Below are 142912 nucleotides of genomic sequence, written 5' to 3' on the forward strand. Positions count from 1 at the left end.
CTTTGCATAAAAAGTTTGGAAGGGAATTTACACAGGCATTTGGAAAAGGAGATTGAGCAAAGGGAGGGAGAAAACCAGTTTTCTTTCTCTTCACTTCCATCTCTACCATGATTTATCACGGGTCTACCAGATAAGCAAAATTCCCCAGCTTGAGAGGATTTGGTACAGTAGTAGCTGGCAGACACCCTGCTAAAAAGTTTGGGACAAGAGGGGAAAGAGAAGAAATGTTTCCTATATAAGTTGCTCTGTTCAATCGCTCCACTCACTAGAAATTATTACCAGTTGCCACTTATACTGGTGGCATCGTATGAAAGAGAAATAATTACTGGTCCTTTCCCATACACAATCAGCTCTCTTTACACATCCCTGAAAAGGAATTTCTACAGTTGTATCACTTATTCTTTACCTGCTTTGTGAGTGTAGCATAAAAAGTAGATGACAGCATTTCCTTTAAACCTACCTGTTGTGTTTTTTAAGTTTCAAAGCACTTAAAACATGCACCTAAATCCTTGGTCAAACACTAACCAGTATTTGCCAGTTCAGGCAGCTTGGCAAACTATGGTGAGTGCTAATCAGGTAAGTAAAAATCAAGTGGCCGAAAAGAGGAGCAGAGCATAGCAGGCAATGCCTGAAGCTCATTCAAAATCTTCCAAACATGATTTGGGGAATTATTGGAACTAAGCTGTGGTCATACAGGATGTAGGCAAGTTAACTGGGGATGTTTCAGAATTCATTTCCAACGTTGGCCTAATTACTACTATTAATGAATGCATACTACCTACAAAAACACTATCATATTCTAACTACACCCATGAAATCATAACTATCAATATTAACAATTTAATATCATGCTTTAGATATTTCTAAGTGTTTAAAAATCGGTATGGTGCCTTTGGCAGTTTAACATGAATAAAATTCACAAACTAAATTTACAAACTGCCTGTTATTTAATTATTTTTAATATTAATACACAAACCACTTCCCATTTGAACCATATTTAAGGAAAAACCTTTCTTAAGTGTTTTCATTTTCCCACTTCAGTAGATGGTACTCTTCTCTAAACGTCCTTAGTAAAAGTAAGCCCAAAAACCTTTTGAAGATGCAAACATTTGTTCAGTAAGACACAAAGACAGCACATAGGTATGCAGTAGTGTAACGTACACAGCATATGGAAGTAGGTTTGATAGCATTGGCTTTGAACTGAGAAACACTTCCGTTTCCTCCCTCTCATAAGGAAAAACCAAAAATAATTACTGCAGTTGACTGCAGAAAAAATGACTCATTCATGAATTGTCACTACATCTGGAACATCCAAGAAGAAACACTCTCTTAAGTGCCTATGAGCCTAGATGTGGATATAGCGGCAATGCAGGAATTGTAAAGGCATATGACAATATATTTGGGAAGCATGGTAGGATTAGCAGAACTGAGAATAGATAATAAATTGCTGATTTTCTCACAGGTGCCTCAAGCAAAGTCCACAGGATACAGAGGTGAATAAACAGCAGATATATTGCACTCACCAAATAGGAAATTATGAGAGTTAGGGGCTGTATGTATGATAGGCAGACATGCCAAGTCTATATTTCAAGTGTTTGTAAATCAGACATTCTTCTGGGCAAGAGAGGTAAAGAAGAAAGTCTACTAGGGAATTCCCTCAGGGTTTTGTGGAAAGGTTTAGCAATGAAGCATTGTAGGGGGAGGAGTTCATGTATCAGGATGGCACAATAAGGTACCAGTGTACGCCGCAAATGACAAACAGTGGAGAATGGTGTAAACAGATGTTCCTTCTGGGAAGCAGATGTTGAAAAGAGTTCATGTCCTCTTGTCTGTGGACTAACTCCAGTCAAGGGCCTTCAGCTGACAGAAGGATTGGCACCTACAGACTGGACTCTCCTTTTGCATTATGAGATTGGAAATGCAGGCTTCTGCCCGAAGGGAAAGCTCAAAAGGAAAACAGCTGGGAAGCAGAAGCCAGGAGAACGGCTTTGTGTTGTGATGCGAGTGTAGGTGGGGTGATGCACAAATGCACCCTGATCAATGTATGGCGGGGAGAGCTCGATGGTGAAAGAGAAGTAGGAGGTGCGGCTGCTTATATAGGCTCAGCGGGGTTTTTCCTGGAAGAGGCGCTGGGCTGTGGTCTTTGCGGGGAGGGGTGCCGTAGGGAGCTGCGGCGAGTTATGTACATATGGGGCGGCTGAGGGGCCGCCGTGCTCAACCGGGGGTGATGAGGAGAGCACGGGAGGCAGGATCGGGGCGTCCAGAGGGAGCGCGACAAGGGGGGCCGGGCGCGGAAGAGCGGGGGCGCAGTGACGCGCTGGCCCTACAGCGAAAGCAAGAAGGGGTGGACGCCGCATAAGGGGGCCGAGAGGGGAAGGAGGAGGAGGAGGAAGCCAGCCGGAGGAACGCTGGAGGGTAGAGGGGGATGGTGGCAACGCGGGAGGTGGGGAGGCAGGGAGAGGCGGTGGGGAGGGAGGGAGGAGAGGAGCGAGTGCGGTACCTGGATCCGCTTCCTGTGTCTCCTCCGCTCCGCCATGTTGTCCCCGTCTGGTCTCCCGGTGACGTGGGGCTGAGCCGGCGGAGGGGGAGGGGGACGCGGCGCGCGGGGGAGGGGGGAGGGGCGGCAACCTCGCGAGAGGCCGCGCGAGGCATTATGTAACTCGCGGGGGGGGGGGGCGCGGCGAGGCGCCTCGCGCAGGCCTCCCTCGTTCGGCGCTCGCCGCGGGCGGTCGTCGCGAGGACGGACCGGGGGGGGGGGAAGGGAGGCCTGTCGGGGGCGGGCGGCAGCTGCGCGGCGGAAGGGCGACGTGGCCTCCTCCTCCTCCTCGCGCTCGGTCCGGGCCGCGTGCAGACGTGGCAAGCTTGACTTCGGAACTGGGCCGACTGGTATCCCTGAGCGTGTGCAGAGTTCCCAGTCCCGCTCAGTAATCACAATAGGCTTTAAGAAAAGCAAGTGTTTTCTAAAACTGGCTTTGTTAAAGGGGGAAAAAGGATGGTAGAGGGTTTTTTTTTTACCCTAGGGTGCAATCCGATGAGGTTTAGGTTTGTTTTAACTTGATTTTATTTTATTTTTTCTGCAAGGAACCCAAGGTGGCTTGCATAATCCTACTCTCTCTTTAAATTCACAGCAACCCTGTGAGGTAGGCTAGCTTGAAGTCAGGCAGCTGTTCATAGCTGAGTCTCCTAGACTCTGGCTTCCTTTGTCTCTGTAAACCACCTTAGGAGTTCTTGCAGTCAAATGTGATCTTTAGCGGCAATAATTAAATGTTTTTAAAAGGCACAAAACAAGATCAAACTTGCATGGGGACCGGGAGTTCGTTTGGCTTGTTTGATTGAGAGGAGGGTCAAAGGAATATAGAGGCTACTTATTGTGGGATGTTTGATGATGAAACACTGATTTTTATATTAAATAATTCCTGTGTGGAAGGTAGTATGAAGTGGTAGGAAACCTGTATATAGATTCTTCCTACATGTGACAATAACAGGTATTTTTCTATTTCATGCAAGTGACTTGAGGACACAGTGATTATATGCACCACAAAGTCCATGTCCTGTGATGTGCCCAAGATCTTAGGAATTTTTTAATGGCTGTAGTTTAAGATGGTGCTCTGTGGTGTTCCCTATTACACACGTCATGTAACTATGAGAAGGTCTGCATATGTTAGGGTGCCTGTGACTTGCCTGGGGCTCCTGGCTTACACGCATGCCAATAATAGGTGAGGAATGCCGGGAGTTATAGGGCTTCCTTTTGTCTAAACATGCATAGGATTGCACTTCATTTACTTAATCTCCTGAGTCGGGGGAGGGGGTAGGATACTAGCTCCTTTTTCAAAGTAGAGTGTATTTTCTTTTGCAGGCTGTTTCTTCAGTAAACCTGCTGAAAATTGGAGTTCGATGCTGAAGAACTGCAAAATAAATCAATTTCAGGGAACACTTCAATGAGAATTTAAATGGCAACCACTTTAACATAGATTAGTTAATCTTTAACATAGATTAGTTAATATGGTTGTCTTTGACAACCATGGTAAAACCTGTTGTTTGTTATTTTTCCTTTAAAATCTAGATTTTCTGTGGTCCAAAGAATTTGGTTAGTAACTTCCTAGTCCTAAGAGAATTTGTAAAGAAGTTGAAAATAGTTTTAAAGATAGAATTTCTATCTTTATGCTACATTGCATAAACATTTCTTGAAACTTATTTATTAATTTCTTGTGAAACAGGCTGTGTGTGTGATTTATAGAAAAATTACTTGACATAAACTTGCCAGTGATTCTACATGAAAAAGGATGCTAGGGATTGAGATGTACAAAGCAAGAATATGGAGTCACCATTGTGACATCACATGACCATCGATGTTCTCCATTGTACTTCAGTGTTTATGTCCTCAGTCATAATGGCAATAGAAATAATAGAAAACCACAAATAGCTAGTATTAGTACCTGTAGCCATTCTCATTATTATTACATTGTAACATTTAAAGCCCTGAACAGTTTGGGGTGAGATTACCTGAAGGAACACCTAATTCCATATGTTCCTGCCTAGACCCTCAGTTCTTCTGCTGGGGTCCATCTTAGGGAACCACTGGCAAAAGAAGAAAGTGGGGGGGATAAAAACTAGGAGAAGGGCGCACTGCACTTCATCTTTGGAACATGTTTCCCAAGGAGGTGTGCCTGGTGTTCTCTTTTTGGCACCAGATGAAGACCTTTTAATTTTCCAAATATTTGAATAGATCTGTTTTTATTCTGTTTTTATTAAATTTGCTGCTATGCTGTGCATTAATTCTATTTTAACTGATGTGGCTTGTCCACTTTTGCTGTACTGGTGTTATTGTTTTTGTTCATTTAACTTTGATTATTGTATTTTTATTTATATGTTTTTAAAATGTTAAACCACCCAGAAAGCCCAAATGGGCTATGGGGTGGTATAAAAATGTAATAAATAAATAAATTTATTCTGAGAAAATAAGTTAGTTTGAGACTTAAGTAGGTCCATTTTGTCAACTATAAAAAATAATAATAATTTAGGATGGGTGATGTGGCCACAGTAATTATGCTTACTAACTTGAACCAGATTTGGTATATAGGACTCCTGTAGCATGAGGAAGAGTTGATCCGATTTTGGCTGGAAAACCTTAATAAAAATAGGGGAAATTGTAGATTATTATGGCAGTTTGACAGAGAGGCACACCATGCATATCTCTGCAGTTAATACTGACATTGATATGAAACTTCATTCAAAAGATTGCTATCAAATTCTCAAAACGGTGGTGTAAATTTCACCAAAAAATCCTATTGCAGCCTGTAAAAACAACAACCCTACACTCTGAAACACACTGTGTTACAAGAATCTTATTATTTTATATAGGGCTGCCATGAATACAAAACATACATACATTTCTGCATAAGTCAAGTGGGCTCTATTCCAGATTTTTAAATGGTAAACATCCTTACTATTATTTTCAGGGCTGTGGAGTTGGAGTCAGAAGCAATTCTTGAGCTATTGGAGTCAGGGTCAGGAAAAATGAACTGCTCCCCACTCCTAGTACATTTAAATTGACATATAAATAATATGTTAAAATTTCCTATTTCACAGATAATAATTTGAGTAACCTGTTTTTTCAGGTTATATTTTCAGGATATATTTTAATTTCATATATTAGCAAAAGTAGCACCCCATGAAAAGATTCACAATGACAAAAAAGTGTCAACAAAGTTGGCTGTTTTTGAACACTTTACAGTAACAACAGTTATGAAATATGTGTGTCAATGTATTGTAGAATATGATTGTGAAAAGCATATGTTGCAAAATTACTAGTTTTTTGGTTCTAATAAAAATGCACTTGTAATCTTCTACAATATAATTTTACTTCATTTAATGTACCCTGAATGGTCATAGTTTTCATTTTCTAAGTATTGTCTTTTGTTTAAAATTTAATGATACTGAATGTTTGTAATGTCTCAAATAAAAAGGCCACAATGGCATCGCTGTTGCTTTTAGACCCAAACTGTAAAAGGTTAGGGCGCTAAAGTAGCGTGATGCTTCACACTGGCAGTGATTAAATGCCTTCCAGGTTGAGTGCTTTCAATCAATATAGGAAATAAATAATTAGTATATGCCTATATTGATACATAAATAAAGGAGTCTGCATCAAAGTTACCATTAAATGAGAAATTGGAGTTGAGGGTTTTATGACACCACAGCCCTGGATATTTTATTGTAGTAGAAATGCAGTATGGCATGCCATGCGAGGCTTTAGAAAGAAGAAATACATCAATTTTGCTATAGCAGTGTGATATTTGCTTCAAATGTTTGTAGTTTACAGTAACACTTTCTAGTTTTTCCAAAACAAAGAATTTGTCATTGTGTTAACCAGAGAAATAATGATGTTAACTTATGTAACAGTTTTTTGAAACTGAATTTTTAATCTGAACTAATTTTGGGGAGTCATAGAAACAAGTATCAACCCCTAGTCCATCTGGCATGCTTATATTTCAAAGTTCCAACATGAAGCTCAGGGGAAAGTTTCTTGTCTCTAATCTTTAATTAGATTACAGTTTAAGTAAATCTTAAAAATGGCATTAAAAAACCTTAAACCCATATGTTCTTATTAAAAAAAATCACACAACACAATCTTGGAATAAAAATATGCTTGCATAGAGGACCATAATACTTGACAGAATACCTCTTCCACCTTAATCCACACAGATATCTGGGACTTTTTTCTGAGTGTCAAGGGAGGCTTAGAGACCAGCAACAAGAGGGAAGGGTTCCTCAGTGGGGGCCTCCCGTTTATGGAATGATCAGTTTACTGAAACTCGCCTGCCTCCAGCCTCATCATTGTTTTCGCACCAGATTAAGATGGCCCCTTATGCTGAGGCTTTTAAAGAAGTGCATGGATATGAAAGCACTTGAAGGTACTAGCCATCCCAGATGTTGTATAGGTCCACTCTTCTAGATAAGTTGTTTTAGCTGTTTTTAATTTTGCTTTTAAATATTAGTATTTTGAAAAGATTTTATGGAATTTTATTGTATTGTTTTTGTGAACCATTGTTAACCTCCCAGAGAATTCCAGCTATTGGTGTTGCTATGTGCCGTCATCTCCAGCTTATGGTGACTCATTGCACACTATAGAAATAAATGCATGAAAATAATGGTAATGAAAATAAGAATAAAGCTGTGTATCCATCTCCTTAAACCCACGGACTTTCAGAAGTGTTATTCCATAAAGAAGCAGATATGGAGAGTGCAGCATTGAGCCAGGCCATTTACCTAGATTACCAGATACTTTGGCTACTTCTGCTGAAAGCACAAATCAGGAATGATGAGGTACTTTTACATCATGATTAGGTACCTTCTGATTAGGTGCCTTCATTTCAGGTCACTGGAGCAAGAATAGTATATATTGCTCTTAGAAAAAGTGTGACTAAAAGTATAGAAGTAAGCCATTATCTTCTTAAAAATAAAACTGTAAAGGAATATCCGATTTGTTGATGTCTGAATATATCTTAGAGATTTGTGGATGTTTGCGTTATAGTGGTTGTACCCCACCCGAACTCTCAAGAGTTTAACCCCCCCCCCTTGATTTCTGCTGGGGATGTACAATCAAAAGAACATTTACAGTTTATTCTGACATACAGGAAATATGTGCAGCATGTAGGCAGTCCCTGAAGGGACTACAAAGATGAGGTTTATACAAGATGCTTTTGTAACATGCACAGCACAGTTTGTGAGGGGTGGGGGATCACTTACACAGTAGCTAGAGACACATTAGAATAAAACAAAAGGGATTAAGGCAACACAATACAAACAACCTTCAGGGCAGCTAAATGTTACAGTCCTTTTAGGACAGTAACATTAGCATTTCTAAGGTGTGCATGGGAAGCAAGACTTGTAATATGGGTTGGAATTCCATCTTGAGTCTAAACATTTTCTTATAGTGTCAGGCTTTTTGTGGCCAATTTATGGCAAAACTTTTGCTCATTCTGTCCTGACAAAAACCATAATGTTATTTTGTCATTAAATAAAATCGAAATGCTTCAGAGCATTTCTGGCTGTTCTGTGTGTAGCAATGAAGGGTAAGGGGGAGAGAGGAAACATCCAGAGTATTTGAATATTTAATTTTGAGGCAGCTAAGTGTTCATTTCCCATTTCAAAACTATGCTGCCTTCAGGTTATCACTAAACCTCATTCTGGAGTATGCATATACTTGAGTAAAAATGGACCTGTGAGAAGACTTTCTAAAACATGGTATTCTAAAACTATGCTTCTCACCTCTTTCCATGTGTGTTGAGCTTTTTAAAGAGATTTCCATTTAAGAAATTGTCTTGGGAAGTTACTGTGGAATGCAACACTATAACACAATTATTTTCAGTTTTCAGACACTGATTCATTTTCTACAGTCTTCTATTTGAAGAAGTAACACAATTTTGCTATAATATTGTAGTGATGGTTTCTCACAAGTTTTTGAACTTACATTGACATAAGTTCTCATTCTGTAGTACAACATCAGTAGAACTCATTTCAAACATTATGCCTGACCACTGCAATTCTTTTGCAGAAATAGTCACTTTCTAGAGGTGTACTGCTACTAAAGAGGAAGAATTACAGTGATAAGAAACAGCAGTTTATAACTGAAGCACCATTTTGGAGAAGTGGTTAGAAGAACTTAAGTAATTAACGATAACCCACAGTCTTGGTGAAAGATCTATTTATACTAGGTTGTGAAAGTTGGGTTTTAAAGTATTCTTGTTCATACAAAAGAGGAGCATATTTGGTTTATCTACTTTGGGTAAGGCATAACATATTCCACAACAGATAATGCAAAACTCTAAGTGTTTCATTCCAAGCTGGTATATATAAGGGAACTTCTGTTTGTCAAACAGTTTGCAATTTTGGGCTTAATCTACTTGTTTCCACCAGATTAGCCAATATGAGCAGTGGACAGTGGATGACAATTCACATTGCCTTTTAAAATGATTTTTCAGGGCTAGTATATTATTTAAGAAACCATTTTCACCAGGTGTTGTGGAAGTGTTCCAGAGCTGGGGTGCCACAACTGAAAAAGTTCTCCTTCTAGTAGCCATTCACCTCATTTCCCTTGGAAGGGGCTCTCACAGAAGGACCCCCAAAAGGTGACCTCAGGATATGAGAGGAGGCGAGCCTTCAGGTAACCTGGCTCCAACTCATTTAGGGCTTTGAATGTTAGTAGTAGCATTTTGCATCAGACCTGGACTTCAGCTGGCAGCTTGTGTAGCTGAAAGAGGACTAGCACAATGTGTTCTCATGAGCCAATCCCCATTAATATTCTTGCTGCCCAGTTTTGCATCAGTTGAGGGCTCTGGACCATTTTCAAAGGCAGTCCCATGTACAGCCCATTGCAGTAACCTAAACAAGAGGTTACCAAAGCATGGATAACTGTAGCTAGGCTCTCTCTGTCCAGATAGGGTGGTAGTTAGTGTATCAGCTTTAGCTAATTAAAGGTGCTCCATACCAGAATCCACTTGTGCCTCAGGTGAGAACTCTGGGTCCAGGAGCACATCCAAACTATGAACCTTGGGGGAGTGCAACCCCATCCAGAATCGGTTGGATATCACCCAACTAGACAGGTGAAAAACCCATTAAGAGCACTTCCAACTTGACTGGATTGAGTCTCAGTTCGTTGGACCTCATTCAGTCCAATCACCATGCTCAGACACTGATTCAGCACGGCCACTGCCTCACCTGGCTTTGATGAAAAAGAGAGGCAGAGCTGAGTGTTATCTTCATATTGTTGGTACCATTGTCCATAGCTCTGGATAACCTCCCCCAGCAGTTTCATGTAGATGTTAAACAACATAGGGGATTTTAAGCCTACAGATGATTATTTTACTTGTTTGTATGTAAGCCACTCCAGAAATCTTTGTGGCTGAAAAGCAAGATATGCAGAGAGATGTGAGGAGACACTTAAACATACTTTATTGTTGTAAGGTTCAAAATAAATACTAAAACAGCTATAGGAGTAAAAAATATTTATGCAAATCTTACACAATTGTCACATTTGGATGATGGAAAGTTTGTTTTAAGCTTACGCAAGCTTCAGAAGGATCAGAATTGGAAGGAGAAGGGTGTGAAGATCAGAAGCGGCCCTGGGAATGTGGGACTTGCAGACACTGAGATGGGGGAAGTGGAGATGCTTATCTCAAGGCCAGACTCCTGGTAGGCAGGCAGTCTCTGGGAATAACCAGGATATACATCTGGTCAGAGGGGACGCAGAACAGAGGAGTTTCTCAGACTCAGGAGAGGTGAGCACAGCTCTTGTCCCCATGATGCATCACCAGCAGAGGAGGGTGACCCAATTTAGAGGACAGGCACATGGAGAGGAGGTGTGCTTGATTTCAAAAGGCCCCTCCCAAAGGGATAGGGCCCAGGTATGTTCATAAGGACAGTTCCTGGGGGTGAATAGCAAATTGGTTTTAACAAACCACTCTGTGCACGTTCACTCAGAGCATCGTTCTGGGAGCTTTGTGTTTTTTGTCCAATAAAGGATACTTTGCAAGGAAAAATGTCTGTGGCATTTGAATGTGCAAAAGAAGAACCTTGGTTCCCAACACATGTTGCTAGCCTACAGGGGTTTTCACAAGTGCATTTAGACCATTTTGGAACACATTTGCAGAACAATGCAACCCTCATCATGTTCATCTGCATGAATTGGTTCAACGCCATGTGAAATAGCAGAAATACAAAGTCTGCACATTCTGGCTGGGCTTGGTATGCATTCACAGTAGTCACAAAAGCTCCAATCTTGTTCTGAAAAGGCAAAAAATGTGCATTCATTTCCAATCTGCTAGCAGAATGTGTGTATATGTGTAACTCTCATTCCTCAGTGCATGAAACTGACAGTGCGACTCAACATGTGCAGCTTAGCACTTTTTTGAACTCTAGAAAGATTTCTGCTTTGATACAGAAGCTTTTCACTACTTGATACCAACCAGTGGAAATCACAGAATAGATACAAGAATATCTCTAGGGAATTACTTTTAAATACTGTGGATCATTTAACTGTTGGAAAGAAAGCAAGTTACAACTTGGTGTGTATGCAGCTTCCCTATTACCGTTCTTATGTTTACTTAAGAAAGCTATATAAAACCTAGGCTTTCATGAGGCCTCTTAAAATAGATCATTGTCATTTCAGAATCTGAGAATCCAAAGTATTGTTTTGATGACTCTTCTCTGAGCTGCACAACAGTCGGGGTAGTTGTTGTAGAAACAGTTTCCTTTGAAGGAAAGAACCCTTGAGACATTTAATAACTTTGCTACAAAACTGTTTGTTTACAGCTGTGCAAGCTGAGATAAGGATATAGCAAGCCACAGGTGTTCTTGTTTTAAAGGAACGTCCTTGGAGGCCACGAGGTCCATGGAATTCAGAATGCATGACCTTCAAACTAGTTCTTGAGTCTCCTTTCCCTATAACTCAGCCAGATTATAATAAGAACTAAGCAATGCAGGTTGGGTGGGCTAGCAGAGGTTTATCTCCATGCTGAATGGATCTGTCCAATTCCTGAAACAAAGTTTTATGGGGATCAACCTTACAGGGTCACAAAGATTAAGAGAATGACCCTATGCCCCCCTAGTGATTGTCCAGGGGCCCATAGGATCCATTGCATTCCCAGATCCGAGGTTGGAAATGGAGCTCTGATTTCAGCACTGAGAATCCATGTGCTAGTCCCTCTCCTCACAATGCAGCAGGTGCAGAAATAACCACACTAGCTGCCTCTTCGAGGTTCAGAAATCAATTTTGAAAAAGTGGTAAAAAAAAGGGAATGAAACTGGGATTGTTGAAGTACCAAATATCATGGCAGCACTTCGGCCTCCTTCCCTACCCCTACGAAGCATTTCAACCAGATGACCAAAAACAGTTCTGTAGCTAAAATGCAGGAGAGGGGAAGTGGAAAATGGCTTGCTTATTTATTTATTTGTTTATATCCTGCCTGTTTTCCTACAAAGGGCTCAAGGCAGCTTACATCATTCTCCTCCTCCATCTTATCCCCACAACAACAGCCCTGTGAGGTAGGTTGGGCTGAGAGCCTGTGACTAGCCCAAAGTCACCCAGTTGGCTCCATGGCTGAGCGGGGACTAGAACCCAGACTTTCTGTGTCCCAGTCCCATCCTCTTAACCACTACACCACACTGGCTCTATTATGCCTTCTGTTCTGCAATGATGTTCTTCAGTCTGGGAGCTTATGAGCATCAAGGGCACATCTGAAGAGATTACAACCTAAAGGTGCAATTCTATGCATGTTTAGACAGAAGAAGAACCTAAAACTCCCAGCATTCCCCAGACAATTCTTTTTAAACATTCATTTAAAATACCTATGTAAAATAATGATCACAATAATTTTATAATAATTTATAAATCAGTCCTTTGAGAAAGAAAATGTTGTATAAACTTGTTTTCAGGAGAAAAATACTAAGACATTTCAGACAACTCATGCCCTATCCATCACGATCCCATGGACTTCAGACAGATACAATGATCTAAATAGTGAGCAAGAAGGCAATAGACAAATAATTCAAAATCATGAGATTTTTATATATTGGTAACCTTTTTGATTATCCGGAAATTAGGAAAGCAACAAGCTAAAGTTTCCAGTTCAGAGAAAATGGTGAACAAACCATGTCAGAAGTTCCTTAGTCTGTTGTGCTAAGTGATCACTTGCTTATTATATATGGCAAACCAGATTGCTTAAGGTCATGTGCGAATGTGGCCATCATGATGAACTTTGTGTTGGATAAATCACTTGTTTACATGATACTGATACAATTTTGTTCCATACCTACACTGTCTGCACCAGCTTCTCCAACCTGGTGGCCTTCATACCTGTTAGCCTATGAATCTCATTATCCAACTCTTATGAGGGCTTCAGGTTAGGGAAGATTGGCCCACACAGATATCTATGTGCAGATGTCTGTCTATTTATTACATTTATATCCTGTCTTTTTTTCTTTTGAAGAAGTCAATGCAGCTTGCATCATTCACCTCCCGCTGCTCTCATTCTTATCCCCACAACAACTCTGTGAAGTAGGTTGGACTGAGAGTCTGTGACTGACCCAAATTAACCCCATTGTCTCAGGTCGCAGATCACCTGAGTCCCAGTCTGGTGCTCTTAACCACTATACCATACTGACTCTCTATGTGGGATCCATTTCGTTTACTAGCCTACAGTAACACCCAAAGAGCAGATTTTCTGCTATATTAATCTGTTGAGAAGCCCAGACTTTTTAGCTCATATCATGGATACATACTGGAGGGTTTGGTAATGTAACAGGAGAAAGGGCCACAAAGAATTATGGAATAGGTATTTCTTGGATTATATTGAGCCAACCCAGCTTGGTGTCACATTACTAGAATCTTTCCTGCTGTATTTGACCTTGATGATCAGGGTACTTAATGCATTGTGCCAAAACAAAACCCAAATTCTGTGCTGGAGCTGCAAATTCTTCAATAAAGCCCGTGCATTTTTCACCAAATGCTAGGTGTCCTTCATATTCATTAACTAATCTGCCAGGCTAGGCTACAGCCTTATGAATATTTGGTTTATTAAGGATGTACTTTTGGAAATAGCATTTCTGATGGAATAAAGAAGCATCATGGAGATGAACATGCTAGATGTTTGAAAGCTAAGTATTAATTTAGATAATGAATTCTAGAGGGAACTGTGTGGTTACTGTGAACAAATTTAGGGTTATTCTATTTATTTATTTAGAAAATTTCTAGGACGCCCCATTCGCCAAAGCCTCAGGGCGGCTTACAGAATGTCATGCATCAGATGAGTTATGAGTTTCACTGGATATTTTTAATGATGTAATCAGAATATAAGCTAAAAATAATGGAATGATTGATTGGTAATGAGTTTAATTCAGCACAGCCCTTCTGCAAATAGAAGGACCCTTCCCATTTCACGGAAGGGACCTTCTGTTTGCAGAGTCCACCAGAACCTCCTACTCATGTGGGGGTGGAAAGCAGATTTTTGTCAATTATCTCTTTTTGCTGTAGCCTCCCACATTGGTACAGATTTTGGGAGAAATCAATGGACAATGGGAAAATTGGTGAAAATTGCCTCCCCACAACATGCATGCGTGGGAGTGTTCCAGGAATAGAGCAATGTTCTCAGATATATAACTTGAACTGTTTAACCTTATGCTCTGAAGATTGTTTAGTTGTGTGGTGTCTACATGCAGCAAGAGGAATGTACACAGACTTTCTTTTCATGTTTCTCTCCCCCACTGCATCCCCAATCCAACAAAATAGCTAGAGATATGTATTGTGGAGGACATCAGAATCTCTCCTCATCTTCAAGTATAACAACTTTCCTCACAGTCCTCTCTCCCCTCAGTGAATGTTTTTCTGTATTCATATTTACTAAAAAAATTATATTTTGTAATTGCACAGATGTATGTGTTATTTTTTAAGAAAGAATGTGATAAATTGTACCAAAGTCATTTCACATCTCCAAATTTTACATGTCTTCTAGAGACCCACAGGTGTCCTTTGTTGCAGCTCCAGTTCTACTGGATGAGCAGTTTCAGTTTTTGGGATAGCCGAGAATCTGGAAATCAGTCTGAGCTTCAGCAACATCAGGTGCATTTTCCCTGCTTTCAGCCACTACTTGCACAACAGTTTTTGAAGTTTCAGGTTCCTGGGAGCAAGGACTGGCCAGAACATCACCAGTATTGTTGCAATGAAGTGGAGATGGAATATCTAGGGCAGGATCAGAAGGCTTGCTGGTGACAGAGGGAGTGGGCACCGACAGAGGAAGATTCATCATGTAGAACACATTGCCCAGGCGCCGGGATACCTTTAAAAAGATAAGTGGTTAGAGTAACTACTTTAAAAAACAAAGTCAGTTGCATGTACTGCCAAATTTAACCTTCATCTTACTTTAAAAAAATAGCATTGGCTGTTTTGTGGGGTCATTTTGTCACCCCAGGCAAAACTGCCTCAGGCAAGGCAAATGTTTCATATGAAAGACCTTTGCTTGACTGAATGTTTTCCATAGGAGGTTATAATCAGCATAATAATGGATTTCAGGTTCCAGTTAGTACAGATAATTTAAAACTTAACAATCTGCATAACAATGCTCTGTCCTATTGAACTGCAAACAGCAGGGTAATAGTTTATAAATGATAATGCACCCCTTCAATGGATTTTAGGGTTTTTTGTTGGAGGGGTTTGTTTAACTAATTTACTTGGGTTTTCTTTCCAGAGTTTCACAGCTAGTTCAGTGCCTTTAGGGCAATCGATTAAAATTACTGCATGCTGTATCAGAGTCACTGTATTTGTTAAAGTTGTATGGAGGCAAGCATATTTTACCCAATTTGAAAATGTTGATATAAAATTTTCTTTTCTAAACTCAGTATAGTACCAATATGTAGGGAGGTTCAAAAATTGTTCTTGTGTTTTTCAAATTAAGCTCCCCAAGGTGATCCGAAGGATCTCCTTGTGTACTCTGCAGCATTTTTTGAGAACCAAGACCAATATAAAGGCCATAGGAATTGAATTATGCCTATACCCTTTAATTAGTGCATTAAACACCCTTTGATGTCTGAAAATAGACTCTAATGTGCAAAAACACACTTTGAAGGAAAGGGACTGGGGAGCTCCTAGGAAGTGATGTAAGTCCTGGGCTTCGGTCTCCTTCCCATCCCACAAGCGTGTCTCCTTTTACCTTCTCTGAGGTCCCCTGTGGTGGGGACAGCGAGTGAGGTTCTTTCCATGCCGTCTGCAAGGCAGAGTGGGGTGGGGCAGAGTCTGGGCCTTTGGGATCCCAGTTCCAAGATCACACAGTCTCAGAACTGGGACTCAAAATAATCCTATGACCTCCCAGTTAATGTTGGGACACCATAGGATTGTGCCATTACTGCAACAGATGCTTTTCAAGTTCACCATCCAACTTGGTATCACAGTTTAGTCTAAGTAGTACAATCACCATGGTTTCTTTTGGGACTCCCCCACCCCCCCACCCCCACAGTAAAGTACATTTCAGCAAATTGGAATTCGTATCTCTGATACTTTTAACCATCATTGCATGGTTAAAAGTCCCTTCCTGGAGCTGCGTCTCTTCCTGGACAACGATTGCCTGGCGACAGTGACACACACGTTGGTAACTTCCCGATTAGATTTCTGCAATGCGCTGTACGTGGGGCTACCCTTGAAGATGGTCCAGATACTTCAATTGGTGCAGAACCGAGCTGCCAGGCTGCTGACGGGGACTGGGCGTTGTTCTCATATAACCCCAGTTCTCCGTCAGCTCCACTGGCTCCCGATTGAAGTCCAGGCCCAATTCAAGGTCTTGGTTATGACCTATAAAGCCCTCAACGGCTTGGGCCCTGGGTATCTAAAGGAATGCTTGCGTCCATATATGCCCTCCCGCCCCTTGAGATCAGCAACAGATGCCCTTCTCCGGGAACCCTCTGTGAATGATATTAGGAGGGTGAGTACCTGGAGGAGGGCTTTCTCTGCGGTGGCGCCCCATCTATGGAATGCGCTCCCCAGAGAGGTCCGCCTGGCACCGTCGTTATTTGTTTTTCGACGCCAGGCTAAGACCTTTTTATTTCAAACTTATTTTAATTGTTAATTTACTATGTAGGTTTTTTAACAAAAAAAAATTTTTAAGCCGAGATGCACCAGGTTTTAATATTTTTATTGTATAATTTTTATATGCGTTTGTTTGTTTTTGTTGTGAGCCGCCCCGAGGCTTTCTTGCGATGGGGGTGGCATAGAAATGTTTTAAATAAATAAATAAAATATGGTCCAAGTGGGTAGTAATACAATGGCACCACGGGCTGCCGTTTTCCATTTCTGGCCTTATTAAGAAGATTATCTCATTCAACTCAATTACTTTTGATTGAGCAGAATGTAGCCAACACTACAATGCCCATCTCTCTTTTTGTGGCACAGGGCAAACTGAGTATAAATTCATTCTTTTTTATAATGCCCTATATACAGTAGGAATTCATTTCTGTTCCCGAAAATCAGTCAAATCCTCCAAAGATTTTTGCTAACAGAAAAACAGATGTTTAGGCATATTATTCAACGCAGCCATTTCTGCTTTAATGTTTTCTGAATCTCGTGTTGTGACCTACACGACTGTTGTAATGTCAAGTGATTCTGGTTAACCTCTCTTTTGCCCACAGCAATAATTCATAAAATACGGGTTCTTATTAGCCATTTTATGTATCATAGTTTGAGTTTTTTTATAGCTTATGACAAACACAGAAATGCATCTGTACTGAACTCTATTCCATCTTTGGCTTTACAAAGTATTATCTCTGATGTTTCAGTCTCTGAGTTAGATATTCACAGCCAAAATGCTGTTTTGGAGACTGCAGAGCATAGAATCTGTTCTCTGCTACACCCTAAAAACCTAATGTATGTCCATTTCTGAAATCCCCATAGTAACCAAACCGTTGTAGGACGCCTATATCTGATTTTAGACAGTGGACTGCATTTTGAATCTACAATGCAACAGATACCTTGCTAAGGACCAGGGAGACAGTGCCCCCTAAAGCTCAGTTTGTGATAAACTCACAGTGAGAAAGTTTGTAAATCTTGCACCTTCGGTCAATAATTTAAATGGCTCTGTCCCTGTTCACAATACCTGAGAGCGAATCTTTAACGCAGGTCCAAGTTTTAATCCCATTGTGTCTAAAAGATGTTCTTCTGTGAGTAGCGGTAAGGTTTCCCCATCAATGGCATGATCTTTAAATATCTTATGAAACAAACAAACAAATCACATTGTTGGTTTAAAAACACTGTTCAACATTTTCAAATTGTGGCAGCAAAACAAAGAGAGGGTAGCAACAATGAGTTCTAATGAGTTGAGGAGAACTGAGTAAAACTGAATTGTATTCCTTTCAGAAATGGGCTAAAGAGATAGACCCCGTAACTGAACTATGTTTTAGAGGTGGAGACATCTTTTGCCCACAACACATGTTGGTCTTTCTGCTGATACTTACAGAGAAGTTACGCCTTCACAAATGCAGACATAAGAACGCAAGAAGAACAACGGCAGGTCAAGGCTATCTAGTCCAACATCCTATTTTAAGGGTGCAGTGGAGGGGGCCCTCAGGGGGTCAGACCACCCCCACTTGTTTTGGAGTGGGGGGGTCCCTGGGTCCCTGAAGGCAGAGTCACTGTCCCTCTTCTGCTGTTTCTCCAGAGACTTAATGTTTTGGGTTTGCGCTGGCAGTTGTCACCGTCTCCTGAATTTAACAGGTTAAGGGCAGGGGTGTATTTTTGGCTGTTCCCAGCAGTTCCTGGGAAGAAGTGGCAGAGACAATCTCTGTCTCCTTGCTCTTCCAGCAATGCCTTTTCATGAGACAGCAGTGTTCAGCCATCTAGATAAAGCATCTCAAAGGGAAGGAGCCTGGAGGAGTTTCAGAATAGCTCAGCTCCTGGCTGCCCCAGACTCCTTCCTTTCCCCTCCCCACACATTGAAGGTCTGTTTTTGACCTCAGAGAGCAGCTGGCAGTTTTTTCCCACCCTACCTGAGAGGGAGTGAGGGACGGGGATGAGGACCAGAGAACTGATTCCCGGATTTGAGATTGGAGCTGGGAATTGGAAGTATCCTATGCCCCTCTACAAAAATATCTAGGGGCCATAGGACCATTCCCTTAGTCTTGTAAGGGGGCTAAGCAAATTGCAAATACTGGTAATGAGACTGTATAAAATTACCAGTCTTTTAAGACAGAAGTTGCTGTATTACTCAGCACTGAATATTTCTTAGAAGACCATGATGTTATTATATTGCACTTATACCTTGCTTTTCTTCCTCTTGCAAGCAACACGAGGCATAGTATTAACTTCTCCTCTCTATTTTATCCTCATAACAACCACCCTGTGAGGCAGGGACTGGCCAAAAGTCTCCTGGTGGGCTCATAGCTAAGTGGGGACTAGAACCTGGATCTCCTGGGTCCCCAGTGCAGCTTGTCTTAATTTTTGAACTGTAATTGTTCCTTAAGCCGTTAATGCTGTTCGCACAAGGGGTTCCCACTCAAGTGCTTAAACTGATCTGTATCTGGTTTGGATGCAGCACTAGAATGCATGGACCATTCACTGGGCCTATTTAAATATGGCTTTAGCTTTTCTTGGCGCTACTGAAACACTTATTCTGGGGCACGTATTCCCACATAGTTTTTAAAAATTTAATTTTAATGCAAATTATATGAAAATGTAGGGCAACAATCCAGCCAGAGGTAGGCTCATTAAATCCCATTATTTTAAATGGGAGAGTTAAAGAAATAGTCTACTATCTCCCACTGAAATCAATGGGGCTTAGGCAGCCACCCCGTGCCCCTCCTAGAATACTGGTGGAGCGGCTGTTGCATGCAGTTGACTTTGCTCTCCTCCTACAGAGAGAGGGAGGTCTGTCTGTGGAGGTGCCCCAGGAACAGTAGCTGAAGGTTCTGCCACTGCGACTTCCCTTCTGGTGCTGCTTGGGTGGTTTTGCAACCGAAAACAGGCAGTTTACAGGCATTTGTGGCAGGAGGAGAAGATCCACAGGGTGCTAAGCTCCTTTCTCCCCCCAGCGTGATCCCAAACAGAGCAGGGCTCTAAGCCAGCCCATAAACTAGCATGTGAAACTGGAGGCACTGGGCTGGGCACAGGTGCTCCCTTCACCTTCCACTTTGGCTGTCGATGGGTGGCAAGGCTTTGGATAGCAGTGGCTTTAGCTCGCCCCTTGCACACCACAGACCTGGCCAAACCGCCCCTGAACTTTTCGGGTTTGCTTGTTTTTAAAGTCACTCCCTTGCAACCTGTGAAGTCAGTTTCGGCACTGAAGGCTACCTGTGCATAGTCTGCACATGCTGGCAGGCTGATGATGAAATTGTATACGTCCTCGACAGTCCATTTGCGAATATCTTCCATGGAAGACAGGTCTTCCCCATTCAGGATCAGGTTGGAAGCTGCTAAGGGTATGAAAGAAAAACAGGGGGATAGGTATGAATTCTATTTTGCATTCAATCACTGGCAAAGAAAGAAAAAGGTTATTAAAACTAACCTGTGTGTCTAGAATCTCTATTTTGTGCTTGGTGCTAGATGCACCTTAGCTGCATGGAAAGTAGCCCCTACGCTGCTTTCCTCTTCCCAGGATTCCTGGAGCAGAGGCGATTTGCCCCAAAGAAAGGCATAATGCTTGCCTGCTCTTTTGCTTTTGTCCCGGCCAACCTTTCAGGTATCTCCCGAGCCCTGCTGCCTTAGCACCCCAGAACGCTAAATGTGGCCACTTGGGTGTGCTGCACACAGCTTCCCAGCTCTGTGTCGTTTGGTCCTGACATTGCTCTGTACTGCACCGTAGTTTTTCCATCATGCATATGCATTTCACATTCAGCTAGGGTGGCATGTGTCCTGCTTTACAAAGGATAGTCCTCTCTTTGGAGGGCTTTATTAGAAGCTGTTCCCTATTGGAAAGACTGCCAAGCAATAGTCTGAAGCTGTTTGAAAGATAAAGGACCCTAAGAAGGGACAGCAACTAAATTATAACAGAGAGCACCTGGACAGCAGACCCAGGTCGCCTGGTCATGGTGATGTGTATTAGTGCTCTATTTAAATAATAATAATAATAATTAGCAATAGAACAGCTGGATCAGACCAGTGCTCCAGCCAGTCCAGCACGCATGCAGATGGTGGCAAACCTGCTGCCCTCAGGATCCCTCTGGCAGGATGGATGCAAGAGTTCTGCTCATCTAAACTCCTCAGCAATTCCTGTGTACAGGCATACGGCCTCTGATAGTGGAGGCAGGACACAGCCAACAAGTCTACTGGCTGCTGATAACCTTCTCCTCCATGAACACATCCATGACTATCCTAGACAGAAACGATGCCTGGTGCAGAATTTGGATTCCTGAGCAACTGAGCTCAATGTTTAACAAGCAAGTTTCTGGCCTTGCTGTTGATTGTACCTGAAAGCAGATAGGCAGTGGCTACCAAACCTCTTTTCTCCTATTCCGTCAGTCCGTGACCTCATCCCATGCATCTCACCTGGTCAAAAATTGTTTAACTCCTTCAAAAGTTTTCATCAGAGCAGCCAAAGAGTCGTACAGTTTTCTAAAAATCATGAAGAGTAGAACCTTGCCTACTAACCAAACGGATTCTGGCATGAATGTTCATGGCCATAGTCCACAGGTAGAGAGTATTATGGAATGCTCTGGGTGGTGGCCCATGTGATGGTGGGGACAGGGGAAATCGGAAGGAAAGAAAATGCAAAAAGTGGTCATCACACTATGAAGAGTGGTAATTCATAGTGTACCTGTTGCTGATGACACGGACACCCTGGTACTACATAAGTGTGTTTTTTAAAACAACAACAACAGGCTTTATCCTGATTCAAGATTCTGGCAATAGAATAATGAATCAATTCTAACTCATGGGCCTTGCACTGTAATCTCCTCTTGAACTATCTTTGCTCTACAGTGGCACTTCAAGGTTAATGAGAGGGACACTTTTGTTTCCTTTTAAAAAGTTTGTGTATCTCACACAGCTGAAATGCAACAGTCAAATTGCGGAGCTGTAAATTTACCTGAAGGTAGCAGTGGATTGCTAGGTATGGAGAAGCCATATGGCAGAGCAGAGAAGGTGAATGCAGATGGGTACGCATATTTTTCGTCGAAGGCCGAGCAGGAGGTGTGGGGGTCTTTCTCATTGCCGTTGCTGCAACTGTTCATTTCACTGGGCAGTTCGTGGCCCCCTGAGTCTTTTCTAAGGCCGCGTCCATATTCCTTGCCACTTTGGGCAACTGCTGTAGATGACTCTGCATGGACTTTGTTTTGCTCGTGCTTGCTCAGCATCTCCACCTCTGCTTCTTTTTTATCCTCTTTCTCCACGTCGGGAGCTGTAGAGGCAGGGTCCATTCCCTTGTCCTCAGTTTGGCTCTTGATACCGTTGACGTTGCAGTCGGCAGCTTTCTGGTTCCCGGCTCTTCTGCCTGGCCGACGGCCTCTCTCCCTTTGCAAAGTGCTGATGGGTGGATAGGGACTCGTGGCCATGAGTATGGTGTTGTTGTGAGGTTCATCAAGGGTGCTGCGGTGGATGTATAAGTCATTTGGAAGGTGGCCTTCAGGGATCCTGTGTCTCCCTCGGAAAGCAACTGGGCTAGCATGGATGCCGTGGTACAGAAAGGGGCCTTCAAGCCCCAGCAGCCCTTTACGATGCGCCTTCTCCAATTCCTTTTGTTGAAAAATGGCACTCATCTCCATCTCCATCCTAGGCAAAGAGCATGACATCACAGGAATGGAGCAAATGGAGACGCAATCCTGAGACACCCACTCCCCCCATTTCGTGCAAGCAGAGGTTGAAGCCAGTGCAACATGCTACTGAAGCACTGACTCCTAGTGCAGTGGCAGTTCAAATGCTCTCTATTCAGAAGGCCACAGGTTCCATCCCCAGCCTCCAGGTAGATCTGGGAAAGACCCCTGCCTGGAAGGCTGGACAACCAATGCCAGTTAGTGTGCAGGAGAAGGTGGGAACCTGGAGGATCAATGTTGGGCAGTCTTCTGGCACTGCAGGCCAGTGGTGGGTAGAGTCTAAGACAAAAGCGGGCAGGATTCTCCCACACATCTCCTCACACATATTTTACATAGCACATGCACAGTGCACTGTATTGAGCAATAACCTTAAGGCAGCTTAACATCTTCCCATGGCTGGTGAGCTCATCATGCGGTAACACCACAACTATATGATCACGGCACCTTACGTCAGGTCCTGACCAACACAGTTGCTGCCTGAGGCAAGGCCAAGAAGCTTCCTGCCGTTCCAGGTACAGATTCGGGAAGCTGGATCTTCCTTCATGACCATTGGTGAAGCAGCATCTTCTGCCTTACCTGAGGATAGTAGGCTAGCTTAGGTGTTGCAGGGAAGGCCAAGTGGCACACACTGCTCTCCTCCAGCATCAATTGCTGCTCTCTGAGCAACATGCCCCTCACTTTAGCAGGACCTGGCACTGGTTCACAAGCACAGTATCCCTGCTTCATCAGGTCTCTTAGCCCAGTCTGACCTATGCATGTCAGTACAATCATGTCAAAACTGAGTTTCTAAGAACGAGCCTAATGGGTGTTAACCAAGCTATTGGTGTTCCTGCCTTAATTCAGTCTAGTCAGAGAGCAGTGAAGAAATGGAACAGGGAAATCAAGGCAGGCTCTTCCTTTTGCCTTCTTACTTCCATGCTGGCTTCCAGGAGGTGTTGCATTCACTTTACCTGGCAATATTTTGCTTCTGAACCAATTCCTGCCTTCTGGTTACAGCTTCCATGGATTCTGGCTGGAGGAAACTATATCCTAAAAAAAGGGTAGAGTTAAAGATGAGCAGTTTAATTCTTCTCTCATGTACGTGTGGATCGATGCACGTTTTAATGCTCATCACAACAAATTGAGAGGCAGCTAACAGCATAGTTGTGTACATGCCTCTTGAGCATTGAGTCCCATTTGGCTCTAAGGGCTTACTTCCAGGTAAGAACACATAGGATCAAGAGACCTATTGGAAATGTATTATATTATTGCTAGTATCCAATTTTACAGAGCAGAAAGGCTTGACAGTGGTGCACTGTCAAATTCTGAAGCACAGGTGCACAGTAGAAGCCCACGTAACCACAATTTTTGGTTAGGCAGGCAGGCAGGCAGCTGCAAGTGTTACAATTTCCAACAGGAGCAGGTGTCTTGTGACACTAACGTGTCTTAGTTGCCCCTTCTAGGCCAAGCAGGGCTGTCCGGGAAACATTTTGGAGGGCATTCATTTGTAGGGTCATCATAAGTCAGAGACTCGATGGTGCGTAATAATATAGGGATCAATCCCCCCACAAAAAAGAATATTTGGCATTACGACAGGTGTGGCTCACAACAGAATAGGAGAATCGGTGCTCCTCCACCTGCTGTGCTTATTACAGCCAAGCTTAGAGAAAACAGGGAAGGCTGAGAAGGCCGGCAGGCCATGTCATTGCTCCTATTGATCAAGAAATCCTAGAACATTGACCCTGTAAGCCCTGGCTCCACTATGCTACCAGTACTTCGAATGCATAATTTTTAAAAATGCAGTATCTTATACACAGTATCTTGATGAACAGTTATGTGGTCCTACCCTGGTGGACATTTTGAAAATTATTGCATAAAATTATTTAATGGAGCATGTTATCACCAAATTCTAGAGACAAGTCATACCCACACCACTTTTCTCCTAGGCATACAAGAAACTACTTTGTAGCACAGAAATTAATTCTATTTGGAAAATGTTGGAGAACATGTGAATGCTTGCTAAGAGGGGATAGGATTTATAAGTTATGTTGTATGCACGATAAGGGAAAACCAGATGTGTATTCTGGAATCTGTCTGTGGCTAGTGAAGAATTGCTAGCATGTCTTTGCTGTGTATTTGTCTGCATCTCAATGATGGAGATGTAGGCCACTCTGAACCCAGCTCCTTTCCTCCTACAGTGCTGGAAAGAAAAAGGTGCATACAGTGTTTTTATCCATAGGTGGCAGCATAGCCTTTTTGTCTTGCTTTCACACAGCCAACGATATTGATTTTATGTGCTGGCATCTCCAACTTAGGGTGATCGTATGAATGAAAGCCATCCAGAATGTCTTGGCCTTGACAGCCCTGCTCAGCTCTTGTAATATGAAGGCTATGGCTTCCTTTACAGAATTAATTCATCTCATAGCTGGTCTTCCTTTTCCTCTTATGTCTTCATTCTGAATTTCTTTACAAACTTACGCAGTTTTATGTATGAGAAGGGTGTGCAAAAGCACATATACAGTGGTACCTTGGCTCACGAACTTAATCCATTCCAGGACTCTGGTCGTGACCCAAATTGGTCATGAGCCAAGTTAAATTTCCCTATAAGGTTCAATTTAAATAAGGTTAATCCGTTCTGTAACCATTTTTTAAATCAGAAAAATGTGAAGACAAGTGACAACAAGAAAGAACATGGCCATCTCCCCCCCCCCCCCCCCCCCCAAGCACAAGCGCGGCCATCTCCCCGCCCGCCCCCCAGCACGACAGAGATCGCATCCATCATCCCTGCTTGCACCTGTCATCCTGGCACCCGCCTATCATCCCAGCATGCTGGAGGGTGGGGTGGAGAGACAGGCGTGATCCTGGTCACGCTGGGGAAGGAAGAGATGGGCGCAAACAGTGCGCTGGGGGAGGGAGAGATCGCAGCAATCTTGGCCATCCCCCCCCTCCCCAGCACCATTGCAACCATCTCCCCACTCAGGGGTGGGGAGATGGCTGCGATCGTGCTGGTTGGGGAAGGGGGGAGATGGCCAAGATTGCACCCGTCTTTCCTGCACCTCTGATCACGCACGCCTTCCCTGCACGAAAGCAACTGCGATCGTAGCCATCTCCCCACACGGGGGGGGGGGGGGGATGGCTGCGATCTTGGTCGCCACCCAAAGTGGTGTTCGTGACCCTAGTCAAAATTTTTCAGTAATTTTTGTTCATGACCCAATTTGTTCGTGAACCAAGACATCCGTGAGCCAAGGTACCACTGTATTAAGGAAAATATAGACAGAAACATATATTAGGGAAAATTGTTTTCAAAAAGCACACAGTCTAGGAAATGTATGTACAAAATGCACATATTGGAGAAAAGATACATGCAAACATGTAGAAATATTTCTGTGGCCCTTTTTGTGCCTAATTTGAAAACTGATATGGAAAGAGGCTGAAATGAATCAGCGATCAGGAAGATGAGAAACTGAAACTGACACAGTCCTGCATTCCTTACAGGCTCATGTTATATATTGGTTGTTGGTGTGTAATGGGCTTGTCCTTGTATCTTCCAATGGGATCAACAACAGAATGTTGCAGTAAGGCGTTCTCCTGTTTATTGTTCGGGCAGTTAGCCATATGCTCCCCTAGGACATCACGTTCCATATTTCTGCTTTGACCCATCAATTAGCCTTCTGTAATGACTGAGCAGGCTGCATCCTCATTGGGCCGGGCTGGTCCTTCCTCCGGATCACTTCATCACACCTTCCCGCAACACCTTAAGGTTTTTTTCCCTAAAGATTTTTTTACACTTCTACATATTTGGAGGTTCCACTAAGTCTGTGGATCCCCGCTTCTTATATGGATAGGGCAGTTTCAGCCACATAAACTCTGGCACTCAACCCTGAAGATCAGAAAAAGAACGAATTGATGGGTACAATACTGCCCAACCACCATAGGAACCGGGCTTTGCAGGTAGGCAGCAATCCTAAGTATATTTAAATCCCACTGAACTCACTGGGATCTGCTGCTGATAAACACACTTAGGACTTTTCTGCAGAAGCTACTATTTGAAAGCTTCAACAGGATGTTTTACAAGACTGCATGAAAGTGGCATAACCATACAGTCTCTCATGCTGACTAAATTCTTTCTTCAACCATGGTGCTAGAGGAGAGCTTTGAGAATACCCTGAATCAACAGAAAGATGAAGAAGTATGTCTTAGATCAAATCAAGCCAGAACTTTTCCTGGAAGTAAAGCTGACAAAACTTAAGTGCTTGTACTTTGAGTGCATCATAAAAGGACAAGGCTCACTAGAGAAGAAAATAATGCTACGAAAAGACAAAGGCAGAAGAGGAGGAAGAGGAGCAGGAGGAGGAAGAACAATTATGAGATGGATCAATTCCCTAAAGGAGGCCACTTCCTTGAGCTTGCAAGGCCTGAGCAGGGCTGTCAAAGACAGGGCAAGTCAGAGATGTCTTGATGGCACATTAACTACAACATCCTGCTATGCCTTTGAGCCAGTGGGAGCAACTGCGGTGCAGCAGAGATTTAGCAGTTCTAAAGTAATCCAAAACAGGTGGAAATGCTCATTTCTGGAATGAGACAAGTCAGCCTTGCATTTCTTTTCCTCGGCAGGTAAATTATATGCGTTTTGATTATTCATGTGGGCATTTGCATGTGTAAACTTAGCTTCATGTTCATGGTGTGTGTGTGTGTGTGTGTGCATACATGTATGTTGGTGTGTGTGTAGCAGAGAAGAACATATGTGCTCCAGACTTGCTGTTAGGTTCTGCCTTGAGTATATTCTACACATGCTAGAGTTATGCATGACCAGCTCCTAATCAGTGAACAACAAACTGCTTTCCAACTCAAAATACATTTATTAGCTTAATTAGAAGAAATGAATGGAATGCTTCCCACTACTCCTATCCAGTGCTTTAATTCTGTCACGTACCTGGTCCTTGGTACACACGATTGGATAATACATTTGGCATGTTGGCGTGCTGTGGAGCTGAAGGTCCAAGGTGAGAAGCTATGTGGATCTGCCTGGGATCTGCTGATGCCAGTATCTCAGTCGAAGGTAACAAATCTCTAGGATGGCAGACAAACATCTATTTAAGGCAGGTGGGATGTAGATCTGTTCCACATGTAAACTTTACAAGTTTGTTCCAGAAAGGGGATTCTTGGACACTAATAGGCAAAATAGATCAGAGAACCTGTGCTACCATCATGAACCTCAATGTTTGGATTTTCTAACAAGCAATTGAAAATTGAGATAAGGACAAAGCACAAGTTACTTATTTAGAGACAGGACAGTCAGGACTCTATTCAGAGCCCTTCCTGCTGGAAGACACAGCCCTACCAATATCTGGTTCAAAGGATAAAAATCCAGAATAACTGCCATCTCTCCAACCCTGCAGAAATCTCGGACTGCAAAATCAGGTGAGAGTTCTTCAACAATCCAGACAGCAACTCCAGGAGGGACAATGCTAATCCCTTGTCAGCCTACAACAGACTTCAGCTTTAGCCCCCTGCTGAACAGCATCTCCCCTGACCTAGTTATCCAAGGTCCTACTTTCTTCATTCTTCTTCTAAAAGAATTATTTAGGCTGACATTTTATTGTTTTATTGTTTTGTTCTCCGGCTCTTCTACTTTTTAGTTTTTGTGGAATTGTAATGTGGGGTGCTTTATTGGTTTCTATTAGTTGTACTGTTTATAGTTGCTAAGCCACAAATTTGTAATTTTTCATTTCTGAAATACAACATAGGATTACTTACAATACATAAAACATTTTCCTGCCTGCTTTACACAAACAATTGCCAGTGTTCACATGGAGAAGAGAGCTCATAAATCACAATATTGACCTTGATCTTATTCTGAAATTGAGGGTACAGTACAACCCAGAGGTAAGATGGCTTAAAAGCATTGATTAATTGTGCTTAATATTATTTTGGGTAGAAACCACAGTATATGTTCAGATATGTGATATGACAATCTACATCTGTAATGTCAATATTGCACATCATTGAACAATAGTGGAATATATGCATAGTACACATCACTGATTCACAGTAATACTTAATTTATTTCAAAATATTGAATATTTGGCATATAGAGAGAGATCTACACCAACATTGGTTCCAGATGGTAACATTATGTTGTAGTTTAGTCCCTGGATATTCATCTACTCATTCTTTTAATCCATATGACAGCTGGAGGATATCTTTTCCTTGTGTGCTCAATATGCAGACCGAAGGTTGGGTTTTAGTTATGAAATTACCTTTCCATGAACCGGGGCTCAAACTGGGAGGGCATCCCCTGGATTCTTGGTTGTCCTGCTCCCATCAGTTGTGGGTTTACTGCCATCATCTGGTTTCTCATGATCATCTCTTGTCGCTGTCGCAGTTCTAATGCAAAGAGTATATCTTTATGTAAATATGTAGTTTCGATGCCCCAGTTGTACCCATTCCTGGAGGAGACTGATCTGGCCAAACTCCCACTTTCCATGTAGACTAATGAAACACTGTATGTGAGGCTGGTCCTGAAAAGTGTGCAGAAGGGGCAGGTGGGATGAAAGCTGGAGCATGTTGGCTTTCTGGTTGTACACTATAGACCATATTGGACTGATCCTGCACCCAATTCCACTTATTTTGCTCTTGTTTCTGAGCCAGATTCATGGTGCCAGCTCTTGCCTGTAAGGCCATAAAATGGCTTGGAGGAAGGATATCTGGAAGGCTTGATCCATGTTCTCCACCTATGAACATGACCTCTCTCCATGAAGAAATTCAATTAGTGTGGTGTGGTGGTTAAGAGAGCATGTCTGGGACTTTAATCCCTTTTCAGCCGTGGAGCCAACAGGGTGACTTTGGGCCAGTCACAGATACTCAACCCAGCCTCTCACAGGTTTGCTGTTGTGAGGATAAGATTGAGAGCTGGAGGAGGAGAATGATGGAAGCCATTTTAAGTTCTTTGTAAAAAGGAAAACAAGCAGGATATAAATCTAATTAATAAATAAAATAAGAAAGAGGCCTTCCATTGCTTAGCTTGTAGTGTGCTTCCGCTCCACTCAGCTCTTACTGCTTTTTAAATAGCTGAATTTATTCTTTTGGAGATTTTTTTAGTGTTCCTTTCTTAATCCTCTTTTTAAAATTGTTTCAACATATTGTTCTGCCTTGAAATATAAGCAAACAAACGAATAGCATCTACATTGAAAATGAAGCAAAACAGTATTACTCCCTTCTTCCCAATTTCTAAGACTTTCATTGATAAGTCATTTCTCAGACATTACTTTATACCAGCCTGATTGTCCAAAGGAAAATGAGATTATAAAATATTCATCTGCCAGAGAAATAATATACTTTAGGAGATTAACTGCCATCCCTAAAGCATTTGCATGCTTTTGAGTTACCTAATTTTTTTGTATTAGATTTCTTAAATCATTTAATTTTAAAAAACGAATTGCCTGTATTTGCATAGATTTGTGTGCACATGCGCACATGATACATTTCATTGATAAGAAAGGCCTAGTTCTAATTAAATGTACAAACATTTTAATCAGGTGGAACAGGGTGGCAGCTGTTTCTCCCAGAAACACTCAGTCTGAACATTCCCCGCCGGGCCCCAGGCACCTTCTTACCGCCTGCTGCCATGCCGCTTGCTAACCGGTATAAATGTTTGTCTTCCAAGGTTCCATGTTCTCCAAGGATGGACATCTTCCTCACGTGATCTCGAGGAGTCATGCTGTGGAGCACCGAAGCCAGCTTTTCTCCCCAGTCCACAGTGAAACTGGTGGAGCCTGAAAGAAAAATGAAAAGAAACTGGGAACAGATAATTTGTCACGAAGCAAGTCCAGTGTAAACAGCGCTGAAACATGAAATGAGCGTGAAGCAGCGTAACATCCTGTGGATCTAAACAGTCACCTCCCTGTTCCAGCCCTGCTCTTGAGTTCGTGAACTGGGAAGGCATTCCCATAAGCACCATCTGCGCATCAGCAGGACCTGAAAATGCCATTCTCAGTTGTGCCTCCAAGGTCCTGGAATTCCTTTCCCTGGTAGGGGGCTTAGATAAGTTGGTCACGTTGTCACACTAACGTTTTCATGGTTTTTAAAATCAAAAGTGAATTTTTGAAGGAAACGGGGAATGGGGAGCTTCATGAGCACAAATGGAGGAGCCTGTGGGCACCATGTTGTTGTTGTTGTTGTTGTTGTTGTTGTTGTTGTTGTTGTTATTATAACATTTCTATGCCGCCCCTTGCCGAAGCCTCGGGGCGGCTTACAACACAATAAAATACATTGAAATATAATAGAACATAATAAATTACCATTAAATACAAAAATACATGTTAGGGACCTCCTGTTTATATATGGTGTTTCTAAATATGGAACAACTTTACCAAAAAAAAAAAAAAGAGGATGCCTAAGACCAGGACGCAGGGCCAAACAAGGACACTTAATGGGGGGCAGGAGCCAGGATAGACAGCATGAAGCATCTTTCCCTACAGTTTTGGTTAAAGCCTTGGAATCCACTGCTAGAAGATGTAGTGAAAACCCTCAGTGAAGGGGGGGTGGGGGGTGGGAAGAGTTTCAGGTGCCTGGAAGTGGGAAATAGCAGGTTGGAGGACAGCCATGTGCTGTGCCACCAACCTGCAATCCCTGAACAAGCCAGTTAAGAGATTTCCAGATTCGAGAACTTCTGTATATTGATAGAAAGAGAGAAAGCTTCAGGCTGCAGAATGGCTTTGCATGGCTTTGAATACCAGTTGCTAGGAAGCTTACGAGCCTCCCACATGCATCTTATTGGCCAGTGCAGAGGAGCGGGAAGGGTACAGGATGCTGGACCAGAGAGGCATTTGGCCTTTGGTCTTACACACTCGACATGTGGGAGGAATCTCCACTGAAGATGGAGACATCTGTCAATCTTAATCTTGCTGATATTTTCAAGTTTTTTGAGGACAAGCTTTGTTTTGCTCTGCTGTGTATGAGCCTACAATTTGAAAAAATCCATAAAAAAATCATACAGTTTTGTGTGCATTTCTTCTAATGTATTTCTGTTTGCATTTTGAAAGGTATGCATTTCTCACCAATAGATTACATGGCTGAAATTCCCTTTTCTGAGCATTTTTCTCACAGAGATGCATTTTCTGCATACTTTCTTGAGGCAGATTTCAAAGGCTTCTCTTCTTTGCTTGCTGAAAGGAGGGGAGAAGTTGATAAATCTATAAGATAAACTTAAGGGACTGAATATCTCATTCATCCCTGATTTTTTTTATCCAAATGGCAAACAGTGCGAGCCTTGAACGTTTACCAACCTTAACCATTACTTAAGCGTTCTTAATTCTGGAGTGGATGGAGTTTTTTCAGTATTTTGGGCTGTACATTTGCAAGAGCATCGAAGGACACACATGGACTGCCTTCTGTTGGACTTAGCCCGCTGGGACCTAAGTGCTGTCTTTCTGAGATCTTAGGCAGAGATTTTTCCTGGTTGTACTTCTCCTCGGTCCTTTTTGCTAGAGATGAAGGTACTAAACAAGGTGCTGTCTATGCAACAGAGCTGCTCTTCCCTCTGAGCTATAGTCCTACCCCGTCAAGATTATGTAAGACGTAAGAACTTGGAACTTGGGCATGTATACCAGCATATGCACCAGCTGTCCAGGGCTGCCTTCATGTATGGCTCTTCACTGATCCTATTCCACAAATCCTGGCTGTACAGCACATTACAGGGATGAAGGCAAGTTAATCTCTACTTGCAGAGTTTTACCCTCAACAAACCCTTCTTGGCAGCAGGCAGAACCACTCACCCAGTGCTAATTCTGTCTCGGTTTATTAAGCAAGGGGTGGAAGGGCAGAATCTTTATGGACTAAAGGCACTTGCATGCACTTAATCATGTTATGGGAACCTCTGTGTGTGTGTGTGTGGGTGTGTGTGTGTGTGTGGGTGGTACCCATCCATTATATGCAATTACAGGGCATCAGAATTCTTTTTTTAGAGGACCTGACCTTGGCATCCTGTAATATAGCACATTCAGCTGTAGAAAGATGCACACTTATTTCCCTTTGATTTATGTTCAGTGTTATTATTTTAAATACAACTATAGGCCATCTCTGAAAGCTCATTGGAGAAAATCTTTGTTCATTTATTTATTTATTAGATTTATATCCCGCTTTTCCCCAGTAAACTCAAAGCAGCTTACATCATTTGTCTCCCCTTTTCCATCTTATCCCTATAAGAACAACTCTGTGAGGTACGTTGGGCTGAGAGTCTGTGATTGGTCCAAAGTCGCCCAAGTGGCTCCATGGCAGAGTGGGGACTCGAACCCAGCTTGCCTGAGTCCCAGACACACTCTTAACCGCTTCACCACACTGGCTTTCTTTGGAGGGGTTGACTTAGTTGTATGTGGACCCTCGCAGCTCCATTGCTTGGTGGCTCTAGGTAAATATCTGGAGGAGCAAAGCCATGCCCCAGGCTACTCCGCTTAATTATGTGGCTGGATGAAGTCTGGAGTGATGCTACCTTTGGCAAAATCCTCCAACTTAGTGCCCTCCTGATATGTCAGGCTACAACTCCCATTATCCCCACCCAGAATGGGAGTTGGAGTTCAAAACTTCTAGATGGTATTAGCTTAGGAAGGACTATCTATGGTAGAGATAAATAAGAAGAGACAGTCTACCCATGGTCCATTGAATCCAGCAATTGAAATGGGGCCCTATCTCCTTGTTACTTCAACAATGCCAGGGCTTCTCTGTTTTTAATTAAAATGGAGCCCAGCTGGGTAGGTGATCCACATTGCTGCCACCACAATAGAAAGGCAGATTTAACCCCCCTCGATCCAGATCCTAAAAAAATGCCTTCTCCCTGCAAAACTTAGTGGTAGTCATACCCATTGGTGCCAAAGGTCTCCTGGCAGTGCTCTTGACTCTCCCCCAGCCCCTCTCCAAATACCACAGCTACATGGCTGAGAGAAAAAGATGTCCTGAAAAGGAGCCAGTCTTAATCCTACAGAGAATCTGGAAATGGAGACCTTAGTAAAGTTAAAAGCATCAAATAGAGAGATTGGTGGACCTGTTGCTGGACCTGTGAGCCTTCAAGACTTATTAAAAGCTGATGGAAGTTAGAGAGAAGAGTTGGGAAATGCTGCAGGACAGAAACTCACGCTCTTGCTGGGAGATGGAAGTTCCAGGTTGTCACCGAAAGCCAAAGCCAAGAACTCTTGTCTTTATGCTACCTTTCACTGGGGATGGTGGAGAGAGATGCTGCTACCCAATTATTGCTAAGCTGTTTCCTTCTTCTCCAAAGAAGGACTCTTAACATTGGGTTCTTCTGTGTACCTTAGTTCAATAGCTATGACGATCATAACAAAATAGAAAATTTACTCAATGATCAAGATTGGGCCAAACTATTTGGATGTCTGAAGCAGAGCTGTTCTGGTATATGGCATAGTCCCCAAAGGTTATTTGGACACCTGAAGAGGAAATCCCACAAGCAATTTTCCCCATAACTGGCAGCAAGCCCAAGCCACAATTTTAGGGGGGCATCTAATCCAGATGCCTGTAACCCTGCAAACTGGGAGGATTATGGGTATCTGCAGGGAAGAAGGATCATGGAAGCACCTCACTCCTCCCCACTCCCTCCACCCTGCAAAACATTTAGCCAGTTTTGGTCTCTAAGTGTTGTGCCTTGGAGTGTGAGGGAAGGAGACTGGCGGTCCTGCCATAATACCTTGAGATGGTGCTTGTCTCCCCTTGTCCCTCCCCTCCAGAAATCCCTCCCAACCCCCTCCCCAAGTCTGCTTTTGTGACCTTGAGGATACAGGCAGCTCCGTACTTTCCAGGTAGTGGGGCAAGTTACTTGGAGCTCAGAGCCCCAGCTATAAGGTTGGAGCCTTTTTCATCCATAAAACATGTCTCCAAAACATCCTCTAGCTGTCCAGACTCTCTGTAGGCTTGCGCTCCCTCCCCATAACAAAACAGATGCTTTCCTTCCATGACCCTTGAAATCTGTTTCCGGTGGTGATTGCTTTATTCTGCCCAATGGGAAAAACACCAGCCACACATGAAGCCAAAACAAAACAAAGTTCCAAATGTTAAGAATGCTGGCTAGCCATGCAATTGCAGGTTCGTTGCTTGTTAAGGGCTCAGAATGATGCGAAGTCTTTACTCAAGCAAGAGTAATGCTGCAAGTGGAAGAGGCCACCAGTACTGGAAAAGTGCCGATTGCTCTCCTTCCCCCTAAACCTAGTAACTTGTGCTTTTTCTGACCAAAATAGTTAAATTGTTATTACAGTATTTATGCATGCACACCATTCTTTAAAAAAATTCTTAGGGATGAATATAGTAAAATTCAGTAAAAAAGGCAATGTAGTTCAAACAACTCTCTCGAATATTTAGAATTAGCGTTTCCAGTGTAGGTTTGTTCAGCTGCATATTGAGCTTGCAAATCAACTTTCAACATCCCTATCAGGGACCCTAGTAGAACTCCAGCCACAAGCTGGAATTCTTGCATTAAAACAGATCCTGTCCCATTATAGTTAGAAAAATGAAAGTGGTTTAAGTTATAGGACTCTATATTAACTGGGACTCTATATTAACTGGCTGGGAAAATGGCTGCCTATTTATCTGACACCACAAAAACAATTGTTGAAATAATTAATGAATTGTAGAATTACTAAGCCTTAGAACTTTTTCAACTGCCTAATATTGTGTTTGTTTAAAACTGTAGGCCCCACCTTTCCACATTTGTCAAGCTGGTTTCCAGCATTAAAAGTAGCTCAAACACAAAACAAATAACACCAAGTTCCTATCGATATTCAATGTAAATATTAAATATTGGTTCTTTGAAACAACAATAGATGAACAGTCCTTCCACTGCAACGTTCCGTATGTTTATTTACAAAACCCTTCCCTTTCCAAAGGCATTAAAATGCAGGCATTTTTGTTACACATAAATTCCGTATAAGTTATAACCCATTGCATTTACTTACAGTAATTTTGAAACAGGGCAGGACCACAATGAATTTCCAAAGGTCAGTTTGCGGCTTTACTGCAGACCTTTGTGTCAGGCTGGTGCTGTCATCGGGCTGGCAGAGTTTAAGACACATTGCGATTAAGCCAGTAAAAAAACTCTTAACTAACACTGAGTTTGCTTTAAATACAAACTCAACTTATCTTGATTAGCCTTCAACCCTGCCTTTAAACCCTCCCCATTCTGACATCACAGGACCTTCTCCCACACCATCCCTTAGAGGGGATATAAAAAAGGTAATTACATCCCACTGATCTGTTAAACCCTTTTCAACAGTCAACCCGTTAAGCTGTTGTTAGCCTTTAAGGCATTTGGTGCAGTTTGCTGAAAATGTGAATTGTTCCAGAAATTAGACCTTCACCCAAAGACAAATGCTTAGGAATGCACTGGCTCTTACCTGTTAGGTGCTTTCCCCCACCCTGCATCCCCTGTACTGAATTTTTTTGGGAACTGTGTGCATCCGTCACATGATGAGCCTTGTGCCCCAGAATTACTGATCCTGTTGGGCTGGTAAGATGAAAATCCTTTTAAGCGCACTGTGAGGCTAACAGAGGGATCAGGTGGCTATCCCGCTCAAGCTGACAGTTTACTCTTTAAGTCTCACTGGCAGTTAGTTAACTCCTCTCTGAAGAGTTTAAGGGGCTCTTCCTAAGTTACCCTTATTCCTTCAATAGCAGCAGGGACAGGTCAAACTGTCCATCTGGATTCCAGGGAAGAATTCATGGGAGGTTCCAGCTAGCCTGGTGGATTCCAAAGGAAATGAAGTAATTAAGGACATAAAAAGGGGCAAGGACAACAGATGCCTACATAATTGTCCAAAATGGTGGGCTGGGCATGATGGAGCAGAGGGGTCAGGGCTGGGCTGTGGGGCTACAAGAAGCACTACGGGGCCCTGAAGAGGAGGCTCAAGTTCCTGATTTATGAACAAGAATTTTTCCAAGAAGAGTTGAGAAAAGCTCCAAGGAAGCTCTTGAATGTTTCATGCGATAAAAGTTTTCCATTTGATCATCTGCTCCAGGATGGGAATGTGGATGAAGAAACATCACACCCAGAGGCAAGCGCGTCCTCTGACACTAGTCAGGGGGAGATGCCTGAAGGAACTGAGTCACAGCCTCTGAAGAGAAAGCATAGCCCCCAGCTTGGCCATGCATCACCCTCCTCTTCTGGTCTTTCCCTCCAGCCAACACCTGGCTTTGGGCCCCCAGCTTCAGGAATACAGTCCCCTGACACAGCTGGACACCAATGCAACTCACTCTGAGGCTCTGCAAACTCATCCTCCCGACTGCTCACCTGTGGTTGTGGGGTTGTCCTTTCGTTTGCCCCGTGGGATCCCCAAGCTACCACCATCCACTATTCTCAGCATGGGGCCTCACCTGATACTCAGTGAGTTGGTCAACAACATACCCACATGGCCATAGTGACCGGGAGGTGGTGGAAATGGAGATGAGCTATTTTGTAGGAAATACTCATCAGGGAAAAGTTTCCCAGATTCAGTTTTCCTGTCCCCACTATCCCATCCAGGTCTGATCTGTAGAAAATGCAGGCAAGTGGAGCCAGATGAAACTTGAGGTAATACATGTTTCAAGGAGTAAATACAAGGAAAAAAACTAAAGCTCTGAAGCCAAATTTGTCAGGTTAAGATGGCCTATATGCTGAGGCCTTTGAAGATGTACTTGGACAATCAGGGGCCTGAGAAGATCAACCATCCGAGGTGTTTTATAGAGTGATTCTTCGTTGTTGTTTTTTAGCGGTTTTAATTTTTTTTAAACATTTTCTGTTTTAATGAAATTTTATTGTATTTTATTATGGATTGTTGTAAACTGCCCAGAGAGCTCTGGCTAAGGAACAGTACAGAAATGACATGGAGGAGGAGAAGGAGAAGGACAAGAATTTCCTATTCTGTTGTTCGGGTGGCAGTCAAAATGAAGCAGGAGAAAGGGTTGGCTCTGCCATTGAACCAAGCAGAGGCATGTGATTTCCTGGCTCAAGGGCAGAGGTGGAGTTTTCTGAGAAAAAGCTCTATGGGGTGCAGAATACATGTGTGATTGGACAGGACAGGATGGCGATGATGAGCTGGACAGGTACTACGAAGAAGGACCAGACTTTTGTTCACATACTGCATCAGAAAATAGAATAGATATGGGGTAACTGAGTAGTCAGGCTTAGCAGAAAACTAGTAACACAGACTCAACCTGCAGCCAAACCCTTGTGATTTAAAGCAGGGTGGGCATCTTTCGGAGGCCTGGGAGGATCTTCACATGCAGATCCCCATTCCACAGTCTCCTGAAACATGAATTTAAAAACTGGAAAAGGTATCAGGAGCAATATGGAGTTGCAAAGAAAGACAGAGGGAGAGAGAGAAGCCAGTTTTGAGCATGGCGCATAGAAGCATAGAACCGCAGAGAGCCATTGGTTCTAGCTCCCCACTCAGTGCTGGAGTGGCTGCTCAGAAACCAGGTTGAGCAGCATGGCTACTTAGAAATAAGCAGGACTGAGTCACTCAGAGGTTCTTTTGAACCGAGCCCCAAACACCAACCCTACCTGTTGCCATACGGTCTCTGTCAAGCCAACCAAAATGGACCAAAGATGTCACCTGTTCCTCCAGTGACAAAGCAGGATGAATCATGGGTGGTGGTGGGGAGTACAACCTCCTTCAGAGAAGGTTGAACACGTTCCTGATCTTGCTAATCAGGCAAGCCAACTCTCTTTTACCTGGTAGTGCCTGAGTTTCAGTTTATTGAGCCTCATTCAGCCCATTACCAATTGCAGGCACATGCATTAATTCTAGGTATGTTTGGGATCTGACACAATGGCTAAGCTCTAGCAAGCTGCTTGGCAACATTGATAATGATGCTCTTAAGTTCAAACATGTATGTGGGTGGAATGTCAAGCAGATGAGCTTGTCTGGAAGCCTGCAATTAATCACTTCTTAAGGTTCCAGGAGGAATTATGTCATTTTCTGTTTCTCTTTTATGCGGCTGTTTCTGAGGGGGAGGGGGAACCAAAATGCACAGGGGGGGCTCCTTTTTCGTGCCCCATTTTTCTGCAGGATGGGGCTCCTAACAGCCTGCCAAATAGCTGTTTGGTGGGCAGTCAGAAGCCCATTTCTGCTGGGAAACCAGGCACACACTTCTGCATGTATTTTTCCCCTCATAATAATTGCCAGACTTTGTCATAGCAACTTGTCAGATCAGCCATTTCTGATACGAACAGGGAGAGCTCTGGTCTTGGTAGGACTTAGAATGGGAAATACAGCCCCACGATTCCCAGAAGTTGCCTAATCCTGCCCTAAAGGATTACCATAGAAAGCTGGACCAAGTGCGATACATAAATATATATATGATTCCAACAAGACTTCCTCAGAAGCTAACATCATGCTTAAGTAATGATGTCGATTTATCAGTACAAGGATGTTTTATAATTAAAAAGTATAAAGCTACAAGGAGAAAAAAGTAGCAAAACTACAAAATTGTTATGAAGATGGGCATCACTGAGTTAAATTGAAGCAGAGAAGTCAAGGTCCCTTCTTGCTGATGCCAGAGTGTAGGACACAAAATAATCAATTCAAGTTACAACAACCCAGATTCAGGCTGGACATCAGGAAAAGCTTCTTCACTGTCAGAGCGATACAACAGTGGAACCAGCTGAGACATTCAAAAAGAAACTGGACAGCCATCTGAGTGGGATGGTATAACATTGTCCTGTAACAGCAAGGGGGTTGGACTCGATGGCCTTCATGGCCCCTTCCAACTTTATTATTCTGTGATTCTATTAATATAAGGAATTAAAACAACTAGTTTTTGAAAGTTCTCTGATTGCACCAAGAATTCTTAAAACGAAGAAGCCAGAAATTGCTATTTTAAATCCAGTTTTAAACGTTGATTCATTGTGTCCCAACCCCAACCAAACAAAAAGATGCCTCAATAGGAAAGGACTGTGGTGCCCTCCAAGGGATTTTGCTTCATGCATTGTGCAAGGTTGCTTGAAACAGACGCCTCAGCAGAGCACAGTGGGAGGGTTCCCATATCATGCTAAGGCACACTGCAAATAAGCTCCCAGGGGTTGATTCTTCACCTGTCTCCCAATGGACAATTGGGCTAATTGTGACTTGCTTTCCCCCTTACACCCTATTAGTCCTCCTCCTGGTTCTGCCATGTGTCCCAGGTGTCTTTGTGGCAGGTCTCTTCATTTCTCTAGTCCCTACCTCAGTCTTGGCCATTTTGAACAGCCCATGGCAAAGTCACTTTATTGGCTTTGGACAAGGCAACATGCCACCATGGGTATCTACAGCCCCCAAACAAGCCATGGTTTTTCAGAGTGGCTTTCGCCTTGCAGGTTCATGCAGTTCAACAACCCTCCATAGACGATCAGCCTTAGTGGATTGTCCTGTTGTATCAACCATCTCATTGTCTCCAGAGAACCACAAATGTTTCCATTCTTTTGTTACTTCCATGTTGCTATTAGCCATAGTTTAGTGCCATCAAGTTTTGTAGAGGAAGGTAAAATAACCTTAATAAGGATAAGAGTTCTCCCTTTTCTTTCTGATATCCTCTTGATTATCTGAAAATATGTCCCATCTCATTTTTTTCTTTCACATCTGTCTTGCTGTAATTTCATATTTTTGAACCATTATGTGAGCCGAAACTCAGTTATCCAGCCTTTTTGCAATCCTTGTAGCTATTCCTTGAATCTAGCTGAAGAGTATTTGCCATTTCCTGAGATGGTAAAGAGAAAACAGGGGAAAAAGTGAGGTGACTTCTAATATGTGTTCAGCACAATCACTAAACTTACTTCAAATCACTAAACCTGCTTAAGGTGTCTTAAAGATTTGTGTCCCAGTTCAAAGAGTCCTATAGATCCACCTTGAAAGAAAAGGAGGATCAAAATCTGTCTTCTACAAAAGTGCACCCAGTGCCTCTCCCATGGAGGGAAAAAAATTACCATGCCTGAATGTTACAGTCATATACTGCTTTTAAAAACATATTAAAGCCATGTATTTTACATAGCTGGCATCTTTATGCAATGACAGCCATGAAGTGATGCCTCTTTTATACTGTCATACCCCCAAGAAATTAGAAGACAGAGACTTTGAAGATCAGCAAGGAAGGAACTAGAAAAGATTGTCAAGTGTAAGGACATTTCACTGGAGACCAAGGCCAGCATCGTCAACAGCACTCTTGCATTCCTAGTCACTATACATGGGTGTGAAAGCTGGACAGTGAAGAAACTGACAGGAAGAAGAATGATGAGCTCAAAACCAATGATTATTGTGTGAAATTATTTCTAATATTTAATTGTTGCCACTTCAGGTAGTTTATGTGAACTAGAAAGGTGAAATATATATTTTTAAAGATGAATAAATAGAAGAATTTGTATTGGAGAATTTGATAAAGACACCTACCAACAGTGGTTCTGGATACAGCTCCAGTTGTGCTCTGTATAAAATATCATCCATTGCTTTACGAGCCAGATCCCATTCTGCATTATAACTAGAATTTAATAAAATAAATAAAAACTTACTGTTCGGTTTTGGTGAGCCACTTATTATAACATTAACAGAATGCACAAGAACATGCATTCCAGAAAGCTTAGAAGTTATCTGAAAACATTTTGATATTCAAATATATGAAACTAGTAATTTCTAGTCATCCAGATTCTGGCCATCAGTGTGTGCTGCAGATTAGACATAAAATATAGAACCATCTGTTTCTATGTTTTGTGTTATATGAACAGTTTTAATCCAGGTCAGGTAGGCAAGTGTTGGAGGAGAGCTTTGCAAATACCCTTGAGTCCTGGACCAAGAGAAAGACGAACACCTGGCTCCCAGGTCAAATCAAGACAGAAGCTTCCCAGGAAACAAAACCCATGAAACTAAAGCTGTTGTAAAATCATAAGAAGGCAAAACTTGCCGGAGAAGACAAGTATGGCAGGGAAAGCTGAATGCAGAAGAAGAGGAAGATCAAATATGAGAGGCGTCCATTCCGTAAAGGAACCCACAGCCTTGTATTTGTGTACACGAGTTGAGCTGGGTTATCAAGGACTGGACATTGCATTCATTCATAAGGTTGCCATAACTTCGATGATACATCATTATTTGTTTTTCGGCGCCATGCGAAGACCTTTTTATTTAAGCATCATTTTAATTGTTAATATTATTGGATTTTATCTGGCCAGGGTGACTTATTTTATATTGTTATTTTTGTGTTTTAACTTTATGTCTACATTTTACAAACATTTTAATTTAAGGTTATAATTTAATGTTTGTATTTTAACTTAATGTATTTGTATTTTAACTTATTGTTGTAAGCCGCCCCGAGGCTTCGGCGAATGGGGCGGCATAAAAATGTCTTAATTAATTAATTAATTAATTAATAAAACGATCCTTCCATACAAAAATCCACACTGCCTTACCCTGAGTTATTCCTTAATATTATTATTTTTTGTCTTGGATTCATAATTCCTATGTTGGTTACCTTTAATTCTGCTGCATTTGAATAACAATTCATGGCACTGATATTTACTATAAGTAGCATAATAACATGACCTGCCAACCAGCCATGAAAGGGGACTTCTCCATCATCAATCCCTATATACCAGATGGAAGTCATATGGAAACTTACTCATACTTTTTAATTAGTCTGTGGCATTTAAAGTATTCATTAGTTAATGAATGAACCCAACAGGTTATTGATTCATGGAAATGCTTAACTTCACAGGCTTATTTTTGGAATATGGAGAGCCTTGTGTAATCTAGGAGCAAAGAGACTGAGATGTGAAACACGATCGTCCATCAAATCCTGCCTTGGCTGTAAACTCAGGAGCCAGTCTCATGACAGCCCTGCCTTTCAGCCCCACTGCTTGCTGAAGGGAACCTGCAGGCCAGAAAAGTGCCTGGCTGGATTCTGCTCAATTCTACTTGCCTTCCCCCAAAGCTTTTCTTGTAGTTTTTATTTTAGAGAGTGGGGTGGTTAATTTAGGGAGTATAAATGCTGATTCTGACAATTAACTCGGCTCTGTCATATTAGGGACACTGGCCATCGCCATGCTTCCAGGGCTTCTTTACAATCATGAAGTTGCTGATTTGCCCAATAAAATGCCTATGCCGTTATCAGGGCCTGTTCATCCCTATGAAGGGGCTAGGGAGATGCAACAGCTCTTCCCATGAGAACGCATGAGGTCATGCAGCATAAGGCATCTTGCCTGGGGCGGCAGCAGGAGTGGCAGGGCCCCTGGGGCAGGCCACTTCGTCACCCTACAAGGGCTGTGTGGTCCATGGGATGCAGGCTGCCTGCCCTAGCTGCACACAGGACTCTCCAATACTTGTTTCTTTGATGGCGAGAATTCGACATGAATACAAAAAGACATGGCTGAATCCATTGTCTCCATACTGAAGAGCACAGAGAGGTGTCTTGATGTAGAACCGATGTGCACAGGACTCTGTCTTTCAACTATACAGCATTACAGTGCAGCTTCACATTCATGTGAACCGAATCCCAGAATTGAGTTATTGTGCTCTTGTGAGGTCCCACCTTGGCTAGACTAGAATACTACTCAACAGAAGAGGAAATCCTCAAAATAATACTTCATGATCAGGTGCATGTAATATAGGATTTCAGTGTTTGCAAATCCTTTTTTTCAAATCAACTTGTGGCATTAATCCCCTAATGGCATTATTTGCTTAGAATATATGCCAGATTAAGGAGTCATGATGAGGCAAAGTACAAAAATCCACCCTAATCTTTGAATGAAGGATGCTGCGTGGGATGCAGCTAATGAGGTTGTCCCCAGAAAGGGTGAGTCCCTCTTCTGTCCGCCTTTCCTCCCTTCCCCTTCTGGCAAAGGATGGTCACAAAGAAGGAAGAATGTGCTTGCAGCTGGTGTGCGAACATGGAACTCTCAGACAGTGCTGTGGGCAGGGTCCACCTCCCTAGACATCTGTCACTCCACCTATCACGTCAACTGTCCGGTCTCTTTCTCTGCAAATCATAGAAGAAAGCACAATAGGTTACCATATGCATAAACTCTGGGCAATAAACTGCCTTGAATGCCCTAGAGAAAAGACATCTGTGACTAACATTCTCTTCCAGTCTAGATCATTCTTTCTGAAGCGTGCCTTGATTAACCAGCAATACCCTATTTCTGTACTTGGTTTGTAGCTCTGCCATGCAAGTGGTAAAAGATGCCATAGCTAAACCATGTCTGATCTCTGGGTGCCTGGGTCAGGGCCACAGGAACACAGGAGGCGGCTTTGTATTCATCCAGATAACTGCTCCACTTACCTTAGTAACATCTCCAGCAGCCCTCTTCAATCTGGTGACTTCCAGATGGATTGGATTACAATTCCTATCATCCCCAACCAGCATGGAGTGTGGCCACAGTTGAGATTATCCCAGAAAAATGGGCATCCCCTTGAGTTCGTTGATTGAAAGAATGGACTGCTTACTAGCAAAGTTGTGAATCCCAGTCCCCATGTGATTTCTGCGAAAAAGCACCGTGGCTCCTTATGGGTAGGCAGTCTAGCAGTAGAGAACATACTTTGTATGCAGAAGGACCCAGGCTCAATCCTCAGCTTCTCAAGGCTGGGCTCAGAAGACGTCTGCTTAAATCCCAGAGTGCCATTGCTGCCAATCAGTATCAACAGAATTGAGCTAGATTGACCAATGATCAGTGTCGGCATAAGGGCAGCTCCTTATTTTCACAAGAGTTCTCATACCTGGAGACCTCGTACAGAGAGATCCTGTGCATCTCAACTCACAAGCACTGAGTTAAACAGAACTCATGCCTACAAAACACAAGTAGGATTGCAGTCTTAGGAAGACAATAAATTTATCGTCTGTGTTTAGCAAGTCTGTTGCTGTTCACATGCTTGGTGTATTTGCAAAATGGTGTATTTAACTAACATCACTGGTTTCTCACCCAGTGAACCGTGCACTGATGCCTGCAGGAATCTTTCACAGCTTGTTTGCTGTAGTCTAAACTTTCTCCAATGTCTTGTTGTGTTGTTGTTGCTTGACTGGGTTGCCACCCTATCTCTTGGCTGCATAATCTAAAGGTTAGTCAAATTTTGCCTACATTTCAAAAAGGTAGCTGTACTTTTTGTGGAACAGCTGCCACAAGTCCCTGTAGTCTGAGGCTCACATCTACACTCATTTCACTTAATGTCCTTGTCCCTTGGACAAACCACTAACCAGTTCTGAATCTGCATAGGGATAACACTGGTCTACTTAACAGGACTGTTATAAATGCAACCACAATAGAGATAACAAAAGGCTTTCTTGTGTGCATATATAACAGAGCAGCAGGATTTTCCTTACAGACCACTCCCTTCAAAAGCCACAGAAGATGTTGACAAATTTCGTTATGTTAGCCATGATGACTAATTTAGTCCTGGATAAACTTTGCAGGAAGTAAGGATGCTGAAAATCAAAACAGATGCAAAAATATTTTCATGGAAAAATGAATGCTCTATTGTTTTGTTTTATGAACTCCTTCCTATAGAAGTATGCAAGTTAGCTGATCTCTCAGCTTTTTCCGGCTTTACCTTACAACCAGGCTAAGGGAAAGAATGGAGAAGGCAATGCACTTTTTCTACAGGTACTCTTGTAACTTGAGCCAAGGACTGAGTCAGCCCTCCCATGGCAAACCAGCTGCCTTAAAGCTGTCACATGTACAAAGCTCTGATAACACAATCTACTGAATTACTTCCTCTTTTATGATCTGAAAGAAAGAAAGAACAGAAGGAGATCTGGCTATTCAAATGAAACATCCGAGGAACTCAGGGAGCAAAATGATTTGCCTTTGTTAAGTCTCTGGATGAATTGAGAAGATTGGTTAGAACAAAAGAGTTGTTTTTGCTGAATCAAGATTTCTTTCATTGTAAAACTTGTATTCCATGCAATTCTTCAGAAGAGAGTGAATCCTTCACCATTGCACCAGATTTCATATTTTGCTTAGGAAAGCTCATTAACAGTAGAAATTGTCTGAAGAGAAGAAATGAACAAGCTAAAGCACTTGGACGTGGAACAATGCCAGAACAATCCTAACCTGAAAAACATCCAGCACCGAAACTAATCTGCTTCACAAACCATGAAAATACATGAAAATATAAAGAAAGTGCAATAATGAAGAAAATGGATGGTGAAGGTAGGTTGTTTGGTCTTTTAAAAACCTCTGGCATCGTTTACTGTGTTTACGTGTTTAGAATTTTATCAAGCCACATCCCAAGAATTCCAGAAACAATGCTGAAAACAAGCAGAAAACAACCAAATAAAATATCCAAAATTAGCATAATATGAGCTTATTCAGAGCTCTTCAATGCCAAATGTGCCCACAACCACTCTGTACAAGATGAATATGAATTGCTTCCATATTAGAAATTAATATATAGCATTATGTATGTAGGTTTGGATATACTTTTCACATAGGATTGGGTAGACACTATTTCCTACATGTAAATGAGAACCTTGTAGGAAATTTATCCCTTGTGAAGCAGTCTTTAAAGTCAAATACTTCCAGAAAATGCTATGAGGTTGCTCTTCCAGGAGCATCCAGTGGAAAAGAATAGTTCCTTATTTCAGGCTAGCGACCAAAAATGCTTCTGTACATATGCAGTCCAGCTGTATGGGCAGTAGAGGATATTTCTTACCTCTGATCTCTTCAACAAACATAAAACAGGCTGAGTCCGAGTGAAATCCTCGGTTGACAGAGGCTGGGAGGTGCCATGACACCTCCTTGTCGTCCCCTGGTGTATAGATGTATTAATTGTGTGTATATGTACACACATTTTCATAAACCTCCACACAAAAAGAAAGATTCTTCATCAAAAGAGAGAGCTAAAAAGATGGGGGTGTGGTTCTCTTTGTGGCAGAAATTGGCATTAATTCTCTTCTTTCTCCTTTGATAAAATGTTGAGGATATATATGCCACAATTTATGTGTTTTGGGATGGGGGATAAGACAGACTCAAGAGTAAAAGCTACTGAAAACTCAATTTCTGATGGTCTGTTTGGAAAGATTTAAGCCAGGAACCACAGGAGATGCTGAAGATGGCCTCTTTCAGATATCCCCCTTCAGCTTGTTTATGAGTTAGATACAGAATAAGAACACCTCTGTTCATAAGGGGAAATACCAGCATCCAGCAAGGACCAGGGTCCTTTATCAGGACTCTCACCATAAGAAATCCAACGACAAAAATGCAAATAGAAATGAAAGCCCCAAAGTGAATAATTCTAGAGTAGAAAGGATGGAACAAGCCCTCCCCATTGTAGGTAAATAGCTACATGGTTTTAACGAGTGCCCCAGAGGCAGCTCTCTCTGTATGGCTTCCTAGGGTATCGGGCTCCGAGAAATGCAATTAGGGACATCTTCTTGCCAACAAAATGCCCTCAGGCCTTCACTGGACCGTCCAAGGTAGATACCTGCACTGAGCAATATGGTTGCTTTGGTTCTTTGTACTTTTCAGTTCTGGTTGCCTGCCTTGTCCATTTAATATTGAATCTGTCAGGACCCCAGAGGTGGTTAAGTCTGAAAGTACTGTGTTGTGGACAGAAGGACTGGATGAGGCTGTAGACAATTAGCCCACCAAACCAGAGCAGGGTACCCACTTATGCTTTCCAAAAAATCAAATTAATGCATAATACAGGTGTATGCATATGCTCACCTGTATGTACTGTATAAATGCAAATGCAGAAATAATAAGTAATTTGAATGATATACATACCACCATAATGAGGAAATAGTATAACCATGCAAAGTAACTTGCATGCTTGCTAGTTTGTCCACTGTCTAGGTGGCAACAGAGAATCGGAGACTAAAAGGCTCTCTCGTCTTATGGTTGTTTGTTGTTAAATCCCACATGGATTGCACAGTCCTTCAAATGGAGTGCACCTTCGAACAGAGAGCTCTCCTCTGCCACCCCATTAGAACGAGGACAAATGACCTCCTCCAACCAGATCCAGGATCCCCAAAAGCACCATTCCATGAACCCAAGGAGCAAAATGGGGCAGGAAACCCACCAGGCAGGAGAAGAAGTATCTGTCCCAAGGCCAAGCCTCTGGCCCAACAGGAGTCTCCATTCTTTGAACAAGGAGTGGAGAAGAGCTTGGAAGAGGTGGAGTAGAGGCAGAGGTTTTTAAGGCTACCGCCCCCAGTCTTGGTTGGAGCGATTTGCTCATGAGGAGCTACTGGGGACTGACCTGCAGGATCAATTTAATGTACAAGGCCTGGCCAGGACATGATCTTCTGCACCGGGATAGTGTTGTATAGCCAGACTATACATCAACCTTCCCCAGCCTGTTGCCCTCAAGATGTGTTGGACTGCAATTCCCATCATTGGCCTTGCAGGCTGAGAATGCTGGGAGTTGCAATACAGCCCAGCTGAAAGGCATCAAGTTGGAAAAATTATTCTAGGCAGTAATCTGGCTATGTCCATCAGGCAGAGAATCTTCTACATGGTCAGACGCCCCTGGGTCGTCTTTTTCCAGAAAACGTTGGGACAAATAAAAAAATAAAAACAAACCAATGACAACAACAACATATCCAAAAATCTGCCAAGTCACTTTGTTTTGGTTTTGCAGGTAACTTGCCACCTCCTGTTTGCAAAGCTGATTCAGTGGTGTGTCATAGACGAAATAAGCAGTTCTTGGAACAACTAGGCAAACGGCACTCAAACAAGGTTTTGGATTTAAATAACTGTGCATTGAGTGCAAGGGATATAATGGACCTGAGTGAGTATTCAATTTGCTATATTAAAACATCAACATACATTTTGAGTGATAACTCCCTAGTTTCCCCTTCTCTTTGGATCTCAAATCATCTGCTTGTGCTTTGTGAGTCTGTAGTGTCAGCTCCAGGGGCACCTACCTTCCCATTCCTGCCTCTTTGCTTTATCATCTGCAGCTCTGGTACAATTGCCATCTCTTCAGTCATCAAGGCAATTTCACCTCTAGCTTTAAATCCTGCCTCTGTTAGTGTACAGATAGCACCTTCAAGGGTAACAGCAGATTATTGCAACTTCATTACCAAAACGGAGTCCTGTAAGATTAACAGATTTCCTGAGGCATAAACGACCACATGTGATAGCTCTTCCATGTCTGGGGGTTAAGCTTCTTTAGGGCAGGGTTTTTTTTAAGCATTTGAATTTCTTTATCACCCTAATTTCTTTGCAGGGTGTCTTTCTTGAACACCCAACCATCTGTATTCTCGGAATTCCTTCTGTGCTGCTACCCAGCTAAGGTACAATGAGGGGGATTCAACTGGGACCAATTTAGCCTTCTAATATCACAAATGCTGCCACAAATGTACAAGCTGGGCCAACAAGAGGTTATTAGAAGATAATAGCCTCCTGCAGCTTTTAATATCTTGCCCTCCCTCATAGAAAGCTTTAAGAAATATTAATGAAGCCCACATAAGCACTTGCCAGAGTTTGACTGTTGCTCTGCTTTTATTTTTAGTTACCATGATACCTATGTTGCCAGATCTAGAGGAGATCAACCTTTCTTGGAATGATTTCATGGAAGGGACACTAGAACCTCTCATCCTTCGGTTCAAACATTTGCAAGAGCTAAGAGTTCTCCAACTGAGCAACTGCAGACTCACAGCCAAAGATGTTGCATTTCTAGGTATCATCATCCAACAGTTGCATGACTTATTCTAACAGGTTACAACCACGGGTGATCTCATTAAGGGATGCTGGTGAATGATGCCATGCCTCCTTCACTCACTGGCTTCTTGAAAGTGATCTTCTCCGTGGCAAAGGCAGTGACTCTCCTTGGCACCCACAGGATTCACAATAGAAGAGAGGGGAGAGCAGATTCCAAGGCTTATTCTGTCCCCAGTCATGAGTCAGCATACCATGGTCACTGAACATCTTAGTCCCCAATGGGCTGTTTTTGATATCTTCCTCTCCCTCAGGCTCTTTTCCCCCTTAAAACGTTCTGTATTTCTGCAACTCTAAATCTGCAGAAACTTCTCTCTTGTTTTACTACATAAGCAGCAGCACTTGAGCATGAAACTTGGACAGAGAGGGGATGACTCTGACCCTAAACCAATTCTCTGCTGATGGGACTATGCAAATTGGAAGTCACTGTAATCTGCAACACAGTTGAGGTAGAGGAATTCAAGTATGTGACAGATATACTTATGTCTGGAAAGTGCTACATTATTGAATTTTCTTAAGCAGAAGCTGAAATGTTGGAGACTAGCATCCCCCTTCCCCTTCATCAGAATATAAAATGGCATTACTTATTTAAATTTCTTATTGCTTATAGGAGAAGCACTGGAAGAAATGCCTCACCTTGAGATACTGGATTTATCATGGAATCCTAATGTTGGTGGGAGCTTTTCCCTTCTAACTCAAAAAATCCCCAAAGGTTGTATCCTCAAAACTCTAAAACTGACAGACTGCAATTTGACTGCTGAAGATGGTGAATCACTGGGTGAGTCGAGCCCAGACTGCAAACATCTTTTGCGCGCTGATTTTGAATGTAATTATTTAAGTTAAACCATTTAGTGTCAAATTGTGATTATGAATCTGCTGCATTTTAGTATGTTAGAACTGAAAAATCTGGCATGGGAGTTGGCAGATGGGTGGCTGTGGTTATGGATTTCTGGACCACAGAATTAAGTATGGAAAATCTGTCAAGAATTTGTTGAGAATTGTTGCACATATTCTTAGTTCTAAGTTGCATAAGATTGCAGTTTTTAAGACTCCTTTAAGGTACCCATGATTGTTTGCATTTTTATAAGCAGAGTTTTTGTGCACACTTAATTTTTAAGCGCACTTTCCACAGAATAATGCATTTTTGCATAACTATACACTTTCATATATATATATATGTGTATACTTTTGTGTGCAATTTTCCAAATGCATGCACATATTTTGGGAGAATTGCACTGTAAATTTTAGAGAAGTATAGATGTTGGTGTCTAGATGTGTTCTAGTTCAGACAAATGTAATTTCACCTTGAATTGCAAATCAGAACCATCTCAAAATATTGTTATATGCCATCAAGTCATCGCCAAAATGTCCTGTCCCTCAAAGCCCTATTCAGCAAGACTGTGGCACCCTTTAATGAATCGATCCCTCTTTTCCTCTTTTCATTCCACCTTCAGCTCTCCCTAGCATGATTATCTTCTCTAGTGACTCTCACCTTCTCATGATTTGCCCAAAATACAACAGATTCAGTTTCAGTTCAACCTCAGAGAAATGTATGGTGGAAATTTTCCCATTACTGGTTTCAGTGATGCTTCAATACTTAAAAACAATGCTTAAGGTAAATTAACCTTCATAAGCATAAGAATGAAAGCCTTCTCATAGCATATGTTTGCCAAACTGGCTTTCTGGAAGCCCTGTCCTGGCAGGTCTGTAGGAAATTATCTATTTCTGGTCACAAAGGGAGGGAGGACAACCTGGCCTCAGAGCACATCCTTCTTGATGCCTACATAAAAGTCACATGATTGGGCTGGAGAGACCAAGGAAATTTGCATGTGCCATGCGCCTTTTTAAAATCTTGGGACAAAAAGTTTGCTTCTTAGTCAAACCAATAACTATTTTTAATGTTTTATATTCCAAGTGTCATTATTTCCTAATAATACATCCATTGTTATTAATTGCATTATTCTGTCATTGCAGCTACATGCATACTGACTGTTTTTGTGACCTCTGCATTCCTTGTCTTCTTTTCAGCTCAGCTTCTAAGAAAGATCCACCGCCTTGAAGTACTAGATTTGTCTTTAAACAAAATGATAGGATATAGTCTGAAAAGTATTGCACAAGAACTAAAACATGCCACAGGCCTGAAAGTACTAAATTTGAACATGTGTGGGTTAAAACAAGATGGATTCCAGTGTTTGGGTAAGTGCAGATGTTGACTTGGAGCTGAGCTATCTTAATTATACTTAGCATTTGCACACAGCTTCTAAATGTTCAAAATACTTTCAGCTCATTGTCTTCCTGCAGTCTTTACAACACCCCTGTAAAGTAGATGAATACTAATATTCCTGTATTACTAATGGGAAACGAAGGCTGAGAGGGAGTAGCTTGCTTAAGACCACTTAGAGAAAACTTCTAGTCTCCCGACATTGTCTGAGGGCTTTAGGATAGGTCAGAGTCCCGGGTCCAATCTCAGAAAAACACTCCCAATTGGACTGGGACTCCAATCTTGCAGGGCCCTCCCAGTTGGTATAGCTCCTCCATGCTGGTTGCGCCCCAAAGTCAGGAGACCATTTCAAAACCATCATGGTGGGGGACATTCTGGGGGGGTGGGGAAGAGAGACACCACCATAAGCAGAAGAATCCTGATAGTGCTCAGCCTCTCCTCCTCGTGAGGAAGGGGAAAGCATTTAGATGGCTGAAACTGGCTAAGTGCGTTCAAAGGGCCAGAGGAGCTCAGAGGCAATTCTAGCCGCTATGCTTCTCCCACTCTGCACTGGAGCTTCAGTTTTAGGCTGATATAGAAATGAAATTAATGTCAATAGGATTCACATAATGCTCTGAGTATGGAGGGTTATGAGCCGCCACACAGAATGGTGTCCTTAGTGAGTTTAAGGCAGAAGGAAGACTCAAACAGGGACTTTCGAATTGATAAGTTACATCAGGTCTGCTTAGGTTGAATGTGTAAATTTAGCAGAGCAGTCTCAAATAGCTGAGAGAGAAGACACCCACTACGGCATTCAGAATCCTTCAGTAGAGGATTAGCTACTTCATTCATTCATTCATTCATTCGATTTATATCCTGCCTTTTTCCTACAAAGGGCTCAAGGCAGCTTCCATTATCTCTCCTCCTCCATCTTATCCCAAGCAACAACCCTGTGAGGCAGGTTGGGCTGAGAGTCTGTGACTGGCCCAAAGTCACCCAGTTGGCTCCATGGCTGAGTGGGGACTATAACCTAGATTGTCTGAGTTCCAATCCCAGCTTTTAACCACTACACCACACTGGCAGTTGCCCGTTTCTTCATCAATAGTTTCTGAAAAACTCTTTCCTCTTTCTGAAATGAATGGGAAGGAAGAAATCACACCAGCTGCAGGGGTCATTAGTGAGAGGGCTCATTTGGGTGCTGCAGAAATGAGGGACCACTTAAGGACCCATAGCCTCCCCCCACACACCACTGGAATATTCCAGTTTGGTCCCACTGCCTGAAGAATATCCATATGAGGGGAACAAATCTTCCTGCATATGTACCAGAATGACTGAAGCTGCTTTCACAAGAAGCACTGGGTTGTTCCCTAAACAGTTTGCTCAGAACTGATTAGAAAAAAATAGTTTTGCATCTTGCACACGGTCTCATTTCAGTTTTACATTTGACAGAAGTTATCCACTTGCCAAATTCAATATTTTTCTTATCTTGTCCCTTAAAAAAAAACTCTTCTACATTTATTGACATTATAAGCATTCATTCTGGGAATTTTGACATTAATGAGAATTATAAAAATACAAAGTCAAATTCAATGAGGAAAAGTGTCTTTGAGAATATTTTCTTCCCAAATGAGTTTCTTTTAGCTCTAGTGATTTGACTGGATCATTGGCAGTAGAAATGCTAAAGGTGTAATTTGAAGAAAGTTTGTGATTCAATCAATCTCTTTTGAATTTTGAAATGTTTGCCCACTTTCAAAATGTGTTACGATTGTATTTCAGCAAACTTTTGCAATGGAAGAAAAGGAAGAACGAACTAAAGGGAGCTTGAATACTAGACCCCTTGTATTGTAATCTTTTTATTCTATTGTATTTATCTTCTTATAATTGTATATACCACACTGGAGTTCCTTCTGGCTGAAGGGCAGCTTATTTGTGTATAGATAAATGAATACACTGTTAGCAGCTTATTAACACCTTGTCTCTTTATGTCTATTCCACTTCAGACAATGTCTTGCAGCACTTGCTGGAATTAAAAATATTAGATCTGTCATGCAATAAATTGCTTGGAGGAGGTTTCCAGAACACAGCAGCTCATTTGGCTGGCCTGAGTAACCTTGAAGTCCTGGATTTTCATCAGTGCTGCATTACAGAAGAGGACATGGCAGTTTTAAGTAAGATATAAAAGGAACTGACTTAATGAATTGTAGAATCACTTCTTTTCATGGGGCAGTAAGTCATCTCATCTAACCAATTCACATATCGGTGAGACTGCACTGTCTATCTTTCTGCCCTTTCACAATTCAACTGCATGCCATCGCAGAGAATTACATCAGCATGAAACAACCGAGCTTACCTGCCCATCCAAGCATCACCGCAAAAACTTAAAGATATCTTTAAGCGGCTGTTTAAGATATTTAACATAGCAAAGTAACTAGAACCTAAATCATCACAGGAAACACTTCCTCCCCTAATACCTGACAAGTTAAACAGTTTCCTGATTAAAGAAAATAAAACTGCATGTTTTAAGAAGCCTGGCAATTTCATCATGCAGAGGGGAAAAGTCTGTCTAGCTTTAATAACCGTCCTGAGATGCCATGCATAAGGGACGACATACAAAAGTTTTCAATAAATAAATAAATATATTGAACCTGTTACAAGATCTGATTAACCAGAGTTGGTAGAATGCACATTAAGAACATGCAAACTGCTTGTTTTGCGTTTAGGAGGTATGCAACGTGTAGCTTAGTAATCAGTTAGTTTAATAAACTTGTTGGCTATTCCTGCTCAGGTTCAGTTCAGCATTAAAAGGAGTGATGCAAGTCCTCAGAAGGCACCAGGTACATCTCTGGAGAAGCCTTTTCTAAGGTTGTAGCTGCTGCAACATGTGCATAATTTAAAAACCACAAATGCTTTTTCTTAGGAAATATGTTTATTCATGTGCTGTTTAAACAATTAATTGGTTAGTCTACTAATGCTGACATGATCAATCAACTAAGATTTCTTTAATTAGGTGAAACCAGCAGTTTTTGCAAAATTTAATCTTGCTTTCTTATCTATGAACCATTGAAAATATTACTACGATGCTTCTGTGCTGTTTATTGTTATCTTTGTAGCCCAAATAATACCCCTTTTGTCAAATCTTCAAGAACTGAATTTATCATCAAATAAAAGTGTTGGTGTGTCATCTGATCACCTTCTTAGCAGGCTCAGATTTTTACCAAAACTGAAATCTTTGCTTCTCAGCAATTGTTCTCTGCAGCACAATTCATTTGCATCTTTAGGTAAGAATATTTCTTTACACTATTCTGGCTTTGGTTATTCATATACAAATCTGGTTGGAACATAAGAGGGGGAAGAAGGAATAAGATTTGCAAGAACGTTTCTCATCACCATGGAAGTATAATTAATATTACATCATCTCTTCTCATTGAGTCCAATATAATCAACCTTACTGGTGCTACCTGGCAGAGACTATGGAAATGGGGACTGCAGTAGGATTTCTCCATAAGAGAATACCGTATTTTGAAGAACCTATAGTGATGCCATTCTTCTGTTAAAAGGATTTTGCTGACATTTGCTGCCTCTTTTCCTGCTCTCTGATCTTGGTGAAACAGTCAGTATGGGTTTTTCCGCATCAGCTGTGAGGGGGCTCAGCATCTGGAGTCCCAGCTTTGAGATCACAGGACCTCAGAGCTGGGAATGCAAATAATCCTATGCCGCAATTCCACAGCAATGTTGTGAGGCTACAGGATTGTGTTTTTACCATGCTAAGAACCAAATTATATGTTGTGTTAAAGACATAGTAGGAACTACAAGATAACTTTTTTAAAAGTTCCATTTTCCCCAATTTGTATTAGGGGAAAAAAGCTTCCAAGTCCCTTTCATATGAGAATAGGTCGTTTTAATTCCCTTGCAGTCCTGGCTACATTGGTAATTCTGTATAGCCTAAAGTGCCTGATCTTGCCTAATCTTGGAAGTCGAGTCAGGCCTGGTTAGAATCTGGATGGGTGACTTGAGTGTTTGAGTCTGTGCTTATTGTTGTAAACCATCCAGTTTTGGTACAGGAGATACAGAAATGTGATGATGATGATGATGATGAAGCCATTATTGTTTCAGCTCATTCCTGCCTTGGTCCTATATAAACTTCCTATACATAGGTCTTGCTCCTATAGGAACTTCTTATGAAGCATTCTCCACTAAACAATAGGTGTTCTCTTATTTGGAGACCACCCATATATCCCCAGTAAGAAAACCTAGCACATCAAAGCTTCACTGCAATTAAAGAAGCTTTAGGCACATGGATAAAGCTTATCTATGATGTGAATAATCCAAGTGTACATAACATCTCTTGGATTAAGTCCATGGCAAGCACTTACACATAGGTGTACTCAAAGAAGCCATCCTGTGGAGTTTATCTGAAATTGCACCCATAACGGCTATTCCATATTGGGAGATTTTCTATGTCTCTAAGCCATTTTCTCCTCCTCCTGTGTTTATGATGAGAAAAATCTTCCAGTCTGTGTGGCGACCTGCTGCAAGCAAGCTGCATTCTGCATAGCAATAGCCAACACAAGTGTAATTTCAGGAGATTTCTCTACACAGGGCTGCTTCTGATTTTTTAAAAAATATTAACTGGAAGAAAAACATTCCACTGATGAATTAATCACACTCCTTTGGAAGCAAATGATAGTGGAGATTTTCACGGAAGTTGGAGGGAAGGGACACATAATCATGAAAGATCCAGCCAAAGTTAATCACTCCTGCATGCTGCATATTTCAAAGGAGGCAGTTTTAGCATATGCTTAAAGCTGAAACTCCAGGCATTCTCATGAGAGAGAGTCTTGTTGAGAACATAAGGGTCACTTCCAAGTAAAAACAAAACAGTTGAAAGATTTGTTTCCCAAGATATTTATCCTTAACATTGGGCCCCCTGCAATTCTTTTGATATCTAGGTGCATGTTAGAAAATTTAAATATAGCTTAGAGGTGCTCCTTCTTTACACATTTCTGATTATTAATATAATTCTCTGGCACAGGCAACAGTAGTCCTACTCCCATTAAATTCAGTTGCACTTCTGTACCAAAATTCCTGGTGGATTATGGCCACAGTATCCTGTCTCTGGTAAATCGATTATTTATTTATACATGTATTTATAGGCTGTCTATAACTGCCGAGGCCTTCCTGGGCAGCTTAAAACACACTAAAACCAACTAAAACATCTACAAAAGCAATATAAAAAGGACCACAGCATTCAGGCTAAGAGTTAAAAAATTTCTTTAAAAGGTATGTCTTTGCCTGGTGCCAAAATAAAGATGGCACCAAGCAAATTTCCCCTTGGGAGGGAGTTCCAAAGATGGGGAGCAACAGCGGAAAAGGCCCTTTGCCTAGTTGCCTAGGAGTGGTCATAGGTTTAGACTGCATTGTCATGAGCACATTTAACAGACAAATAACTTTGTACTTGGCTGAATTCAAGGGCTTTTCTTCTTCATTCCATCACGAAAATGTTCCTCTCAAAAGAGCACTAGTGGACCACCAATGCCTACAACTTGATTCTAAGCACAAATAGATACTCTTTACAAGATATTATTCAAGAGTCCAACCTTATTAGGGCTGCAAATGGAGAAGTTGCTTAGAAGTATACCTTCTAATATGGTTCCTTACAGGAGCAGCTGAACCATCGTGCATCAAAAGGGGAGGGGAAGTTTTGCTCTGAACTCAGCAAAGGATACTTGGTCAAGTATAGCCTTGTACTTTCTCCTTCATAAGTAAATGGTTGCTATTTACTCCAGAGGAAAAAGTAAAGGGCTACATACTGCAAAAGCATGAGCGAGGGCATTAAACTCGTCCTGTGTTCCTACTGACCCCTCGCCTTGCAGACTCAAGCTTCCACCTATCTGCATAGCTCTATTCTGGGTTTTCCTCCTTGCGAAAGCTAAAGCATGGGTGGATTTTGCAAGAGTGGAGCAAAATGCTGGGAAGTGACTTGATTTGTTTGACAGCTATGGGGAGCAGAGGCTCGTGCGTCTCTGGGTCAAGACTCTGTCAGTAAGCACAAGATGCTGTTAATCTTTTCAGCTGAAGCTGCCCTTCACCTTCCTGAACTGAAGATATTAGACCTTTCTTGGAATAAATGCGTTGGTGGGAAACTAAAGCTGATTTTAAACTCACTAAAGCTTGGAGCTGAGCTCGAGGTGTTAAGACTGAGCAGCTGCAGCTTGGTGGATGAGGATTTGGCAAGCCTTGGTTAGTATAAAATTGCATTTCCTTTCTCCTCAGTACTCACTGGGTTGGATCCAGGATTTTCCTGCTATGGCTGGAAGGGTTTTGTTTATGGAATATGTCATGCTAGACTTCAGGCCCTTTAGTGTGCAACAAAGGACAAAGGATGAGGGAAAGGCACAGGTATTTCCTCAAGTGCAGGACAGTCTGTGCCTTTTTGAGGATCCTCCCAGGTAGGGAACTCAGTTCTGCCATCATATTCGGGATAAGATGATGCGTCCCAGAAAAACCACCATCTCCCCAGCTGCATAGATGTCTCAGGTTATAGAATCCCATGAGGGCTTTCTAACCATCCAATCATCTCCTCCAGAAGAGAGAGTTTGGACTACAGTACAGGTCTTGTCAGCCTACATAAGATGTCCATTGGCTTTATCTACTTGCTGAGACATCTTCCTATTGCCCTAGTAGGTAAAAGCTCTAGCCAGCAGGAACCTACATGGATCCTCTTGAAGGTCCCACTCATGCTTTCCTGCCACGATCTTACTACCATCTTCCTGCGTGAACCTCAGGGTGCCTCTGCCTGATTTTGGGTGACCACAGTTCTCTCACATAGCAGACTCTCTGACTACCAGTTTCAAGGGGCTGGCAAAGCCGTTGTGGGAAGGAGAATGGATGAAACTCTGCCCAATTGCATTCTCCGAACTCTGAATCCACCCTCTTGTTTTTCAACTCACTTTGCCATTTCAAAGCATGTGCAAGATACTTTTAAACTCAGTGATACCCACTGACGTGCTGAACATTTCTTTCAGCCTCGGTCATGCAAGCCAAGCATCTGGACCTCCTGCAGAAGCTGGATCTTAGTTATAACAACCACTTCTCTAACAAAGGATGGGCAATGCTCTGTCAAGGCTTAGCTGCACTGGAGCATCTTTCTGAACTGGACATCAGTCGCCGGCCATCAGCGCGTTGCACCTGTGGGGAATGGCTTGACAAACTGTTGGTGACCTTGCCAAAGCTGCACCTGTTCAAGGAACTAGGACTGCAAGGCTGGGTTCTATCTGCAGGTCAACGAAAGCAGCTGGAATGTTTCAATCAGGCCAATGAACAAAATGTTCACTTTGATGCTTGGTTTGGAGCCTGAAATGTTGGACTAGCAGAAGTGTCAGCAATTGGTGGCCTAAGGACAAGACACATGGTTTCTCCAGTCATACAGAGTTCAGTGCGACAAAAGAGAGGCTGGATTTGATGATCTTCACAGCCCCTTCCTTCTCTGTCATTCTGTTTTGAATAAACAGATGTGGGGTGGGGGGAAGATACTGATGCGGGGGAAACCCACTCCGTTCCTCCTCTGGCTTTCAAGATTATTCTGCAAAAATGGAAGAACTTGGCTGCTGGATAAGGAACAGGCCTTTGTGTCTTCAGCTCTAAAAAATATTCTCTAGATTTGTAAAAATGGTTTTTGGGGTAAATTCTGGCACTTGCTCACTTGTTTCTATTTATTCCTTAGGACCTTTTCCTTTCTTGCTTTCCAAATGCCCTTTATGGTTCTGCATAACAGAATTATTTTTTCTTGCCCTTGCCCTTTCCCTTATCTTTCCCCTTTCCTTTGTCTTTCTCTTTGCCTTTCTTCTCTTTCTTCTCTTTCTTGACTTTCTTGATCATTTTCAGCACCTCTGCAAACGCTCCAAGCCCTTTGCGCACCATGAGACCACGCCAACACGCTTGGATCTGGGGGAGAAAAATGGTGCAATGTACATTAAATGAGTTAAACTGTGTTCTTTTTCAGAACTGAGGTAACATAGAAACAGAGCGAGTCAGAAGGGACCTCCGGGCCATCTAGTCTGACCCCTGGCTCCAGCCGGCTCCGCTCACGACATGCCCACCATGTGCATGTCCAGCCTATCTTTGAACACCCTCACTGCTGGGGCCTCAACCACCTCCCGGGGAAGCCCATTCCACACCCTCAGGGTCCTAACTGTCAGGAAGTGCTTCCTGGCATCTAAATGGAACTTGGAGGGTTCTATATTCTGAAATTCCACTTTCTTCTTGAAGGAGGGCTTGGTCAGTGATGTAGCCAGACTCTTTTTTGTAATTGTAGAAACCGTATTTCTTCTAAGTCTTATTCCCCCTTTCATCACCACTACCACTTAATATCACTCCCTTGGTTCTTTGGTTGTACCGCCTTCTTTTATAAAACCCAATGTGGTATTTTATAACAAACATACCACTGAGCATATGCAGAGTGCTTTCCTTCTACCACGGAGAAACTGTAACCCATTTGCACACAAGAACCATCAAACTGTATGTTATGCTAGCCTTTCAGAAGTTTGCTTAATCCATTATTTTTATTTTGAAGGGCAAGCAGTTGTGAGTTGCTGCTCTGGCACCATTCCTCCTATTTGGATGGGGGAACCTGTACTGGTTTCCTGCAGAAAACAACTCCCCAAAGATGGAGAGGCAGACGATTTTCGGTGGGGAAATAGCACAGGTCCTAGTTTGGATTGGGAGCATCAGAACAGGACCCCACAGCTGCTAATATATAAAAAGGAAACTCTACATATGTTCATTAAAAAAACCCCCAATGCAACATAGTTCTCCCCCAAGAATTAAGATGCATAGCTTCTTTCCATGACAGGTATCACGGCTCGAAAGCTGTTTTGTGCCTGCAAATGTCTCTCTTTAAATAAAGCAAGCTCTCTCTCTCCCTCCCTCCCCCACTTCACTTTCCTGCCTTGACAACACTTTGAGAGCATGGAATATATTTATTCAAGAAGTACCTCTATACCTCCTGAAAGTCCCTTGGACTGCAAGGAGATCAAACTAGTCAGTCTTAGAGGAGATCAACCCTGACTGCTCTTTAGAAGGCCAGATCCTGAAGATGAAACTCAAATACTTTGGCCACCTAGTAAGAAGGAAGGACTCCCTGGAGAAGAGCCTAATGCTGGGAACAATAGATGGCAAAAGAAGAAGAGGGCGGCAGAGGATGAGGTTGGCTGGATGGAGACATTGAAGCAGTCAGTGTGAGCTTGGGTGGACTCTGGGGGACGGTGGAGGATAGGAAGGCCTGGAGTGTTGTCCATGGAGCAGCGATGGGTCAGACACGACTTCGCAACTAACCACAACAATCTCTATACCTGGGTGCTGTGATCCCAGCTCTGGGCAGCAGCCTCAGAATGAAATTTTGCTGAGAAAGGGCCAACTAGATCGTTTGGACCGGCAGCACCAGAGACAAATTTTCAGTACCACGTCCAAGCCAGTGCTTGCGATCCCCGAAGTGGAACCTCCAGCAGCAGCGACCTCTGTGCCTGCCACGCTCCACCCCGGGCGTCCTTCTTATCCTTGCGCTGGGCCCATCAGCGCGACAGGCTTCGAGGGAATTAACCGGGAGACATGCAAGGCGCCAGCCTAGAGCCTGCCCCTTTAAGGGCTTCCACTTCTTAGGGCCGGGGAGGAGCCTGGGAGAGGGAAATGACCCTGGAGGAATAAAAAAGCTTCCTCCAAGGCACAGGTTTTATGCAGTTGGTTGCTCGCTTGCAGCTCTCCCGGGTGCTGCAACTGCAGACCTGCCTTGCCAAAGTGCAGGATTTTCCTTGAGCTCACGAGAGCACGCTCTGCTACCTTCCCTCTGCTGCATCTGGCATGTTGAAGCACCCTTCCGCTTTGCTCCGTTATGCTACCCCTTCCTCACGCCCCTACAATACTCTGCTTCTTGTGCGGCTCTTTTTCTAGCATGTACCTTTATGACCAGTTTTTTCCGGTGTCGTGCATATTGTAAGTACTTCCATATGGCTGGCAGCCCTTGCTGAAACACTTCTACCGGTGGGTCCATCATCGGGTTTCCTTCGAGTGAAATAACCTGCAGTTTCTCTAGACTATCCAGTTTCTCTGGGACTTGAAATAACTGATTGTTATGAACTAGCAGTTTCTGCAGGCCTAAACACACAAAATCACAAAATGTTCTGAAAGGCCACGTCCATTTCAGGTATACTTTTAAGCTAAAAGTCATTTCTTGAAACGTCAAGCTGCCTAGGGCCTTAGAAATGGGTGGTAATTCACAATATGAAAATTAGGATGGTTCAATGGTTTGAATGCTGGATTGGGGAGATCCGGGTTCAAGATCCTGCCTGGCGTGAAACCCACTTTGAGTCAGTTTCTGATTCCCAGCCTACCCTTTCTCAGAGGATTGTTGTGATGATATCATGGAGCGGGAGGGAGATCAGGTATGCATATGCAAAAGCCGGCTCCTCAGGCATTAAGCACCTTACACTCCATCTAGGTCGGTAGTTCTCCAAAATGATGCTGCAAGAGGGGCGACAACATAGCTGGTCCCATTTTCTAAGAGGACAGAAGGGCTGAGGGAAGTTATCATCTCAAGGTCAAATGAGATATGATATATGCAAAGCAGGACAATCTCTCCCCTCCCTATTTCTATAATTTATCCAGGGAATTTAGCATTGCAGAACACCGACACTGGCAGCTGAAAGGTGTTACAGAAGGATGAGAAGAGGAACTCCTGGCCAGGGCTCTGCAGCTAAGAATTCTTCCCTTCTGGAAGCCAGCAATTCCCTTCCTTTGTTTTTTACCTTGCAGATTGCATATGGAGTCGGGCAGCTCGATAAGAAAATTATTGTGGCAGTCAAGTACTTCCAGGTTGTTCAGTAAGCCTATGGAGGGTGGAAGATACTCAAAACAGTTGTTCTCAAGATACAATTCTTTCAGGTTCTGAAAAAAAATATGCATGCATTTGGATATATGCATTACTAGACCTACAACCTTTTTTCCCTTTACAGCCATGGAGGTATATCTTTATCGCTCCCAGGGCAAATTCTGAAGATGTCTTTTGTAGCTTTCCAGAATGGGTCGGTTTGAATGGGGCAAACTGGCTGTTGACCAATGCTGATGGGTGTCACAACACCTCTCCTCCTCCTGTAATCATCAGGGCAGTATTCAATTTGAATACTTTTGAATAAATAAAAATTTGTGTGTACTGGGGTTTGCTATGCCTTGTTGCTAAGGTGAACAGTCTACCTGAGGCAGGGCAGAAGGATCAGTGTTCTCTTAGCCATGCATCACTTGCTGGAAAGGTGCTGTGTCAAGCACCCAGAGGCATTATGGAAAAATGAAAACAGTGGGCACAGCCTCCCTGAGGAACCGCCAAGCCTGGCTGGCCCTCCTGGCCACTCCGGCCCTCAGCATCCGCCTGTGCCGATCCTTCGGGCCAGGCCTGCAATATGGTGTGGGCCACCACAGAGAACTTCTCCTGTGATCCAAGGCCTGCTCAGATTCTTACCTGTAACTGCCTGATGTTTTCCGGCAACTCAGTAAGTTTGATTCCATTGTCTTGCCCCATGTACAGTCTCTCAAGTGATTGAACAAGAAATACTTCTTCAGGGAAGCAGGAGAACTTGTTGCTGGTCAGACTGAGACATTTTAGCTGAGAAAGTCTGTACACCTGTGGAGGTACCTGGACAATTTTTTGAAACAGGAATTTTGAAGAACTGAGATAGTGACGGCAATTACAAAACTGCTATAAGCCAAAGAAAGGAGTGCTAACAATTATCTACATATAACAGGATATAATCTTTGGTGCAAGCCTTCCTCTCACATACCCCAAAATTTATTTAGGACAATCAAGTGGGGTCTGCAAGAAAATGCTTTAGTGTACACTGTTGTTCAAGAATCCATTCCCCAATACATGCCTGCACAAGCACACCAATGGTTCTTTGTCCCCCGAGACCCTGCTTAGTCCTTACCAGGCTGTTCTGGCAGGACAGGGTGGTGGGTTCCCCCAAGCAGTTCTTCTTTCTAAAAATACATTTCTGCAAATTGAGAGTTTTCTCCATGCATGATGAGACCTTCTTCTTGTGTGTAGAAGCTTCCCTGGCTTGGCCAAAGGGTGGAGCTCAGGGAATTGAGATCTCTATCAAAATGTGTAGCTTAGTCATATAGTGGCAGATTCTGATGTGTAGGTACTCATCATGACAACTCCTAGAGCAAACCCTACAAGAGGAGTCCAAACCTGCAAGCCAGCTAACCAGTTCTAGCAGTTCCATCTCCAGCAAGGGTGGGTCTTTTGTAAGGCTAATATCTTAAGTACCTGTTCCAGAGCAAGACGTTCCAAAATGCTTTGTATTTGCAATGCCTTTTTTGTAATTCACTTAGAGAGTCCTTGCAACTAATTAACTGTGGAATATAAATTGAATTAATAATAATATTTTTAAAAAGGAAATACCATCTTGTTGCTGGGAAAATTCATTTTACTTCAGATCCTGTGAGGATAACAGATATGCTCAGAAAGAGTTGGACGTGGTGATGGCCTTATAAGCCCCTTCCAACTCTGTTACCCTGTGAAGAATATGGGAGCCTGAGAGGGGCGGCATCAGGATCCTTGCTAATTAAAAAGGGGTGGTGCTGGGTTTCCTTCCACCACTGGCAGGACCTGCCCTTTCTGCTGCTCATTTTCCTGCTTCAAAGTCTGCCCCAATGGCACTCACTGCTGGTCTCTCATCTTGGAAGCAAACGCAGCTGGAAGAAAAGCAGTTTGGAGTGGATCATGTGGGGGAGAGGCAAGCAGTGGGGGATTCTGCATCCCCCACCTTGGTACCCATTTTGTGCCATGATTCACACCAGTTCCACTTTCTTTGTGATTATCATCATCATCATCATCATCATCATCTACATTTCTATACTGCCCATAGCCAAAGCTCTCTGTTGAGGAAAACTGCCGGAAGGAGCACAGGTGGTGTAGCACAATGTGATTCCAGCCTTAACCGGGTCTCGCCTCTGGAGACTGTTGAGGCCATCCGGCAAGCCACTTGATAATTAGGATGGTACAGCATTGGAATGCAGAAAAGTAAACAGCAGAGCTTATCACCTTGAGAGCCCAGAACAGCAGATCTGGCTAATTAACTGTTTTGATGTAGTTTTCTACAGCAAGTAAGACTCTTAGATTTAGGGTAGAGAGAGAGAAGGCTCACGACCCCGGCCAGAGTGAGTTCCAGTGATATCGAGCCGAGCAAGGAAGGTGACACACACCAGCCAAGAATTAGGGCTTTTTCCTTGTTGTTGGGAGGGAGGGGGTGCTCCGGACGGCTGATAGAGGAAAGCCAGCTTACTTGGTATTGAATTTCCTTTTCCATGTTATGAGTCTGTTTACACTGTAGTGCCTGTTTTAGAATAACATCTTTAGACTTTAATCCACCTGCGTGCACATTGCTTCTCGATCCAAAAAGAACCTTTCGCCCTCGGCAAAGCACTCTCTGCGTGGATCACAAGGTGTAAAACAATAAAATGCAATAGATAAAAACAATTTGGGACCCAGAATGACCAGGGAGGTCCTTAAAGACCTCGACAAAGAAGGATGTCTTAACCTGGCGCCAAAAAGATGGCAAATTTAGTGCCAGGGGGCCACAGCAGGGAGCTTATTCCAGGGATGGGGGATCGCCACCAAAGAGGCTTTCCCTCTAGTTGCCACCCTCTCGGTCTCCTGAGGGCTGGCACAGGGAAGCAGGCCTGATCTGTGTAGACTGGGGTTGAGAGAGGTGCTCCAACAGGTATAGCGGTCTCAAGCCATGTAGGGCTTTGCAGGTTAAGACCAGCACCTTGAATGACAGACCTGCGAGACTTTTTTTAAAGACGTGAGCCTGTTGCCATGATATGTAGTTTGGTTCTGAGCTTTAAAACATGTTCTCAAGCTTTTAAATAGATTTTAACTGAATTTTACATCAGTACTGCACTACTGGAACCATACCTCATCTATCAGGTTGTCATCCAGGCAGAGCACCTCCAGATGTTCCATGGCACAAATCTCTCTTGGAAATTCCTCCAGGAAATTTTCACTGAGATCTAATAAAATCATACCGGTTAGCTTGGCAAAAGAAGGATGCACTATCTGCAATCCGCAGTTTTTCATGTAAACCGTTATCAGTGACTTCCAGCGGCGAATCTGGCGTGGAAAACTTGCCAGGGCATTCCCAGACAACCCAAATTCCTTCATTTCTATTAGTTCCTTCAAGCTTCGAGGAAGTTTGTGCAGAAGGTTACAGGACAAATCAAGTACAGCTAGCTTTGAGCACTTACTTAGAGTATCAGGCACAGCTGTCAGGTTGTTGTACGCAATGAAGAATTGGGTTAAATTTTCCAAGGAGCAAATCTCTTCAGGAATAAGACTCAGAGTATTTTTTTCTAGGTCAATGATCTCCAAATTATACAGGTGGCAAAGTTCTGTGGGGAAATTCTCAAATCGATTTCCCTTTAGATAAATTTCTTTCAGTTTGGTCAAATTGAGTATTTCTTTTGGAAGGCAACTTAGATTATTTGTTGAGAGTCCAAGCAACTCCAGATGGTGGAGGTGTTTGCAGATTTCCACTGGAAAATCATTCAGGTTGACATCATATAATCTGAGCTGACACAGTGCCCTCAATTTACTGATGATATTCAGTGAACTGCAGAAGAGAGGGTTACTGCTCAAATCCAAACTCTGAAGACATTTCAGCTCACCAAGTTGCTCACATACGTTTTGGATGTGGTTCTTATTCAGATAAAGAACTTTCACATTCTTCAGCTGATAGATACTTTCTGGGATGTCCTTGATCATATTTCTCTCCAAATGTACTTCTTCCAGGTCTTCTAGTGCAAACACCTGCTCTGGGATGCTTGTGAGTTTTTTATTGGCTAAATCAAGAAAAAAGATTCGGTCTGTGATCTGCACTGGCACAAAAATCTCGTTTGGTTCTCCACCCACCTCTTCTTCATTTACTAGCTTTTTATCTTCAGCTGTTACGAGGACATTGTCATTTTCCGCATTGTCGTTTTCAGCATTGTCATCTTCCATAATGGTGACATAACCTTTAGAGCGGCAGGCATTTATTGTTGCATTGAAGGAGCTCTTTGAAATAGCAAGCATTGTATCCTGATTTTTGACTACAAAAGAAAAGATTTGAGAAATTAAATGATGCAAAAATATTGTATTATGGACCAATATTTGTACAGATAAATTCCAACCATGTCTTGAGTATAGGACAAGCTTTTGGCCTTTACTTATGCAAACTTTTTATTTTTCCTTTCATTGACTGATCATGACCATGCCACTCCAGATGTGTGAATTTGTTCTCACCTGCTCAACATAGCCAGAAGATATTAACAACTGTATAGGAAAATAGTCCTAATATGACTTGCTGCAAAGATGTTCTAATGCCAAAAATTTTGTGTGACTAGTCCTTGCTTTTGCTGAACCTTCCCTAAATAGATCAACCAAGGCAAGAGTTTTGGGTGATATTTTCCCCAAGAAGTAAAAAGTTAACAGTAAAAAGTAAACAATGCTTAACCTAGTTTCAGTGTCTTTGGAAAAGAGAGCACTGGAGATTTAATGGCGTACTTTGTAATGTTTGCCAGGTGAGCGCTGTCCGACCTGTTCTGCAGGCTTTGTACTTTCCCAGAGGACAGTGTGGAAAGTTCAGTTAGTGTTGGATATGACAGGCACACAGAAGCAGAGCGAGTCAGAAGGGTCCTCCTGGACCATCTAGTCTGACCCTTGGCTCCATCCAGCTCCACTCATGACATGCCTACCAGCTGCATGTCCAGCCTATCCTTGAAAATCCTCACCAATGGGGCTTCAACCACCTCCCATGGAAGCCCATTCCATGCCCTAGGGGTCCTGTCAGGAAGTACTTCCTGGCTTCCAGATTGAACCTTGGTAATATGATGGCAAGATTGCTAATTATGCTCAGTGGTAATCTGTCCATCTCCTAACCCAGTTCAATGTGCTGGTTTTGACCTTCAAGGTTCTCCATGTCTCGGGACCACAGTACCTGAACACTGCCTCTTCCCATGAGATCCTGCATCCTGAGATCATTATAGAAGTCCCATGTTTGGGTGCTCCAGCCAGGTGATGTGTAGCAGGCAGCTACATGCAAAATATTTCCTGTACATGCACCCCAGCTGTGTAATCCTCTCCCCAAGAAAGCTTATCTGGTGCTTAATATCCTTTTTGCAGGGAAAGACCATTCCTTCCCCTTGTCTACGTCTAAATATTGTTATACTTCTTTAATCCCTTTTAGTTCTTATATTTGATTCCCTGCTCTTTGATTCCCCTCTGAACTTAATTTGGAGTTTAATTCTGCATCAATTTTGATTGCAAAAAAATTCTATAAATTCCAGCAACAGAGCGTAAGAAAAGCCATGCTGGATCAGACCTGAGGTCCATCTAGTCCAGCACTCCACACACATAGTGGAGAACCAGGTGCCCACAGGATCCCTCAAGCAGGATGGGTGCAAGGCCTCCTCCTGCCCAAGCTCCTCAGCCATTGGTGTGTGCAGGCAGGTCACCTCTCCTAAAGGAGGTAGCATATCATCAGCAAGGCTAGTAGCCACTGGTAGCCTCCCCCTCCTTCTAAAGCCATCCAGATTTGTGGCCATCACCACTTCCTGCAACAGTGAACTTCATGGTTTTAACTATTCACCATGTGAAGAAGTCCTTCCTTTTATTCGTCTGAAAGCTCCCACCAATCAGCTTCATGGGATGACCTTGAAGAGAGTCGAGAAAGAAAAATCTCTCCCTTTTTCGCTTTCCACACCATGCATTATTTCAAACCTGTACCATGTCTCTTCCTACTCATTTTTTCTAAGCTGAACAGTCCCAGTTTTTGCTGCTGCTCCTCACAGGGGAACTGCTTCAGCCCCCTGACCATTTTCATTTCCCTCCTCTGCACTGCTTTGCAACTCTCAGTCATGTCCTTTGTCAGGTAAGGCAACCAGAACAGAACACAATATTCCAAGTGCAGCCGCATCAAAGACCTGTACATGGGAAATAAGGTTTTGGAAGTACTATTTTCTTTCCATTCGCAATTATGAGCTGCCTTCTTTACAGCAACTGCCACTGGGCCAACATTTTCATCAAGCTGTCCCCTGCTACCCCAAGATCCTTTTCTTGCCCAGATTGCATCCGTGTGCAATTGGTATTTTTTGCCCTGTCATGCATTCCTCGTGTATCCAAGCTGGCTGAGGAATCCTGGGAGTTGTAGGATATGTTTCTGTCTACACTTGGTTTCTTAAGAACCCCAAGTTCCTGAGTTCCTTCATGCTCCTATTTTCTGTACAGAGTAATTTCTGTTGCTAAATTTACAGGGCTCCAAAGAAGAAATGTCTTCTGTTTGGCTCAGAAGTTATGTGAATAACTTCATGTCCAAGTTTATATGTCTATCAGAGATTTTATGCAACTGGGATTTTGTGGGAAAAGGTGGGGGGGGGTTTGGAATTGTGGATGCTTATAGAGTACTGCAAAATATTCTGAAATAATAATCAGCACTTCATCTTAAAATGCATGGATCACAATATTTTTTTGTTGGAGTAAATGTCTGTTTTACAAATGAATGTTACAGTACTTTGCTGTGAATTCTCCCTTTTAAGTGATGTGTGGGGGCCCAAACATACATTACTTTAAAAAAGCAGCTACAGCTTTCTTTTCTCTTTCATTTTTAATTTAGCAGGGGCAGGGAGCTAAGCTTGTCTGAGACCATATGATAGTCAAGTCTTTAACAAAGCAGATGGATCAATATTTTGTAATAGAAGTTGCGTGGTGGGTGGTGACGTAAGAGAGGAGATGGAAGACATCCGTCTGCTCTTCTGGTTGTCAGGGAAAGTAGGTGGCATCCAGACTTGTTATTTTTTAAACCACTGGGAGCTTCTGACACAACTGTCAAATTCCGAGGCACTCACCCAGTTCAGGTGGGGCTGAAGATGATTTGTTCTTGTGTCTCTGATGTCATAGAACTGACCTGATGCTGTATGATCTTCAGCAGGCTGGTTTCAATGAGAGAAGAAGGGAGTGGAGAGAGAGGTGGGGAAAATGGCCAGGAAAAGGCCAGTGAGCTCATGCCTACCTCAGCTATCGTAATAATACCACCATGGAGAGCCTCCTCTTGGATTTGGCCTCATCTTCCCAGGTATCAGCAGAGAGAGGTGGGGAAGGAATGGGACAGGAGGAAACAAGGAATGAACCAGCAGAGATACTGGGAGAACGTATGTGCTTTCCTTCTGATACTCAGACCTCATACTTTATCTGAGCCAACAGTGTGCTGTAGATTGAGCGAGGGCAATGTGGACTGGGTTCAGACAATACCATAACCCACAGTCAAGGTCTGAATATGGGTTGAGACTAAGTTCACACAACCTGATAAGCCACAGTGGTTTATAAGCCAGGGGTAGCTTACTGTGTTCTTTTAATCCAGCTGGAGAGGTTAACAAATCATGCTGCAGCCACCATGGCTTATTGTGTTGTATGAACCTATGAGTGTGGGTTGTTGTTGAAATGTGGGTTATCATACTGTCTGAATCAAGCTTCACTCACCAACTTCGGCTTGTTAACCATTAACAAACTATGCCGAGAGCCCATGGTAAATTGCTAGATTGTAAACTGTGGTTTGTGTAGTGGGCTGTGTTATCTTAGCTTGGGCAACACTATTCATCAGCAACCAACATTCAACCCTTGAGGGTGGGTTATCCTGTAGTCTGAATCCAGCCATTCTCCAGATCAGCTTTTCCTAACCTGGCACCCTCCAAAAGTTTTGGACTTCAGCTCTCATCTGCCCCAGGCAGGGTGGCCAATGGTCAGGAAGTGCAAAGCTGCAGTTCAAAATATCTGAAGGGCCCCAGCCTGTGAAACTAATGAATGGCACTGTTGAAAGTCTCTTTTCCTTCTCTGGTTCACAGAATAGGTATGACGACAAAATGGTTCTATCTAATATGTTGTTGTTGTTAGTTGCAAAGTCGCGTCCATCGTGACCCCATGGACATTCCTCCAGGTTTTCCTGTCCTCCACTCTCTCCCAGAGTCCACCTAAGCTCACGCCGACTGCTTCAGTGTCTCCATTTAGCCACCTCATTCTCTGCCATCCCCTTCTTCTTTTGCCCTCAATTGTTCCCAGCATTAGGCTCTTCTCCAGTGAGTCCTTCCTTCTCATTAGGTGGCCAACGTATTTGAGTTTCATCTTCACCACTCCAAACACCTTGGAGGCTCAGACATAATTGTCATACGTCAGTGAAGTCCTTTTCATAAATAGAAACATAGAAACAGAGCAAGTCAGAAGGGACCTCCCAGGCCATCTAGTCTGACCTCCGGCACCAGCCGGCTCCACTCACGACATGCCCACCATGTGCATGTCCAGCCTATCTTTGAACACCCTCACCGATGGGGCCTCAATGACCTCTCGTGGAAGCGCATTCCACACCCTCGGGGTCCTAACTGTCAGGAAGTGCTTCCTGGCATCCAAATGGAACCTTGGTTCCCTGAGCTTTGCTCCATTGGAGCACGTCCTGCCTTCCTCTGCAGGGGAGAACAGGTCTCTACCCACCTCCGTGTGACATCCCCTCACATACCTGTATGTCGCCAACATATCCCCTCTGAGTCTCCTCCAGGCTGAAGAGACCCAGTTCCCTCAGTCTCGCCTCAGTCCCCATCCCCTGCAAACCAGCCACCAACCTTGTGGCCCTAAGCTGCTCTGACTCTAACCTAGCTATATCCTCTCTGTAATGAGGGGCCAAAACTGAGCACAATACTCCAGTTGTGGGTGCACCAGAGTCATATAGAGTGGTAGTAATAAATAAACTGAGAGTTGTTCCCCTACATCGAATGGACGTCATGAGAATGTGGGTTCGGTGGACTCACCAGGCAGAGTTCAGTGTCTTGATGAAAGTACTGGAAGCAAGTTGAAAGATATAAATGCAGATTGATTTGGGCGTTCCTTGCTGATGCTAGTGGAAGATGCTGTCCTGTCACCAACACTGAAGCAAGGTTCAATTGCCAGTTGTTTCTGTACATGGAATGGTGGAGTGTGTGTGGTAGGGGAAATCTTGTCCTTTGTCTTAGGCAGCAAAATGTCTCGAGATGCCCTAATTTAATGGATCTTTGTATTTCCCCTGAGGACTCAGCACCAAATACATACCTACCTACATACAGTCTTTCATACATTTTGCAATATATAAAACAGGAGCAAATTTTAGTCTTAAACCTATAGAGAGTGATACATTATTTAGGAACAGTTATGAATCCTTAACAGAACACCCCCTACTACTGAAACTGTTGTGTTCTTATTGTTCAGATAGTCTGTTTATGCATCTCGTTCCTCGGTAGATCAGCTTAGAAACTGTACAAAAGCACCTAGCAAAACATGTCTCTGAGTCTCTTCTCCCATCAGTGGCCAAATGTGCCCTAATTTGCTAGGCTGCTGACAGAACTGGCAAGGAGTTGCTATAGTGCCTTTCTGCCTGGTATGCTGCTCCTACTAAGCCTTTGATCGAACATGGTGTGAGTTATTAACTAAGGAAAGTCACTCTGCAGATGTCCAGAGCTACCATTTTCTACTGTTGCTTTTTAATAGTGTTATGGAGACTGAGCTTTGGCACTAAAAATACCTGTTATTGAGGAGCAGTTTCTCGAACTTGGAGGACATTTTTCTGCCTAAATATTACTTTTATATCCCACCTTCCCTCTTCTTGCAAGGAGCCGAGTGGCTTACAAGAGTCTCCTCCTCCCCATTTTATCCTCACAACAAAGCTGAGCGGTAGGTGAGGCTGAGAGTCGGCGACTGGCACAAAGTCACCCAGGGAGCTGCGCGGCTGCGTGGGGACGACCCAGACCTCCCCAGTCTCGATCCAGTACTCAGCAACCGCGCCGCACCGGCGCTCCTAAATATGCACAGGATAGCGCCGTAAGCCTTGCGGCTAGACATCGCCAGAGTTTCAACAAGCGCCCCGCCATCCCACGCCGCGTTATCAAAGGAAGGTGTCTCGGCGCGTGAATTGCTCGCGCGTTGCGCGGAATGCACGTGCGAGCGCTCGGAGGACTCGCTTGATTCTTGCAAGCTGCGCTGAAACCGCCGCTCTGGGACCCTCCCCAATCTTAGGCGACGTTTGCCGGCCGCCTTGGTAGATGAAGTAGGGCTATGGCGGAGGCCGGGGTAGCGTACCTCTTTCTGCACCCGGGCTGAAAGCTTGGGGGCGCAGGCGCGCGCCGGAACGCTCGGCCTGCGGGCGGGAAGGAGCGCGCGCACGGTCGCCCCAGCAACGGCGGCGCGGGTGGAGTTTGTTGCGCGGCGCGTGTCCTCTGCAGAGAAAGCATTGCGGCGGCCGCAGGTACGGGGCGCAGTAAAGGAAAGGGGTCTTTTCTATCCCGATTGCCCTGAAGTGGGGGGGGAAGGGGAGAGGAGGGGAGCCGCTCGCTTATTTCAGCTCCCGAAAGGCAACATGGCGAAAATGGTCAAATAAACAGGTCTTTCCTCCTCCAGGGTCAGTGCAGCCCCGTGAGTGTTTATGCAGAAAGAAACAAGTCCCTGCGCGTGTATTTGAAGGCCCAGCTGGCGTGATTTCCCCTCCCCAGCGAAGGTCCAACAGCCGGCATGATTTTTCCGCCACGCGAATCTTTGGCTTAAACATGCTTCGTGGAAAAGCTGCTCCGTGTGACTTTCTCGAAGTCCTCCTTGATAGAAGCCAGTTGCAGCTCTCATCTGGAGGAAGGAATTTGGCCCTGTGTATCGTGCCCTCGCCTTGCATAGTGCTAGTTGCTTGCGACTTCTTGTGAGCAGAGGCGTGGTATAAATATTTTAAATAAAAAAGGTGCCTCTTCCAGCCGTTCAGCAACCTGTGAAAAAGGATTCCACGATAATGGTATGACCAGCTTCTTGCTGGTCAGTCTCTCCCAACACCTTCCAAGCAGATCAAGATCAGAGTCATCAATCTACAGTCTTGACTGCTGGCCAGCTACACTGGCTTTGTGATACAAAAGAGGAATACTGTAGAAGCCATTAACCAAAGACCCCAGATGTTACAAAACAAACAAACCAGATACTGTGGCCTAATGCTAAGATGTTTCCCAGTTAAGTCTCTCTCCTCTCTTATCTACCAAATGGGGTTAGCTTCACCTTCAGGGTGCTTCTTTCTCCTTGAGGGCCAGACAGCAGTAAAACGGGATGCTAGTCAGTTGGATTTTCTTTTGGCCTTGAAATGATGTCTTTTGGGAGAAGCAGAGCAGTCCCTGCTTGGACTGAAGTTACAGGAAGACAGATTCTACCTAGACATCAGGAAAAACTTCCTGACTGTTAGAGCAGCACAGCAATGGAGCCATGACCCAGGGAGGTTGTGGGCTCTCCCACACTGGAGGCATTCAAAAGGCCGTTGGCCAGCCATCTGGTAGGGATGATTTACTTGGAGTCCCGCACTAAGCAGGGAAATGGACTCCGTGGCCGTATAGGCCCTTTCCAATGCTACTATTTTATGATTCTGTCAAGGATCTTCATAAAAATAAAGAAGTGACCATTTGTGAGTGTGTTATTTTCTTAATGTTTGATGCATAGCCAATGGTCCTTTTCTTTCACTCTCCCCCACCTTGCTTCCCACAGCTACCTATGTTCAAATCTCTGAGCCTTGACAAACAGTATTCTCAAATCTGTGAAGAACTGAAGCATCCGGAGAACCCATTCATAAGCCATGTTCTCCAAGAAGCCTCACAGGATGAAGAAATGTAAGGCAATAACAACGGGGAGAAGCCAATACGTTATTTCACTGTTGAACAGAGCTTGATTAAAATGTCATCCAAAAATTGAACTGATGTAGGGCTTGATTAAATGTTCTGTGCTAAGGTAATCTACATTCTGCAGTGAGGGATTCTGGGTTCTGTATAAAGAATACAAATGATGCAGAATTGCCTACATGTATCTGCTAGCTAAGGGAAAGGAAAGGAAAATTTGCGGGTTACTGAAGCTACCTACTACAAATCCCAGCCAACCATTTCACTTCTCAGATGCTCCAGACCTTCTGAGATGTCATCAAGTATTGCTCCCGGAGAGTATCTTTATGGTTAGAGACCTGCCCATATAGCTACAGATAAATGAGAGTATAGATAAATGGGCTAGAAAATCTGCTTGTCTGTCTTTCATGCTTTCATAGTTTTGCACTGTGTTGTTCAGCCAGAAATATGAAAGGCTGGTTTTGGACCTTGTCTGGAATTGAATGGCACAGGTTGGAGAATTAATGTAGTGTATTGTCTGAGAGTGTGTGCTGAGAAGTTGCTGATTCAAATTCATTCCAATCTTCAATCTATATTATGGGCATAATTGTACTGGCCTACCTCACATGACTGTTGTAAAATGTGTAAGCATATGTGAAGTCCATTGAATTCCTGAAACGTACTTTAATGGTATCATTATAGCTTCTACTGCATTGCACACTACTCGTTTTAAGAAACATGAGGAAGGTAGATACCATCAGGGTATTATTTTTCTTGAAACAAATGAAGTGGTAATTTGATATAACATTTGCTTTTAAATTCTATTTACTCAAAGACTGATTTCTGGTCAGATTGTACACATCATTCACCTTTGGCTAGAAATCTCCATGGAGAGGAACATAAATAATTTTTGAAGTCCTGTTAAAAGAATTAAATACCGACATCTTCTATTTACCTTATAACAGGTTATCCAAAAAAATCACAATAAAAATAGCTGGAAATAACCGCTTGGTACCTGTGCAGAAGGTGACAGATACTGATTTTCAAGTGCTTGCTCTTGTCTTTACAAACAATGTGTTTCTTACAGGTACGTATCCTTAATATTTAAATCTTTGACATGAATGTCCATGCTTAGCATAAGTTCTATCCACTCCATTTCACCCATTCATTCATATTTCTGCATTGCCACTTTTCTTTTTTTACCAGCACCTGTGAGAGTAGAGGCAAAAGAATGGGAGGCTTGGCATGGAAAAGCTTCCCCCTCTTTTACAAGCACAAAAGGTTGAGTGGTGGATCCTGGGAAGCAGTGCAGATGATGCCCCTAACTTGGGAGACTGTCACCAGTGTGTTATGAAAATTCTAATGACAACACATGACATCCCCCTTTTTGGTCCCCATATATTCAATACTGAATAAGCAGAAGGCAAGACCTTACTTTAATCACAGAGGAGACTCCGTGGGGAATTTTAGAGCAGTTTGTAATGTGGATATGCAGTGCATTGTGGGTGCAAAAAGGCAAATCGGAAAAGCTAGCTGGTACCATCAGTTTTTAATTGCACAGAAAAAACAGAGCAGTGAGTCCAGAGGCTTGGGTATTTGGAAGCTATCTGTCTTCCTTTGATTTCGGGACAGCCCTGGGGCAGTCACTCTATCTATATAAACTCTTCTTCCCAACTCGCATTTGCCATCCTGGCTAGGGCAGATGAAAATTGAAATCCAAAAGCATCTGTAGGACACCAGGTTGGGGTTGTGCAGACACTCCTGAGGTTGGAGCTCAACAGGCCTTGTGAAATTTTTGCAAATGAGGCTTAAGATACTGTTGACTTCAGCACCGATTGTGTCAACAACTGAAAAAAGTTCACACTGAAGATTAAACACAGGAGAACTGTCTGTAACCTTAATGACCGTTCTGGCCAAAGTCAGTTTTGCTGTCATGTTACAAACCCAGCGGAAGCTGCTTTAATTCCCTGCAAGCAAAAATTGCAAGCATCTGTAAATGTGAAAGAGAGGCATTAGTAACATTAATAAACTTTCTGCCCAGTGTCAGTATTGCATTTGCGTTGGGTACCAGAATGATGAAAGAAACATTTTAAGCCTCATGGGTGAAAACACAATTGGAAGAGCAGAATGGTGCACAGAATGGCTAAAATTAACAGGCTGTAACAACAATGAATGGTTTACTCAGTGTTCTCATTTCTATATACATTGGCTCTTTCAGGGCTGGACCTGAGATACAACCTGTTAACTGATGCTGCTGCAGTACACATTGCCGCTTTCCTTCAGGTACTTCCAATGAAGACCAATGATCATTCTTACCTGGGAATTCCTTAGAAATGATAGTTAGGGTGACATGAATTGTCACAGAAACAAAGCTCACAAAACAATGTCATGCTGGTCCATGTAAAGAAAGATCCCAAGTCCTCAGTTAGGAAGCAGAAAGTCCATAAAATACACCTCCTATGAGTTCTTCAGAAATCTTCATCAAGTTAGGTGGCACAAAAAGCAGAGGATGGAAAAAAATGTATCCCATAAGGGAAGCGTCAGGTTTCATAGATACTACTATACTTTCCCCATCACTGTGTGTGGAAAGACAGTCTGCCTCTGTGGAAGAAAATCATGGGAGGAATAATTTGTAGAAGGATCCCAAGCTGCTGTCAAGACATTTCTCAGTGTCACTCAGTTGATCGATAGCTGTGTGGTACATAACTTTTCTGGGAAGTGGGATGCTCGTGGGAATGACTCCTCCCATCGCATCTTGGGGCCAGCACCAAATGGTACTAAGCAAGGAATTCTCCAAATGATTATCCCTAGTGATAGCTGCTGGATTGGATCCACACATTTATGCAAACATAAGCACCAGGGGATCCTGTACTTGCCTTTGTTCTCTCTGGCAGCAGAGGAGTAGTGCTGTCAGAAAGTGGCTGTCTGTTTGGGGAAGAAGAGCACAGCAGTGTGCCTGCACCCCGGGGCTGCATTTGTAGATTGGTGATAGAATGGAGTTTTTGCTTAGTTCAAAAGCTCATGGGCCTTTAGTGAGAGATACTGAGTGCAGTTCTACTCAGGACCATGCCATGTGGGAGAGGAATGAATGGGCAGGTTCCAGATGGCAGGGCTGGGAGGGGAGTAAGGGGCCCCATGGAACCCGCCCATTTACAAGTACCTGGATTTCCTTCCTTGTCTTCTAGGATAATCATACCCTGCTTTACCTGAACCTGATGTTTAATGACATTGGTATTACTGGAGCAGAATTCATAGCTAAAGCCCTGCATGTAAGTATCCATCAGTCTTGGAGGGGAAGTCTTGGAGTAAAAAGTATTTTGTTTGCAGCAAAATACTTAGGAATTTCAAAACTGATGTGGGTTATTGGTGAACTTTTGGGAGGTGCAGGGGAAGCCACCCTGAAGGGACACTTGCGTTCAATGTTGTTGCGGTATTTAGAAGTAATTGAGAATTGTGTGAGCTATTTCAGGTTCCTCACAAGAGGAAAAAAGCTGGAATAGAATGTAATAATAGTAACAATTAGTAGTAGTATTGCTTGAGCTCCCTGACGTTGCAGAGAGGTACATCAGGTGGTAGGGTCTCTGGTTGCCATTGGCTGAACTAACCTGATCCTAGAGAAAGGCAGAAGGGTTAGGAGGGTTAGAAAAAGCACAGAAAGGAAGGGTAGTGCCTTGAAGGTAGCAGGCAAAGAGAAGCAAGGAAAAGTGCTCACGTTAGCACACACACCCAGAAGACTCTCTCCCCTCACCTGTTTTGGTAGTCATGGTAGCCACTCTTTTGGAAGGTTGTGGTTGTGGAGTGGGACAATCTAACTAAAATTTGTGATAGTCATAGGCTGTGGCTTACAGATTTGATTCAGGGCCCTCCCCCTTCCCCCTCCTACTTTGGATATTGATGTTCAGAGGAATGAGAAGAAGGAAAGAAATGGTGAGGAAGAACGAGCATAGGGAGAGAGCACCCAGGGCCGAAAACTATAGCAGTGGGAAAAGCTGAAGTTCACCGAATGATTTGAAAAAGCTGCTCTAGACTTAGCTGCTGTAGCTTGGTGGTAGAGCATCTGTTTTGTGTGTAGAAAACCTCAGGTTTAGTCCTCATTTCCCCAGGTAAGGTTGGGAAACTTCTGCCTGAAAACCTGGAGGGATGCTGCCAGTCAGTGTTGCCATTACTGGGCTGGATGGACTAGTGCTCTGACTTTGTACGAGGCAACTACCTCTGATCCCAATTTCACTGAATTTAAAGATGCCACAGTCTGTGTTGGATTGTGTTTAGTGAGAATCATCAATAAAAATAGTTGTGGAAGTAAATTGCACAGTTAGATGATTAAAACTACAGTGAGAAGCATATTCATTTTGAAGCACTGCTGAAAGCAATGGTGCACCAGGAAAAGGGGTTTGATGAGGTGCCCCTGGCTGAGGATGATAGGAGTTGTAGTCCAATACATCTGGAAGGCATCAGGTTGGGGAAAACTGGTAATCTTGGGCTCCTTCCTGATGTTTGTTTATTTAACAGCTGTGAGATAGCCCAGCCTTGGGCTTTCCTCCCTCACCCGTTTAATATGATCCCTCAGCATGTTACTGGATTACAGCTGTAAGAGGTTTTTCATGGCAATTGCTGGAGAACCTATTTCTGCAAGTTTTTAACTCCGTAGCAAATTAGGGTTCTTTGCAGATAAGAGTGTCATGAAATAACTGACGTTTCATGCCTAGCGGAATGAAACTCTGCTTCATCTACGAATGACCGGCAACAAGATCGACAACAAGGGAGGGATGTATTTTGCAGCAATGATGCAAGTTAACAATACGTTACAGAAGTTAGATTTTGGAGACTGTGACCTGGTGAGTAAAGTCAAATTACCCTGCTCCAAAATGTCTAGACAAAATGCAAAGCTGTTTCAAATATGTTTAACTGCTAAAAAATATGTTTAGAACTGTAGTTTTGGAGGGAACAAAAGATCAGCTTGTATATTGGTAGAAACTGTATGACTGGCTTTCCCTGGATTGTGTGTCCTTTGTCTTTATCTCCAGGGTACACAAAGTCTGATAGCATTAGCAACAGTTTTGAATCACAATGAATCGATCAGAGCCATAAATCTAAACCGGCCAATACTGTACAGTGAAGAGGTAAGCGTCATGGATAGATACCAGAACTGTTGCAAGAGAAAGGAACAGGGTGCCAGGGAGGGGAATAGGAACAGCAGAAGAAAGTGAATGGGTTATTACTGTCTCTGTAGCAGCTTTCCTTAGCCTCCGTATGCTTTGTATATGTCCTCTAAGGTAAGTGGAGGAAAGCAGGTCTTCTGAAAGCAAAATCGAAGGCCTCAACGCACTGAACTCTAGACATATTGAATTGCGATGCTAGATGCACTGGATTGTAATGGACATTGGAATGCTAAAGTTGTGTTCCAGCACATCAAGTTGCTGTAGATGAAGCAAATCTTGTGTTTTTCCTCCACTAGATATAGCAGGATATGGATATAGCTAGATGTTCTTACTCATCTCAGTGGGAACCCAACTGCAGTGCGTGCTTGGTGTACTGGTTAAGAGTGCTGAACTCAGGAGATCTGGGATCTAGTCCCACTCAGCCATGAAACTAACTGGGTCACTTCAGGTCAGTCACAGACTCGGCCCAACTACCTCACAGGGGTATTGTGAGAATAAGACTGAGAGAAGGAGCTATGTAAACTGCCTTGAGTTCCTTGAAAAGAAAAAAGATAGGATGTTAATATGATTAATAATAATAATAAGTGATTATCTCAGTGAAGATTTGCACATTTTAATGACATGGATCTTGGATCTGAATGAGGAAGAGACATGGCATTTAAAGCAAATGCAATGCAGTGATTGTCTGCATGCTGTACTGGATGAAATCTATTCAGCTTTTACGGTTTTGCATCCAGAGCTGCCCTGCAGTGCTCCTTAGTCTCCTATTGACCAAGTAGGAAACTTTATTTATTTATTTATTTATTTATTTATTTATTTATTTATTTATTTAAACATTTCTATGCCGCCCCTTGCCGAAGCCTCGGGGCAGCTCACAGCATAAAATAAAATACAATAAAATACAAAAATAACAATATAAAATATATAACAATATAAAAGAAGTCGCCCTGGCCAGATAAATAAGCAAATATTGTTAACAATTAAAATGACGTTTAAATAAAAAGGTCTTCGCCTGGCGCCGAAAAACAAATAACGACGGTGCCAGGCACCAGGTGGACCTCTCTAGGGAGCGCATTCCATAGATTGGGCGCCACCGCAGAGAAAGCCTTCCTCCGAGTACCTACCCTCCTAATTTCTTTCACGGAGGGTTCCTGGAGGAGGGCCTCTCCCGCAGATCTCAAGGGGCGGCCGGGCATATATGGATGTAAGCGCTCCTTCAGGTAACCAGGACCCAAGCCGTTTAGGGCTTTATAGGTCATCACCAACACCTTGAATTGGGCCCGGAAACTTCCTGTGATGAGATGAATTACGAGGATCCCCATTGGCTCTAGAACATGTTTGGTTTAAGTTCTAACTGAATAATATTAATCTTTAGGAAGAGACTACCGTCCACATAGCTCTCATGCTGAAAATTAACAGCGTCCTTGTAGAACTGCATTTGTGTAAACATGGAATGAAGAATTTTGGTGTTGAACGTCTATGTGATGCATTATATGAAAACGCTACCCTTCGATATCTTGACCTGAGTTGGTAAGAGAGGCTGAAATTACATAGACTGCCTTTTCCCTTTTTAATAGACTACAGGTCTGCAGCAAAATGTTGCAGTGTGATGTATTTCTTTTCAGGATTCCAGACACACCATTTCATTCCAGCCACTCCTCCCCAACATTTTTTCTGTCCCCTGCACCCTGCCTGTGTCTACAGATATTGTGTCCTCCCCAGTTGTTCTCCCCATGCCACAAGTCATGGGGAGATAACCCCCTTTGGTGCTGTTTTGGCTACAGAAGGACCAGCAGATACTTCATAAAATAAGATTGTCATGAGGTATGTTGTATGCATAAAAATGCAAATAAGACTTACTTCTGACTATCTATGTGTGTGTGTGTGTAAATTGAGAATGAGTTTTGAACAAGTGTACCTCAAAATCTGTGTACACCCAACATTAAATAATACTTAACCTACTGTATATTCAGAGAACTTTGAATACATTGGGTTGGACCCAAACATCTGGAACAAGATTGTTCTCTAAGTCTTGACTAAGCCCCTTCAATATTAGTGTGCCTTACTTTTCAACTGACATTTTTTTTTTGTTTAATTGCTAAGTTGTGTCCAAACCTTCACAACCCCATGGACAACATTCCTCCAGGCTCTTCTGTCCTCCACCATACCGTGGAGTCCACCCAAGCCCACAACATTTATTTCAATAGACATAAATTGTGCTCTTAGTTGAACCTTGTTCCTGTTAAACTTAAATCCCAGTTTGTTCCCACTAAACTTAAGTGTATCTATATCAGCCTACCACAACCTGAGATGCCTTTTTGGTATTTTCAGAACAAATTTCCAGGATTTCTGGTCATGCTGGCTGGTACTCATAGAGGTCCAAGCCATTTGGAGACCACAAGGTTGGAGAAAACTGATTTGTGCCTTCCCTGTTTAGTTTTTATATGCACTCAGAATGGCTGACAGAAATTAAAACCAGCATAACGTTTCATAATAGAATATGATAAAACCAAGACAGGTTCATCAGATAGTCATGCCTAATTTTCCCTATTGACTTCAGTGGGTTCTACATGGATCTAACTTAGGCTGCATTCACATAATATGACAAGCAATCCTGCATGGTTACCAGGGTTAATGGTTTTTACCATGATCTACCTGACAGGCATTCAAGTGATTTCTGCATTATCATGGTTGCCATCCTCCCCAGTCTCTCCTCCTTCGGTTGGCACATACCCATCAGACACTGGGCCTGAAATTCAGCCCTACGGTACATTGCTCCTCGCTTGTGTCACCTGCTTCTTGCTCACTGGTTTGCACATACAGGCTGGATGGTTGAAGTGACTCTTTTCAGTGGATTCTGCGGTAGTTGTATACCAGGAAGCCTTGATCCTGCGTTCAGACAACACAACAACCCATATTGGTATGAAGAAACCATAGAACAAGCTATTGTTTCTTAATCTGAAATACCATGATTGGGTTCAAACAACACCTCAGACCAACAATGGTAACCCCCCGCCCCCAGCATTGTTGTGTTGTTTGAACCCAGCCTTACTCTGGATCTAATCCATTACCTCGGTAATTCTTACTACAGACCTGCAAAGCAGAACAGTGTTGGTAGGTTGAAGCTGAGAGAACAACAGCTTGTTTAAGACCACCTACATTTGTTCAAGGTGGTAAGACTGAACTGACAACTAACTGGCTTACATCTTAACCATATAAGTAAAGGATGTTGCCTCTGTCATTCTATGTATCAGCATAATTCTTGCATGTTAGCCAAAAGGGCTGCTTAGATATCAGTAGAATTAATCAGTGACATATACAATTTATTAAATGCCAAAACACATTTCTTGGTGATACTTGCTCACTATTGGAAAAATATCAGAATTATGAGACACTGTAAAAAAGTGACAAATTAATCTCGGTGTAAGTTTTTATCACCTGGAGTCTGTAGCTCTGTTCAAATGTATTTTCTTAATCCATCTGATCCTTTGGAAGGTGACAGTGTCAGAATAGAAAAGTATATGCTTTTCTCTTTTCAGTAACAAAATTTCTCGGGATGGCGTCCAATTTTTGGGACAGATGTTAAAACGAAACAACACCCTGGAAATCCTGGATCTTAATTTTAACAGAATAGAAGATGATGGGGCTTTCTATCTGAGTGAGGCGCTTACTAAGCATAACCGGACCCTTCAAGCGTTAGTATACAGAACTCCTTAACTCTCAGGATTTGTTACTGTAAAGGCAGACATATGGTTTGGCAGAGCAAACTGGATATGGTAGGAATCCATGAGAGGCAGTGTGGCCTGGTGGTTAAAAGTGCAGGACTGGGACTTGGGTGATCTTGGAGCCAATGGATTCTGGGCCTGTCACAGACTCTCAGCCCTCCCTACCTCACAGGGTTGTTGATGTGGGGATAAGATTGAAAGCAGGAGAAGAATTATGCAAGCTGCTTTGAGTTCTTTGTAAGAAAAAAAGGCAAGATAGAAATCTAATGAATAAATAATAAATCATCCTATACTTCAGGTCAAAATGTCCCTGTTGCTAATTCCACAGTGACACACATGCTTGGCCCAAGGAATTTACTGAAACAGTAGAATGACAATGTTGGGCACCTGTCCGTTGTGCAAGAGTCCCTCCTTGGCATCCTCCGTGATCCTGCAGAGGTTCCTGGGATGCACCTTATGGATCAACTGCCTCCTAAAAATGAGCGCTTGAGTCACTGGTGCAACCAGGCCAGCTCGGTCTGCTCACAATTGGTGCAAAAAAGGATGAGGCCCTGGATGCTCCATCATGTTGCTTGGGGGTTTGGGGAAACAGTGGACTGTTGTTGTTAAACTAGCTTGACTCTGCATGTGACTGGCCATGTGAAAGGACATGTTCCCGCAGTCATGTATTTGGCTTGCAGCTGTCCATAGATACCCAGCTATCTGGATTTGTAACAAATGAAGAGATATTAATTGCTTAGAGATGTGTTTTAACTATGGTAAGTGGGCATAAGTTGTTAAAAGAAATATGCTCATACAACACATGGACTTTTGTAGACAATGGCGCCCTCAAGAGGACCTTTTCCATCTATCCTAATTACTAGCCAGGCTGCATCAAGACGGGGGCGCCGGGGGGGGGGGGGGCTTAGTCACATCCAAAGCTGTTCATGGCTTTTCTTTCTCCCTACCAGCCAGCCCAAAAGAGAGGAAGGAAGTCATGTCCCTCATCACCAAAAAACCCATCTGACTCCCTTTTCCAGATGTTTCTGAGATTGGGAATGGACTTTGTTGCTGTTTTCACCTTTTTCAATATTAGGTCTTCCCTGGATCACACAGAAAGCTGACATGCATGTTACGTTGGCATCATGTAATAGTCATGTCATGGGCACTCGATTGCCCAGAACACCTTGTAATAAGCAGTTAATGTGAATTTTCTCAGGGCCCAGTACATTTCTTTAAATTAGAAGCATTAGGCTAGATAAGCCTATATTCCCAAGAGAAACCCTGTTATCTGGCCAAGGTCTAATAAACAAGTACCAGGCTCTGTGTACTGCTTATTTTATATACTGCATTCCTTAGATAAGAGTTTGCTGGAACAGCCAGGTCATCTCCACCCCTAATTTCTCTTAACTGACAGCTTTGGGCATTTTCTAGGAGGCAGAGAGGCATGTTTAAAATTTATGGCACTGCTAGATAGACCTGGCTTCTGCTTGGGACCAGGAGTGCAAAGATGTCCAGCTCAGAATTCCTGGATGGCATCCATCATACATGGAAAGCCTGTCATCTAAAGGGATGTGTTTGCTTATGAATAATCTGCATCCATATTTAATCAACCTATTTGTAGTCCGGAAAAGCATTTACTACCTGTAAGATGGCTTTGCTGGGCTAGGTCCCTGGGGTAAATTAGCTTGAAAAATGAACCTTTCTGTGCAGAAAGTAATCCACTGCTGTGCTGCTGATGGAGAGGGCTTTCTCTCGTGTCGTCCTCAAACAATGGAGCAGTTCCCCTCCAGAGATACAATTGGCCCCCACTTAGTTGGTGTAAATATGCATTTTTAATTTAGCCTTTTATGTGATTTTTATTGTTTTTAATGTTCTGGTGGTATAATTGTTTTCAGTTGATGGCTTTTTAGCAAATAAGGCAGTATGTAAATGTTAATAATACAGTTAGGGGCTGTTAAGGAAAGGATTTGAGTCATATACATTTTAAATCATGCATGAACTATTTATATGCAGTCCACCTTTGCTCAATGTCTGATCTTGCTTTCTGCCTTGTACTTGTTTACCAGGTTAGCAGTGACAAATAACAGTATAACTGGGCAAGGGTTGGTTGCCCTTTCGGAATCAATGAGAATAAACCTTGTTCTTTCCTATATCTACATTTGGGGAAACAAATTTGATGAAGCCACCTGTGCGGTAAGTTTCATGTATCTCCTCACAGTCGTCGTCGTCCTGTGATCAGGCCTATGTAATTGAGTAGAAAACCAGTTCTGCTTGAAAAAAGGAAGAAAAACGTTGTCGAAAGGGCTGGTGTTGCTGCCACAGTGGGCAAAGCCAAGCCTGCTACATGCCACGGTTTGTGGAGCAGCAGTGGCGGCAACACCTTGATCTGGCCTGCTCTGAAGTGAGGATGAGAGTTTCTCTTCCCATCCAGTGCTGCATGGTGCCACTGCTTGCTGCCCTTGTGTTTTGCTCTGCCGTCATTCCTGTTGCGGTGGCAGCTGCTGGGACTCACTGCTAAGATTGCTTCTGTTTGAAAGAAGACAACACAGAACATAACTAATGTGTTCCATGAGGTTTCCAAACCCACTTATCTCTCTAGCACCCTGGTGCCTTCCAGAAGGTTTAAACTATAGCTCACATAATTCCTGACCATTTGGTGGCATGCTATCTGGATCTGATGAGCAATATGGCCCAGAACAGGGAGTTTTCCCTACAAAGTATACACAACGTAAAAATCCTAAGTGATCAGATAGTGGATGTATCACATTATGTGAAGAGAAGGGCAAGATTAAGGATGGGCACAGAGATGCTTGCTAGGGAGAGAGGGTTTCTTCCCTTCTCTCTCTCCCTTTAATAACTGTATGAATAAAGACTTCTAGCCCTTATGAGAGATCCTACGTGGATAATACAGTCAAAACTGATACAAGGTTTAAGAGTATAACATTTCAAAACTGGAGAAGACAAACCTGAGAGTATAAGCCAAAGTAAAAAAGATGATGGGATTGATGTGGTTTGGTTTAGTTTGTAAAGCAGCGGTCCCCAACCTTTTTGGCACCAGGGACTGGTTTTCAGGAAGACAATTTTTCCATGGACGGGGGGCAGCGGATGGTTTCCGGATAATTCAAGTGCATTACATTTATTGTGCACTTCATTTCTATTATTATTGATTTATTATGGTGTCTATGCAGTCAAGCCTCTCTGCTAATGATAATCTGTATTTGCAGCTGCTCCCCATCACCACCTCAGCTCCAACTCAGATCACCAGGCATTAGATTTTCATTAAGAGCACAACCTGTGTCCCTCGCATGCAGTTTACAGTAGGGTTCACGCTCCTATGCTAGCGCTGGGGAGTGTCTGCAAATACAGATGAAGCTTCACTTGCCTGCCCACTGCCCACCTCCTGCTCTGTGGCCTGGTTCCAAACAGGCCATGGACTGGTACCAGTCCATGACCTGGGGCTTGGGGACCCCTGCTTCAAAGGGCAGGTGTAACTATGGCGTGATGTTGCATAGGATGAGGTCTGAAAGAAAAGGGTTGATCCTTTCTCACACCATTTGTTTCCTATTTGAATCCCCTCTCCTAAGCTGCAATTTGCTCTGTTGGGAAAAGGTGCTTGGGGCTGGGGGAGGGCTGGGACTGGGATTGGAAAACTAGTTCCTGACTCAATTCACTCCCCCAGTGTTGTAGCCTATCACAGCTTCATTTGCCCTTTTGAAAAACAACATCTGGTCATGTCTACGCCAACATCTTTCTTTTGACCCAAAGTCAACCTTTGTATTTCAGGCATATGCAGAGTTACTTCGTAGTGGTCGCCTGAAGCCAACAGGTACAGATGTTCAGCCATATGAAGTGGATGGGCACACGTATCTTGCTGAAGTCTCCCATGGCCTGAAAAGGCATTACTATTGGACGCCCAGTTATGGAGAACCTGATAACAAAGATGCCAATGCCTCTCTAGCGATAACTCCCATTGCAGAAAACCTGTGATCATCTTGGGATAGTTTTAATTTAAAAACAATTGTATATAGTTATTCAGAGAACTGATTTTTTGAAATACATTTTGAATCTTAATCATGACATCAAATCACCATAGGAAACCTTTTTCTTCCTACAGTTGGGTTCCAGTCCGGCAACAGGTAATCTTTAGTTATAATTGATTTGTCCTTTGCTTTTACAATAGTTCTGGACCATGCTTACAATTTTAACTTCATTGCACCACAATGATCAAGATTTGCTGTGATGATACAAAAGGTCTTCTATATAGAGTTGTACTCAGGAAAAATGATATCTACTTGAAAAGTAAAACCAGTCTTAAGGTATGTTTCTTTGTGATATTATTTGCATCAGTGTATTTCAGAATCAATTAAAAGATTCACCCAAGAAACCATTTTTGTCAGTGCAGCAGGATGAGATTTGCAAATCATGACTACTAGGGGGAAAAACACTTTGTAAAATATTCTGGCTATTTTGAAGTAAAAACATGAAAATCAGCCGCACATGGAAAACAATCAAATGCAACAATGTAGGCTTAAGACAGGTTATTTAATGTTTTGTTGCCAGGTTATACAAAAGTTTTAAAACTCATTAACACCCACTGGCCAGGTTCAGGTGCTTTGTCACAACTCCACTGGGTGTTGCATTTTTGGATGGTTCTCACATGCACCACTGATGCTTTAAATAACCTATGGTGAGTCTGGCATGTTATATGAACCACAACTTTGGGTTTTGACATGCAAAGGCATTGGATTTCTGCAGAACTCCAATTGCAGCAGGAAGTCCATGGCCTTGACTCAGTGTGTGCATTATGTTCCTGTTTATACTAGCTCGAAAACTATTCCTTCTGTGCAGTTCTAGACTATGTGGTGGGAGCTTATGAAGGTGATGAGCTCAACTTCTGAAGTCCTTAGGACCAGTATGAGGATCTTAGTTGCAGCATGCTCTGTGTACCCTGGAGTCCATGTGCTAAACTACTGGCTGCCGGTGGACTAGTTCCTTTGTCCACATGCACCAGCTTATTCCTCTTATGTTTGGTTTACTGTCATTTAATATGTACTAAGGAAAAGTATTGCATCTGTGGGCACCATGAGCATTCTGTCTATGGTGGCAGAACAGTGACAGCTCCATCACCTACACCAATCAGCCCTTGCAGTTGTTTATTCTGGGTGAACCAGACCACAGGCAATGTCCTACTCACCCTTCCATCAGTTTCTTGAGGAATGGGAACTGCATAACAAACCAAGCAAGAGTGGTACAATTTAAATAAAGTGCATCATTTAGCTCAGAGTGAAATTGCAGCATTCTTGTTTTTTTTTCAAGTTTCCAGCAAACCAGTGTCGCTCAATAGCTTAAAAAGGCTGTTCGAGTGAAGACAACTACTGTTGCTTCACTGATGAAAGGTATTATGCACTCCCCAGCTATTGCTTAGTTACTCAAATATTGCTCCAGGACAAGGCTTTTCCAAATTGCTTCTCCCTTTTAGTTACTTAAAACTGCAATGTAAAGAGCAAAGAAGTGCTTACAAAACAAGTTTTATTCAAGTCTAACATAAAATATCGCAAGCTAATTATGTACATAAACTCTCACAAGGAAGTATAAAAGCGGGGAGGCGAGCTATACACATACATCTGTGCAAGAACAAGAAAAAATGCTTTGTATGTACAGAAGACTTCAGAAATAAATTAGAAGATAACTCACGAAAGCACCTCAGAAAATATCCACAATCTTGTAATTGTTATGCTGGCTAACCTAGTAGTAACATTCCGAATTAGAGCTTAAAATATGAAAATACAAGGTTTAAGAACATTCTCTTCCCTTGTTAAGGCAAAGCATCAAAGCCTCTGTATGTTTAACAGAGCAAATGATGTGCCATTGGATGGTTATTTGTATCAGAATTTCAACTGCATATCCCTTTCATTCTGAAACAAGGTTAGGAATAGTAAACACCACACCAATGAAACCCAACCTGATACCCTTCTGATGTGTTAGACTACAACTTCTATAATCCTTGACCAGTTTTACTCCATGGAATTGATGGTATTGCAATCCAACACATCTGGAAAGATCTATGTTGGTGAAAGCTGCTATAATACATAAAGGATGCAAGTAACATACCTGTGTTACTTACCAGAATCAGAATCTTTCTATCAATATTTTAATACGAATATAGGTCATGATTTATTGAATGAATATCTTAAAGAAGACAACCCAAGATGCCTGAATTCCACCAAAAACTTTCCATTTGGAAACAAGGTCTATTCAATTATTGCTGTAATAGAGTTCAGCTCTCAGAGCTTGTGTTGTGCATGAAGAAAGGGGATCAAACAATGGTCTCTAGAAATCTTACATACAAATGAGTTCCATAAAGTAAAATATCTTTATAAATATTAAATAGCTAGGTAAGGTCTAATATAAATCTAAGAACAGAGTTTTTGAAGTCAGAAACAGTTTTTAAAAACACACAAACATGTGAAACATTCATATGAAATACTAAACATAGTATACTAAAAGCATACCAAACAGCACATTTTGCCCAGAAGATTAATAGTGCGAAGAAATACATCCAAAGCTAAACCTCAAAGTTCTTCATAACTGAGAGATAATTCAGTTTGTGTTAAGAGAATATGGTATCACAAGTACTCGGGAGTATTATAAGAAGCCTGTTTTCAAATTTCCCATATCAGAGCAAAATGCTAATAGAAAAAGGTATATGCAGAAGAGATACACTCATATGCAGCTGCTTCGAAAGTACAGCATTTCTGTGCACCCCCACTCTTAGAAAACATGTAATGGGCAGTTTGGAAAAAGGTGGTCAGCAAACATACAGGTAACTCAATTCCATCCTTTTTCTGTCCAGCTGCAGCTAAATAAGAGATGTGCTACATCAGAGCGGGTTATATATTCAGGTGACGGATGAGGGGATAGTCAAGGCAGAAACAGGTGCAAAATCCCCTATTGTGCTGAAGTCTCTGGACAGAGGCCTAAAAAGGACACCAGATGCAGCAATATGGGTCAAACTGACCCACACTACAGCTTTTCTTGAAGGAGATGATGATGATGCAAGTACTCTGAATTTAGACAAGCATATTGGGCTTAGACTATAGAAAAAAGACTGGAGACACCTTCAAACTTGTCCCCTATTTTAATTTACTTCTGCCCATTTTATGTCAAAAATAATAAAATATTCTGAAAACATGGGAAAACTCACAATTGCAAACCTTATGCTTTGCATATTAAAGGTTCCCAGTTGCACAGAGTGGGCGTCTCCAAAGCAGCAGCGCTACTGATTATCTTGTGTCCCATGTCTCCTAGGCTAAGGGAACTAGCTGGGGAGATGCAGGAACAATAAAATGGTAAGCCACTTCGGGACAGTTTCTAAAAATTATTAATGAAACGAAAAAAATAATAATGGCCAGCCTGATACAGAATATTGAAGGAATCTGACTTTTGTTTTCTATGGAAAGCAGAGCCATGTTATTTCAGAAATTTTGCTAGTGGCAATGATGGGGAGCTACTGTTTTAAAAAAAAATCAAATATTCCTTGGGGGCATAGGAAGGGCTGCACGATACATATTCTAAGTGCTTTGTAACTGCACTCCTTTTCATCCTAACTCAGTGGAAAGAGCAAAAGAGGTTAACCTTGCATTTGACAACTCATCTGGTAGCCTTAGGTGATCCAAAATTTCATACAGGTGAGTAAATGGAATTACATACCACAGTGAGTGAGGAGGTGGGAAAAGGGTCTGATTGCACACTTTCTTCTCCACCAGCCTGCTTGGTTTCAGTATGGTTGCAAGGGAAAGAAAAGCTTTTATCTGCAACCAGTATGATGATACAGATTGCTAATCTCTCAACAGGACAGGAACTATAGTGGGTTTCTCTTGGTAGTAAGCATTCCAACAGAAACTGTAACAAAACTGTTCCCTTTTTCTAAGCAGGAATGTCAGAAAGTTAGGAACAAAATGGGAACAGAACATCTGATAATCATGTGTAACCCAAGAAACAATACAAGGCAAAAAAAAAAAATGCCTTATGAGATACATGGGTGTTCTAGAACATTTAAGTGCATGGCAAGAGCTACTTCAAAACACATCACAGCTTCTTAAAGTGAGATGCAGAACCGTTTTCAGCCAGAAGCCAAAATCTGAGTTCAGAGAAGCTCTAGGCAGTCATATTACAGTGGTGACTAGGGCCAAAAACATCCATATATTTTAGTTTACAGCTGTTACTGCTAAGCCTTGGGAGAGGCATCGCATCCTTTAGAATGGGGAGAAAACTGCACAAAAGCTGGAAAATCAAAGGAAAGAAGTGTAAATGTTTAGGGAATCCCAGGGGGACAGACTGGGACCCAAGGCAAGCAGGATTTGGCCCCTAGACCTGAGGTTCTGCACCGCTGCCATAAAGCTTCCCTAAAGCCAGTTACCCAAGAACAAACCTAGCCCCTCAGATCTAACCCTAGGAATCCAAAACACAGTATCCAACAGCTGCTCACTCAGGAGGTTGTACATTTGCCACAGTTCAACCAGAAAGAGAATGCCAGGGAAAAGCCAAATGGCAGTGGGTGTAGAGTTTGCCTTCCAGATGAGAACTTTTTTTTTTTTTGCTTAGCCATTATGGCATAGTTGAAAGCTTCTAGGCAAACTTTGCTGAAATCTCAGAATGTGCTGAATCACAAAATAAATTTCCAGACACAGAGGTGGAGTTTTACTTGTCTGGGAGGCAAGACGATTATTTGGATTCTCACTTTCAAGATCCTGAGCTCCTCCCCCTCACAGCTAACATAGAAAGAACTACTCTGGCTGCTCACCCCAAGGTTGTAACTGAGCTTTAAAGGGGGAAAGGGGGTGCTACGGGGCAAGCAGGGGTTAAGGAGGGGTCAAGGCCCTAACACAGACTCCTACTGGCATCTCAGCCTCCTTTCTGGCACTTGAGGGCAAAAACAGCCATCTATATAAAATTCCTGGTGCAAAACATACAGTGGCCAATGCACCTCATTCTGGTCATAGAATGCAGGTAAATATGAGTTTAGAGGCACCGAGGGCATGAGCCCTAGCATTATCTGCTAAGCAAAGTAAGAGAAATCATACAAATTGGCTCAATTTACATATAGAATTTAGCCTTTTGCAGTAGATGCCTTGGGTTACTTTGGTGTAGGGTACACACAGTACTGAGTGTTACTATTACAAGGCAGCAAAAGTTGCCTCTTTCCATATCTCAGCAATTTTCTGAGATATTTAATCCATATGTAATCCATATCCATAATTTAATATGGATATTTAATCTATATCCATAATCCAAGATATTTAAGCCATATTTAATCAATATGGATTAAATATCTTGATTACACAGTAACAGCTTCTGCATGAACACTGAAAAAAGCATTCTACATCATTAATAGTCTGAGTATTCTTAAGGCAGTTGTGTTGAAGTTTTTACTGTAAAGAATAATTTGTTCTAGAAAATCTTGATTTTAGATGAAAAATTACAATCTTTTGTTCTAGATTAACAAAATATATGAAAGAAAAACTGCACTCCACAAGGTAGGTGCATTCTCACGTATTCCTACTTGAGAACAAAATGAAGTTCAGCTCAGATGTTCACTTCACCAAGATGCTTTCACCGCCAAAGTTTTGATTGCACACAGGGTGTCAGTACAACTGCTGGAGAACAATAAACTGAGGTTCTGAATATCCAGTGATAGTAGACCTCAGAAGTGCATCTGATGAAGGAGAGTGGCTGTCCGTGACAGGCAACAGCACTTGGTGATCCTCTGTTTCAATTGAGAGAGGTAGTGCCACATCCGAAGGCTTCACATCGATGGACTCCAGCAAAGGGCTTTTCTCATTTGGAATGGAGTCGTGATCATTGAAGGAATGGTCAATTGTGATGGGATCCAGAGGGTTCACAGAATCTTTTAAGGACAAAAGGGTGTTAATTCTTTAAGGCAGTATTTTGTAACAAACAGATAATTTATTAGACATGTTGAGAAGGTATATATGATTTTTCCTCCCAGATGCACTGAAGACACTCTTCACCTTCACTAGTCACCTCACAGTTTTTGAGTGAAGCTGAAGCATGACTGACAACTGGGAACTGATATTCATATTTTGGCGATAGGAATTATTGGCAACACATCATGACATCTACCAACTAGATGAGTGAGATACACAATTTCAAGGAATAAACATAGTCAGGATGGAGAGGAGGTATCAACACTGTTACCTGGAGGCCCATGTTTACAATTAATGAAATTAGTGCTAGGGCATCCAGTTTTAGAAATCTGTGTCTCAAGTAACAGATGCATTTATATATGACTCTGTCAGGATGCCTAAACACCCATGCTGTATAGATATTAATGCAATACCTCCTTTTTCAAACTCTTGATTGTCCAATTGGCTTTCCAAGTTATTTAGAAAAAATAAATGATTTTGAATGATTCAACAAGGAACAGTGGTGCAAGCATCAGACTTGGGCCAAAAGAGGGTAGAGTTCAAATCCTCATTCAGCCATGAAGCTCACTGGGTGACCTTGACTCAGTCACGATTCTCTCGGCTTAATTTACTGCATGGGGTAGCTGGGAGGACAAACTGGGTAAAGAACCATGTATATCATCTGGAGCTCATTGGAGGAGAGGCAGAATACAAATATAATGCTACTATTACATTGCAGTGAACTGTGGTTTTATTCTTCCACTTTGTAAGCCTCTGTAATAAATTTTAGATGAATACATATAGACTCAGAGCTCAAAGCTAGACAGAATAAAAGTCTACAACCTCTAGCATGCTATGCTGGCTAGGGCATGCCGGGAGCTATAAGCCTTTTCTCTGTCTAAACTTGCATAGATTGTACCATCAGTGATCTCATTCTCCAATTTGTCCATTCCAACATTTTAAAAATTTATCTGATTGATGCTCTTGAAAAAGGGTTGCAGTTCTTTCCTTAGTGGCATGTTCTATGCAGGGCTGGATTACCCATGGCCCATACTGAGGTATAGCCCTAAGAACACATACTTTTAATTCAGTGCAAGCTCAGCTGTACCAGACTGGAAAATGGGCCTCCTTGTCTTTGGAAAGAGATGCTCAATAGTTGGACTTTTGATCTGTTCTTCCATGGCTACCACATACTATTTTAATATGGCCAGTACTTACCTGTATGAACCTTTGTTTTGTGCTTCTTTAGATTTTTTATATCTGTGTAGGAGTTTCCACACAGGTCACAAGTAAATGGTCTTTCACCTTAAAAACAACAAAAACCTGCCGGTTAGATTTCATGGATGTGCAGTGCAATCCTATGTTTACTTCAGTGGAAGCCCATATGAGCTTAGTGGGGTATACTTTATAGTTAAGCAAGTTGGATCCAGATTTTCACTGGATAAACCACAGTGAAAGAAGTAGACTTTCCAACTCCCTCCTTCCCACAGCAATACCTCCAGTCCCTGAAAATGCTGGTGAATGAGTTCACATGATTACAGAACAAGTAACAAGCCACCCAAAACCTTGCAGCAACCATGGTTTATTTCCCTTGATGAACTGAGTAAATTGTGGCACTGGGGGCAATTCCCAAATTGTGTAGAGGGACTTTATACAGTCGAGCCCTTCTTCCAGCATAAGAAAGATCCTGAATTCAGCCTAGTATGATTAGGATTTAGTAATCTGATCACAGAAAAAAAGTTGTAAGTATGATCTATATTAAATAATCAATCAGAAATTAAATAATCCTTGAGAACTTGGTGGAAGTTCACACACACAGTAGCATAATTCAAATACATAATTGCATCAACTTCAATTGTTCTTAGGCAAGCTGTATGGTAATACTTTCCCCCAGAGAGTTCACTCATTTTCAAAGTTTTACAGTCAAAGATCACCATAGCAGCTTTAATGTAAGTGGGCACAAATCAGTGTAATGCAAAGGAACAAAAACGCTCTAATACGTTGCTTTTAAATAGTACTTTCCAGTGGTTAAAGTGCTTCACTTCCATTTTATTATTCTACTTTACATCAACCCAGTAAGCTATGGTGCCAATAATACTGGCCTATTGAAAAATGAAGGGTTGAAGTCGACAGAACAAACTGCTTGCCTAATATCACCTACCAAGACTATGGTTGAGGTGAGCTTTAAACCCAACAGCTACTCTGTCACTATGCTACACTATCTGGCATTCTTCCAAAGTGTTTACTCAGTCCTGCAATATGTCATGTCATTTATATCACTCTATACACACACAGCCCAGTACACAATCAGTAGTCCTTAGGGGCATTTTTTACTTCATGATAATTTAGTAGTAGGAGGGGTTCATTGTTTAATTCTACAAGTTTCCTTTGCGAACTCCCCTGCTGTTCAAAGGCAGGCAATGAGCCTTTCTGGTTGTGATGCCCAGTTGGAAGAATTCCTTCCTGAAGGAGCCTTGCCCTGTGCTATCCTCTTCTTTTTGGCACCTGGTTAAAAGCTTAGACATTTTGAAATACATTCATTTTAAAGTCAATTTTTTAAATGCTGGAATAGTATGTTCTCTGCTTTTTCACTTTTCTTTTGCATTTGTACTTGATCTTAAAATTTAAGTTCTACAATGAAAAAACAAGGTAACTGACAATTTATATTTTGAGGTACTTCATGAGAACTGTTCTGAGAGTTTTTCCTGAAGAATAGTGCATACAACAGTGAATTCCCTAATAAAATAATACAAAATCAGTAAAAGGAAAGTAAGATAGGAGGGTCCATATGTCACAATAAGGCCTGCCACTGTACTTTACTCCCACATCACAGGCTTCTTACATCACTCTCTCTGCCTATCCTGAAGCTCCTGTCAGAGTGAACTTCACAGCTAAGCCAGAGTTCACACAGCCAAACACAAACACTCTAACCTCTATACCACAAATTTCATATAGGTTTCCACAGACAAATGGCTAAATGCTATCCTACATATTTGGAAAATACCAAGCATCTTTGTTCCTTGGGCACCTGGAATGATTATCATCAGAACAATTATCTAAGAATTATGTGCATAGATCAGAATTTCCACTTCACACATGTGAAGACAATTAAAAAAGGAAGGAATTGCTGTCCCATTGGAAATACTAAGAATGAATAGCATGCCATCAAGTACCTACGTGAAATCAAGCAATGTTGAATATGCACATAACTACAAGCTATACAAGGACAAAGTAATATACAGGAAGATGTGGGCCCAAAAACTAACCTGTATGGGAGCGAAAGTGTTTGCTGAGTTCTCCTGAAGAAATGAAGCTTTTGCCACAAATCCCACATATATATGGTTTTTCCCCTACAGAGAAGGAGTTGATTAGCTCAGTATACAAGCTACTGATGGTGGATGTGACAGGCTTCCTCACAAGTTCATTGACACATCTAAGTCTCCCCATCAGAAGCCTTCAGAACAGATGAAGAATATTTTCTTCCAGCACTGACTTGAAAGGGCACAATCCTATACATCTTTAGACAGAAAAACGCCTACAACTCCTAGCATGCAGATGTCTACCCTTGCTTTAGAATATACAGAGTTCTCTTAGAACTGAGTCTGTACATCTATCCTAACAAGATCTTACTAGACCAGCAGCAATGCTTCCAGGATCTCTGAGCTTTGGCCTAAGATCCTCAAATGGATTTGCCTAGGACTTAATACATGCAAAACATGCAAGTACCATTTAACTTTATTATAGGCTTTTAAAGCCCACTATTGCAGATCTCATATTCCCACACAAACAAACAAGGCCAGTTCTCCCTAAAGTAAAATTAGGCAACTATGGCTGTGCTGGACTTACCATGAAGTGTTGTTCCTGCCAGACCAGAACAGACCCAACAGGAACGGGTTATTCACCTACTGCAAGATGAGTTAAACAACACTTGCATGCCTGCTACCCTACTGACCAAGACAGCTGTATGACATTTGTGTGGGGGTTTCCAGATCCCCCTGCTACCTCCATCTTCTTGGCTGGACCAACCCTCTGATGTCTTCCAAAGTCTACTGTATTAAGAATCACCTGTGTGCTTTCTTGAGTGTGTGATGAGTGAACTAGAGACTGCAAAAGCCTTCCCACAGGTGTCGCAGACATAGGGCTTTTCTCCTGTATGTCGCCGCACATGATATGTCAGTGTGCTTGCCTGGGCAAATCGCTGTCCACATCTATCACAGACATATGGCTTCTCTCCACTGTGTTTCCTAGAAGAAAGAAGTAGGATTTATTCTATGGGTGCACCAGCTTTTTTTTCCTCATGGCACCTTCTTAACCAAACCAAGTTAGTTGTTTTCCTGTCCTTTTTACGTGCCTGGCATGAATCTTCAGATTGCTGGAGGTGGCAAACTGCAGGTTACAGGCATCGCATTTGTATGGTTTCTCCTCTCCATGATGCATGCGGCTGTGGAAAACCAGCTGGCATTTCTGCGCAAAGCCTTTATCACAGAGTTTGCATTTGTAGGGCTTTTCACCTATGGAGACAAGTAAGCTGCATACTTCAACAGTGCCACATGAAGGATGAGATTTTTCAGATGCAAATCATGATAACAAACCTGACAGAAGGTTCAAAAATCAAGGAAAGTCAAAGACAACTTAAACAGCATGGTTTAAATTCAAGGCAACAGGGCAACTTTCCCCAGACTGATGTCCTCCACATCTGCTGACTGCAACTCCTAGCATTTCCAGTCAGTATGACCAGTGCTGTGAGCTACAGTGTAACTCATCTGGAGGACACTATTGGAGAAAGTTATAATATGGCCTGACTTGAATTCACTCAATGGTATATCCCAGTCTCTTAGCAATTATTACAGACTAATGGGGCATAAAGGCTTAGAATGAACCAGGAATGAGGAAGCCCTTGGTTCAATTCTCACTACAGCCATGAAGTCACTGGGTGACCCTTCAGGAACTTTTAACATTTAGCAGATGGTGGCTAATCAAATGTATTACTAATGTGAAATAAGATGAAGTTTCTCCAGTCATCCAAAGTAATATAGGTACTAGAAGTCCACAGAGTGCAGGAGGTGTCTTCCCAGAAAATAGTTTTGCCAAGTGTTTAGGAGTTAGATTCCAGGTACTGCCTTACTATTTAGTTTGAACATCTCAAAACTGGCAATGCTCTATCATCATGTTTAACCCTATGTGTCTGTCGTGCGTGCAGACTCAGAAGAGTCCTTGGCGCACGCACAAGAGGAAAAAACTTCCCATGAGAACCAGAGGGTTGATGAAGATGTATTTCTGGTGCCAGCAGAACAAGCTTCACTCCCCAGCTGCACAGATGATGGGAATGAAAGTACAGGAGATAAGGAAATTCAGGGAGATGCCGAAACAGTAGACCATACAGAGACCAATTTAGTGGTTGCTGAGGAAACAATTGCACCATGTGATGATATAGAGGATGGGAATTTAGGAGATAATGTAGTTGAAATGGTTGAGGATGCTCGTTCCCGCAGACGCACATGCAGATTGGGACAATTAGAACTGAGACTGACTGAGCGATGCAGGGGGAGAAGCCATACTGACCCGCCTACAGAAGGACAGCCGGAAGAATTCAAAAGCACCATATAAGTTGAACTTAATTAGAACAAAAGGACAACTTCCTAGCATACGTGACTGTAACTGAAATACTGTGTAGAATAAAGACTTCTGTAGCATCAACTGGAGTGATGCTTTCATTGGGAAGGAGCGTCAACTGCACCACAGTGTCTCCAAAAAAACCTGTCAATTTAATTCCAACAGCTGTTCAGGAGTTCCTCTAAATTTACAAATTAAGATCAATATGTGCAAATCTGAATTTCCAAAATGCACCCAAGCCAGAAAACCACAACAAAATAACTAACCTTGAAGATGAGTTAGCTTTGGAAAAATTAACAAGATGTTTTGGAAAAACCTCCTCAGAAGTATGTGCCTTCAATTATTATCATAAGATGAAAGGAAATGTAAAAAGCAGACATTACAGTTATTTGTTTAAGTAATTATGAGAAGCACTCAATTAGGAACTACACAATGCAGCTCCCACAACAAGCTATTTTAAAAGCTTGCCAAACAAAAATAAAATGGCATTCTCTTTCACATTTTTATTGTGACAAAGTCAAAACATAATATGTTCATACCAGAGCAAGATGGACAGCTTGTGTACCACAAGCCAAATACATCATTTATTTGTGTATTTATCCATTACATTTATATCCTACCTTTTTCCTGCAAAGAAGCTTGCTTGCACTATCATGCTCACCCTCATCCTCTCCATTTTATCCTCACAAAAATCCTGTGAGGTAGGCTAGGCAAAGAGTGGGCAACTGATCCAGAATCACTCTAGTTAGTTTCAAGGCCAAGTGTGGAACAGAACCTGAATCTCTCAAGTCCCACCACAACTACAGTCATCCTGCCAGCCATATACTGAGGGCTAGAAGAGACTAGTGAACGCTCAAAACTGTTACAGTACTATGGCAGCAAGAATGAAGTACCCTAGTAAGGTACCCTATACTGCTGCTCAGCCACAACTATGCAGGCCTGCATTACAGGAAAAGGGAACAAAAGCACAATCAGACAATCCATGCCTAGCAAGGGCTAGAAACTTAAGGCCTTATACCACATTAGAATATTGGTCTGTCTAACTGAGAAGGTAACCTGTTATCCTCCAGATGTTTTGGACTATAACCTCCATAAGCCCCAGGCAGTAGATCCGATAGCCAGGGTTTATGGGAACAAATCCATACAACATGGTGGTTGGTCCACGGTTTCAGCCAAGAGTCTGTTTCAGTCTTACCGGAAGATACCAAGAATTAAACCTGGGACCTTCTAAATGCAAAGCAACTGAGTTTAAATAATTATTGTGTGGTTTGACTAATTATTAGTATATACAGATTGAGAGAGGGGGAAGAACTTGCCTCACATTGCTGCCCAGGAAAAAATGTTATAATAAGTAAAAATAAAATATGATAATGACAGAAAGTAAAGTGCTACCTTCTCTAATATGGTACCCTCCAGATACATTGGACTACAATACCCATAATACCCCAAAGCTGTCTCACTGACAACACTACCTTCAGCGACCAAGAGCAAGTACCAATCCACAATGTGGGGAGAGAAGCCTTATCCATGAGTATGCGGGCCTTTCCTGTTCACTTTCCCAAGAGGCTACTTGATTCACAAAGCAGAGAGCCTACCTGTGTGAGTTCTTACATGCGTTTTCAGCTGGTTGCACTGGGTAAATGCCTTCCCACAGAGTTGACACACATATGGTTTGACTCCTTTGTGGATCCTCATGTGCCGCCTCAGACTGCTGGCTTCAGAAAACACCTTCCCACAGGTGTTACAAATTGGCTTGGCCTTGGAGTATTTCTGATCTAGCTCCTCTCCAGAGTTCTCCAACTGATAAGCATTCTTGTCACTGCTGATGTTGGACAAACAGTGCTCTTTCAAAGCAAAACCTTGCTGTGCTTTTCCCCGTTTTGGTTTCAGAGACATGGTCTGGATGAGGATCTCCTGTGCAGCAAAGGTTTCGCTCTCCACCACAGGCATAAGGTGCAGCTCAGTGTTATCTCCACCTTGGGCAGCTTGCTCTGTTATCTCTGTAGCTAGTTTATTTGCATCAAGAAATAACCCCACAGCAGAGTTCTCCACAGCTTCACTTGGATACTGGACAGGTTTATCCACCTGGTTTTTCAGTGAGCTGAATACCTTCTTTCGCTTTTTGGTTTGAATAGATTTTTTTTCTGGGGTTATTGTTAAGACTGGAGACTGAACTGGATCCACTGAAGGGGGATCCAGTTTCTCTTGGCTGTTGTAGTCACGAAGGGTTAGGAGACAAGTCTGCTGGTTCAGTGCAATATTCCCAGTGATACTAGAGGTTTCTGTTGAAGAGGGATTAGCAATGAAGGCAAAGTCTTCCATTTTTATCTTACATTTAGCAACTACCTCCTCCACTTTGAGATAGTCAGCAGCCTGATGTATTTCTTTAACATTCCAACTGCAGGAGGGAAAGTTAAATGGGAATGTTCCAGTTTAAGAAAATCAGCCATTACTTTCCACGCAATATTAACCTATTTTTTCATGTTTACATTTCAAGGCAACTTGCAAGATTAAAACAAAATTACACAAAATAAAAAAATAGCAAACAAGCATAAAAAAGAACCAGGGAGAATAACCAAGGATTCAGTCCTACACACATTTACCAGACAGTAAGTCTTAACAGAGCTTCTCAATAGACCGGACTAAGATAGTGCTCTATCATCAAAGCAGCAAATGCCTGCCCGCCCGCCCGTTGAGATCTGCGGGAGGCCCTTCTCCAGGAACCCTCCGTGAAGGAAATTAGGAGGGTAAGCACTCAAAGGAGGGCTTTCTCTGCGGTGGCGCCCAATCTATGGAATGTGCTCCCCAGAGAGGTCCGCCTGGCACCGTCGTTATTTGTTTTTCGGTGCCAAGCGAAGACCTTTTTATTCAAACATTATTTTAATTGTTAATATTATTTATTTTATTCTTTGGCCAGGGCAACTTAATTTATACTGTTAAATTATATTGTTTTATATGATGTTATTTATGTATGTTTGTGAGCCACCCCAAGGCTTCGGCGAATGGGGCGGCATAGAAGTTCCATCCATCCATAAATAAATAAATAAAAGTAACAAAGGTGACAAACATTAACCACAATTTAAAGCACAGAAAAGGACAGTCTTTGCCTGGCACCAAAATATACTTTAAAACAGGTAGAGTGGCAGTTCTACAGTTTGGGTAATGACACTAAAATGGCCCTCAGTCCAGGAGCTACATATCTCAAATCAGAAGATGGTGACACCTTCAGACGGGTCCCTGGAATCAGTTAATTAATGATGAAATGTGTATGTTGTTAAAGCAGGAACCCTATCTTCTCCTAGTCATCAGTTATCCAGTCCTACCAGTTATCCCAATTATGACTTCCCTCTCATAAATTCCTTGTTTACTACATGGAAAACTAGCCACTTAAAACAGGCCCAAACAACTGGCCATGCATGTATCTTACCACTTAAGATATGTAAGTGGAGAGTGACTTACTCCTCTACTGCTGAAGCAGTACCAGAAATTAGCTTCCAGTCACCTTCTAATCCATCAATTACATCCTTCTGGGGGCAAGGGAAGCTTAGAATGGACACCGTACTCTTAAAAACTGAGGTACTTGCCTTCTTTTATGTTGCATTGTAAGATTTGGCTTATGAAATGCCGTTAATTGGTAGAATGAGGTCCTGGGAGATAGCAACAGCAACACTACCAGGGTCCATAGAGCAGGGCCTGCTGGTGGCTCCTTTACTTGCACAGTGACATTGGCAAGTTCCCCTCTCCAGCATCAAAGAAGCCAACCTTGACATTTCATCAGCTGGTTGCTGGTCTTTAATACTTCATCTGGTAGTTTTTTCTGTTTCTATGGTAGCTAGTATCTTTTTTCAGATGTTTTAATGTAAGGGTGGAGAACCTTTTTCCAAGGGTCAAATTCCATTTTGGTAAAGCTCTTAGGAATCACAATCCAGGGTAGGTGGGGCAAGAAGCAAAAGGGGTGAAATGAATACTACCAGAGTATTTTAGCTTAGGAAAAGTATTTCAACCTCTTAGATTGAGAAGAAAACTGCACAAAAGCTGGAGAGCTACCAAACGATTGGTGGTTGTGTGAAAGGAGGCAGGACTACAGGAGAAAAGCCTGGCTACATGGAGGACTGATCTGCAATGCCAGGCAGGTTGGATTTGGCCTCTGGGACCAAACATTTTAGTAAATTCTGTATACCACCCTGGGATTTTGTACTGAAAGGCAGTACACATACATTTTAGCAACAACAATATATTTTGCATATGCAAATTCCTTTAGTGGTGAACCTTGTTTTTTTGCAACATAACTTCGCTTATGTGCATTGAATACAATTCAAGGGATATATTTATTACATTCTCTGTAAAGTGTGTGAGTACAATGCAAAGCAATCTCCAGTTTTCCTGTATTACCTGTCAAGGTTTAAGTCTCCTGTATATATGAACTCCAGAAGTTTCTGAAATCCATCGGCCTTCACTTGATTCTGATCCAAAAATACATTACTCTCCGAAGTATCCCTGTAAAAAGCCCCAAAGTACTCGCTAAAGGAAGCCAGAACATTTCGGTGAGCTTTGAACTGGAATTCACCAATAACGATGGTGCAGTCACAAAGGAAGCCCACCTCTCGTTGCTTGTTCAGCCTCTCCAGAAGATGCTCACAGTGATGAGAACACTGCATTTTGGGTAGCAAGATGTAGCTTCCTCACTTTGGCCTGAGAAGGCAAAGGAACACATTTAGCACCAGTGTGCCAGGCTAAGAGCAGAATATAAAAGCGCCATGGGCTCCATCCAAAAGTTATCTTCTAAATGGTTGGGAAAAGGGAACAGACAATGAACTTTGATCAAAACACAATGCTTAAAGAAAGAGTGTCAAAAATTATTCTAAAAGAATCATCCCAATAAGCAGTTTAGGCTTCCCCAATCTGGTGGAATTTCAACTCGCTTCAGCTCCAGGCAGCATGGCCACTGGTCAAGAATATTGAGAGGTGTAGTCAAAGATACCTAGAGAACACCAAACACGGAAGGATGAAGGAGACTCTTTCACAAAAATGGAAGGTATTTAGTAGAAATTAATACCACAAGAAAGCGATTAATACAAATAGATGTGCATGTTGTAAGATATCCTCTACGGAACATTTGTCTCTTCCATCTGTGGAGCGTAGTGAGTGGGCATGCAACCCTTGGGGATGGGGCCAAATTTAACACTTGCATAGGATTGCTTCTTACATGCAAGTCCATTCTCACAGGATTCCTTGTAACATGCAAATTGGGCCACAAGTTCACATCCACCCCCATGTACATCAACAACAAATCCAAGAGGGTTACAGCCACGACTGAGATCTATCTTGTCTGAGAAGTGTGGGCCCCCAGCTTCCAGAGACAGTGTCTGCTACAGTGCTCAAAATGGCCTTCCGGTTGTTTGCAAATACTATTAGCCGTCATCACCGGCTAGTGTTGACAGGGCTTGCAGTGCAGCATCTAGAGAACCAGAAGTTGCTCACCCCAGCCGAGACTTATGTCAACAGTGAAAGATGGGCAAGCCCAGAATCCCTTCTCTTTTCAGAGGCTGTGGCTGCTCTTTCAACAACCTTGAAATTAAATATAACTCATATATTACAAGCTCTTAAAAATGCACAAACATACCCATGCCCTCCTCCCCACACCCACAAGCTTTCCTCCTCCTGGCAGTGCTATTCAGGGATAGGCAGTGATTGTGTTTCTATTTTACGAGCAAGGCTGGCCTAGTGGTTAGAGAAGGGACATGGAGAATGCCAGGGTCTAGTTCCCAGTTAGCCATGATGCTGAGTGACACTAGGCCAGTCACTGACTCTGAGCCGAATCTACCTCACAGGGTTGTTGTAAAGATAAAATGGACCATAAGGAGAATTGCAGGGGGAAAGGCTAGATGTAGATGTTGTAAATACATAAACCGTTCGAAGTCAGAAATCTTTACAGATCCGACCGTAAATCATCATTCTGCCCACACCTTTATACGTGGGACAACCTTTCAAGTCCGCTCGAGGAGTTTGGTTTGCTGAAGGGGGATTCTTCCCCCGAGCCTTGGACACACAGGCAAACGCCGCCCACAGCGATTGGCTCCGGCCGGCCACACACGCCGCCTCGCTCGCCGCGCGGCGCAGTCCCTCCCCGTCTCCTTCTCTCCGTCGTTGTTGTCACCCTCTCCACACTTCCTTCCCTTACCTCTACTTTGTGCGTCTTTCCTCTTCCCTTCGTCGCTCCCCCCACACAAGCCAAGTTGGTCCCGTCCAACCGCTCCGTCATCCCTCCCCTCAGAAACCTTGGGCAAACACACCTGGCAGGGACAGGGGTGGGGATGCAGACACGAAACCTTATTCACCTCAGGCCGCCATTTTATGATGACGCGGCTCACACCGCTTCCTTAGCGGGTTGGCGGCGGCTGAATTCTCACTTCCGTTTTCAATCAACACCGGCAAGGAAAGGGTGGCGAAGGGAATGTGAGGGATATCGAGGGGCGGGACAGAGTTAGGTCCGGCTTTGGAAACTACTCTTCCCTTGATGCTTAGCGCCATAAACTAAGGAACCAATCCTGTGCCTCTTTAAAGTAAGACCAAAAGTCCTACAACTCCCAGCACGCCCCCAGCCAGCATTGCTGGGGGTTGTAGGACATTTTCTTGTTGAGCCAGAGAAATGCACAAGATTGTACTTTAAGCGTCTTAGCTTGCTTCCTTTGGTAAAGCATGATGGGGCGTGTAGTTCTATTAAGGTTAAGCTTTTGGGTGCCAAGCGCACTCAGAAATGTGTAGGAAACTGCTTTTGCAATATTCCACTGGACTTCTCTGGCATGTGTGCTGTACCTTGCATTTAAGGGAATGTTGCTACTCTCCAAAGTTGCAAGTATTATTACTTTTTGTGATGCAGTGCCGGCAAGGAGTCCCGGCAAAAAACTAGAACTGTAATTTGCACTTACAACTAAATATTTAAATACTACTGTGCATGAAACGTTATCAAATTCAGAGTGCAATTCCACGCATGTTTTTACAGAAAAATGTCCTATAGCTCGTAGCAGTCCCGGACCAGTCATATTGGGAGCTGTAGAACTTTTTTTCTATTTAAGCAGGCATAGGATCACGCGTTTAGCTTGTCTTTCTCTACCTTCTATATAAAGCGAAATATCAAAAACATATAAAAAAGCGCATCTTGCGCATAAAAACGCATAAATTGATTTCGTGCCATCCTCTCTCCTTCCACCCGTAAGAAGCCGATTTAAGCCCAAAATAAAGAGAGAGAGAGAGAGAGAGAGAGAGAGAGAGAGAGAGAGAGAGTGGACCAATTCTATGCAAGTTTTTCAGAAAGTCTTACGGCACCAGAATCCACGAAGCAGCATAGCTCTGTGAGTGAACACTGGGAGTTTTTTGTCTAAACATGCGCACGATTTCGCCCCTATTTACCTAAACATATATACTTTCTTGGGAATCAAGTAGATGCAAGAGTATACCAATTTATAATATAAACATTTCGAAATAAATAACTTGCACGTAAAATTGCAATCTGTTTCCGCCCGGTTTCGAACCGGGGACCTTTCGCGTGTTAGGCGAACGTGATAACCACTACACTACGGAAACTTAGATACTGTTTTCTTCGAAAGCATCTTCCATCAATCATGCAAGAGTAGGAACACCAAAGTGAAAGTTATAATTCCATTATTATTTCACAAGAATCTGCATAATTCCTCGCAAATTAGTCTGAAGACAGAAATACGCTGTGCTCCCGATATGCACTTCAACCCCCCCACCGCTTCAATTACCGTGATCGCTGATTATCTGAATAGTACAATACGTCACAGAAATATCTTACTTTTCTTCTTTAAAACAAATCAAGGTTTCGTTTTCTTATTTATTATTAATCCAATATATTAGCTGCTTTTCCAGTGCCCAAGAAGGCATTCAGTAAAAAGGAAAACAAAGTAAATTTGGTATATTTATTATGAAGTAGATTAAGTTCTTAAATGAAGAACGATTGCTACTTTCGAGATGCAAACCTATACATGCTTAGCCGAGAATAAGCTCCATAGTGAACACAGTTGGACATATTTCCGAAGAGATATGCATAACAATGGGGCTGTGAAACACAACTTTTCTCCATGCAAAGAGCGCAAGGGAGAAAAACAGATGTCTTCATTGTTTCCGCCCGGTTTCGAACCGGGGACCTTTCGCGTGTTAGGCGAATGTGATAACCACTACACTACGGAAACTTACATATAAAGAGATCGACCTTCCTCTTCCTCCAGTAAGTAAAATGACTGTATCTCATATCCACTTCTTCATTGATCAGAAAGGGTCTCTTCAAGGTATCATTTTGCTGTCAGGGAAAATCATAGCATCATCTACACAGCTCTTTCCCTCTCATTTTGCTTCTGTCTCTTCTTCTGGGAATATACAGCGTGTCCCAAACAAATTGACATTATTTCATAGTCTGACAACATAGCCAATTCTCACTCAAATGATCTCAAATTTTAACAAAATGTGTAAAAACGAACTAATGTTAGTTACGCGATGTTATGCAAGACATGCTACAGCATGGGTCCTCAAACTACGGCCCGCGTGACGGATCCGGACCGCCATGGCCTTCCATCCGGCCTGCCCCACCGTTCCCTGCCCGCGTGCACGGTCTCCGAGTGAGCAAGCCGCCTCTGCCTGCCTCCCATACACACGTGCTCGGAGATGGTCTTCAAGCAAGCAAGCCGCTGCCACGGCCTGCCGTACACGCGTGTTCGACGGCACCTCACCGACCCGCGCCCCCAGACACCGTGACGGTCACTGCAACCTTTCTACTGGCCCCCATTCAAAAAATTTGGGGACCCCTGTGCTACAGCATGTTTGGCAGGAGGTGGACTACTGACTTGATGTGTGTCGTGTCACAGGTGGTGCGCATACTGAACATTTGTGAAGCTTTGTGAAATCGGTTATAAAATCTACATCCCTTTGAATCTCTTGTTCGAATTTTGATAAATAAATCTGTTATTGTTCAACATGAAGCCTATTTAATTTCATTTGCCTAGGACATGTAGTTACTCAGATATTTACGTTTCAAGTAATGTCAAATTTTGGGGGACACCCTGTATCATATATGCATCACAATGACACATCGACTGGGGAAGAAAGTAGGCATAGTTATAATCTCATGCAAAATGCATTATCCTAATCCAGGATAATTCTGGAAATGGAAAAAAAGCATGAAACAGGGAAGATTGTACAATTCAAGTGGGTTGGATCCAGACTTACGTCATACTGAGATTAGACTCACTGAATTCAACAGGACTTGTTAGTAATATCCTAAGTCCCATTGTCCCATTGATTGATTGATTGATTACGTCCCCAGAGAGGTCCGTCTGGCGCCGTCATTATTTGTTTTTCAGCGCCAGGCTAAGACCTTTTTATTTGAAAAATATTTTAACAACGCTTAATATCTATAGGTTTTAATTGTGCAGCCAGGGTGTTTCCGGATTTTAATTGTATTTTGTATCATGTTTATTTATGTGAGCCGTCCCGAGGCTATAAGAGATGGGACAGCATACGAAAACTCTAAATAAATAAATAAATAAATAAATAAATAAATAAATAAATTTCTGCCTGTGGCCCCAATCATATATAGACACTTACCTAGAGGTAAGCCCCACTGAATTTAATGGAACTTGTTTGAGAATAGGCAGGTATAAGATTGAACTGCAAGTCTGGATCTAATCCTGTATTTGTAAAGGTTGTGTTTGGGATGTCCTCTTTTCCCAACCAAGTGAAAGCAAATTATTATTTTTGAATTACTTGTTCAACCTTCCCTCCTAAGAATAGATTCAGATATATCCTGTAGCCTGTGTCCTCTGAGCCCAATTCTGCGCTCATACTTCTGTATGAGGAAACATCTCTTATCTATCTTTACTAATCTCCACTACTGCGGAATACTGTGCCTATCACAGAGTATGCCCAGTCGTGATGATACGATTGAATGGGAGTTAACATGTGAAAACTCTTTAAGACAGGTGTGTGGAATTGTTAACCTTTCCAGTCCTTCCAAATTCTAGAATTCTCTTCCATTTACAACATCTAGAAAGCTAAGGCTATTCTTCTTTCAATTGAGAGACTAAGCAGAATATTTTTAAATAACTTTTCTTGAGATAAACAGTGGAGAGAGAAGAGTCATCCTTAAGCAGACATCACATCCTCTCATTACATTGCTCATCCTCCAGCTAAAAGGACAGCCATAATTTTAAGCTTGAGAAGCATGCAAGAGATACTCAAATTCTATGCATGTTTTCTCCTTCACTATCTCTCATTCAAACAGATATTCAAATCCATGTAAAGCTTGATGAGAAGGTATCATAGCAACATGCAAGTCACAATAGACTCAGCATCACAAGCCTGGGAAGATAGCTAGCCTGACTCTTCCCCCAGTATAATACAGGCCCACCCAGGGTGAAGATCCCTGAGCAGAAACACCCAGACACAAAGCCTTAATTCAAGGATGGATGACCTGCCACCAGCTGTGGTATTAGACAATGGCTCAGGTCTGCTCAAGGCCGGTGTTGCTGGGGACAGGGAACCACGTGTCATCTTTACCAACCTGATAGGACGCGCCAAGGCCAAGTCCGTGATGCTAGGTGCTGGCCAGAAGGACTTCTACATTGGAGATGAAGCTCAAGCCAAACGAGGGATCCTCTCCCTCAGGTGCTCAGAAGACACGGGACTATGAACCCTAGGGAACTGCTACGTGCTAGCTAGCCAACAAATGTTAAAACTGGTCACTGAGGAATGGAGGGTGACTGGGCAGGGCCAGCTCTTCCAAGAGGCAGACTGAGGCAGCTGTCTCAGGCAAAAGATGCTGGGCGAGTAGCTACATGGGGTTGGAAGACAGAACTGTGTGTGCAGTGTGGCTTGCCCTGCAACCTCCTAATCTAATTTGTTTCCCCCAGGAGTGTTGGGTGGTATTGGCCCATTGCTGGTATTGAAGTAAGATTCAGTTGCCAGTCTGGTCAGATTTGGTATAGAGAATTGGGGTGGGCGGGCCATTTTGTTCTTCGTCTCCGGCAGAACATTTATCAGCTAGCCCTCTATCCAGAGAACTGAAAGGCCTGGAAATTAGCACATGGAGGGAGGTTTGTGGTAGGTGAACTCACCCCACATGCCAAGTTGGGGAAGTTTACAGAGCAGGGACACAGAACCACAGGCCTGGGCTCCCATGCTGGCCCAACTGGAGTCCCCCATTAATGTCCTCTTCCCATAGTCCCATCCTCTTTAGCCCAACCACCAATCATTATGAAGTCCCTCCAACACCATTCTGAAAGGTTAAAATGCCTCTCCTAAGTCTCACTGACTGTCAGGAAGAGCTTTAAACTAAAATGCATTGGTATTCCTGGCATTTTTGACCTTACCCTTTTGCCTCTGGCACCACCAGGCACTGGCAGGCAACCCCCAAGAGCTCCTCTTAAATATAATTTGGCCATGGGCTGAAAGAGGCTCTGCACCCATGCTTTAGTGCTGCAGCAGGGAAAAGGGATGTTTAGATCAAATGGACTAATTCTGCTCATGAGTCACGATTGCCTATTATGGACAACAAAAGGCCCTGGTTAAATGGAAAAAGGAATCCTTTGACTGGGAGAGGACGAGAGGACTGTATTTCTTCTTTATTATTATGGGAAGAGGAAGAATCATAGACTAGTAGAATTCCAATAGAGTTGGAAGGGGCCATGAAGGCCATCAAGTGCTACCCCCTGATGTTGCAGGAAATAGAGAACTAGGGAGAAAGAAAAAGGAGAGAGAGAGAGACAGGGAGAAGAGGGAGATACAAATGGAAAGTGGAATGGATGGATGGAGGTGTGAGTGTGTGTATGTGTGAAAGACAGAGAATACAGGGCAAAATTTCAGACATTGGGCCAAACCCTGGCAGCCCTTTGGGATTCCCTGGAAGGTCATGCTCCCTTTTCCTTCCTACGTCCTGACAAATTTTCCTGATACATATACATGTATGTATCTACCCCGCCCCAAAAAAAGCCCCTGAAATACCTCTTAAGCTTCTATTACAAATAATAAGAGCTATATGTAAAACCTGCTGTAAAATCGCCTCATTCAGTGAACCTCTGGCCTAGCTTATCAGTGAAATGCAGTGATCTGAGAATTTCACCAAAAGGAAATTTAAGCCTTAGGCTGAAAGAGATTTAGAAAACCATAAAGCTGGAAGAGGCTGTTTAGGCCATTGAGCCCAAGCCCCTGCTCAGTGTGAGAATCCAGTTTAAGCATCTCTAACACAATGCTGTGCAGTCTTCCAGTCTGCTTCCAACAATGGCAATCCCTCCTGCATAGGCAGCTGATTTCATTGTATGACTGCTCGGACTCTTAGGCAGTTTTTCCTGATCTTCAGCCAAAGTCTGCCTTCCTGTAATGTAAGCCTGTTATCCTGTGGTCTTGGATGATAGATAACAGTGTGTGCTCCTCTTTTAGACAAGCTTTTAGATTCTTGAAAAATGTCTTTTCTCAAGGTTAAATGTACCCAATTCCTTCTATCTCTAGTTTCTAGGCCCCTTATAATTTTTGTTGCCCTTTTTGGAATTCATTCTAATTTATCTCACTCTTTCTTAAAATGTGGTGTCCAAAATTGGTCACAATATTCAACAAAGTGACATCTCACCTGTACAGTAGAATTATACTTGTATTGATACAATCTAAAATTGCATTCACCTTTTCTGCAGCCATATCACATTGCTGATTCATAGTCAGCTTGTGATTGACACCACTTTTCCATACATACTATTGTCAAGCCAAGTATTCCTTATCTTATGTGTGTGCATTTGATTTATCTTTCCTAAATTAAGAACTTTATGATTGTCCCTATCAAATTGCATTGCGTTATTTTCTGCTCAGTTTTCCAGACTATTTTTCATTTCATTTCTATCTTTGAAGGTATCAGCTATCTTACCCAATTTTGTGTCATCAGCAAACGATAAACATCCCTCCGCTTTCGCCTACTCATTAATAAAAAATGTTGAAAATTCCTTGGATCTGTCTTTTGAAGACATAGGCAACATTTGTCCCCCTTTTGCCCTCTGAAAAGATCATCAATGAGGGAAATAGTGGACAGATGCTCAGAACTTTTATTGGTAATGAAATAAATAAAACAGATGAGGTGCAATTTTCATCTGGATCTGGGGATTTGAAATTCCCTAGCCATCTAGGGATTTGGCATTAACAAACTGCACACCTACCCCTTCAGCTTGATTATCATGTATGGTAGACAGAACACAGATCTTCTTTTGGGAGAAGACTGAGCTAAAACAGTAGAACCGATCCAGCTTTTCTTTGTCACCTTTCAGCATTTTCCACCTTGGCTGAGTAGCTGGTCTATTATTACTTTTGTGTGCCTTCTACTCTGAACATATCTGATGAGGCTCTTTTTGTTATTCTTAGCATCCTTTCCCAATTTCAGCTAATTCTGAATTTTATCCTTCCTAACACCCATTTCTGCAATTCCAGACTATCTGCCTGCACACGTCCTTAGTCACCTGTCCCTCCTTTAATTTCCTATATGGGTCATTTTTTTATTCTCCTCCTCATTGCTAAACTTTTGTGCAGATACTTGGCTTCTTCTCTTGCCTTCCTTCCCCCACCCCCACAACCTTAATGGGATTGTTTCTGACTAAGCCATTAGTCCCTTCTTTTTCAAAGAACTCTCATTCCACTTGAATTCCTCTTCATTTTAAGTTTTCCTGCCAATGGAATTGTTTATGATAGCTGTACATTGATTAAAACCTGCTTTCCTGAAGTTCAAGGTACATGTTTGACTACACTCAGTTTTATTTTTCCTTAAAATCAAGAAGGCAAGCATTACAAAGCCACTTCACCCCAAAGTTTCTTCTACTTTCACCTCATCAACTAAGGTTTCCCTATTGGTCAAAATAAAATCAAGGATGACTTTTCCTAGTTCTTTCCCCTACAACCTGAAGGAGAAAATTGTCAGCAAGGCAAGCCAGGGATTTCCTGGAGAGAAAAAGCTTGGCAGAGTTCCCGCCCCAACTTATATCAGGGTAATTAAATTCCTGCATTACGACTACTTCATGCTTCCCTGACATATCTGCAATCTGCCTTTGGAAAGCATATCCACACCCCCTCCTTCCTTTGCTGGTTGATAATGGACTCCAACTGCAGTATTGCTTTATTTCTTCCTCCACTGATTTTAACCCAGCTACTTTCAACAGGTTCATTATGTGCATTCTTCAGGGCATATCGGTACATACCTAAATCGAGTGTTCAGGCACATCCTATTGGTTTCCCATATTCTGAGTATTAGTATAGGGGCATGAAATGATGTTCCAGTGACCTCTTTGCAGTCTTATTAATAGGTTTAACTGGCTGTGCTGTAGTAATTATGGACCTGTCCATGCTTGGCTTCAGCCCCATGCATTTTTGGCATGGGGAGCCTACCTTGGCAGGGTCAGGGAGCTTCCTGAACCATGTTGATAATGAAATAGCATCTTCCACTGCATCTGAGGGTAGCAAGCTAGCTGGCTGAGTGGTGCATAGCTTCCAACAGCTTGGCACCATTCGCTTTACCATTTTGCCTGCCACCTGCTTGTTACCTGTTCGTACAACTGCTGCCGTGCAGCAGGGGTGGTACCAGCACGCATTTTGCAAGCTCAGTGGCACTTGCCAGCATGTCTAGGGTATGCTGGACTTCATGGCCTCTTTGCTTGCTGTCTCAGGGTCCTTCTCAATGACATTGTCAGTGATACGTACACTGGAGAAAGGTAACTAGGAGAGAAAGTCCATGTCACTGCTGCCAGGGTACCAACTCAGAAGGATGGGAATGCCTGGAGGAATGCAGTGCTTAGCCTTAGCATATGATTCCCACTCCAGAGGAATGGCATGGGGCTCTTGCCCCATTACATCTGCTGCCTGAGCCAGCTGCCTCTCTCTCTCCTGCAGGGTCCTGCTACTGGTGTGTCACCCTTTGCAATAATTTAGAGGTCAAAGTTGGCCAAATGGTTGTTATGCAGGGTAATCTATCAAACTGATCATGTCATCAGCCTTGCAACTCTCACTCATGTGTATCATCCTTCTTAATACATTTATGAAAATCACTAGGGAACTAATTGACTTTTTCTTTTTCTTTTACGTGTAGGAGCACTGTGACCACTGTTTCCAAATTAACACATTCTAAAATAGATCCGATTTGGATAAATAGGTACATTTTGAACTTCATTCTAACATTGGCCCTGATCCAGAGAAAGTTAGCTGACTCTGAATCCTGACTAAAACAATGGGGCAACTGAATTGTGAGGAGCTTAATGCACAGTCATATCTCTCTAGGCAGAAATTACCCCCTGGCTGGATTTGGATGATCAGCAGGAAAAGAGGGCATAGTGGCCCATCATCCCTGCTCAAGCACCACCGTGCAATTTGCTTAATTATCCTTAAGGTGCACAGCTTCCTGTGACATCCCAGCTGGGTGAGATGTGCAGGGTGGTGGCTTCAACACCTTCCTGAAATCCATGGCTTGTTGCAGAGTTGCAGTATGCTTCTAAAGCTACCCTTTGCTGCACACCTTTAGTGGGTCTGGACCTCAAAGAGAGCCACATGCTGTGGCTGAGGAAATTCGGCAAACTGCAATGTGTAACTGACACGAAGGGGGGCAGGGAAAAGAAGCCAATGTGGTTTCCCCACCCCCATGATCATGTGAACCTGGCCACTGAGTCAAATAAGGCTTAATCCCAAGGAAGCAGGTATTACAACCTAAACCGCATTGATTTAAAAGTAACCATGTTCCCTTGATTGGAGCCATTATTTAGAAACCCCACTGGTACCCATAAGGCTTCTGTAATGTGTTTACACTGAGGATGTAGCCTGTCATCCAACTGCAGCAAATTATATTAGATCCACAGAAAGGGATGGAACAAATAATTCTCAAACACATTTATCATTCAAAAGGAATTATTTGCTGAAGGTTTTTGGCTGAAGTCAAAATCACCAAACTTGGGGAAAAGTAAAGAAATGATTTTGCATTCTACAATATAGGTTTTGGGCGCATCATGGACCTTTCAATGTATTATAGAAAAAGTGTGTGGGCGGGAGGGTGGCTGGTGCAGCAGGGCCCTGGATGGGGACTGGGGGCATGGTGGGGTGGGGGGGGGAAGAGTTTAGAAATTCTGTTTCTAATGGTCTGATGATTATCTGGAGCAGTCCTTTACCATTTGCAATGTATTCAGTTTCACTTTGAACGTTTGACCCCCACTCCAAATTCATTATATACAAGTAAACTAGCTGAAAATAGTATGACTTCTTACACATTATCTTTACAATGAGGGCATACTGTCTGAGACCTCTCTATTTGAAGCCACTAATCTTCAGGAAAGCCACTAATAATTCTGTGCACATACATACTATAAATAAAATGTTTAACTCTTATGACTATGCCTACTCTAGCCCAAAAGGAAGACTGCTTACTTATTATTCAAAGAAAAGAAAGAAAAAGAAAATGCATCTGCAAAAAAAGAGGACATAAAAGGACAGATTTGCATAAAATCTGCACATACTAATTTATATAGGTAAATGCAGATCTAGAAATAGCTGCTATCAGTTAAAGAGGGCAATAGTGCTTCTTACTACAGCGGGGAAGGCTGTGACCAGGTAATTATGTGCTTGCTCAGTCCGCTGACCATGTCCCTGGGTTCTTCACCTTTAAGCTGGAGCTGGACTGGATAGCCCTTCAGATAGTGCATGCCTTGTACAGTCCTCTGATAGCCCTTCATCTAGACAGACCGAACAGTTGTAACTTTATGAGAATGTACAAGAACATTAGGATGCAAGTTCAGACAGAAATAGGGCCAATTATGGGACTGTGCCTTCAGAGAACTTTAGGTTTTTCCAGACTTCAAGTTTTTTACATGGAAGCTTGACCCATGACAATAAAATATGCTAACTGAAACTGGTTCAAATTTTCTGGACATATGGCCTCCATGAGCTATTTGTCATGTTGATTATTTTTCAGTTCAATATGTTTTCACGTGCCCAGGGAAGGACAAGTAATGCAGAAGAGCATGAATTTAGTTGGACAAAAAGCTTATTAAGTGTTTTTTACTGGGCACCTATGAATGTCAAGTTAGGAAACGCTTAAGTGGGTGAGGTACAAATCAACAGGTATAACTTACACAGGTTTAATCAAGCAATCAGTGAAACATAACTAGACCAGGAAAAAACCTGTTTTTCTAGAAATCAGCATGTGTGCATCCTTCCAGTGTTGCTGACACTAACCAGGCACTACTCCAGAGAAAGCTAATTGGCACTGGACAGATAGCAGCAGCTCAAACAAAGGGCAATTCACACCAGCCCACCCTATCCTCCTCCTCCTCATCTGTGTGATAGCACCCCTTCCCCCTCCTTCAGAGTATCTTCTTTGGTATGCAAGTGGGGAAGATCAGGCCATTGTAACTTTTTACTGCTGTAATGTATTGGAAAGTGAACTGTATTAACTGTAACCCTTTAATGATCGATGTATAAAGGGCCAACTGAGAACTACTCAAGTGCACCATCTGGAACAATTCACTGGCAGCCAGTTATTCTCGAGAATAAATCTTTTAGAAGGTAACCTTGCCCTGTTGTGTATTTTGGGCATACACACACCAGGGCATGGGCCATTTGGTAACATGGGGAATGTTAAGTGAAGAATGCTTAGTCTGAGGCATGTCAGATTATGATAATATGATACTACCATCATCTTTTTTCCCTATGAATACTTAATAGATATCCAGTTGAACATGGAATCGTTACCTCCTGGCCAGACATGGAGAAAATATGGAAACACACTTATGACAATGAACTGAAGTTAAACTCCTGCACAAGACCTGCACTGATAACTGAGGCACCACTCAACCCACTGGCCAATCGTGAGCAAATGACAAGGTTGCTTTTTGAAAAATTTGAGGTTCCAGCCCTTTACGTGGCCATCCAAGCTGTGTTGGCTCTCTACGCTGCAGGCCTCACTACAGGTTGCGTGATGGATTCAGGTGACGGTGTTACCCATACCGTCCCGATCTTTGAGGGTTACTGCTTACCTCACGCAGTTCTCCGTCTTGACCTGGCAGGCCGGGATCTTACAGAATACCTCATGAGGATCCTGAGGGAAAGTGGCATTGCTTTAGTGAGCACAGCTGAGAGGGAAATTGTGCGGATCATCAAGGAGGCCTTGTGCTATGTATGCTTAAACCCTGAAGAAGAGATGGCCAAAAAACCTACTGCAATAGAAAAAACTTGGAAATTACCTGATGGGCAGATCATTAAGATTCACAACCAATTGTTTCGCTGCCCAGAGACTCTCTTTCGTCCATCTAATGTTGGCATGGAGGCCCCAGGAATCGATAAGCTTCTATTCAACACCATCATGAAATGTGACATTGACTTGAGGAGCACTTTGTATGTCAATGTGCTGCTTTCTGGTGGTTCCAGTCTTTTTCCTGGTATGGCTGAACGCTTGACTAAGGAGCTGATCCGCATGGCTCCCAAGGATACTGAAGTGTTAGTCCAGGCGCCTCCGGACAGGAAGATCTCTGTTTGGATGGGAGGATCCATTCTTGCTTCTCTATCTGCCTTCCAGGAGATGTGGATTTCCAGGGAAGAATATGCTGAGGTCGGGCCCAATATAGTACACAGGAAGTGCTTCTAGACTCCTGTTGCACCGAAACATTTTTATTTAAAAAGCTGTGGGGACGAACCTCGAATTCATGGCATCCTCAATGAGTCTTGCAGCCTCACTGCTTTTTGAAAGAAGAATAAACGTAACAATTCCATGTGTACTTGTTTTGATTCCGTCTTTGCAGAAGGTATGTAACATAAGGGCCATTTTACACATGTTTCTTTATGTGTAGAGCACTTGAGTGTAGAAAATCAAAATGTTGCTGACAAGAAAGGCCAGAGAGCGCAGGCACACTGGGGGTGTACAATCAAAAGAACATTTACAATTTATTCAGACATGGAATACCTGCAGCATGTAGGTAGGCCCCAAAGGGACTAGTAAGATGGAGTCCATACAAGATCCTTATTCAACCTATCAGTTACATACACAGTTTGGAGGAGGGGTGGGAGATCACTGTGCTAGAGGCACAACAGGGTAAAACGATAGGGTTGAACTCAATTCAAAACCTTCAGATCTGGCAAGTATTAGCATGTCTAAGATGTGCCCAAAGGAAGACCTTTCAGGACAAGGACATTAGCATTTCTAAGGACACTGTGGGGCACATAAGACTTGTAACATTGCTTCCTGGTCATATCTGGAATTTCATCCAAAGTCTAAAGCTGTTCTTATAGCGTCAAACTTTTAGCAGCTATATTATGGCAAAGCTTTTACTCATTTTGCCCTGACACTGCTTTCACATAGATTCCCAGATTTATTTTCTTTCTCCTTCCATTCAGCACAAGGCTCCTACTTCTGTACCTTTTACCAAGTTGCTCTTAAGAGCCTTGTCCTGAATGGATTGTGACAGATTCAACATCACAAAACAGAAGTGTAATTATGTTATTGATTCTACTAGTATCCTGCCCTTCCTTTGTGGAAAGCAGTATGCATAAGATCTCATTCCTTCTCCACTTTTTTCTCCTTTAAATAGAGATTGGCACAAGTCACCAGGAGAACATTACGATTTTGAGTAGAATTTTGAACCATGGTCTTGTTACCACACTCTACTGGTCCTATTACTTTGCATCACATCAAGCACACTACATCCCAAAAATCATTTTAGACATTCAGCTGCCAATTGTACAATTAATGCAAGTCTGATGCCTGCATGTGATATAGAATCAGATTCAACACCTTGTTCAATGCAGGAATATAGTTTACAGCGTCTCTGACAGATAGTTGTTCAGTCTATGAATACCTCAAGTGCAGTCAGTTAAACACGAATGTCAAGGAACCTGGCAAAACTCTGATGCCTGCCTTGCCAACTAGTGGGTTGCAAGTGTGGGGAACATTTGGTCCTTCAGATATTCTTGGATCACCCCTAAGCAGCATAGTCAATTGTAACAAAAGCATGGGAAGGGTTAACTTAAATTTAAGTGTTTGAGCTGAAACTTCAGCTGGTAAGGATGAGGGAGTTATATGCACTCCCAGACTTATCACTGGGTCCAAGGACACCTAGCTGAGAACTGTTGGCCTTGGACAGGAACCTTGTGAATTGCTAACAGCTGGGGGAGTTGAGATCTCTCCGGATAGATAATTGGCAGGTCGAAAAACTCCCAGCTAGAGAGAATCTTTTGTCTCCTGCTGAGAGGTTTGCTCCCTGACCAAACACTGAAATGTTCATAGCAGGGGGACCTCTTTCGCAAAAATGTAGTTTAGGGTGAGCTTTATTATTTTGCTTCCATGGTGCAACAAGGAATCTGTGTGTTTGGGACCAGAATATTATAATCTGTTAACATCTTATATTCTTGCCTTATGCCCCTTTCTCTTTTTCTGTACCAAGCCCTCTTTGCCCTTCTTAATGCTTTAATAAACTCTCTTCCAACCTGACTTGATGCTTGTGTCGTGGTGCTAATCTGATGTCAGTTGTGGGGGCCAAGTTTGCTCTTTGTTCAAGTGTAGTCTAGTAATGGTGGGACACAGAAGGAGTGTTCTTTAGCCTATTACACAAGTAGTGAAAGATGATGGAACCTCTAGTCCAATAGTCCCACATCATTTTGGAAGGTCACATGTTCTCCATTTCTGCTATAATCCCCCATATCAGAGGCAATATGCATCTGAACACCAACTAGCTGCTGGAGAACATAAGCAGGAAAGTGCTATTGTGGACTTCTCATAAGACACTATGGCCATTATGCCGCCCACCCGCCCCAAATGTTCAGAATGATCCAACACAGCTTTTCTTCTGATAAAGTAAATACAGTGAGAGGGCAGGGACCTTCAGTGTCTGATTTGTGTAACGAGTAGGGATGGCAAAATGATCCGTGGCACAAAAAAGGAATGTGGCAAGTGTGCTCCAAGTTTCATTTGTTGGAACATAGATGGCCTGTGCATTTCTGAACCAACCTGTCATGGATTTGCAAAGTCTGACAAGAAGCAACTCCGAAGAACAGCCTTATCCAGCTCATTGTCTTCCAGATGTTGGAACCACAGTGTCCATCGTTTCCTAATCAGCCATAATTGAGGATGCTGGAGCTGTAGTCACATGTAGTTGGGGCATGTAGTTGGGTATTGAAATCCAATACATCTGGCGACTATCAAGTTGGGGAAGGTTGGCATAGGGAAATGGCCAAGTGAGTTTGGTCATGCCCCATTACAAAAGGAATTTAGGGTAGAAGATAGAAGTGAAATCTTGGTATCATACGCTCACACTCAACTGCATTAAGATCCAGTGTGCTGGTTAAGTGTTGGATTGGGAATCAGTAGATGTGGGTTCTAATACTGATTTGGTCACAAAACTCACTAGATATTAGGCAAACTTACCTCAGAAGTTTGTTGCAGAGAAGACCTGCCTTGGTTCCTTGGGAAAGAAAAAGGAGCAGGATGAAAAATGTAATAATTACCATTAACATCTGGGCCATACCAGTGTGAAGGAGTGAGTTTTACTGCATTACTTAATTTATATCCCACCTTTTTCTTACAAAGAACTCAAAGCAGCTTATATAATTCTCTTTCTCCTGCTCTCAGTCTTATCCCAACAACCACCACCTTGTGAGGTAGGTGGGGCTGAGGGTCTGTGACTGGCCCAAAGTCACCCAGTTAATACATTAATTAGTATTTGAGAAGCTAATTTGACTATCAGCTAATTAGATGATATACATGCATGATAGCTGGAAAAGGCAAACTTCCTAGAGCTCTTTGCCTTGCAATGCTAAAGGGAGGTTGAAGGAGACTTTGGGGCATGTGCGGGGTGCTTTCCAGTTCTTTGTGCAACGTCTCCATTCTCACCCGGACATTAAGAAAAATCCAGCTGCAGCAAGGGGGAAGCTGAGGAGCACGCCAGCACCTTCCGCGATGCCATCACTGATGGGACCCAGTTCTGTCCTCTCCTGAGTCAGTTCGGCCTTTTTTAAAGCATCCTTTTGTGACAAAAAAAGTTTCGCAATAGAAATTAAATAGGCCAACAGCAACATTCTATTACATTTTAGAGCTTTGGCAATGGAGCGGTAGAGAAATGAAATAAATAAGCGCAACCAAATAGGCACAGTAGCTTATCGCGAACAGCTTTTGCGGGCAGCTTTATTCAGCTATTTTTTCACCCTCCTCCGTCATCTTACGTCACTGTGAGTTACGTCACCCCATTTCGTTCGTTTTCTTTCAGCTCCACCAATCAAGTGCGTACAGGTCCAGTAACCAATCAAGCGCAGCGGGGGGGTGGGGCAAGGCGTCCTATTTAAACTCGTTGCTGCAGGTGGCCCACGCCGGGCGGTTTGGAGGTTCCCTGAGTTTTCTAACCCTAAATTAGCCGTCATGGGCATCGCTTTTGTTCGCTGTTTTATTCGTTGACTTTCAGCGAACTCAAACTTGCAAAAAACGTCATCGCTGCAGGGGGGCCTCCTCCGCTTGCCGGCCGCGCCTGACTCTTCTTCCCTCTCCGCCTCGCCTTTCTCGCCCGGCCGCCGCCCTGCCGACGAGGCCGCGGTCAGCCTGGCCCGCGCCGCTGCTGCCGCGAAGGGTTCGGCCCTGTTAGCCTCGGGGCCGGCGGCTGCGCGAGGGGAGAAGCTTCTCTGGGTGGGGCCGCGTCGGCGCGAGAGCAAAATCGGGCGACGCCTCCTGCCCCGAGTGGGTCCCGCGCGCCTCTTGAGTCGTGGGGCGCGCGGCGGACGTCGGCCGGACACGCCGAAGTTGAGGGCGGGCAGGGCAGGGAAGGGCGGCAGGGGGTCGGTGCGTGCGTGGTGGGGAGTAGCGGGAGCGGGCCCGGCCTCCTGGAGGGCCTTACCTCCTGCTGCTCGCTTTGAGCCTATTAGATTTTCTGGAGGTCTAGTACTCCCTTCGCCTAATGCTGGGAACCATTGAGGGCAAAGGAAGAAGGGGACGGCAGAGGATGACGTGGCTGGATGGAGTCGCGTGAGCTTAGGTGGACTCCGGCGGATGGTGGAGGACAGGAAGGCCTGGAGGAGTGTTGTCCATGGGGTCGCGATGGGTCGGACACGAATTCGCGACTAGCAACAATAATGCTACTTTCACCCCTTTCCCATTCATTCCTTCTCACAAGGGGCCTTAGGAGGTAGGCCCAGGTAAAGACCATCCTCTAATGCAGGGCGTTTAATTATCTGGGCCTGCTGGTATTGGACTGAGTCTAACGTATTTTTGTTTTGTTTAGTTTTAAATGTTGCATTCTCGACCTTGTATGTTCTAATTGTATTTTTTTTATAATGTGAACTGCCCAGAGCTTTGGCTGTTGGGTGGTATAGAAATAAACTAATTAGTTTAAGTATTTAAAATAAATAAGAACATAGGGACAGTGTTAATATTATAATAATGCCTCAAAGTTAAAAACTTTGCTTGAGTAATGCAAGTAGAAGTAATATACCCCAACCCAGGTATAGATTAGTTGGATGATTAACTATTGCCATCTACTGGTAAGTTTTAACTTTTGTAGTTGCAAAGGCTGAAGGAGAAATAGAAAGCTGCTTCAGAAAGTAGTTTGTAGTAGAGGTATATCTTGAAGTCCTTGCTCATAATGCAGTCTACAGAAGCTGGTAAAATGTTAACTGGGTTGTGCATCTGCTGATAAATTATATACCCTTCCAACACAGTTTTAATTTGTCTCCCTTACTCTGCCTTCTTGGATTTCCAAGATACGTGCTTCATGGCTAGAAACTATAGTTGCCAAATGCCAGCTTCCTTCAGGTACTTTTCAGAGACCTAAGCTTTGGATTTAAAATATTTAAGCAGCATTTTAAATGTTAATACTATTGAATTTTATTTGGCCAGGGTGGCTTATTTTATTCTAATGTATATGTTTTAATTGTTACTGTTTTAATTTATTGTGTATTTTATTGTATGCTGTGAGCTGCCCCGAGGCTTCGGCAAGGGGCGGCATAGAAATGTTTTAATAAATAAAATACATTTAAGCGTGAGTGCTTTTGTTTGGATCAAATACGAAGTGTAAGACAATTTGGATAATTATTTCTGTAGATCAAGGGGAGCAGCTTCTACCTAACTGGAATTGTGCAGCACTTGCTTAAGATTGAGTAGTTCTAACTGGACCCATGTTAAGGAAAACTGCTGCTGCTGGATTTACCAAATAATATCTGCTACTAAGTGTTCTTTCTTGTGCTTATCAGTACAGTAATGTGCATATAAACCTCACTTGCAGAAATGTCCTTTTTTTGCAGTCATTTGCTAATCATATAGTAACTGTTATTAAATGTGTTGAGTGCTTATTTACCCTAATGCTTCTATTTTTGAATCTAGTATATTTTATAAACTAGAGCATATTTTATATAGTCATTGATATAAGATTATGAAATAATTAGAAGTTCCCCTTATTGACAACCTTTTTCAGGCAAATCTGTTAGTTGTTCCTTTTTGTAACTAATGGGAATTCCATGAAGATCACTAGATATGACTTTCTTTAGTTAAATCATGCAATCATTAACACATGGCTGGGCCGGAGAATACCCTTCTTTTCTCGAAATCAGCATGTGTCCATCCTTGAAATGTTGACACTAACCAGGCTCCATTCCAGAGACAGCTAGCTGACTCTTGACAGATAACAGCACCTCAGACAAAGGGCAATTCACACCAGCCGACCCCATGCTCCTCTTTTTCTTGGTATAACACCCCATTCTCCCCCCCCCCCCCCAGCATCTCTTTCTTTGGTATGCAGACAGGAAAGATCATGCCATTGTGACGTTTTACTTCTGTTACCTCTTAATGTTAACTTCTGTAATGTATTGGAAAGTGTTAACTGTATTATGTGTAACTCTCTAATGATCAATGTATCCAACTGAGGACTGCTCAGGTGCACCATCTGGAAGGATTTGTTGGTAGCTGGTTATTCTCAAGAATAAATCTTTTAAAAGAAAACCTTCCCCTGTTTGTGTATTTTGGGCATATGCACACCAGGACACCAACCATTTGGTTAACAGAGACCAAGGATAGTAGTGAATAGCCTTAAGTTTATTGGTCCTTTGATCTCTCAGGTAGCAGGGGCAGGGGGAGAGGAATAAGCACTTGGAGCAAGTCTGCGGTGAGACTGGATGGTGGGGTGAACTCACACTGAGATAGAGCTCACACTGGCTAAGATGCTCCCTGCTTGGTGTGGCTATCTTAAATTAAGGCACTGCAGAGGCTTGATAAGGTGTGCCTTAGCTTAGTGTCTGAGCCTTTGGGAGGAAAATCAGATGATTAGATTTTTCTAATGGTCCCAGGCTGCTAATTGATTTTATATGCAGATTTTTTTAGTTTGCAACCTACTATCCAGGGTGTTTTGATTAACAACCACTGCGGAGTGGAGTCCAAGATAAAATGGCCTTGCACTGAAGCCTGTGGAGAGAAGAAGGCAAAGTATGGTTGGTCTGTGAGCAGCCAGCTACCTTTTCCAATTAGCAGGTTCTTTAGACTGTAAAGTGTAGTGGAATTGGAACTTTTGGTCTGCTGTACTTAAGGTCTCTCCATTTCCACCATTTTCTTCGCACTCCTCCCAAAATATGTTGTTCCAGTTCTGCTTTCTCCTTTCTATATTTTACGACCACAGCAGCACAACCCTTTCAGGCCCCTGCCCAGCTATGCTTTTGAGATGACATAGGTCTAAAAGGCTGTTACAAGCAGGAGAGATCCCGATTAATATTTTGCATTAATTGTTAGCATAAATAGCAGCTAAGAGATGGCTGCTTTAAATGGTCTCTAGTTTTTACAGATTAGGGTTTAGATGCCACGGACTAAAAACCGGTAACCATTTCTATTAGAACAATAACCTCTAACCTTGAAGCTAGGCTACTGCTAATGCAGCGTATAAGGCTGCCCTTGATTGCTTGACACTTTTGATGGTGTGGCAAGTAAAAATGCATTTCCTGACAGTTTCTATAAATTCATTTTATACTGGTAACAACATTTGAAAGTGCTGCTGACAATGCTTTTATGCTACCCTTATAAAGCAGTGTGGGGTATGTCAACTTCAAGTGAAAATCTTTGTCACAAACCTATATGGCAAATATAGCATTTAGATGAGGTCATACTATTGTGTGACTTAATCTTTTGCAGATCCCCCTAAAAATCAAGAGTTAAGCTGGAAGTTCAATTTGAAATCTAGAATGGTGCTGTCAGTGTGCATTTCAAATACATTCTGGTATCTTGGTGATCAGTGAAGTTACTGGATTACAAACAGAGATAGAATGCAGAATGAATAATTTTGCTTAGATCAAAGGACAGCCATCTGAGAAGGATGGTTTAACTTGGAGTCCTGCTCTGAGCAGGGGGTTGGACATGATGGTGTTCGGGCCTCTTCTACTATGATTCCATAAAACTGCTGTAATTGTATGTGTGTCAAGCCTTCAGATAGGTTAGGTCCATCTAACATGAGCCATTCTCACATCAAGCTTTAATTCCTTCTTCGTGAGCCAACAGAGGAAAAAGTACATATGGAAGGAGTGAAAGAAATGTTCAGTGTCTGCCTAGAATTTTGTCTTCCAAAGCCTGAGTATCTTTCAGAAATGTATGATCTTGTTAAGTTCATTTGTGGGTAAATGCTGTCTGGCCATTATGTTTGAACACAATTGGAGACCATGCTTATTTACCTAGAGATTAGTATCACTGTATGGCAGGGTTGGAGCTTATTGGCAAGGAATCTTGGATTGTAGCTTTATTGTTAGGTTAGGTAAATTTTTTTTAAATGCAGTATCTGTTTTTACTGAATTACTTAATTTGACAGTGCAATTACATGGTGGCTAGAAAACAGGCTCCTTAAAACTTTTTGTTTGGCAATGCTAAAGTGAGGGAGTGTTTGGAAGTTACTGGCTGGGAGGCAGAAGTCTTTATTTTACCCTTTTTCTGAGCAAGGTGTTCACCATGGATTCCAAAAAATAAACCCAGCTAGGAGGAGACATGCTGGCATCTGAGTGGCCTGACCTGGCACAGCTGGAACTGAGTTCAGTTCTTGGTGAATCCCACTTTCAAGCATCTTGTAACAAAATATTTTTGCAACAAAACAGGGAGAGGGCTGCCTGCAAAGAGTACATTCTTATGGATGGCTTTTGGGACTGATTATTCTTGATGTGGTATGTTTTTTTTAAATAAGATTTTGTTTACAATGTCACTTTAACTTGACCTTCAACCTCCCCATCCCGCAAATTATTTCATTTCCACAGACATAGCCAGTTGCAAAGCAAATAGTCATTAATGGGAGGACAGTTAGTGAGGAAGGACTAACTTCCCTTTCTACTTGCCATCTTCTCTGAAAGTGTTTGTCCTTTAACTTTATTTAAAACATTTACCTTGTGTTGTATCCATTGATTTCTGGTTGGCTTACAAAGAGCCAAAACTTGTAACAGCACAAGAGAAAACAAAAATTTAATACATAAAATATACAGTAAAACAATTCTATAATGATAAGTCAACCATTAAAATGCTGGTAAATAAAATGGTTTTGGCCTGGTGCTGAAATGAATAAAGTGTTGGTATTTAGACACACCTATCTGGGGAGCATGGGGGGCGGGGTACTACCATGGAAAAGGCACTGCCTCAGGTAGCCAATCTTACAATGTCTATCAGAGGCTCCTGGAGAAGGACTTAAGTAGAAGATCTCAAAGTTGGGGGAGGTGTATATGGAAGGAGACATTTCTTCAGTTATCCAGCCCCTGAACTGTTTTGGGCTTTATATGTCAAAGTTAACACCTTAACTTGGGCCTGGGCTTCAATTGGTAACCAGTGAAAATTATTTAGGATTGATGTTATGTGATCTCACCTGCCAGTCCTGGTAAGCAATCTTGCAGCTTGGTTCTGTACCCATTGGAGTATCTGGACTGTTCTTAAGGGTAGCCCCACACACAGTGCATTATAATAGTTCAGTCAGGAGGCTGCCATAATGTGGATTACTGTTGCTAGGCTTCACCTGTCCAGGTAAGGATGCAGTTGAAGGACTAGTTGAAGTTGGTGGAGAGTGTTCCTTGTCATAGCAGGCACCTGAATTTCCCAACAATAACTGGGTCAAGGAGCGCTCCCAAACTACCCTGTCCCTTAGGGGAGTGCAACCCTGTCAAGAACAGGGCAAATATTGGCCACCAGGACAGATGACTACTTCCATCTTAACTGGATTAAGCCTCAGTTTACTAGCCCTCATCCGGTCTATCACACTGACCAAGCACTGATTCAGAACTGTCACCACCTCACCTGGATTGGATGAAAAGGAAAGGTAGAGCTGAATGTCATTGTCACACTGGCGATGCTTCAGCTCAGACCTCCAGATGACCTCTCCCAGAGGTTTCATGTTGATGTTAAGCAGCATGAGGGATAAAATGGAACCTTGCTGTATGCCATTGTGTAATTGCCATGATGCCGAGCCATAATCCCTCAGCCCTACCTCCTGGAATCGGTGCGTTTAGCTCTGTACTAAGATTTGCTTTTTGTAACTGCAAGCAGTGACTGGTTCTATTTGCCAAGAAAGAAGCTGTGGTTTAATGGCTTAGTGTATTCATGGAAATGTAAGATGTGAAAAGTATAAGATGCAACCTTGCCTTATATCTTCAAAACTACCATATTTGTAATACTAAAGATGATAACAAGAGAAATTGCTTCATGGCATAAGTCTGATGACCACAACATTTGCTCAAGTGTTTCTTGCTTTACTGCACTTCTAAATTCAAGGTCAAGTGTTTGCTTTTGTTATGCTTGTGATTGTATTTGTGATTGGATCATTATTAGCAATATGTGATTTTGCAATCCTGAAAGAGGAAACAGGTAACGGGGGGGGGGGGGGAGGGGGGGAGGAACTAGTAGTTCATATCTTTCAGACAAATAATCCCACAACTTTTTCTCAGAAGTTGAGGTTTAGCCCAAAGTAAGGTTGGCTCTGTGTGTGTGTGTGTAGAGTAACAACCTTTCAATTGGAAATAAAATACAATAAAATATAGTTCTCAAGTAGAGATATTAACATAAGTAAGATGCTGGTTATGTATCTTGCATCCTTCACATGACATACGTATATTACTAGCCTTGAAGCTATTTTTCAAAATGGTATTCCATGTTCTACCTTGCCCTGATTTATTTGACTTCTAGCCCATCTGTCCACTGAGACCACATGAGGTGGTGAATGAAGTGTGCTGCAACTACATGACAAGGAAGCACCCAAACCAGGACAACGCATCTCTGTGGAATGACTTGTGTTTGCTATTGTTGTCACAGCAGTGATGGGGCTCTTAACCCACCGCATCACTGTTAAATTATTGGGGGATGTCTTTCATAAAACCAAAGTAGTTTGATCAATCTTTTTGGAATTTTCAGGTGCTTGAACAGTCTTAATTGTACATACTCCAAATATTTCTGGACCATTGATAAAATCTGAGGGAGAAAGAGCAGATAAGGTTCACAAACTCATAGGCTACGTTCACAAGACATGGCAAACAGACCTGTGTGGTTTCCACAGTGTGTGGAATGTTGCCTGAACTTGCAGTCAGGCGACCTCATGGTTCCCCCGGCAGTCTGGCCTCTACATTCTGTTCTCATAGCCTTGCCATGCCTCCTGGCAGCCACCACAAGCAAAAACTTCCTTTTCCTATTCTTGCCTATGGACCAAAGCAGCCTCCTCCTAACTGGTCTGTTGCAGCCCTGAGATGGCTTCTCTTTTCCTTCTGCCCAGTGCTCAACACTTCCCAGCTGCTCCAGTCATTTTATTAAAGTAAATTTTGTCCTGATTTGTTCCTTCTCCATATGTGTATTTTTGCACTGATTCCCTTCTCACAAAACTAAACAAGGAGATGGAATTAATTTAGTAATTACATGTTCTGCTAGCAAGCAGAAGACAGTAGATATTAAAGGCTGAAAGTATCTACTGCACTGGCTCTTGCCAAAGGACTCCATGATGATTCCATACCAACAGTGATAAAATGGCAATTCTGCGTGCAGAAGATGTAGCCATGGTGAAGTGTGGAAACCTTAGAATGGATGGTTGATTTTCTGTTTTCAGAAAACTAATCCTACCACATAGGAACTCTGCAACTGGATCCAGCTGATGCAACAGACCCACAGTGCTAAGATTTCACTACAACTACTTGTGTAAACTTGCTCATAGACTATTGCAAAAGGTTGTAAGGATAAGCGTGACGCATGCCATGGAACCAAACATTAGTTCTTTGCAAGTGTGGAGGAGAAACTCACTAGATGCATTTGGCCAGTCATAAGGTTCAGCCAGATTTGTCTCGGAGGTCTGTGAAAATAAAATGCGAGGTTAAAGGGGGGATTTACAATAGAATAATGTAGTTTAAAGTTCTGTTTGTACAACGATCACTCAAGCAACCTTCAAACACAGATGCAAAAGGCAGAACTATTCCTACACATGAGACACTCTTTAAAGATTTTATTATCTACTCATAGGATCAGTCTAGTAGAACTGGGCTAAGAAGGCCATTGGGTCCAACCCCCTGCTGTTGTAGGTCACCAATCTATACCGTCCCACTCAGATGACTGTCCAGTTTCTTTTTGAATGCCTCTAGGGTGGGAGAGCCCATGACCTCTCTAGATTCCGCTGTTGTATTGTCCTGACAGTGAGGTAATTTTTCCTGATATCTAGCTTGAATCTGGGTTGCCACAACTGGAGTTGATTACTCCAAGTCCTACACTCTGGAATCAACAAGATTGTGACCCTCCTCTTTGACAGCCTTTGAAGTACTTAGAGAGATATCATGTCCCCACTCAAGGCTAAACATACCCAGTTTCCTCAGTCTCTCCTCATAGGGCAGTGGTTCCAGACACTGGATCATTTTTGTTGCCCTCCTCTGGACACTTTCTAATTTTTCTGCATTTTTCTTAAATCTTGGTGCCCAGAACTGGACACAATATTCTAGATGAAGTCTGACTAGAGAACTATTGGTTATTGAAAAGTTCAAATGACTGTAAACAAGAGATTGTAACTTCTAAGGCTTATTTACCAATTTAAAATTGGGGTTTGAACTCCTAACACTGGCTTTGATTTTATATTAGAGGTTGACATGGTGTAACATTCTGTCTGCTCGTACTTACTAACTTGGTTGTCAACTGTTACACAAAGCCATGAAATTCAATAAACAATGCTATGATTTACCAAGCACCAAAGGCAGGGAAATTGTGAGCTAAAGCTTACAAACCATAATACTGTATCTACCCTGAAGAAACAAGGTACAACTGAAATTACTCTCCCAAACCAGGTAAACCATATGGGCATGATGGACTGTGGGGTTATGCAAAACTAATCACAGGCAATCTGAAAATCACCTATGGAAACCTAAGCTCCCCTCCTCCCCCCACCCACAGAGTAATTCTGAGAACCTCTTGGTCTAAAGTAGATAGTTCTCCTTTGGATTGTTAGTATGGTTGCAGAGCTGTGCATTAAAAGCTTTCAGCTGATAAGCTTCTCAGTAGGTTTGTAATAGCCATAACTTATTATGCATAAAGGGATGTTTTCACCAAAATATGCATGAGAATTAAACTGACACACTGATTGATTGAATTGGAAGGCAGTGTTGATCAGACAACACTAATTAGACGTCTGGGTATATTACCATCCCACCAATTACACCAGTTTCTATACATCATGATACAGCTATCAAATCAATAGAACAGGACCTATGAAATGCAAAGGATTGAATATTTCTTGGCTAAGCAAGATTGCTTTACAATATTCTGTGGCTCAGTTTATCTGCTGGGCCGTGCTGTGCAGTCACTGCCGCCGCCGCCAGACTGGGGCACATCGCCGAGGGAGGGGGGAGTTTTTAAATTGTTTTTATAATTTTATTGTATTTTAATCTGTTTTAATTTGTTTTTATGGAGTCGTCCCTGGCCATGTTGACATTTGTGTTTCCTGGGGAGCACGGGGGCGCCGCCATTGGGGTGGTCATGGGCAATGGACGTAATAGCGGTGGGGGCTTAACGTGTCCGCGTAGAAGAAGGAGGGATAGATGGTTGACACCTGTCCCTCCTTCTGGTTTTGCCCCCAGCCAGAGGGTTCCAGGTAGTCTTGTCAACCACCCCTTGGGCCTGACGGTGCTGCTGCTCAATGCCAGGTCGGTCCACAATAAATCTTCCCTCATCCACAATCAAGTCATGGATGAGGGAACCGACCGGGCTTGCAAAAAGAGACCTGGGCAGGAGGGGGGGGGGATGTCACCCTCTCTCAAATGTGCCCACCTGGGTATCTGGTTCAGCACCGTTCACGCCCGGGGGGGGGGGTCGCTTTGGTTTACCGAGCCTCCATCTCCCTCACGGGACTTCCAGTCCCTTCGAGACCAGGGCTGGAGTGCCTCTACTTGGTGTTGGGCGAACGAGACAGATTGGGGATTCTGTTGGTGTACCATGCACCCTTCTGCCCAACAGTCTCCCTGCCTGAGCTGACGGAGATCATCTCGGACCTGGTGTTGAGGACCCCCAGGATGTTGGTCCTGGGAGACTTCAATCTCCATGCCGAGACTGGTCTGACCAGGGCAGCTCAGGACTTCATAGCCTCCATGACAGTCATGGGGCTGTCTCAACATGTCACTGGCCCGACCCATGAACGTGGACACACTCTGGACCTGGTTTTCTTGACGGGGCAGGAAGAGGGTGGTCTTGAGGGTGAGGAATTTATGTTTGACTCCCCTGTCATGGTCAGATCACTTCCTGGTGAGGTTTGTGCTTGAGAGCGACCTCTCCCTCTGCAAGGGTGCGGACCCGATTGTGTCGATCCACCCCCGGAGCCGGATGGATCCGGATGGATTCCTGAAGGCCCTGGGGAAGTTTCCGGCTGACAAGACTGGTGCTCCTGTCGAGGCTCTGGTCGAACTGTGGAACGGGGAGATGACCAGGGCTGTGGACACGATCGCTCCTAAGCGTCCTCTCCCACCGGGCAGAGCCCACTCTTCCCCTTGGTATACACCTGAACTGCGGGCGATGAAGCAGGTTGGGAGACGGCTAGAGCATAGGTGGAGGAGATCACGGGATGAACTGACCGAACACACCTGAGAGCCCATTATCGGGCCTGTGCTGTGGTGGTGAGGGCGGTGAAAAAGTTTCTTTTCCATTTCCATTGCCTCCTCAAAATGCCGTCCGGCAGAGCTTTTTCGAGTGGTGCAAGGCCTGGTTCGTCCAGGTCCTAAGAAAGATCTGGTTCCACCCTCAAAGGCCCGCTGTGATGACTTTGCCATGCATTTCAGGGAGAAAATCGCTCAGATTTGTCACGAGCTAGACACCACTAGTGAATCAGAGGTTTCTGGGGAGACACCAATGCTGCCGTCTGGTCCAAAATTATTGGATGAATTTCAGTTATTGCGGCCTGATGATGTGGACAAGGTGCTTGGACGAGTACGTTCCACCACTTGCCTATTGGACCCTTGCCCGTCTTGGTTAATAAATAATTCCAAGCACGGGATTGGGATCTGGCCAGGGCAACTTCTTCTTCCTTCTCCTTTCTCCTCCTATATTCTTTATTTACTTATTTTATACTGTTAATTTTAATTTTATATTATTATGTTTGTATCTCAGTGTATTTTTTGTATTTTTGTATTTAGTGGTAATTTATTATGTTCTATTGTATTTCAATGTATTTTATTGTGTTGTAAGCCGCCCCAAGGCTTCGGCAAGGGGCGGCATAGAAATGTTATCATCATCATCATCATCATCATCATCATCATCATCATCTGGATCTTGGAAGTGGTTAACGCTTCTCTGAGGGAGGGTCGGGTGCCTGCCCCTTTAAAGGAGGCAGTAGTCTGACCGGTCCTGAAGAAAGCGTCACTGGATCCAGAGATGGCCACTAATTATAGACCAGTGGCCAACATCCCGTTTCTGGGCAAGGTGTTAGAGTTGGTGGTGGCGGGACAACTCCAAGCTCTCTTGGATGAAACTGATTATCTGGACCCATTTCAGTCTGGCTTCAGACCCGGGTACAGTACTGAATCAGCCTTGGTCGCCCTGTACGATGACCTGTGCAGGGAGAAGGACAGGGGGAGTGCGTCCCTGTTGGTTCTCCTGGACCTCTCAGCGGCTTTCGATACCATCGACCATGGTATCCTTCTGGATAGGCTAGTGGGACTGGGGGTCGGAGGCACTGCTTTTCAGTGGTTCCGCTCCTATCTCAATGGCCGATTCCGGAAGGTGGTGCTGGGGGACTATGGCTCTGCACCATGGCAGCTATGCCATGGAGTACTGTAGGGGTCCATTTTGTCCCCTTTGCTGTTTAACTTCTACATGAAACTGCTGGGAGAGGTCATCAGGAGGTGTGGGCTGCGGAATCATCAGTATGCTGATGATGCCCAGCTCTACCTCTCATTTTCCACCAATCCAGGTGAGGCAGTGGCTGTACTGAACTGGTGCCTGGCCGAGGTAATGGGCTGGATGATGGCCAATAAACTGAAGCTCAATCCAGACAAGACGGATGTCCTGTTGGTTGGTGGATTGGGCTTTGGAGAGGGTGAATTGAACTTAGTCCTGAATGGGGTTGCACTCCCTCTAAGGGACAAGGTCCGCAGCCTGGGAGTGCTCCTCGACCCAGAGCTTTCATTGGAAGCTCAGGTGTCAGCAGTGGCGAGGAGCGCTTTCCTTCAGCTTCGGCTGATCCATCAGCTGCGCCCCTACCTGGAGTACAACTGCCTGGCGACAGTGACACACACGCTGGTGACTTCCCGACTTGACTTCTGTAACACGCTCTACGTGGGGCTACCCTTGAAGACGGTCCGGATACTTCAATTGGTTCAAAATAGAGCTGCCAGGCTGCTGACGGGGACTGGGCATTGTGCTCACATGACTCCAGTCCTCCGTCAGCTTCACTGGCTTCCCATTGAAGTCCAGGCCCAATTCAAGGTGTTGGTGATGACCTATAAAGCCCTAAATGGCTTGGGTCCTGGTTACCTCAAGGAGCGCTTACGTCCATATATGCCCGTCCGCCCTTTGAGGTCAGCGGGAGAGGCCCTTCTCCGGGAACCCTCCGTGAAGGAAATTAGGAGGGTAGGTTCTCGGAGGAGGGCTTTCTCTGCGGTGGCGCCCAATCTATGGAATGCGCTCCCCAGAGAGGTCTGCCTGGTGCCGTCGTTATTTGTTATTTATTTTCGGCACCAGGCGAAGACTTTTTTATTTAAACGTCATTTTAATTGTTACTATTATTTGCTTATTTTATCTGGCCAGGGCCACTTATTTTATATTGTTAATTTGTTTTATATTTTGAATGTATTATATTTTAATTTATGTTGTGAGCCGCCCTGAGGCTTCGGCAAATGGGGCGGCATAGAAATGTTAAAAAAAAAAATTCTTCTGTTTGAAAATCTTGCTTTAGAAATAAAGAATGGCCAGCTAAACAAGTCAAAGTTGGCAAACATCTTTGTTCCAGTGGAGGAAAAGTGCAAATGATAAACAGTTAAACAGACAAAAGTGCGTTAGGATTCTCTAGGTGTCTTTTGTTTAATGTTCCATTCAGTTGCAAGGAATGCTAGAATGGGTAGACATTCTTAGATGCCAGAAGCAGGAAGGGTTTGTTTTTATGTTTAAACATGTTATCAAAGATTAAGTTCAGTGACATAAAAGTTGCAAGCTCCTAACCATCTCAAGAGTAAGGCAAGACCTGACTTCTACCCTTGGAAATCTCTTTATACTAAATTGTTAAGATTGGCAACAAATTAAAGAGTTTAGAAATGTTCAGATTCTATCATTATTTTGTGGCAAAATTCTAAGTATACTTAAGCATGAATTCAGTGGGACTGATTCCCTGATATATTCAAGATTGTAACTCTAAGGTGGTTGCATGGAATGGGAGGAGAAGCAACCTATAATGTATGAATGGACACTTTAGAGCTGAAGTTTAGTTAAATGTATTAAATTTACTGATGAAAATTAAAGGAGGGGGAAAAATAAAATGAATTTTGATCATTTTGCAGAATTCTATATATAAATATATAAGACTGAATTGATTTTTAGTTTATGAAGGCTTAATCTGTATTATGAGAAATCTTCCTAGTAACATGGCTAAAGAGTGTAATCATTTTTAAAATAGTTGGCAGTTAAGGGATCAAATAATTACATAACTTAATGATTGAAAAAAAACAACAGAACATGTCTGTGTTGATAGTTTGCTTTAGAAGTGTTCATTATGGCTGTGCGTATGTCTTGGAGCTGAAGTGATTTTTAAGGTGGCTGCCACCTGGACACCTGCCCAGTTGAGCAACCCAAAGCTTATACTAAAAGCACGTAGATGTTCCAGCTAAATATTGACCTCAGGCAGGCTTCAGGCAATACTTTACCAACTTCTATGCAGTGCCTTGATTTCTTAGAGCTAGTCTGGAGGCCAGTTCAGATAGTTGCTGCACATGCAGCCAGTGGCCAAGGATTCACTCCTCCTTTTTTTAAGCAAGACAGAAGTATTCCTTCCTTGGACCTTCCCCTGCCTTCTAATTCACTAGGAAATCTAAAAGCAGAATGCTTTACCCAACAGATACAGCACCTTTGTGGTGTATCTACAAATGCTAACTTTATTGAGATGTAAAATCTGCTTAGATGTTTTACCTTCTCCCCAACACCCCCCTGTGTGAAGTCTAGCAAGTATCAATAATGTTCCAGATAGGTCTGATTCAATTTGCCCCTATTATCTGGTAATGATAGATTTCTGGAGTTGCTTCTATGAAAGATCTAGGAAGGCTAAAATAACTTGTCATAGAAGATGTACTGCCATCTGTGATTTCCACTTTGCTATATAGGAATAATCTTTCTTTGTCTAAATCTCATTCTAGTGTCTTTGCACCGTACTTAGCAGTTTCTCTTTGACCCACCATGTAAAGATACAGAAATCTACCAAAGTTTCCCTGTGCCTGGAACTTCTATCGGTTTCGTCCAACTCAATTTTCTGCATATGCACTCAGAAACTGAAGCTTACTCTCATGTAGGCCTGCTTAGAATTGTTCTGTCAGTGGTTCAGTTTGGCAGAGCTCCTGATTTATTGGAGAAATTGATCACTGCCAGAGCAGTGTGACAAGGCCATTGTGTTTCTAAATCCCGGCAAGATGAAGGTTCTGGGTGGTTCCTGAGTCTGGGAGGAAGGCTTGTTGCCCGTTCTGAGTTGCACTCTCTTTGAAAGATGAGGTTTGTAGTTGCAGGAATGGAAGATATTTCTAGATCCATCACTGGCGGTCCAAGTGGCCATGGCAGCTCACAATGTTTTCTACTGGCATTCCAGCTATGGGCTTCCCTGGGCAGGGACAACTGGGCCCGAATGGAGTTGACATGATTAACCTCAAGACTGGGTTACAGCAATGTGCTCTGTGTGAAGCTTTCCCTCAGGTTGGCCTGCAAGGTGGCGTGAGTGCAGAACACAGCAGTTTAGCTGTTGTCAGGCGTGTCCTCTTGTCGTCATAGAACACCTTTGCTGAGGGAACAGCACCAGCTCCCTGTTCACTACAGAACCAGGTTTAAGGTTTTGCTCCTAACACATAAAACCCGGAACAACTCAGACCCAGGTTACTTGAGAGAACATCTCCTTTATCAACTTGTGGGGTCAGAGAAGTTGTCGGATGAGGTGCTCCTGGTGGTTGTGTCCTGACTGGAATCCACCTGGGATGAAACTTTCAGTATGGTGCCTCTCTTTCTATAGAATTTCCTGCCTCTGGAGGTAAAACAGGTGCCAACTTTGTGTTTTGGGTGCCTCCTGAAGACATCTTTATTTCAAGAAGCCTTCCTTGATTGACCAGCTGTGTTTTTAATTGATACTGTTAAAAAAACATTTACTATAGTGTTTTATTCTTTGCCACTCCAGAACCAGTTTTGATGTGGAATCATCAATCAATCAATAAATCAACCCTAAGCCAGTCATTGACCTCAGCCTAACCTACCTCACAGGTTTGTTGAAAGAATAAAATGGAGAGGAAGTGGGCTGTGTAAGCTACCTTGGGTTTTTTGATAGAGGAAAAAAGGCAGGATAGAAACGATATTGTAAAAATATAGCAATATTATACGATGGAATGCTGCATGGTTATCTTACCGCTAGTATTTTAAGAGGACAGTAGATGAACAGATAGTTGTCTGGATGCATTTTATCTCGTCTAGACATGTGTATTCTTAATATCATTTATGATGGGGAGTGACCATATGCAAGCATATGCATTGAAGACAGTCCCAAGTTCCATGTCTGCCAGATCCATTTAAAGATTTCAGGGGAGGGAAAGATCCTGCTTGAGATCCTGGAATTATTTCATTTGTTGTAAATTAGTTTCCCAGATTTCCAAACTTGTTCCCCTGTACATATTTTAGGTCCAAGTCCCCATGTTCCTGACCATTAACCATGGCTGATGGTCTAAAATGTTTGGAAAGTAGCAGGTCAGGGAAAGCTGGTGTAAATAATACTGGAACAGATGGACCATTGTTTTGGTCTGATTCTCAGCAGCATCAAGTGATGCTTCAGTTACTCTTTCAAGCACTGCGTTTTCTAATGCAATGATTTGATTCAGTGCAATGATACGCTTTGGCTAGATGACACATCCTTTTTCCAACAGCAGATGGCAACATGTATTCATGTAAGTAGAAATCCAGATCTCAGCACAGAATTCGCAAGAGTAAAAACACTTACAGTAAACGTAGCATTCATAGGTTTAAATTACTAAAATGCTTTCCAGGTCTGTCATCAAGATGACACATTTTCTAATCTTTCATATACTTGCTAGTGCAAATTATGGAGAGCTCATAAATATTTTGTCAATGTCTACAATTGTTGTTTATCTTCAGAAATAAACAAATATCAATCAAGTCTCAGCTATTTTGTTATACAGCCCTGTTTCACAGCGGTGCAACTAAGTACCTATTTGATGTTTATGATCTACATGCAGAGACTTGACATACAGGCCTAATGGTGCAACCTATAGGGTGCAACCCATCATAAATCCCTTGACTACAGTAGGACCTAGAATCAGCACATGTGACTCATACACTTAGACAGATGTTCTCCCCGTTCTTGATCTTGTGGTGTAACATGCTTGTGGCAAATGGATCTTCTGGATTATTGAACTATTATGTCACTAGCCATTCCATACTGGTGTCAAACAAGGGCAGATCTCATCTCCTTATCGATCCATTCTGTACACAGAACATATCCCAAAGCTGGATTAGGATCAGAGAAAGCAGGATTGAAAATTGGTGGAAGACATGAATAATTCAAGGTATGCCGCTGATACTGTATTACTGGCAGAGAGCAACAGTGAAGTGATTCCTGATTAAAGTAAAAGAAAAAGGCAGAAAAAGCAGGATTGCAAATAATATTAAGAAAACAAAAATCATGACTACAGAAGAGTTACAGAACTTTACTGTCAGCAATGAAGAAAGTGAAACTGTGAAAGACTTTGCATACCTTGGCTCAATCATCAATTCAAGGGCAGTCTGCAGCCAAAAAAAAAAAAAAATTCAAATAAAGATCGAGAACTGAAGCAATGAATGAACCAAAGAAGATCATCAAGTGTAAGGACATTTCACTGGAGACCAAGGCCAAGATCATTCATAGTAATGTAATCCTGATCACTATGAGTGGGTGTGAAAGCTGGATAGAGAAGAAAGCTGACAGGAAGAACATTGATGCACTCAAAATCTGGTGCTGGAGGAGAATTGTGAAACATTGTGAATAACCCTGGACGGACAGAAGGACAAGTGGGTCCTAGATCAAATCAAAGCAGAAGTTCTCCCTAGACGCAAACATAACACCATGGAAGCTGCTGAACTTCAGGCGCATTCTGAGAAGTTGAGACTCACTGGAGAAGACAATCATGCCAGGGAAAGCCAAAGGCAGAAGAAGAGAATGACCAGCTCCAAGAGAGAGTGAATCCATAAAGTATGACAGAGCCTTGAACTGAGCAGGGCTGTGAAGGTCAGGGCACCTTGGAGGTCATCCATAGGGTTGCCATAAGTTGGAGACAACTTGACAGCATGTAACAGCAAAATCCATGTTTCTGGTATGAAATTAGGAGGGCCACCACTTCTTGTTCATTACATACTCCTCAGGTTTAACAGGGTATACTCGTAATATGGCAAGCAGGTACAACACGGTCCTCTCCATGTATGGAAAGCTTATACCTATTAAATTTGGCAGGTACAAATGGATGAGAATGCACTTTTAGTTCTATCTTGTTAAAAAAATGCAAAGTCTCTGTGTTTGAAAAGGAAATAACATGAGATGTTTCAAATTTCACATGTGGGCAAGAGTGAAACGGACAGATTTGTCCATCCTTATGTGTTTGCCAAAAGCATTCTTCACCAGAGGACACACCTTGAGTCACTTCGGTACAAAGTGCACACCTGCCTCGTTTTACACCATTTCCATTCCAGCTGTGGAGAACTGCTGTAGCGAAGATAAAATGTTTACAGATCATCCAAATTTCTTATCTCATGTGATTCAATTATGATCTAGTTGCAGCTTCACATGTTGCTTTTTATGAGTAACTTTGAACAAGCAAAGTATGGCAATAAATGAAGTGAACAGGCTAAATTCTGCTAATTTTGCTGCTCTCTCTTCTTGATTCCCTCAGGTACTTGTCTGCATGCTTACAAGATGGTGTTCAAACAGTAAAGCAAATTCGGTTGGATCTTTTTATGTCTTAATTGAACAGCTAGAAAATGGCTGTTTTCCTGTTTCTTTGAATCTTTTTCCTTGGCTGTTTGATAGTGGTGTAGTTGTCTGATCTTATTCCAAGAAATTATCTGGAATTACAGCAGGAATCTTAAGAGATAAGGGGGGAGGAATCTTCAGTGCTGGGTTGAGTAGAAGTTTTTGCTTCTGTAATTACCTTGATTTTAATAGATTTGTCTTTGTAATAAAAAGGCAATCTTTCAGCCTGAGACATGTCTGATCTTGACCCTGTTAACTAGAGATTGTGTGTCATTATTTTGATGTGTCTGTTCTTGGGGCTGTCACAGTTCCTGAATAGAATGATGCAACACAGCTGACAAGCAGAACAAAACACATTTTTCAGCAAAGCCCGTCAAAAGGCTCCTTCAAGGGCAGAAGCCTGCTGGCTGCCATGCGCAGAATTCTTAGTTAGAAGTTAAATAGAGCGTTGTGTAAACATGTGCTTCTCTTTCATTACAGGTGACCAAGAATATGTTTAGTTTCCATCTGTGTTGGCGTTGCATCAAGTCTGGGCTTAAGATAAGGCCTAAGATTAATTGATAGCTATTCTAATGAACTCGTAGCATATGACTACAGTCTAAACACAGATGTCCTTCCTAAACATCCATCCCATGTCAAGGTATATTAGAAGGTGTGTAAAGCATACCCCACTGTGTGTAAAAGGGTTTCCAGTCCTTCACCAGATTGGGGCCTTTATTTCAGAATGGTGAGAAAACTATAATTCATTTGAAATTCACAGTCAGAAGATTTTTTTTATCTTGCATACTATTTTCTAAGTATGCAAAGGGATGGAGCGAGAAGGAAGATGTTACACACTGTAACACCTTGATGTTTTAGTGTGCAATTCCTATGTTTGCGTGACATCATCTTGAAGAACATGGGATTTTTCTGGGTCCAAGGACTGAAGTCCTACAACTTTAGCGCTCAGACTCTGAAGGCTGAGCTTGCACCCTGCTCCTTCGCAGTTGGAGAAAGACTGCCCCCCTTCAAGATCACAATGAGGCCTTGGAGTGGAGGAAAGGAAGGAGAGGATGCTGGGGCCAAAAATTTACATACCTTCCAATCAACCACCTTCCCTCCCCTTTAGGAGCTCTAAGGCTAGATGGCCAAAAACAGCCACCTACATCAGATTCCGGGAACGAGGTGAAGTGGCTGTGCATCATGCCTTACACTTTCTTGTAACTAGGGATTAGAGAGTTTCCACTTGGACTGTCAGAACCGAGGAAGAAGTCCTGAGTTACTCAACTGTGCATGCCTCCTGCTTCCTTGTCAGCAGATAAGCTGCTTATGCTCACTTCCTAGTAGACATGTTGAAGCTTGGGAACTGAGATGCTGTTTGAAACTGCTTAGTAAGTCAGTCCTGTTTACATCTGAATAAGCAAGCTAACAGGAGGATGGGGGAATCCCAGCAAGACATATTGACTGAGGCCCAGGCATCTCCCGCTTAAAAATGGACAACTCGACATTTTGGAAGAGGTGCTAGACTTAGGATGCCTGAGGAATTCCATTTTCATGAATGTTGATATTAAAAGACGGCACTGTACTTCTGTGTCACATGGATTCCTTCAGAAGGAAGCTGAGGCGGTTATTAATTCAGCTGGTCGTATAATGAATTTCCCAGTATCCAAAAGCCAGGATATTTTCTTGGAGCTATGCCAGAGTCTCATGGCCTTCAGCTTGTTAGGCAGAGCCTTCACCAAGCATTTTTGATGGGAGCTGTGGGAACTGAAACTATTTGCAGCTTTGTCTGTTCCCCTTCTCCCAAGAGACTGTAGTTACAGCCTGTCTGTACTGAGTGCTTCTGAAACAATGGGAGAGAGAAAGAGGCATTGTCTTTAGTTCTTGAGAAGAATAATTGGTGTGTTACTGGCCCTGGCACCTTTGGAGGTCCACAAAGCATCTCCTGGCCTCTTCAGGGAACCAATATGGCCACAGAAAAGAGAAGTGTGGGCTTTTTTGGGCTTGTTTATAGTGTATCACTGTATTCAATAAATGTGTATCATCTTAGACACAAGTAGTTTTCTTTCTTCCTTAGGATTCTTAGATCTAAAGTGAGGTGTCTTGGTTGGTAGGATTTTGCAACTTCAAACAAGCACACACTCTCTGGTAAACTCTAGTGTTCTACACAGAGATTAAAGAGATAGAAGAGAAGCATTACTAACAGACATGGTTGCTTGGAAGCTTTGCATTCAATGAGATTTACTCTGAAGTAGGTCAGCAGTGGGTCGCAGAATTACACTGCCTTTTTTGGAGCTTCTGTGATACTCTGATGTTGCCTCTCTGAACAAAAATGATCAGGATCCATTGTGTGCATCTCAATGGTCAGTGTTACCCATGTACCAGGAAGAGCTGCTATTGGTACAACTGGTGGGGCTTAAAACAACCAGGAAAAAAAGGCAGAAAACCTAGTTTCTGGAATGGGGCAGCTCAGCAGTTTGCAGAAGGATGCTATAATGACCTGTCCGCTTCCAGAAATTATTCCCTGTTGGGCTAGTAAGCTTGTCTTGCTGGCACAATGGGAAGAGCAAAAACATAGTGACATCATTGGGGCCTGTCCTGCAATACTTTGGACATGCTTTTTGATTGCTTCTTTCTTTACTGGGAGACAATTTTTGAATTTTTGAAGTCTGGCTGTAAATATAAGAATCACTACTTACAATTCAACAGTTAGCTGAGATTGCAATCTTAGACACACTAACCTGGATGTAAACCCTATTGGATGCAATGATACTTACTTCTGAGTAAATGTGCATAGATGTGTGCTGTTGGTGTTTTAAAGATGGGTCATTTCTCTTCCTTCCATCCCCTCTTTAAAAGTGTTGCAATTGTCCACTAAACCCATAATGTTTCTAGTTATTAATTAATAGGTGATGATGATTAAGGGCATGATTTGAATGACATGTTCCACCAATGCGAGCAAGATATAGCTCTTAATTTGTCTCCAGATTGCTAAATACAGTGTCATACTCCATAGGAAAGGATACCTGTTTCTTAAGATGTGCTTCAAGGACAAATTAAAGCACTTCTATAGAGCATAGACATCAATCAATGTAAAGATGTTCTTGTACACCAAGTACTGCATAGTATAGCTTGCCAATGACCTTAACAAGCTGGCCAACACTGAAACTACTAGACTAATTAAGTATCAAGCAAATGCCAAGAGTCAACTACTAGACAGTTCTTCTATGCATTATTAAAATAGACACTTCCCAGAAGATTCACTCTAATAAAATTGAATCTGATAAAAGTAATCAAGGGGAGAGCAGATGATTTTAAAAACCTCTCCCCTATTTCTCCTTCACACAGGCAGGTGTTCTGTACTAGACATGCGTGTGCATGTGAGAGAGAGTTCTTTCTATAGATAGTGCTTGCCACTAAAGTCCATTTGGTCACGAGTGCATAATTAATATCATAGTTATTAATACTCCAAGTCCACATCTAGTCTCGTTAAGTTATAATGAAGTTCCCTTAGACACCACACAAGTAAAGTTATTTTTATCTAGCATTCCACTGGAGTCGACGGGCCAAGGACAACAGGGGTGGTGTGGGGGTGACTTTTGAGGAGTGGGCACTCCGTGATGGCCTCTCATGGCCAAGCGCCAGAGGATTGCTGGCAACCGTGTTGATCCAGATCCACAGAGCAGTTCGAGGAGGGGTGGCGGAAGATGTCGGCACGCTTGCTAGTAAAGCTTCTGCCACTGCCCCCGCCTTGCGCCGTAGCTCCTGTACCACGGCTGGTCGGTAGGTCTTTCCACACCAAATGGTCTTCCAGAACAGTGCTTCCAAAGCAAACACGGTATTTTTATGCCTTCTGTTTATAAAAGTAGCCAAGACAAGAAAATGCACAATCATTAAGGCCTAGTGCTGTTCTTGTAGAGCATAATCCCTTTTCTGGCCTGTTGCAGCCCATTGGACCACCCAGGGGGTCTGGCCTGAGTCGGTGGGTAGCCAGGATCCCTCCAGCAGGAGGTGTGCAAG

General features: G+C 42.7%; 7 protein-coding genes, 2 non-coding genes and 1 pseudogene across 11 annotated transcripts in view; 4 read left to right on the forward strand and 6 right to left on the reverse strand.

The window, feature by feature from the left end:
• Nucleotides 1-2571, reverse strand: part of SEC62 (SEC62 homolog, preprotein translocation factor) — a 30715-nt gene extending 28144 nt beyond the window's left edge. The window contains exon 1 of the mRNA XM_044434528.1: nt 2501-2571. Coding sequence (XP_044290463.1) covers nt 2501-2536 — 36 coding nt within the window. The 5' untranslated portion in view covers nt 2537-2571. The remainder of the gene's footprint in view (nt 1-2500) is intronic.
• An 11987-nt stretch (nt 2572-14558) lies between these two features.
• SAMD7 (sterile alpha motif domain containing 7) lies at nt 14559-30462 on the reverse strand. The gene is made up of 8 exons (XM_044434659.1): nt 29874-30462; nt 28518-28644; nt 27191-27327; nt 23229-23307; nt 21555-22237; nt 19823-19944; nt 17634-17744; nt 14559-14831 (listed from the first exon to the last, which is right to left on the reverse strand). Exons 1-8 carry the CDS (start codon nt 29974-29976, stop codon nt 14559-14561), a joined length of 1635 nt encoding a protein of 544 aa, XP_044290594.1. The 5' UTR covers nt 29977-30462.
• A 4779-nt stretch (nt 30463-35241) lies between these two features.
• On the forward strand, nt 35242-36672 carry LOC123025571 (annotated as a pseudogene).
• Nucleotides 36673-46249: 9577 nt separating this feature from the next.
• On the forward strand, nt 46250-58467 carry LRRC31 (leucine rich repeat containing 31). The gene is given in 9 exon segments (XM_044434402.1): nt 46250-46520; nt 47829-47978; nt 48705-48872; nt 49521-49688; nt 50939-51106; nt 53111-53278; nt 54221-54388; nt 57183-57350; nt 58136-58467. Coding segments are annotated over 9 exon segments (1761 nt in total).
• Nucleotides 58468-58886: 419 nt separating this feature from the next.
• On the reverse strand, nt 58887-67117 carry LRRIQ4 (leucine rich repeats and IQ motif containing 4). Its single transcript, XM_044434403.1, has 6 exons — nt 67078-67117; nt 65077-66248; nt 62617-62790; nt 61910-62048; nt 61063-61259; nt 58887-59054 (listed from the first exon to the last, which is right to left on the reverse strand). The coding sequence occupies exons 1-6, from the start codon at nt 67115-67117 to the stop codon at nt 58887-58889; spliced, it is 1890 nt and encodes a 629-aa protein (XP_044290338.1).
• Nucleotides 67118-69229: 2112 nt separating this feature from the next.
• LRRC34 (leucine rich repeat containing 34) lies at nt 69230-86676 on the forward strand. The gene is made up of 11 exons (XM_044434591.1): nt 69230-69268; nt 73717-73838; nt 74789-74910; nt 76042-76106; nt 77009-77092; nt 78530-78658; nt 78848-78943; nt 80358-80512; nt 82522-82677; nt 84756-84882; nt 86473-86676. Exons 1-11 carry the CDS (start codon nt 69230-69232, stop codon nt 86674-86676), a joined length of 1299 nt encoding a protein of 432 aa, XP_044290526.1.
• Nucleotides 86677-88201: 1525 nt separating this feature from the next.
• On the reverse strand, nt 88202-104598 carry MYNN (myoneurin). 3 transcript variants are annotated; one of them, XM_044434524.1, is made up of 8 exons: nt 104410-104598; nt 102621-102920; nt 99824-100626; nt 96967-97126; nt 96681-96859; nt 95882-95965; nt 93834-93920; nt 88202-92596 (listed from the first exon to the last, which is right to left on the reverse strand). In XM_044434524.1, the coding sequence occupies exons 2-8, from the start codon at nt 102884-102886 to the stop codon at nt 92334-92336; spliced, it is 1842 nt and encodes a 613-aa protein (XP_044290459.1). In that variant the 5' UTR covers nt 102887-102920; nt 104410-104598; the 3' UTR covers nt 88202-92333. The 3 variants fall into 3 exon arrangements, with proteins under 3 accessions (XP_044290459.1, XP_044290460.1, XP_044290461.1); XM_044434525.1 differs by having other exon boundaries at nt 104522-104589; XM_044434526.1 differs by lacking the exon at nt 95882-95965.
• A 1141-nt stretch (nt 104599-105739) lies between these two features.
• TRNAV-AAC lies at nt 105740-105812 on the reverse strand. Its single transcript has one exon. It is a non-coding gene; the product is annotated as a tRNA-Val (tRNA).
• A 556-nt stretch (nt 105813-106368) lies between these two features.
• TRNAV-AAC lies at nt 106369-106441 on the reverse strand. The gene has a single exon. It is a non-coding gene; the product is annotated as a tRNA-Val (tRNA).
• A 2264-nt stretch (nt 106442-108705) lies between these two features.
• Nucleotides 108706-116889, forward strand: ACTRT3 (actin related protein T3). The gene is made up of 2 exons (XM_044434558.1): nt 108706-108908; nt 115971-116889. The coding sequence occupies exons 1-2, from the start codon at nt 108706-108708 to the stop codon at nt 116887-116889; spliced, it is 1122 nt and encodes a 373-aa protein (XP_044290493.1).
• Nucleotides 116890-142912: the final 26023 nt, after the last annotated feature.

This window comes from Varanus komodoensis, unplaced genomic scaffold (genome assembly GCF_004798865.1).
Source record: "Varanus komodoensis strain SLA01 unplaced genomic scaffold, ASM479886v1 scaffold28, whole genome shotgun sequence".
Taxonomy (NCBI): Eukaryota; Metazoa; Chordata; class Lepidosauria; order Squamata; family Varanidae; genus Varanus; species Varanus komodoensis.

What these genes read in the sequence shown, in the direction of transcription:
- LRRC34 (XM_044434591.1), top strand. Translation starts at nt 69,230, where the DNA reads ATGGAGAGCCTCCTCTTGGATTTGGCCTCATCTTCCCAG. An exon ending in ATTTGGCCTCATCTTCCCAG is followed by an intron (nt 69,269 to 73,716) that starts GTATCAGCAGAG and finishes TGCTTCCCACAG; the next exon opens with CTACCTATGTTCAAATCTCT. An exon ending in AAACAATGTGTTTCTTACAG is followed by an intron (nt 74,911 to 76,041) that starts GTACGTATCCTT and finishes TGGCTCTTTCAG; the next exon opens with GGCTGGACCTGAGATACAAC.
- ACTRT3 (XM_044434558.1), top strand. Translation starts at nt 108,706, where the DNA reads ATGGATGACCTGCCACCAGCTGTGGTATTAGACAATGGCTCAGGTCTG. An exon ending in CGAGGGATCCTCTCCCTCAG is followed by an intron (nt 108,909 to 115,970) that starts GTGCTCAGAAGA and finishes AATACTTAATAG; the next exon opens with ATATCCAGTTGAACATGGAA.
- SAMD7 (XM_044434659.1), bottom strand. Translation starts at nt 29,976, where the DNA reads ATGACTCCTCGAGATCACGTGAGGAAGATGTCCATCCTTGGAGAACAT. An exon ending in CAGAAGCAAAATATTGCCAG is followed by an intron (nt 22,238 to 23,228) that starts GTAAAGTGAATG and finishes CTCTTTGCCTAG; the next exon opens with GATGGAGATGGAGATGAGTG. An exon ending in CATGTGCAGACTATGCACAG is followed by an intron (nt 17,745 to 19,822) that starts GTAGCCTTCAGT and finishes TTGTTTCATAAG; the next exon opens with ATATTTAAAGATCATGCCAT.
- MYNN (XM_044434524.1), bottom strand. Translation starts at nt 102,886, where the DNA reads ATGCAGTGTTCTCATCACTGTGAGCATCTTCTGGAGAGGCTGAACAAG. An exon ending in GGAGACTTAAACCTTGACAG is followed by an intron (nt 100,627 to 102,620) that starts GTAATACAGGAA and finishes TCCCTCCTGCAG; the next exon opens with TTGGAATGTTAAAGAAATAC. An exon ending in ACACTTTCGCTCCCATACAG is followed by an intron (nt 93,921 to 95,881) that starts GTTAGTTTTTGG and finishes GTTGTTTTTAAG; the next exon opens with GTGAAAGACCATTTACTTGT.
- LRRIQ4 (XM_044434403.1), bottom strand. Translation starts at nt 67,117, where the DNA reads ATGGAGAACCTTGAAGGTCAAAACCAGCACATTGAACTGG. An exon ending in AAACCAGCACATTGAACTGG is followed by an intron (nt 66,249 to 67,077) that starts GTTAGGAGATGG and finishes TTTCTTTTGTAG; the next exon opens with TCAAAAATCAGGATACAATG. An exon ending in AAAACATCAGGCAGTTACAG is followed by an intron (nt 62,049 to 62,616) that starts GTAAGAATCTGA and finishes ATTTTTTTTCAG; the next exon opens with AACCTGAAAGAATTGTATCT.